The following is a 121,896-nucleotide window of genomic DNA, read 5'->3' on the forward strand; positions in this document are numbered from 1 at the left end:
ATGTATTTTGTTTAATAACTAAGGAAGTTCTAAACCCCTTAAGAGTGTTTCATTATCTTTAGAATAATTTACTTCATGGACAGAGCCAGTCATTTGTAGATTTAATTAATGACAATACATATAAGGTTCTTATATCAGTGGCTATACATGATTAATAAATAGAAGCAAGCAAATATTATTTAGTAATGCAGTTATAGCAGTGATATTTGGGTACAAAAAGTCACTCCTGAGAATGTCAAATTCATTTTTTACTTTAAACTTATACTACGTATCTATCATGTGAAAGTTATTCATCATTGGTCCATATAAACAATAATTCTAAGAATGAGGCTCTCTGCCTGGTATATTTCATATTGCCTAAACTCAGAACCACAGACACTTCATGATCTTTCATTAAGTTTGCTTTCAGTCATAAAATGCTTTTCAATTAAAGAGTAAGCTGTGAAATCACCCCAGGGAGGCACATTTAGGATATGAATACATGATTGAGAAAAGTACAAATGAATGCAATTTCAAAAACTACTGAAAGGGCTTCCCTGGTGGCGCAGTGGTTGGGGGTCCGCCTGCCGATGCAGGGGAGACGGGTTCGTGCCCCGGTCTGGGAGGATCCCACGTGCCGCGGGGCGGCTGGGCCCGTGAGCCATGGCCGCTGGGCCTGTGAGTCCGGAGCCTGTGCTCCGCAACGGGAGAGGCCACAACAGTGAGAGGCCCACATACCGCAAAAAAAAAAAAAAAAAAAAAAAAAAAAACCTACTGAAAAAGTACATCGTTAACCTTACTGAATATACTTGATGGATTCAATTTAAAAATAAATATTCCTTTTCCATGGATTGAGTAGTGGTTAAGCCTGAGAACTCTGAAATTAGACTCACCTGGGTCCAAATCCTAACTCTTCCACTCATTGGTCATGTGACCTTTGGCTAGTTACTTGATTACAAAGGGCCTCAGTTTTCCCCTCTCTCAATAGCAGAAAATAACACTGCCTACTAGTGGATGGTGACAGCGACTCAATGAGACAATACATATAAAGCTAGTACTTAGCACATACCATGTACCTAGTAAGTGCTTATTCGTTATTATTATTTCCAAAGAATATCCCACAAGTTAGTGGTACCAACCACTTCCAACTCGTGTGCATGTGTGTGGAGGGAGGTGTACAAATTATACAGGGCTGATTTTAGAAGAATTTGACCCAAAGTTTTCTAGAATCCTATTTTTAAGTCCTCAACGACACCACCCTCTCCTCTGGCACAAATTCTTCTGCCTTTTTAGGGTCAAGACCACATTTGACCACATTACCTCTTGGGCAACTTCCTGCTCACACGACTTTTTCTAGGGAAGGTTTCCCTAGCATTTTTATTGGTATAGAGTCAAGGATTTCAAAACTGTTGCTAAAGGTGGGTCTTATCTTGCAGCTATTAATTCAGAAAGTGGTAATAGTTGCAACAATGTTAACAGCTGAAACTTAAAACAACCATGTTTCCTGTTAGCTCCGGATCTTTCCCACAAAGCTCAGAAAAGGTCTGGGGAGCAGATGTGCACAGAGTGGGTAGAGAATGCTGAGTAAAATCCTGCTGGTGGTTTTGGTTTAGAATTTAGATTTTACTTTCACTATTACTGGGCAGGATCAACTGACATCACAAAACAAAACAAGCAGAGCAGGTTGGTCTTAAAGAATAAGCCCAGCATTGAAAAATCAAGGTTTAAGCAGATACATGTTCATAATACATAATTTTAGTATAAACTATGAGCAAAAGGGTTCAGGTTTTAGAGCCTGCAGTTTAATACAAATTATAGTGAAAGTCAGAACCAGTACAAGAAATTGAAACATTTTTAAACTTGTTCTTTCAAAATTTAATGCCAAGCTCTCTGCTAGGTGTTGATGTAGAGATGAATATACAGTAGAGAAGCAAAACGTAAAGAAATAAATGGCAGAACACCAGTTAAATGCTGAAATAGAGGTTCAAAAATAAGTGCTGTGGGAGCACAAGGAAGAGAGAATTACACTTGGCTGGAGCCTGCAGAGCTCCACAGAGAAGGCGGCTTTTGAAATATGCCCTTAAGGAATGATATAGTCCAGCCTGCTTTTTCTTGTAGCTAACAAGACAATGTAATATAATCACCACTTCCATACAATCCACCAGAGCGACTGCAGATATTCTAAGCCTCACTAGAACCTTAAAAAGAAGGTATTGCTATTCTAAGAGACAGATGGGGAAACTGGGGCTCAAAGATTATGAAGCTCAGGGTCACATAGCTGGTTAGAGGTGGACACAGGATTTGAGCCCAGATCTACATCATTCCAAATTTCCTATCATGGTCGTGCATTGCTCAGAAAGGTCTACTTCTGCTCCTTATTTGTCAACCAGTACATAGTTAACTTCTGTGTGGAGTCTAAGTATGGAAACTCACTCTGGAAGCCCATTTGGAATGTCAAATTTTGGCCTAAAGAATTGGGTATTAAGTGAAAGATCAAGATGGTGGCTCTGGCCCACAGTTCCCTCTCCTTTCTCTGAACTTCAACCACATTTACTTAAAAATGGTTTATTTTGATTTATATGCATGCCAGATTCCCTCTCTCATGCTCTGTGAACACCTTGAAGTCAGGGAATAAGATGTACACTTCTTTGAGACCCTCAGGGTTCAGCCTTCACAAAAGTTGGCTGATTGACTGCTGATTCATCTAGTGTTTTACAGAGGGCTTGATAAGTGTGTGTGTTGATTTCCGGTAGGTTGACTGAAGTGAGGTGACTAGACTTACAGCTTACATTCTGTAAAATAAGAAAAGGAGACCTAAGCAGTACAACATAGTGGCTTTTAGCGCCTCTCAGACTTTAGTGTGCACAGGAATCACCTGACTACATGTAGAACTGTCCAGTTCACCCTACTAGAGAGCAGGCACAGAGTAGACAAAAGTATCACAATTAAGCAGCTGTCGGGGATGAGGTGGGGGAACTCAACTTGCAGGGATTCAAATCCATCTCTAAACCTCCTTGCTGTTTCTGGTCCTTTTGTTCTCAGGGCAATGAACTGTAGTAAATACAACAGCTACCATTTACTGAGTACTTATAAAGTGCTTGGCCCTGTTCTTGGTGATTTAAGCATGTTATTTAATTCTCACAGCACCCTATAGTACTAATATTGTTGATGGAAAAAAAATGTAGCAGTAACTTCCTTACATTTACACAGGAAGAGTAGGGATTTCCTCCTGGTTCACCTGTGTCCAAAGTCTAGAATTGTGGTTCCTTGATACTGGGTAGTGTGGGAGCATTTCAGGGATGACTAAGCTTGAGTTTAGGGTGCCAGTGGCACAAGGAGCATAGAGGTGCACTCAGAAAAGCCCTTGGAGAATAAAGCTCTCCACAGGACATTTGTGCCCTTAGTACTCACCTCATTGAGCATTTAAATCCCAGCAAGGCATTGAAGAGCTGGAACTACCTCAGCTAGTACCTGGTGGCCTGCAAGGTACTCAGTACTTTTTAGCAAATTGCTAGTCAGCCTCTGTCTTTTCCCCAGGAAACTTCCAGGAATTTTTCTGCCTGCTATCTAGGAGGATGGCCCCACTCTAGAATTTTGTGTTGATCTAGGTTAATTAAGGCTAGTATTTGGGTCATCTCCTAAGGCCTAAGAGGGTTTCAGGTTGTCTTCTGGGAAAGACACCCAACAACAGTACTGGAATTGGAAAAAAAAATGTAGGAGTTTGCCAGAGGAACATGGAAAAATCAGTAAAAAGCCTAAAAGAACAACTTTTGGACACATTTTAATTTTGGCTTGGGGTAAAAGGAGGTGCCTGCTTTCTTAAGAACCAACCAACCAACTGTGTAAGAACCAACCAACTAGTGAAAGAGGACTAGTTGTCTATGAATTCCTCTGTTGGCATACACCTGTCTTTTCCTGAATGCCAGGACAAAGCAATAGTTTAATTTTTGGTGTTCTTAGAAAAGCTCGTATTGGTAAGGCATCCCAGAAGACCCTATATTACTTAGTAATCTTTTCTGGACATTTTTCCACTGGGCAGATTTTCCATACAGATAACTGTCAGTTTTCAAGAAGGCAGAGTTCGCTTTTCATCCTGAAATTGGGTAGGGAAAGGTGGAGAAAAAAATTGTTCAGATCAATTTAAAAGAAAAAAAGGGGGGGGGGGAACCCCTCCCCCATACTCTTTAAACAACAGGTGGTTTTGACGTGCCTGGTCAACTCCTTCGTGCACAGCACGAAACTGTAGGCGGAGCGTTCAATTTCAGCGTCCCTGGAACCTGCGGCCGAGAGATCCTGGCGCCCTGTTGTTAAGGTCCGGGAACTTGGGGGTTCCTTCTGGACAGCAAGCTCAGGTGTCAAGCGACCGGCTCATGGTCTTTATGGTCCAGAAAAACTGGTTTTTGCCTTTGTCCTCTGTCTCCTTCGATGCGTCCCACCACCCCTTCCCACCGTTATGTTCTTCTGTGCGCGGAGGATGATAATGAGGAGGGATTATCTCTATCCTGACCCCGGTCCTTCCGAGGAGTTCCCAGAAGGGCTATTTTTAGGGGTAGCTGCTCCCCTCTAACTTACCCAGGGGAGGAGCTGCGGTTGTGTTGCGAGCGCCGAGCTCAGGGAAGCCTCGGGTTTTCCGCGCATTGTTAGGCATGGGGGAAGGTATTAGCTCAACCGATTTCCCCGGCACTGGCCGCCAGGTGGGCGTCTCAGAGGCCGCAGTGGCCCCGCCGGGAAGCGGCGGGAGATTTTCTTCCGTGTTCTGAAGGAAGTCCCCTTGGCGGCCGGCCCGGGCTTGGGGTGGTCTCCGCGGGGGAGGAAGTTCCTGGGCCCGGTGGCCTGCGTCACAGAGGGCTGGGACTGTGGAGCCGACCGGTGGGCGGCGCGGCGACCCCGGGGCCGGGCGCTGGGCGGCGCTAGCTGCCGCTGGCCCGGCTGCTTGCAGGGCGGCGCTGGAGGCGTCTCCATCCGCGGCCGGGGAGGCGGAGGGGCGGAGGGCTGGGAGGCTGGGGCGTTAGTTGCGTCCCGGCTTGGAGCCCGCGAAGAGGACTAGGAGGAAGGCGCCTCCGTGGCCGCAGCCGCAGTGCTCTGAGCGCGACGAGCCATGAGCAGCGGCCCCGCGAGCGACCCCGCTGTCGCTGGCCGCCGCTGAGCCCAGCCGGGGGACGGCTCGCCGCTCCCCAGCACCCTTTGCAGACGGCACCCTCTCGCCCAGAGGTAAGGGCGGGGACCGCCGAGGGATGGGATGGAGAGGGACGGCCCGCCGGGGACCGGCGGCTCAGTCCGCTAGGTGCGCTGGGGCCACGACTCGCCCCGCCTCGCTCGCGCCCCTGCCTTTCCCCGGCTCTCGGGAGGGCAGACTGTAGTCTCCTGCCCAGCGTGTGGTCCCTGGAGCCATATGCTGCTGGGGCTCGGGGACCCGGCAACCCCTTCCCCACCCTTCCCCACGCCAGCCCCAGCGACGGGCGAGAGACCCCAGCCTGGCGCCAAGCGCAGCGCGGCAGGTTCTGCGGACTTGGGGGGATGGGGCTGGGGGACCAGGAGGAAACGGGGCCACGCTGGGAGCGATCGTCGTTCTACCTTAAAAACCCCTGAGACCCCAGGGCCTGTCCCTTCTGGTCTGCTCTTCCCTTGCCGCCCCGAACCCTTGAAGTTAGCACTTTTGGAGAGAGGGAGGAATTAGAAGGTCTCCGAAGGGAATGAGAGCGCGATGTCTGCTCCCCAGCAGGACCCTAGGGGAGAGAGGGTTTCGCCGGATCGCGCGGGCCCCAGAAGCAAGGTGTCTAGGCCGGCGGTCGAGGCCAGGACCGCTGCCTTCGACCCAAACCCAGGCTCGCCGGTCTTTCCCTTTCCAGCTGGTTCTCAGCGACGAGATGGTGAGGGATGGAGTTAGCAACTCAGCAACCTTAGGATGTGCTCTGTAGACCCTAATTCCTTCTTCTCTCCCTCCGCCAGTTCTTCCCTCCCCCACCCACGCCTGCCGGGGTACATCAGATTCCAGTCCCTTCAAAACCTCGCTCTGTACCTAGCTTTGAATGCCACGGACACCTAGCCCACATCCCAGGACGGATATTTCAGAGGATTAGGGCCAAACTTCACTTTCGAATTCTTTTTAAGCATTTTAAACTCCCAGCAAACCAGTTAGGAAACACTTTCAAGTCCCCATCCACCTTAAAGTAAAAAGTAAGAACCGATTAACCTCTGTGGGAGTGCCGGTGTTGGGCGAGGGAGGCTTGAGAGACTATTTCATGCAGACTTATGGGGGAGGAATAGGTAAAGGAAATGGCAGCCCTATTTTAGTCACACGCTTCTTACAAGCCATCGATAGTGTAAGAAATGTAGCCTTAACCAACGGTCACATTTCCGGACAGGTATGTAGTGGTTTCCTAAGGCATACCTGAGGTTTCTTCATGGACAAGTATTTAAAATGCCATCCAGATGAGAGATGAGGACAAGTGGTCTTAACCCTCTCGGCACAATACTGCAGAATCGTCAGAGCCAATCAGCTTTATGTGTTTTTACATTCTCTCTATTTTTTAATGATTTATGTAAGCCCCAAAGATAAGCCGAACTTCACAAAATTTGCTCAGATTCATAAACCATGTGTTGGGTGTGTGGACATAGATAACAGATTAGATGTATACAACTCTTATCGGTGATATTTGCATTTCTTGTGACTTGCTTAAATAGGGAAGACCCTGGATGTGACCCTGATTTGCTTTACTTTCGAGTGATTATATACTCTTTAGGTCAGTGTGTTTGTTTGCTTTGCGGGGAGAGGTGGGGAGCAGCTTTGCAAGGATGGATGTTTTTCATGGTTCACATAATAGACTGACCACAGATAAGGCCCACTAACCCAACAACCATATCAGAGATAGCAACCATGTTTAACAACTTTCTTATTAATAAAATGATCAAAGCCTTTGTTAATGGTACTAATCTCTTATTTCTCAGATTGACTAGGCACTTACCTAATGAAATGTGTTTTTAGAAGGGAATGCTTTTAGTGAAAGTAAAAAGTATGAGGAACTGTAAGAGAAAAGAATGAATAGTTTTCCACTTATAGGAAGTTTATCTTTTAAAAAACTACAAAGTTAGCAATATTTTTAACTTCTAAGGTATCTAATTTTTACCAAATTTTTAATGATTTTTAATAGTCTGTAGTATTTTTAAGTTGTAGTCACCAATGACTTTATAATAAAGCCCAAGTTTAAAAAGAAATAGAGTGGAAACACACTTATTTTGCCAAGTGTTGTGTTAATAATTTAATAAGGAGCATCACTATAATACTGTCTAGTTGCTGTAGGTGTCTGACACATTATCTCAGAATCTGACAACAAACCCTTAAGGTAGATGGCCATTCACATCTCACAGAAGAAAGAGGCTCAGAGTTTGTGACTTACCCAAAACCCTACAGCCAAGTTAATGCCTGAACGAAGCCAAGCCTCTAGTATATTTTTAAAAATTTTTATTGGGTATAATTGATTTACAATGTTGTGTTAGTTTCAGGTGTACACAAAGTAATTCTGTTATACGAATACATATATCCAAAGCCTCTAGTCTTAATGATTTACTTTTTTATCCAAAGCTGCCTCTTTTTCTTTTTCCTACATAATTTTTTGTTAACTTACCGTAATGACTGTATGAGGAAATGGAGATCAAGGAAGTTTAAGTCACCTGTCCAGGGTTTTCCATGTAACTTGTATACAGCAGAATTCAAATTTGGAATCAGGGCCATCTGTTTCCCAAATCCCTGTTCTTGCCACTGATCTCTATTAAATGACTGATTTAGAGCTTAACCTAATGAGCATTTCACTCCTGCTCATCAGCTGTTCTCATCCACATGATAATGATGGCCTCATGGGCTGCAAACACTCCCAAAGACTTTATACTCAGTCCCTGGAGTGCTGGCTATATCTCTAGCCCCAGAACACTCATGAAAGCATATTGCAACCAATATGTGAGGTGACATTACTATGCACCTTGAATTCACTTAATTTCTCTTAAAATATAAATCATTCTAGACTGGCATGGGGTAAAGGGCATGATCTCAAAATCGGAAAAGCTGATACAAATTCTGGCGCTATTGCACAATACAAGTGCCAACTAACTCACATCATTGAGCTTCTCTGAGCCCCAGATTCTTTGTGTGTAATGGGGTTATTAATAAAGCCTACCTAGCTGGATCACTGTGTAGATTAAATGTAACAACGTATATGAAGGACAGCTCCTGTCCACATAGTAGATGCTTAATAAATAGTAGGGGTTACTGTATTCTAGCATGGATCAAAATTTCTGCTTTATTTTACATTTGTGTATTTTACGTGCATATAGCGATTAGTCGATGTTGTCAGTGGTTCACTCTTTTGTATAAAGACCTTATCTGGTTTTTAGCATCTTTAACTTTTGTATCATATCCTTTTTTTGTAGTCTTGACTTATAAACATTTACTCACCTTATGTAGTTTTTCCTTTGCTCACTCTGCACATTTTTTAGAACATTACTAGCCATATTTCAATGGGATGGAATTTGTATTTTTTGGCAAATGCACTATCCTGTTTTCTGCCTCTCCTGTGTGGCCTCGAACATCTAGAACATTAATATACTCCCGTTTGCTCCCAGCTCTGGCACAGAAGGGCAAGAGGGTAATCTCAGAGCTTTTCTTAAAGTAGATAGTTTGGCAGGTATATTGAAAATTTCCTAAACGTATTAAAAGATAGAGAATAACTGAACTCATTTCCAATATCAGGCATGAAACAAAAAAATAACTTGGGCTCTTTACTTAGAACTGTAACACACTGTCACAGGTTCTGGGAATGAATTTAGGATCTTTTTCTAGTGTTGGATGGGTGTCCTTTTAAAATATTCTATAGTCTATGAGTGGCAGTTGGTAGAGACATGGTAATATTTAGAAAATGAATAGAGTTAAGAAAAGAAAAGAGGAAATTGGTGAAATTCAAAAAACAATTTTAAGAAAAATGTTGTAAAGCTTAGAGAAACAACTGAAAGTGTTCCAGATGACTGAAGTATTTGGGGTCAAAGGCATCCAGGAGAACTATATGTTCTTTAAAGAACCCTTCTAAGAACTCAGAAGAACCCAAGCTCTGCCCATACTGGAGAGGGGTAGGTCGGAAGAGCAAAGACAAAAATTAGTTTGGCTAAACCAAAACACTGCCCGAGGGCTGGAAGCACAAGAGAGAATAAGGAAACTCTTAGGGAAGCATTTCTCAATCTTTAGTTCATTACTACCCTCCCTCCAGAGTTTTTTTTTTAGATACATTGTAATGCCACAGATACACTGGTATACCCATTTATGTACTGTGGCCTGTTGGCAGGCTACAAACCTGAAGATTCTTTTACCCTGCCCCACAGACCCAATTTTTGACAGGGACAGGATTGCCCCCCTGTTGAGAACACATGGTAGAGCATGATTCTAGATTATGTTTGAAAACCATAAAAGAGCCATATGGAACTAAAAGACATGAAGAACAGTATATACATATACATTTTTTTCCTTTATAAAGAAGTATACTTTATTGGCTCTCAAGCTGAAATATGTTTGTAAAAATATGTCTTCCAATTGTCCCAGTTTCATGTTGGCAAAATTTTAAATTCATTAAGTTATCTTCCAAAGCCACCTCTACCTGTGTTGTTTTGTTTCTGGGTGGGAAGCCCTCCCCAAACTTTAAATACTCAGCATCTTTTATTTACTTACTTCTATTATGCTGGGAAGGCTCTGATACTAAACATTCATTCTTGTGACTGGTCAATTACACATGAGTATAAATTAGTTTGTATTTATTAGAGCATTTGCATTTTACAGTAGTTATTTATTATTATGAAACACTATGTTCTCTATCTAAGAGATTTTAACTCATAACAAGTAGATATTTGGGGGTAGGGGTGGGGCTTCTGAAGTCACTCAGCTTTTTCACGTTTGGTTCCTTGCTTTGGTTCCTTGGGGAGCATGAGCCTGGGCTTCTGATGTGGAACCTCAGAACAGTTAGGGTTAGAGGAGCTTGGCTTCTTTCAACATTTGGAGGCACTCAGCCTTTGCATGCTCCTTCCCCGACAACAGCTAATCCTCTTCTTTAGCTTTTATTTTAACCATATTGTTCTTGTCCCTCTCCTTTCCCCTCAAACCTCCAGAAACATCCTTGTTTTTCAACATCTTTTCTCTTTGTTTGATTTTTGGAGCTGCACTGAAAGTCCCATGGGGGCAGAGGCCATATAGGCCATTTCTGTCTTGCTCACTTCTGTATCCACAGCACCTGTACGGTGCCTGGGACAGAGCTGCTCAAGAAACAGTTGTGGAATAAATATTTAACGGTACATTTTACAGTAAAGTTTCTAACATCTTAGAGTGTATCCATTTCCCTTTCTATTATTTTAAATTCTAGAAATGAAATTTGAGGGTGTAATTAGAAGTTATTCTTCTCAATAGGGTCATGAAATATGTATACAGAAATATTTCTATATGTAATTGGAAATTTGGAGTACTATATAAAATATGAAGTCAGAACATCAAAACCAATCCTAGATAAAAGTCACTAAATAAGCTAAATAGATGAAAGCTTGTGGGTCCTGTGTTCTCCCTGTATATATGAAGAACTTGTCAAATCAATAAAAATTACTATCTACTCTTCCTCAGATACCTTAGAGATTTATGAAAATTAGAAACAGGTTCAAATATCTTTTTTTAATGGGAAAGATATAACCTATAAATCCAACTCCTGGAAAAATACAATAGGGGATTTTTTAGCTAATAACACCTTGATTTTTAAAAATATCTATGAGGATAGCTTCGCTAGCAAAAAACAGCAAGCTAATCTGTATTATCGCCCTTGAAATTAGCAAGGTCCAGGATAATGTTCTTAAAGTCAGCAAAGTTAGGAAATACTGTACAGCATACAAAAAAACCTTTCTAGTTAATGCACAGCTATGTGGATCCCTGTAACCAGAAAATGGTTAAAGTTGAGGAGGTAGTAGCTGGAGGTGTGTCTAGGGTTTGGATCTGTGTTGAGTGTTTAAACATTTTATCTAAGGATCTGGATAACATAACGTGTTATATTTCTGTGAGTGGCTCCACAGTGGATAGAGAAGTACAGTGTTGAAGGAAAGACTGGAAATGAGCTTGGCAAAATAAAATAAAATAAAAATGAAAGGAAACAGTAAAAACTGAGCAGTGAAATTCATTTAAGGAAAGTATAGAATTGTAACTTGAAGAAAACTAAATAAACTAACCATACAAATGTACTAGATTTTTGTTTGTTTTGTTATGTTCATTTTTGTATCACCAGTATTTAGAACAGTGTATGTTAGCAAAGGATCAGTAAATATTTGTTGAATGACTACATGAATGAAATGCAAGATGGAGAAAGACTAGCTACATGCCATTAGGGCAAAAGTAAAATTAATCCTAAGGAGATGGTGATAGATAACTATAAAACTGAATAGACTGTTAGAAAACACTTTTTGGACAAACCATTTATGAGTATGTGTTAAAGTTTTACTTTAGTCTTACATATAAGAGAAAAGATTTCTGGTAGGTCAGTTTTAAAATTCATCCTGACTAGGGACATTTTATAAGCATATGGCTGGTTAGGTTAGATTAAAAAAATGTGGGTTCAAGGTCATTAGACTCTTTGCCTAACAGTTGACAGTTAACTGATTACCTCTTTAGCTGGTTTCCAAGGACAAGTCTTATCCCCATTCAGGATCATGCAGGAGGCTATCCAGTGCAATAAGGATGAAAAAAACTTAAAGATGTAAAGATTGGAAAGGAAGAAGTAAAAGTATCTCTCCTTACAGACTTTGTGTTTGAAATCAGGATTCCATATCCCAAGGAATCTACAAAGCAACAAATAAAGATAAATGCCACACTAATCTCTAACTGACATGTGGGTATTTAAAATTTACAAACAAAATCTTTGAAGTAAATCTGTTGACGGTGACTGTTTCAGTCAGCTCTTGTACCTGAACTTGAAGATGATTTTACTTATCCTGAAAGGGTATCTAATAACATAATCACATCACTAACATTTTAGCTAACTTTTTTTTTACTTGACAGCTTTCCCCTAATGTACTTCAATAAGCAGAACAGCCTACTGTTGACCTAATTAAGGAATTTAAGGAGCAAATCAATTAAAACGAATTATTTCCAGCATCTCTTTTACTTATGAGTGCCACATCCTGGATTATAGGAGAGGGAGCACACCTTTGGTGCTACCTAGAGGCTGTCTAGTGTGTCTCAAACATGTTTTGAACATTAAAAAACTGCTCCTTTTTCTATTGCTCCAAATTTGAAACAATCTCAAAGCAACATTTTAAAATGTTGCCAGATAAGAATGTAGATGCCCAATGATAAAAGAAGGCCATATTGATGGCTGGCTTATTTAACTACAACTAAGAAAGTGTTTAAGAAATCTCAGAATTTTAATTTCTCTAGAGGCCAGGAATCTCTTTATTATTCTGCTTGTTTGTTTTCAGTTATTTATAATATTGAATTATCAAAAATCAGCACAAAAGCAGGAAAGCTAATCGCCCCTTCTGAAAGAACACATTTGGTTTGGGTGAGTGAAAAAATATCTTTTAGCAACTAGGTAGACTATATGGTAAGTAAATAAATTTACAGCTTCATATTGAGAAAAAATTTTTTCCTTAGTTACCAGTTACCTATTCTATTAAGCTAACTAAAAATAATTTTATCTCAATATGTGTTATTTATCCTATAAATCACATAAACTAAAAACATGGTGGATGACAGTATTTAATGTGTTATGCTTTGGTTTTTAAGATAAAATTAATTTTATAAAGCATGTTATATAAGACAATTATTATCGTATTATTATTTAAACGTTATGAAGAACAAATTATATTTATGTATAGATATGATACATAGGTTAAAACCATCATATGATAGTATTTGCCAAAGGTTATTCATTAATTATCTAATTATAATATTAGTCCCAGGTCTTAATATTAATAATGTTTAATTACAATTTACATTGCCACTTAAAAATGATATAATCACAGTTCATACTAAAAATGTATCAGGGAAATATGACATTCCATGGTTTCATATTACTGCAGGAGTACAACAAACATTAAATAAATTGGCACTAGTTATAATTCAGTGTTGTTGAACATATCTACAAAGACTTAAATCTTTAGTGTAAATAATGATCTAGGGAGCAGTCTCTTAGAACTATCTGAGGTGCTGTGTCCTCAGTTTTATCTGCCAAATAAAACATAATTCAACGACGACAACAACAAAATTATCTGACCTATGAGACAAATATCAAGAAGTTAGTAACTTCCAATTAAATAGGCATCCTATCAGAGGACAGATCAGTCATGCATGAACTAAAATACATTTTAACAGCTTTATTGAGGTATAACCTAGCTTCTATAAAATTTATTTGTTTAAAGTATACAATTCAGTGGTTTTTAGAATAATTACAGAATTGTACAACCATTACCGTAATCTATCTTAGAACATTCTCATCACCCCCCAAAAAAGCCTGTACGCATTAGCTATTACTCCCCACCGTACCCCCACTTCTTCCCCCAAGCTCTAGGCAGCCCCTAATCTATCCTCTGTCTCTATAGATTTGCCTATTCTGGACATTTCATGTAGATGGTATCACATAATATGTAGTCTTTTGTGACTGGCTTCCTTTACTTAGCATATATTTAAGATTCATCTGAGTTGTAGCATGTATCATTACACCATTCCTTTGAGTTGACAAATAATATTCCATTATATGGGTATACCGTATTTTCTTTTTCCATTCATCAATTGATAGACATTCAGGTTGTTTCTACTTTGGAGTTATGAGTAATGCTCCTGTGAACATTCATATACAAGTTTTTGTGTGGACATTTGTTTTCATTTCTCTTGGATAGATATGTGCAGAAGTGGAATTGCTGGGTCATATGGTGTCTCTGTGTTTAACATTTTGATATAAATGAAGTATAATTTTTTCATCATCTCCCAAACTAGAATAAAATCAGGGCTAAGACATTTAACTGTCTTTTTAATGAAATTTAACAAAATAGTTTAACTTGTCCAAGTACTCATTATCAGGAATATCAATTGAACTTTGAATTTTATATAATTCAGTCATAGTTTGCAAAGTACTGTTAAAGTACTACTGAATCTCTTTGAATTAAAAGTTCTGATTGAGAAATATAGAAAGAGCTACTGAAGGCTGACCAGAAAACTATTTGCATATTTTTTTAGTTCCTTATCATTAGTGACCTGGATACCACCACTACCTCCACACTTCCCTTTTGTGCATTTTTCTTTTTTTTTGTTGTGGGACAGTGGTGAATATTTTTCATATTCTCTTATTCTAGATATATATGTTTGTTATCTCCTGCTTGGAATATGTGAATTCATTCCTTTGAGTCTTTACAGTCTTGTTAATTTCCCTCTGGAAAGAGGTAAAGGCACTTTTAAAAGTAAAACACCTTTCATTGGCTAACATTCTTTCAGGCACTACTCTTTTGCCCAGGATGGTGATAGAGGGACTGTCTTTTTAAACTGTAGATTCTATCTGTTCTGGTCTATTAGAACTACTCTTTTAATTCACTATCAGACCAAGACCTAGGAGAAACTTCCCTTAACTCTTTCCTACACACTCTTATGAAATCACCCAGGCAGATTTCCCCTTCTCCCTTCATTTCAAAGTGAATCTATTTGTTAAGGAGGTGTTTTCCTAGCACACACAGGACAAACTTCTGTGACCACTTAACTTTCATTCTTAGAGGTATTCAAAGCAAGGGAGAAGCTATACGTCTAGTAGGTGCCCAAAGAAATCACTGACCACAAAAAAACAGAGCACTATAAATAACCACTTACAGAAACAGGCAAATATACAGAAAACCTCTGAACCAATTCCTACATACAGTTTTTTTAACAGTTAGACAAATGCAAATACAAGTGCAAGTATATACACAAACCCACTATAAGCAAAACACAATAAGACTTCTGTGAATGTTGTCAAGGGATAATTTTCAAACAGTTAAACATGACTCAAATGAATATAGAATGAACATGTCAAAGATTTATTCAACTCCTTAATGAAGGAGCTGGCAAGATGGCAAAGCGTTTGGTTTAAAGAGCATTCCAGGAACTATTTTAAAAAGGAATGTTAGAATAACATTGCTAGGTTAGATACAAAACTAGGTAACATCCTTCAGGGCAATAAAAAACATATGTTTGGGGTTTTCTTTTCTACTGAACAAAAATCTGCAAGTCTGGAATGTAATGAGTAGTAATTAGCAAGTCAAAAAAAAAAAGAGCATTTCCCTAAATTATCCTTGCGTAGGCCAGTTAAACAGTTCTTCAAGATAATAATAAAAGGATATTCTGCCCTCCCTTTGCCTCACTTCCAAGTTTTAGATACCTTTTTCCCTAAAAATGCATAGTTGCTCATCCTAAACTTACTTTATAAGGGCTTTGGTTTTTCTTAGTATAACAACAGACATTTGGCCATTGAATGTGTCAAATTCAAAACACTGGCTATGGAAGTTCTCAAATTTAAAATATGGGTTGGAAACTTTGGGTTCTACACTTGACTCCCCTTCTTGGGAGTTCTTTATTTCATTCAGATATCAAAATACCTCTCTGATCTCATCCTGGGGAGGAGTTCTGCTTTAACTCCAAACCCAAGTTTAACCAATTCTTATGGCCCAGCCTACTCTCCAAGCTCTCAACTTAGATAGTAAATCACCATAAGGCCAGTAGAACAGGAGTCCTTTCAGATAGCCACTAGAATTTGACATTCAAGGGCTCAAATTGCTGTAGATCAGCAAAACATCCCAGGCTCAGGAAGAGAAGCAAGGGATCTCAAAAGCGTACATGCCATGAAGTTCCTTGATCCAGAGGCTGCTTTTTTGAGAAAAACAAATCTCCATGGGACCTCCAAGAACCATTACAACAGAAATTGGTAAACTGTGGCCTGCGTAGTTTGGGTCTGCAACCTGTTTTTGTATGGCCCACTTGCTGAGTTTGGTTTTTACATTTTTGAAGGGTTGTTTAAAAAAATGCAACATAGACCAGATGTGACCTATAAGGCCTAAATATTTACTGTCTCTCCTTCCATAGAATAAGTTTATTGATCCATGCATTTGAAAAACAAAAAACAAAAAACTTTGTACTTAGCATGTATCAAAGAATTACAATAGATTTCCTGTTTAAAAAAAAAAAAAAAAGCTCTCTAGTAGGCTAATTCAAAGATTTGCGCTTGGTAGGGACACTTTATAGGAAAAGAAAATGGTTAGAAAAGTGTTAGATTCAACATCAAAAGAAAATAATATTTGGTTAAAGGCTACTAAACTCTTGGTTGACAGTTTTTCAACTGCTTGGGTGGTAACTAATTTCCCAGAATTTCTTAATGTCATTAAAGTTCATGAGAATCAATTAATCAAGCATTGTATCAGGAACATTAATTTCTTTCTGGGAGGAGGGTGCAAGTTATATTACACAAACAGATTTGGAACATTTTTTTTTATAAGACAACAACTTTACCAAATTCGTTGATTAGCTCTAGTAGTTTTCTGGTAGCATCTTTAGGATTCTCTATGTATAGTATCCTGTCATCTGCAAACAGTGACAGCTTTACTTCTTCTTTTCCAATTTGGATTCCTTTTATTTCTTTTTCTTCTCTGATTGCCATGGCTAAAACTTCCAAAACTATGCTGAATAATAGTGGTGAGAGTGGACAACCTTGTCTTATTCCTGATCTTAGAGCAAATGGTTTCAGTTTTTCACCATTGAGGACGATGTTGGCTGTGGGTTTGTCATATATGGCCTTTATTATGTTGAGGTAAGTTCCCTCTGTGCCTACTTTCTGGAGGGTTTTTATCATAAATGGGTGTTGAACGTTGTCAAAAGCTTTTTCTGCATCTATTCAGATAATCATATGGCTTTTCTCCTTCAGTTTGTTAAGATGGTTTCTCACGTTGATTGATTTGGTATATTGAAGAATCCTTGCATCCCTGGGATAAACCCCACTTGATCATAGTGTATGATCCTTTTAATGTGCTTTTGGTTTCTGTTTGCTAGTAATTTGTTGGGGATTTTTGCATCTATGTTCATCAGAGATATTGGCCTGTAGTTTTCTTTCTTTGTGACATCTTTGTCTGGTTTTGATATCAGGGTGATCGTGGCCTTGTAGAATGAGTTTGGGAGTGTTCCTCCCTCTGCTATATTTTGGAAGAGTTTGAGAAGGATAGGTGATAGCTCTTCTCTAAATGTTTGATAGAATTCGCCTGTGAATCCATCTGGTCCTGGGCTTTTGTTTGTTGGAAGATTTTTAATCACAGTTTCAACTTCAGTGCTTGTGATTGGTCTGTTTATATTTTCTGTTTCTTCCTGGTTCAGTCTCAGAAGGTTGTGCTTTCCTAAGAATTTGTCGATTTCTTCCAGGTTTTTCATTTTATAGGCGTATAGTTGCTTGTAGTAATATCTCATGATCCTTTGTATTTCTGCAGTGTTAGTTTTTACTTCTCCTTTTTCATTTCTACTTCAATTGATTTGAGTCTTCTCCCTTTTTTTCTTGATGAGTCTGGCTAATGGTTTATCAATTTTGTTTATCTTCTCAAAGAGCCAGCTTTTAGTTTTATTGATCTTTGCTATTGTTTCCTTCATTTCTTTTTCATTTATTTCTGATCTCATTTGATGATTTCTTTCCTTCTGCTAACTTTGGGGGTTTTTTGTTCTTCTTTGTCTAATTGCTTTAGGTGTAAGGTTAGGTTGTTTATTTGAACTGTTTCTTATTTCTTGAGGTCGGAGTGTACTGCTATAAACTTCCCTCTTAGAACTACTTTTGCTGCATCCCATAGGTTTCGGGTCATCATGTTTTCATTGTCATTTGTTTCTCGGTATTTTTTGATTTCCTCTTTAATTTCTTCAGTGATCTCTTGGTTATTTAGTAGTGTATTGCTTAGCCTCCAGGTGTTTGTATTTCTTACAGATTTTTTCCTGTAATTGATATCTAGTCTCACAGCATTGTGGTCAGAAAAGATACTTGATACAATTTCAATTTTCTTAAATTTACTAAGGCTTGATTTGTGACTCAGGATATGATCTATCCGGGAGAATGTTCCATGAGCACTTGAGAAGAAAGTGTATTCTGTTGTTTCTGGATGGAATGTCCTGTAAATATCAATTAAGTCCATCTTGTTTAATGTATCATTTAAAGCTTGTGTTTCCTTATTTATTTTCATTCTGGATGATCTATCCATTGGTGAAGGTGAGGTGTTAAAGTCCCCTACTATGATTGTGTTACTGTCGATTTCCCCTTTTATGTCTTTTAGCATTTGCCTTATGTATTGAGGTGCTCCTATGTTGGGGGCATAAATATTTACAATTGTTATATCTACTTCTTGGATTGATCCCTTGATCATTATGTAGTGTCCTTCTTTGTCTCTTGTAATAGTCTTTATTTTAAAGTCTATTTTGTCTGATATGAGAATTGCTACTCCAGCTTTCTTCTGATTTCCATTTGCATGGAATATTTTTTTCCATACCATCACTTTCAGTCTGTATGTGTCCCTAGGTCTGAAGTGGGTCTCTTGTAGACAACATGTATATGGGTCTTGCTTTGTATCCATTCAGCCAGTCTATGTCTTTTGGTTGGAGCATTTAATCCATTTACATTTAAGGTAATTATCCATATGTATGTTCCTATTCCCATTTTCTTAATTGTTTTGGGTTTGTTATTGTAGGTCTTTTCCTTCTCTTGTGTTTCCTGCCTAGAGAAGTTCCTTTAGCATTTGTTTTAAAGCTGGTTTGGTGGTGCTGAATTCTCTCAGCTTTTGCTTGTCTGTAAAGGTTTTAATTTCTCTGTCAGATCTGAATGAGATCCTTGCTGGGTAATCTTGGTTTTAGGTTTTTCCCTTTCATCATTTTAAATATGTCCTGCCACTCCCTTCTGGCTTGCAGAGTTTCTGCTGAAATATCGGCTGTTAACCTTATGGCGATTCCCTTGTATGTTATTTGTTGTTTTTCCCTTGCTGCTTTTAATATTTTTTCTTTGTATTTAATTTTTTATAGTTTTATTAATATGTATCTTGGCATGTTTCTCATTGGATTTATCCTGTATGGGACTCTCTGCGCTTCCTGGACTTGATTGACTATTTCCTTTCCCATATTAGGGAAGTTTTCAAGTATAATCTCTTCAAATATTTTCTCAGTCCCTTTCTTTTTCTCTTCTTCTGGAACCCCTATAATTCGAATGTTGGTGCGTTTAATGTTGTCCCAGAAGTCTCTAAGACTGTCCTCAATTCTTTTCATTCTTTTTTCTTTATTCTGCTCTGCAGTAGTTATTTCCACTATTTTATCTTCCAGGTCAGTTATGCGTTCTTCTGCCTCAGTTATTCTGCTATTGATTCCTTCTAGAGAATTTTTAATTTCATTTATTGTGCTGTTCATGATTCTTTGTTTGCTCTTTAGTTCTTCTAGGTCCTTGTTAAACGTTTCTTATATTTTCTCCATTCTATTTCCAAGGTTTTGGATCATCTTTACTATCATTACTCTGAATCCTTTTTCAGGTAGACTGCCTATTTCCTCTTCATTTGTTTGGCCTGGTGGGTTTTTACCTTTCTCCTTCATCTGCTGCGTGTTTCTCTGTCCTCTCCTTTTGCTTAACTTACTGTGTTTGGAGTCTCCTTTTTGCAGCCTGCAGGTTCGTAGTTCCCATTGTTTTTGGTGTCTACCCCTAGTGGCTAAGGTTGGTTTAGTGGGTTGTGTAGGCTTCCTGGTGGAGGGAACTAGTGCCTGTGGTCTAGTGGATGAGGCTGGATCTTGTCTTTCTTGTGTGCAGGACCACGTCTGGTGGTGTGTTTTGGGGTGTCTGTGACGTTATTATAATTTTAGGCAGCCTCTCTGCTAATGGGTGGGGTTGTGTTCCTGTCTTGCTAGTTGTTTGGCATAGGGTGTCCAACACTGTAGCTTGCCGGTCGTTGAGTGGAGCTGTGTCTTAAGGTTGAGATGGAAATCTCTAGGAGAGCTTTTGCTGTTTTATATTACATGCAGCCGTGAGGTCTCTGGTGGACCAATGTCCTGAACTCAGCTTTCCCACCTCAGAGACACAGGCCTGACACTTGGCCAGAGCACCAAGACCCTGTCAGCCACATGGCTCAGAGAGAAAAAGAAAAAAGAGAGAAAAAGAAAGAATGAGAAAAATAAAATAAAGTTATTAAAAAATAATTATTAAAAATAAAAATATTAAAAAGTAATTTAAAAAGAAAGAGAGAAAGAAGATAGTAACCAAACCAAAAAACAAATCCACCAATGTTAACAAGTGCTAAAAACTATTGTAAAAAGAAAAAAATAAAGCAAAAAACGGACAGACAGAACCCTAGGACAAATGGTAAAAGGAAAGCTATACAGACAAAATCATAGAAAGAAGCATACACATGTACACTCATAAAAAGAGAAAAAGGAAAAATATATATATATGTATAAAAGAAAAAGGAGGATGAGAGCAACCAAATCAATAAACAAATCTACCAATGATAATAAACTCTAAATACTAAACTAAGGTAAACATAAAGCCAGGAACAACTTAGATGCAGAAAGCAAACCCCAAGTCTACAGTTGCTCCCAAAGTCCACCGCCTCAGTTTTGGGATGATTTTTTGTCTATTCAGGTATTCCACAGATGCAGGGTACATGAAGTTGATTGTGGAGATTTAATCCGCTGCTCCTGAGGCTGCTGGGAGAGATTTCCCTTTCTCTTCTTTGTTCGCAGAGCTCCTAGGGTTCAGCTTTGGATTTGGCTCCGCCTCTGCATGTAGGTCACCTTAGGGCGTCTGTTCTTCGCTCAGACAGGACGGGGTTAAAGGAGCAGCTGATTCAGGGGCTCTGGCTCACTGAGGCCGGGGGGAGGGAGGGGTACGGTTGTGGGGCGGGCCTGTGGCGGCAGAGGCCCACGTGACGTTGCACCAGCCTGAGGCGCGTCGTGCGTTCTCCCGGGGAAGTTGTCCCTGGATCACAGGACCCTGGCAGTGGCGGGCTGCACAGGCTCCCGGGAGGGGAGGTGTGGAGAGTGGTGACCTGTGCTTGCACACAGGCTTCTTGGTGACTGCAGCAGCAGCCTTAGCATCTCATGCCCGTCTCTGGGGTCCGCGCTGATAGCCATGGCTGGCGCCCATCTCTGGAGCTTGTTTAGGCAGTGCTCTGAATCCCCTCTCCTCGCGCACCCCAAAACAGTGGTCTCTTGCCTCTTCGGCAGCTCCAGACTTTTTCCCAGACTCCCTCCCAGCTAGCCGTGGTGCACTAGCCTCCTTCAGGCTGTGTTCATGCAGCCAACCCCAGTCCTCTCCCTGCCATCCGATGAGACCCGAGCCTCAGCTCCCAGGCCCCCCGCCTGCCCCGGTGGGGGAACAGACAAGCCTCTCGGGCTGGTGAGTGCCGGTCGGCACCAATCCTCTGTGTGGGAATCTCTCTGCTTTGCCCTCCGCCCCCTGTTGCTGTGCTCTCCTCCCCGGCTCCGAAGCTTCCCCGCTCCCACACCCACAGTCTCTGCCCGCAAAGGGGCTTACTAGTGTGTGGAAACCTTTCCTCCTTCACAGCTCCCTCCCACTGGTTCAGGTCCCATCCCTATTCTTTTGTCTCTGTTTTTTCTTTTTTCTTTTGCCCTGCCCAGGTACGTGGGGAGTTTCTTGCCTTTTAGGAGGTCTGAGGTCTTCTGCCAGCGTTCAGTAGGTGTTCTGTAGGAGTTGTTACACGTGTAGATGTATTTCTGATGTATTTGTGGGGAGGAAGGTGATCTCCACATCTAACTCCGCTGCCATCTTGAAGGTCTCTCCTCCAGCATATGAACTTAAAAAGAATTTTCTGACACCAAGTCATCAGGCTTTCCACAAATTTTCATAGAGACTGGGCCTTTGTTTTCAAAATTTGAATAGAGGTGGGGCTCTGTGCCCTGCGTTGAGTATATTCTTTCCTGAAGGTTTAGCCGGATCATCCCTTGAGTTCAGCCATGTGTTTTCAGTTCAAGACCATAACTGGGTGCAAACCACCACCAGATCTGCTCTCCTTTGAGGAGATTAAAAACCAACCACTGTCCTGGGGACATACTCTGTGACAGGTGGGGTAGGGTAAACAAATATATGTGTGGCAAAGATAAGAGTAGCACTACCACAGAAGAATAGGGAAATATTTGCAAGTATTTAAATATCTGGAAAGAGAAACAACAAAAAATATGACTCATAAGGCAAAGACCTGGAGGAAGGGAGGGAGCCATCCATATCTGAGGAGAGAACAGCAAATACAAAGGCATATCCCTGGCATGATGGGGCAACAGCAAGAAGGCCAATGAGGGTGGAAGGCACTGAGCGAGGGGAGAATAGTAGTTATTAGGAGAGGGTACTGTAGGCTCATGAAGTGTCTTGTCCTCCTCTACTCTGAGTGAAGTGAGGAGCCATTAGAAGGTTTTAAGCAAATGAGGGTCATAGTATGACTTGAGTTTTACAAGGATCACTCTGGCTGCAGTATAGAGAAGCCATTAGCCAAACTTTATGGCCTCAGGGCCTTTGTAATCTTAAAAAATTATTGAAGACTCCCAAAGAGCTTTATGTGGTTATATTTGTAGATATTTACCATATTAGAAATTTTAAACTGTTAAGTATTAACTTATTTTAAAATAATAAGAAAACATGTTAACACAAATAATATATTTTTATGAAAATAACTATATTTTCCTCCAAAGAAAATGACAATGTTTTAAATTTTTACATATTTCTTTAATGCCTGGCATTCAGTCTGTTCACTAACATCATGTAGCCTCCAGAAAATTCCTCTGTACATTCACCAGAGAATGTGAGTTAAAAAGGCAAATCGTGTAGTATTCTTATGAAAATAGTTTTGACCTCACTGATTTTCTAAAAAAGGCACACTCTGAGGAAAAAAATGGTAGAGACTAGACTGTAGGAGAAAAGGATGGAAGCATGGAGACTAGTTATGAACCTGTTGCAGTAAACCACATGCAACATGCTGGTGGTTGGGATGTAGCAGTATAATTAATGAGAAATGGTCAGATTCTGGATATATTTTAAAAGTTGAGCCACTAGGCTTTGCTGACAGAATAGACCTGAGTGCAAGATAAAGAGGTCAAAATTAACTCCAAAGTTTTAAACCAGAGGAACTGTAATGTAGAAGATTGTGGGAATAGCAGATTTGGGGTTGAAATAAAGAATTGTGTTTTGGACTTACTAATTTTGAAATGCCTATTCAACATCTAATTGTAAATGTCAAGTCAGCAGCTGGATGTATGTCTGGAATTCAAGGGAGGAACTTTTTATTGCCTTTACATCCCTCAGTACTTTTAAAAGAAATTATGCATAAACGTGAGTTTTCTGAGTCTTTCAATGTCTGAAAGATGTTATTCATTCTGCTCTCAGATTTGAAAGTTATTTTGGCTGGGTATTGAACTCTAAATTGACAACTACTTACACTAAGAATTTTAAAGGCTTTTTTTTAAAGCATTTTTTTTTAGCATCCAGTATTGTTATTGAGAAGTCTAACAATATCAGTGGTTCTGAATTTTGTTTCTTCATATATGCCTTCTAACCCCCTTTATCTCCCAGAAGTTTTCAGGATCTTCTCTTTATCCTTGATGCTCTGACACCTCATGATGGTATGGGGCTTTAGTTATTCCTCATGCTGGACACTTTGGTCATCCTTTTTAAAAATATTGAGTCTCATATTCTGCAATTTGAGGAAAATTTCTTGCAGTATTTTCTGTGTAGTTTCTCTACTCACTTTCTCTTTATAATCTTTATGAAATTTTCGTTTTTCAGATATTGGATCTGGAATCTATATATCTGTTTTTTCTTCCCCATTTGCCTTTTTGTTCTACTTCAAGATGAATTTTCTCAACATTATAATCTAACCCTGATGTTGACATTTTAATTATCTTATTTTTAATTTCCAAGCTTTTTCTGATATGTTTATGGACACAATATCTTCTGCTAGCTCCCTGAAAAGATTAATTATAGTTTAGAGTTTTTTAAAAGTGATTTTCTCTTTGCTTTGCATGTTTCTCCTGCTTTAGGCTTTTGTCTGTGTTCATTTGCTCCTTTGTGTATTTGTCTTCTTTATATCTCTCTTATAAAGGCATTTATATGTGGAAGCATTCCCTAAGTAGCAGGTAATTTATAATTGTCTTCTCATTTAATAGTGAACCATAGAAAGTTGTTTGGGAGTTCTGTGCAAATTGTAGAATTTTTCCACTAAAGAACTTCAGGTAGTGAGTGGCCTTTCTTGGGAAGGCTTCCACTTGGATGTCATTATTCCTGGATTACAACTCCTAGCATCTCATTGCCTTCCAAGATCATGTCTAAGTCATCTTTATCCCCCACGCAACCCAAGAGAGTGTGTGTGTGTGTGTGTCTGTGTGTGTGTGTCTGTGTGTGTGTGTGTGTATATATATATATATATATATATATATATATATATATATATATGGCAGTGTGTTGACTGGACACATAGACATGTGGCTCTGTTTCATAAACCTAAAAGCACAGAGCATCAGGACTTGTCTCATATAGTATAGTCAGAAGTGGAGTTGGGTCTAGAACCTTGGACTTGCAGTTAAATATCCTTTCTACAACTAATACACGTCCTACTTTCCATCAGAGCCTCCCTCAGGATAGAAGAGATTTTCTGCTTATTTCAGGAACCTGGAATAGAGCTAGAAATATTCTGTCTGCAGCACTAAATTTCATTTATTATCTTGTATTTTAACTTTCAAAAACATATGAAACCATGTCCCCGTTGGTTTCAGTATAACACTTTTAATCCAGAATCTTTGAGTAAAGTCTATGTACCTAGAAAATACACATGTATATCTTATGGCTTCTCATACTCCCCACCTGGATGCATTCACCTACCCCAGTGTGAGCACTGCCACATGTGGCTAAGAGTTATGAGTTCAAATGATGTCAGAGATACCCTCCCCCTCCTCCTAATAGTGGCTTAAACAAGAAAAGACATTCTTTCTTTCCCATACTAGTAGGAGCATGATCATGGGGGTCTATAATGGCAAGGGTTCAGCCTCCTTATGTCTTGATGTTCCACCATGGCTATCATGTATCCCTTGTTGGTCTGATTGAAGTGACATACCCTCCTCAGAAGTGAGGAGGAGGGTATGTTGAGGGCAAGCTCCTTTCCTTTAAGGACACAACTCAGAGTTGAAGATATCTTTTCTATTTCACTGGCTAGGACTAAGTCACATGGTCACACCTGCCTGCAAGGGGGCTGGAACAGGCACTTATCAATTATCTTGTAAAAAGGAGACACTGGATTCCAGGAGACAATAAGTGATCTCTCCTACCATGGTGTTGCCATCTTATAGCTCAGGCCACAAAGAGCACAGGGCTATGGTAGCACCTTGCAAGGAAGATTCAACATGAAGGCTCTTTCAGTGACTACTCCTGGAAATAGTGACTCAGCTTCCAGGAAGTCTCCCATAAGGGGACAGATCAGTCCTGCAGCTGCAGCTGCTGGCCATCCTGTAGACCCCAGAAAGGCAGCGGTGTTCTTGGATGGCAGCAGTCAGAGGAACAGCCTTTCCACGGTGGTGTAATTTTCATGCTGGCAGGTCTAACCACCTGAAGGTGGGGGGTAGAGATGGGTACTTGTTCTTAGGAACTGCTCCATTGGCCTTATCTTTACTAGTCTTAGCTATTGAGGTTTCCTTAAAGCTTTGGGTCATGCTCCAGGGATGCTAGGTGCCAAGGAAGCTTCAGGAGCCACATAGTCAGGAGTGGGGCAGGGAGGATCTAACAGATTTGCATATCTGGGACCTCTAAATTTCCAGATATCTAGTTCAAGAATTGGGTTAGGTTGGCATTTTCATGGGTTTTTGTTTCAGTATATCCATGCAGCAAAGACAGGTAAAACAGGTAAATTAGAGCTGGTTGGTTTGAAGAAACTGGCCTATCTTGAGGTAAGTGGAAAAAATTACCAGATGTTTTAGAGGACACCACAGTTTGGGGGTACTTTTAGGCATATTCCATGAACAGTAGATATAGAGAAACATACAGTAAGTGGGATTTTCAGAATTCAGAAGCTTCTCAGGAGAGAAGCCTAGCTAATATTTCCTTAATTAAATAATGAGGTTGATAATTGTCATATTTACTGCCAAGCACTTTTCTAAGTGTGCATAATTTAAAGAGATTGCCACAGACCTAGATTTCAAACCTAGGTCTTTCTGGCTGTAAAATTTGCATTTTAACCACTGTATTATGTTGAACAGAATGGTAAGTAGAGATAACTTACTTCCATTTTTACTTTTTAGATTAGTGTGGCTGCTTATGACTAAACTTAGAGTTCTCAGAATACAGATGTTCAGTGACGTAATATATACCCATAAGGCAATAACAGGAATACTTTTATTAGTTTTACTGTTGGCGTATATTGCTTTGGACTAAGGATTTCATATCAGCCTAAATGTACAAATCTAGAATCACTTCATAGAGAAAAGAATTTGCACAAATTACCCTGAGGTTTTGTATTAAAATGCTATTAATATCTCACTGATGCCATAAGAAGGAACATACCCCACCTTTATGAATGATTTTGCCTAGTAAGCTCAGTCAGCAGTGGCCATTGTGGTTTGGAAAAAAGATGCTTAGTATGATGACTGTCTGTTTCTACAAAATTTTCAGGAGACCTATTCTTCAATAGAAGGGAAGAGAATATTAGACCCAAACTGGAGCCATGCACAAAGGACCGCATCACATTAGAATATTTGATATGCAAAAACAAGAATGTTTTAGGTGAGGCAACAAGGTGTGTTATTGATGTCAAGCAGCAGACATATTTATAGAGACTGAGGAATGTGAGTGTCTGACTGCAAGCACTTTTACGTTCACTCAGCTGTATTGAGATTTTTTTTTATTAAATTGAAATATACCATGCTTTCAAAAAGCCCCCTTGTGCCACATCCAAATAAGAGCAGAATAGGTCCCTTATATGAGGAAACCACAAGTCTTGAAAACAGTGGTGTTCCTTGATGTTCTTTGGCTGCACTACTGTTTGGTTTAACTAGCATTTCTGGTAATGGAATTGCTTGAGTCTCATAATTAGTTTGCTTAGAATTTTGTTTCTGCCAGACCTCTTCCTGTTGACATATTCAAACTGAATCAAAATTATTTGTATGACATCATAAGCAGTGTAGGTATAGCATTTGAAAACAGTCTAAGGCTCTGATATATTAATTAATCTATTTGGGTGTGTTTGCTTGGAAACCTGGAATGAAGCCTATTTTAAAATATATTTGTTTTTAGACTATAATCTGAGAAAGAGAAAAATTTTAATCTCTATGACATTTTAAGAGAGTCATTCCCAATCTCTCAACATCTCATACTCCAACTAATTTATTTAGTGAAAGCGGGGAAAGTAGCAGAAACACTACCTAAGCATCATCAATATTTTTATATTAGAATCACCTATGAAGAAGGTTAAAGGAATCTTCATTATCTTTCCTAAACTAAGTGTTTGACATAAAAATTGAAACTGTGTATTGTCTTTCATTATCAAGTAATAAACTATAAATTTGTTATTAAAAATATGGATGTACAACAGGAAAATAGACTAGCTGTACTCTTGTTTAGCTATGGGATGCAGTAGGTTCTACTGTTAAAATTCTTTAAAATTATTAAGTGCTTGACCAAGAGACTGAAGAGCTAAGAGATTTAAAGCCAAAAAGTTAGGAGTCAACACCAATGGAAAAGCAAACAGAAAGTTTAAAGATAACATCTCTTAATATGTTATACTCTGAATGTAAGATGAATTTAAAAGACAGCATCTCTGATATTATAATGTAAGTTAATAGGACATGTTAAGTAGTAGCACTCCCAGTTTTTAAGAAACCCTTCTGTAGAGTAAGGGGAAACACCCTTTCCTGCTAACTAATTCCTAAATTAAATCAGGAAGAAATTCAATTTTCAATTCTGTTATCCATGAAATGTTAGGTTTAGTGATTTACTTAGAATTATAACCAGATCACCTTGGTTGCATCCAGGCTCTTCTACTTACTGCTGTGTAACCCTAGGCAGGACGTTTAACCTTCCAAGGTCTCAGTTTCTTCTGTAAGGGCACCTAGAGCCTAGGGATGTTTGGGGATTAAATAATATGATACATGTGATGTGCCTGACACTGTCTAGGCACATAGTAAACCTTAGCTCATGTTGTGGTGGAGATGGGATTTTTCTTTATTCATAAAGAGATCTTTGCTGGTAAGATCCACACTCACTGTTATTCTAAAATAAAACACCTATAAAGTAAAAATGGACCCCATCAAAACTACAGTTCTAGTGTTCGATGCATCGTCCACATTAGAAAATGTTCTGGAGGGGTAAATCATTGCTATGCCTGTGGAGCTACTTGTCATTATTCCTCAGACAATGAAGTCAGAGGCTGGGAGTGCCAAAATGAGCAAGGCAGCGTCTGCCCTTACAGAATTTATAGTGTGGGCGGGGAGATGGATTCGTATATAAATAACCCAGGGGAGTGAAGGAGTGAACAGAGCAGGTAGGGAGAGTGTTGATCTTGGACTGCCTATGAAAACGCTCAGCCACAGCCTTCCAAAATAGGACACTGCAGTTATGGTCATGACCCCGTCAAATGTTATCCTCTTCCCACAGGAGGGTGGGCCGCCTGGGGAAGCCTGTCAGTCTGATGTGGTGATCCAGGGAGAGGTGAGGTACCTATTAACTAAAGACATGATATGAAAATATGAGTTTGTAGAGTACTGAAATCATTTTAAGTAAGTGAACTCTGCTTTGGTAGGCACAGATAAAGCTTCAGTTTTTCCTTAAGACATCACCTGGTTCATAGGTTTACTTTTTAATCACAAAAAGAGGAAGTACGAGGGCTTCCCTGGTGGCGCAGTGGTTGAGAGTCCGCCTGCCGATGCAGGGGACACGGGTTCGTGCCCCGGTCCGGGAGGATCCCACATGCCGCGGAGCGGCTGGGCCCGTGAGCCATGGCCGCGCGTCCGGAGCCTGTGCTCCGCAATGGGAGAGGCCACAACAGTGAGAGGCCCGCGTACCGCAAAAAAAAAAAGAGGAAGTACGAGGTTTCTAGGGAAATAGATCTCAACCTCAGCTGCATGTTGGAATCACCTGGGCACCTTTAAAAAGAAACTTCATGCCTGGGGTATGTTCTGATTTAACTGGACCCGGGTATTAGTATTTTTTAAACTTTCCAGCTGATTCCATCCATACATTGAGAGCCACCACTCTATGTACCCTGCGTTTTGTTTCCCCCAAGATTTTCTAATAAATTTCAGGAGCCCGGCTCAGCCCAGATTCTGTCAACAGGTTTTCCAGTGGGTAATTCCTAATTTAATACCAGTACATGTGTTTTCCCTTTGGAAGCACATGGCACTCTCTGCTGTTTTAGTAGGTGATGTTGGCTCCTGGAGAAATACTCATCTTAGGCTCTGAGCAGAGTAGCGGTGGGCTTTCTCAGCTAGCACTCCACCCCCGGAGAGCAAGTCGCACCCATTTTTCCCATCTCAGTGGCATGACCAACCCACAGGTTTTGTTCCAGAACCATCTATTGAATAATTTAACAGTAGGTTCTTCCTGTCTACCCTAAATCTCTCATGCCACAGTTTGAGGCCTGTTTTTACATCTGAAATTGAAGCACTCTGTAGTCGGAACCTTAGTCTATCCATATACTTCTAGGTTCTTGAATCATCTGTTAGACTTATATACTCCTTTGCTTGTCTCGATTTAGGTAACATGTCTCTATAAATTCTGTTTCTATTGCTTTATTCTTTCAATCAAAAAATATCTATTGAATGACAAATATGGGTCAGACACTCTCCTGGACATTAGGGACAAAATAGTGTCCAAATCTGACAAAAATTCCCGCCTTCATGGGACTTATGGTCAAGGGGGAGGAGACAAGAGAAACACGTAAGTAAGTAAAGTGTGTAGCATGTTCAAAGGTGCCAAGTGCTATGGAGAAAAATAAGGCAGGGCAGGAAGAAAGGGAGTGCCGGGGCTGGGGTTGTAATACATGAAATCAGCTTTGCTGTATTATCCACTCGAGAGCTGGTGAAGGCTTGGCCCAGAGTGGTAGTGACAGAAATGGTGAAAAGTGGCTGGAATCTGGATAAGTTTCATCAAGTCCTGAAGAAGGCAAGGGATTGAGCCCTGCTGGTATCAGGAAGAGGAGAATTCCAGGCAGAGGGTACCGCAAATGCAAAGGCCCTGGGGCAGGAGTGAACCTGGGATTTGAAGAAACTGCAGGAAAGACCAGTGTGGCGGAGCTAGCCAGAGTGAAGCAGGCTATGACAGTGGTGCTGAGCATGGGAAGAGTGCAGACTATGTAGGGCCTAGTAAGATTTTTGTAAACATTTTGGCTTTTTCTGAGTGAGATGGAGTTGTCAGAAGGTTTTGAGCACAGGAGAAACCCAATATTTTAATAAGATCATTCTGCCACTCAGTTGAGGCAAATCTATATGGGTCAGTGGTAGAAGCAGGGAGACCAGTTGTGAGGCTATTGCAGTAATCTAGCTGAGAGATGATGATGGCTTGGACCGGGGTAATAACAATAGAGCTGAGTTGGAAATATTGAAATCTGGATATATTTTTGAAGGTGGAACTTGCTCTTAAATAAGTGTCTATCTAATATTTTTCCACATTCCTCTTGAAAGATGGAACTCAGACTCCAGTAAGGGACTGAATAATGCTAGTTATAGCAAAAGATTGACTTACAGACTCTTGTTACCACCAATTCAGTATCGTGTTTTTTGCAGGATGATGGTAGATTCACCATGGCTTCCCACAGTCCTGACTCTCCCATTTTCCTGCACTTGTGCTTTGCCAGTCATTTACAATTGAGAATTCTGACCCAAACTATCAATGATCACTCTTGCCTGCTGTTGCTTAGTAAGTACCTGTCCTTCCTTCTTGCAGTCTTTACCTTATTCTATGGTAGGTCCCTGGAAGGTGATTTAGACAGGCAATGGAAGTAGAGGAAAGAATATGATACTGCTACAATTATTATCTAGGAGCCCAAGTTCAAAATAAATCAGGCCGAGAACCTCTCTTTTCCCACTCCTCTCCTATCTTCCCTCTCCCAACTCCCTGAACAAGGCAGAGAAAGATTTTCCTTTTCAACCTCTGCATAAATCTCCCAGGTAGCCTTTTATACCTTCTTTGCTTCTCCTCTGCGCTGAAGCAGAGTGTGGATGTCATGAGAAAATGCAGTGTTGCAAAAAAAAATCTGGTGGTTCTCTTCTTCAAAACTAAGTGCACCTAACTCTAAATTCTGGGGTATTTACAGAAATATTTCTGTTATACAGGCATACCTCACAGATGTTGTGTGTTTGATTCCCGACCACCACAATAAAGCAAATATTGCAATAAATAAAGTCACACCAACTTTTGGTTTCCCAGTGCATATAGAAGTTATGTTTATAGTACACTGTAGTCTATTGTGTGCAATAATAGCATTATATGTAAAAAACAATGTACATACCTTAATTTTCTTTTTTTTTTTTTTCATTTATTTCTGATCTGATTTTTATGATTTCTTTCCTTCTGCTAACTTTGGGATGTTTTTGTTCTTCTTTCTCTAATTGCTTTAGGTGCAAGGTTAGGTTGTTTATTCGAGATGTTTCCTGTTTCTTAAGGTGGGATTGTATTGCCATAAACTTCCCTCTTAGAACTGCTTTTGCTGCATCCCATAGGTTTTGGGTCGTCGTGTCTCCATTGTCATTTGTTTCTAGGTATTTTTTAATTTCCTCTTTGATTTCTTCAGTGATCACTTCGTTATTAAGTAGTGTATTGTTTAGCCTCCATGTGTTTGTATTTCTTACAGCTCTTTTCCTGTAATTGATATCTAGTCTCATAGCATTGTGGTCGGAAAAGATACTTGATACAATTTCAATTTTCTTAAATTTACCAAGGCTTGATTTGTGACCCAAGATATGATCTATCCTGGAGAATGTTCCATGAGCACTTGAGAAAAATGTGTATTCTGTTGTTTTTGGATGGAATGTCCTATAAATATCAATTAAGTCCATCTTGTTTAATGTATCATTTAAAGCTTGTGTTTCCTTATTTATTTTCATTTTGGATGACCTGTCCATTGGTGAAAGTGGGGTGTTAAAGTCCCCTACTATGATTGTGTTACTGTCGATTTCTCCTTTTATGGCTGTTAATATTTCCCTTATGTATTGGGGTGCTCCTATGTTTGGTGCATAAATATTTACAGCTGTTATATCTTCTTCTTGGATCGATCCCTTGATCATTATGTAGTGTCCTTCTTTGTCTCTTCTAGTAGTCTTTATTTTAAAGTCTATTTTGTCTGATATGAGAATTGCTACTCCAGCTTTCTTTTGGTTTCCATTTGCATGGAATATCTTTTCCCATCCCCTTACTTTCAGTCTGTATGTGTCTCTAGGTCTGAAGTGGGTCTCTTGTAGACAGCATATATATGGGTCTTGTTTTTGTATCCATTCAGCCAGTCTGTGTCTTTTGGCGGGAGCATTTAGTCCATTTACATTTAAGGTAATTATTGATATGTATGTTCCTATTCCCATTTTCTTAATTGTTTTGGGTTCGTTATTGTAGTTCTTTTCCTTCTGTTGTGTTTCTTGCCTAGAGAAGTTCCTTTAGCATTTGTTGTAAAGCTGGTTTGGTGGTGCTGAACTCTCTCAGCTTTTGCTTGTCTGTAAACGTTTTAATTTCTCCATCAAATCTGAATGAGATCCTTGCTGGGTAGAGTAATCTTGGTTGCAGGTTTTTCTCCTTCATCACTTTAAGTATGTCCTGCCACTCCCTTCTGGCTTGTAGAGTTTCTGCTGAGAGATCAGCTGTTATCCTGATGGGGATTCCCTTGTGTGTTATTTGTTGTTTTTGCCTTGCTGCTTTTAATATGATTTCTTTGTGTTTAATTTTTGACAGTTTGATTAATATGTGTCTTGGTGTATTTCTCCTTGGATTTATTCTGTATGGGACTCTCTGTGCCTCCTGGACTTGATTAACTATTTCGTTTCCCATATTAGGGAAGTTTTCAACTATAATCTCTTCAAATATTTTCTCAGTCCCTTTCTTTTTCTCTTCTTCTTCTGGAACCCCTATAATCCAAATGTTGGTGTGTTTAATGTTGTCCCAGAGGTCTCTGAGACTGTCCTCTGTTCTTTTCATTCTTTTTTCTTTATTTTGCTGTGCAGCAGTTATTTCCACTATTTTATCTTCCACCTCACTTATCCGTTCTTCTGCCTCAGTTATTCTGCTATTGATCCCATCTAGAGTATTTTTTATTTCATTTATTGTGTTTTTAATCGATGCTTGATTCATCTTTAGTTCTTCTAGGTCCTTGTTAACTGTTTCTTTCATTTTGTCTATTCTATTTCCAAGATTTTGGATCATCTTTACCATCATTATTTTGAATTCTTTTTCAGGTAGACTGCCTATTACCTCTTCATTTGTTAGGTCTGGTGGGTTTTTATCTTGCTCCTTCTCCTGCTGTGTGTTTTTCTGTCTTCTCATTTTGCTTATGTTACTGTGTTTGGGGTCTCCTTTTTGCAGGCTGCAGGTTTGTAGTTCCCGTTGTTTTTGGTGTCTGTCCCCAGTGGCTAAGGTTGGTTTAGTGGGTTGTGTAGGCTTCTTGGTGGAGGGGACTACTGCCTGTGTTCTGGTGGATGAGGCTGGATCTTGTCTTTCTGGTGGGCAGGTCCACGTCTGGTGGTGTGTTTTGGGGTGTCTGTGGACTTTTTATGATTTTAGGCCACCTCTCTGCTAATGGGTGGCGTTGTGTTCCTGTCTTGCCAGTTGTTTGGCATAGGGTGTCCAGCACTGTAGCTTGCTGGTCGTTGAGTGAAGCTGGGTGCTGGTGTTGAGATGGAGATCTCTGGAAGATTTTCGCCGTTTGATATTATGTGGAGCTGGGAGGTCTCTTGTGGACCAGTGTCCTGAAGTTGGCTCTCCCACCTCAGAGGCACAGCACTGACTCCGGGCTCCTCAATTTGGGATGATGTGTTGTCTATTCATGTATTCCACAGATGCAGGGTACATGAAGTTGATTGTGGAGCTTTAATCCACTGCTTCTGAGGCTGCTGGGAGAGGTTTCCCTTTCTCTTCTTTGTTCTCACAGCTCCTGGGTCTCAGCTTTGGATTTGGCCCCGCCTCTGCGTGTAGGTCGCCGGAGGGCGTCTGTTCTTCGCTCAGACAGGACAGGGTTAAAGGAGCAGCCTCTTCGGGGGCTCTGGCTCACTCAGGCCCGGCGGGAGGGAGGGGCACGGAGTGCGGGGCGAGCCTGCAGCGGCAGAGGTTGGCGTGACGTTGCACCAGCCCGAGGCGCGCCGTGCGTTCTCTCAGGGAAGCCGCCCCTGGATCTCGGGACCCCGGCAGTGGCAGGCTGCACAGGCTCCCGGAAGGGCGGTGTGGGCAGTGACCTGCGCTCGCACACAGGCTTCTTGGCGGCGGCAGCAGCAGCCCCAGTGTCCCACACCCGTCTCTGGGCTCCGCGCTTTCAGCCGCGACTCGCGCCCGTCTCTGGAGCTCCTTTACGCGGCGCTCTTAATCCCCTCTCCTCGCGCACCAGGAAAGCAAGAGGGAAGAAAAAGTCTCCTGCCTCTTCGGCAGCTCCAGAGCTTTCCCGGACTCCCTCCCGGCTAGCTGTGGCACGCCAGCCCCCTTCAGGCTGAGTTCTCGCCGCCAGCCCCAGTCCTCTCGCTGCGCTCTGACCGAAGCCCGAGCCTCAGCTCCAGCGCCGCCCGCCCCGGCGGGGGAGCAGACAAGCCTCTCGGGCTGGTGAGTGCCGCTCGGCACCGCTCCTCTGTGCGGGAATCTCTCCGCTTTGCCCTACCCAGGTATGTGGGGAGTTTCTTGCCTTTTGGGAGGTCTGGGGTCTTCTGCCAGCGTTCAGTAGGTGTTCTGTAGGAGTTGTTCCACGTGTAGCTGTATTTCTGGTGTATCTGTGGGGAGGAAGGTGATCTCCGCGTCTTACTCTTCCGCCATCTTACCCGGAAGCTCCATACCTTAATTTTAATGTACTTTATTGCTAAAAAATGTTAACCATTATCTGACAATGTAGGGTGGCCACAAACCTTCGATTTGTGAAGAACAATAAAACGGGTATAATAGTTATTCATTTTTAACAACTGAGAGAATTTCAGAATACATGTATACTCATTCTTCATCATTCATTCATTCAGCAACTACTTACCGAGTCCTTTTTATGTGCCAGGCACTGTTCTGCACACTGGGAGGTACGAGTGAACAAAACAAAGTATCTGTTTCTTATGGAACGTACCTTATAATGCAGGAGACAGACAAAAACACTAGTAAACACGTATGTAGTACATCTGATAAAGATAATGCTGTTGATAAAAGTCACTTAGGAGAATGAAAAAATGGAATGCTTGGATAGTGTGCCACTGGTGGTGGCAAGTTACTATGAATATTTTAAAGAGGGTCACCAGAGACAGTGTTCCATTATCATGTTAATGATAATATGACATTTTCACAGTAACCTAAACAAGTGAGAGAGTAATTCAATCCCACATCTGGTGGGAAAATGCTCCTTGCTGTAGAAGTCCTTAGGTAGTTTTCTTCTCTCTGTATACTTCCAAAGTGACTTCATACTGTTCCATGGCTTTAGTCACTTCCTATACCCTGATGACCCCCAAATTTATATCTCCAGCCCATATCTTTCCTAACTCTAGCCTAGTATATCCAGCTGTTTATGGAGTCCCTCCTCTTGGTCATCTTAATAGATGTCTCATATTTAACATGTCTCTAACCAAATTCCTCATTCCCCCCCCCCCAGATTTACTCTTTCTGTCGTTTCCTTCTCCCTTCAGAAAATGTCACCTCCATCCTTTCTGTTCCTCAAGTCAAAAATCTTGGTGTCATCTTCTTCTCTCTCAAACCATACATCTGATCCATCAGATACATCATGAGTCACTTATACTGGGGAAAACAAGAAAAGGAGGAAACTTGGGGAGTTGGGATGAAAACATTAAGGTTAAATATAAATAGAAAGCAGAGCACTAATAGAAGTATCTGCGGGTTGTATTTGATGATATGAAGAAAAATTGAAGCTAAGGGAACATGTACCCTAGAACTCAGGTTGACATGAAATCATAAGTCAGATTCCCCTAAAAGAGCTACAATTTCAGAATGGTCCACATGTTTGGGTATGTCTTAACATCAAGAATTAGTTGTTTGTCTTCTTGGTATTGAGCTGCATGAGCTGAAGACCTAAATAGACATTTCTCCAAAGAAGATATACAGATTGCCAACAAACACATGAAAGGATGCTCAACATCACTAATCATTAGAGAAATGCAAATCAAAACTACAGTGAGGTATCACCTCACACCAGTCAGAATGGCCATCATCAAAAAATCTACAAACAATAAATGCTGGAGAGGGTGTGGAGAAAAGGGAGCCCTCTTGCACTGTTGGTGGGAATGTAAATTGATAGAGCCACTATGGAGAACAGTATGGAGGTTCCTTAAAAAACTAAAAATAGAACCACCATATTGACCCAGCAATCCCACTGCTGGGCATTATACCCTGAGAAAACCATAATTCAAAAAGAGTCATGTACCACAATGTTCATTGCAGCTCTATTTACAATAGCCAGGACATGGAAGCAACCTAAGTGTCCATCGACAGATGAATGGATAAAGAAGATGTGGCACATATATACAATGGAATATTACTCAGCCATAAAAAGAAATTAAATTGAGTTATTTGTAGTGAGGTGGGTGGACCTGGAGTCTGTCATACAGAGTGAAGTAAGTCAGAAAGAGGAAAAGCAAATACCATATGTTAACACATATATATGGAATCTTAAAAAAAAAAAAGTCGTTGTGAAGAATGTAGGGGCAGGACAGGAATAAAGACGCAGATGTAAAGAATGTACTTGAGGCCACGGGGAGGGGGAAGGGTAAACTGGGACGAAGTGAGAGAGTGGCACGGACATATATACACTACCAAATGTAAAATAGATAGCTAGTGGGAAGCAGCCGCATAGCACAGGGAGATCAGCCCGGTGCTTTGTGACCACCTAGAGGGGTGGGATAGGGAGGGTGGGAGGGAGACACGAGAGGGAAGAGATATGGGGATATATGTATGTGTATACCTGATTCACTTCGATATAAAGCAGAAACTAACATACCATTGTAAAGCAATTGTACTCCAATAAAGATGTTAAAAAAAAAAAAAGAATTAGTTGGCAGAACTAAGGCTGCCAACCTTAGTTCTTCCCAATTAACCCATGGATTGGGAAGAGACTTCAGGTACCTATGGGAATTTTTTACATAAAGTGGACCTAAAGCATTTTCTGTCCCCTGCTTCTGGAAACATTGTGTGATCTGAAACTGGAAGCAAGAAATTCAGAATCATAATTATAAAAAGACAATGGGGCTTCCCTGGTGGCACAGTGGTTGAGAGTCTGCCTGCCAATGCAGGCCCTGGTCTGGGAGGATACCACATGCTGCGGAGCAACTAGGCCTGTGAGCCACAACTACTGAGCCTGCAGGTCTGGAACCTGTGCTCCACAACAAGAGAGGCCCGTGCACCGCGATGAAGAGTGGCCCCCGCTTGCCGCAACTAGAGAAAGCCCTCGCACAGAAACGAAGACCCAACACAGCACCCTCCCAAAAAATTAATTAATTAATTTAAAAAAAAAGAATGAACATTTGAACCATTTTTTAGAAAAACAAATCCTCTTTGTAGACATATCTGCAACAAAGCAAAACACTGCTGAAGCATCAAGAAAGGGAGGATCTGATAATTTTCTAGGGGCAAGAGATGGTTAATCGTTAAATGTCTTGACCAAATTAACTTGAATAAGAACAATGAAAAGGAAGTAAGTAGTCACTGTCCTTCTATTTTATTTTGGTATATGTTTCCCAGTATTCAAATTCTTAGTACAGTACAGGAGGTTCTTGCTGTTTTGCTGCACTGAGTTCCTGAAAGTCACATGCAGATCCCCCTAAAGGAGATTGGAACAGTGTGAAATTGGGGTATTGCATTCTCCACCCAAGGGTTTACCATCAAACAAAAAATAGGTGTAACCAAGAGTATAATATAAAAGATCTTCTGTGGTTCTGGTAAAATTGTGTTTTTCTCTCTACTTACAACAGAAGTGTAAGTGCAATACTAGTTACCCCCTCGTGGAGAGAAGCTGAGTCCTTTGTAAACTTTTAAAAGATCTTTCCTCAGACTGGATTTCTCTCTCAGTGCCAGATTTTAGGCTAGAGATTTGATTGCCCTGAATTCAGTCCTCAGACAGCTAACTCCCCAAATAGGCTTTTTGGCCAATGGATGACAAGGCTGAATTTCCCATAAAGGAGGTTGTTAGAGACTAAAATAATTTCTCTCATGAAGTAGAATGAGTTTGAGCATTGGAATCTGACAGAGCGGAGTGGGAAGTTTTGGTGTGCCAGTCACAGGCTTTGTAACCTTGGAGAAATCATTCATCTCTCTTGTACATTTCTTCTTCTGAAGAGCTAAGATAATACCTGCCTCATGGGTTTCATGTGGAAGCTCAACAGATAACTTGTTTAATGCCTGGTATTTAGTAGGCATAATAATATTAAATATTCATTGTTATATCTTTCCTCTCTCTTTTAACAAAAGTGATCTTTCAAAGCTTGTTTCTTTTGTTTTATAAAGAATTGTTTTTAGTTTGATACCTCAAGTTAGAGCTGAAGGCTCTAAACACCAAGAAATTCTTATTCTTAATAGTAAATTCCCTATCACACTTATCAAATTGGATTGTTAGCTCTATTGATAATGTTAGTAGTTGTCATATATGAGTGCTAATTTCCTGCCTAGTACAGCAATTAGTGTTTGCCAGAATTACCTCTTATACACTTCCCAGAAACCCAGTGAAGGAAGATACCATCCTTTTCCCCATTTTAAAGATGAGGAAACAGAAGGATTGAGTAACCTGTTCATGGTCACCCAGCTCACAAGTGGCAGAGCCAGGATTCAGACCTGGACACTTTGACTTCAGTCCTGCGCCCTGAATACTATAATACTAGAGTAATCATTTAATACTGCAGTAGTACATTAATATGAATGTCTCTTCTTGCCTTAGTCACCAGGGACATAACTCCTCCAAAAATGTAGAGACTGGGCATGGAAAATGTAACCTATTCCTTCTGTTTTTATTTCTTTTGCCTTTTCCTATAATAAAACCAGAGATCGAGACTGAGTAGAGATTCTATACCATTTGGGGAAAAATAAGTGTGTGAAAATAATACATTAAGCTGAACTTTTAAAATCATTTAAGATCACATGTCACTGAGGAAAGTCTCATTTGATCCCTGCAGACCCTTTGCTTTCCCCCTATTTAATTCTGTGAATTAAAAGAAAGGTACAGATTATTTTTTAGATCAACTTAGTCTTTATTACCGTGCTTCCACTCCCTTGGATATTTTTTCTTTAATCCGTTTACATGTTTTTTGCCTGTTGCCATGGTAAAGCTCATTCCATGATATGAGAGATCTTGGTGCCAAAGAAGGTTTTCCTAGTGTTAAATCCTGCATTTTCACTTCCACATTTTTATCTTGGTGTTACTAGGGCAACCCAAATAATTTCATTTTCTCTTTGAAGTTTTAAAGCTGTTATACCCTCATGCTGACTCATTCATGTTCTTACCACTTTTTTCTAGTTTAATCCCTGCAGCTACTTTCTTTCCACACACGTTTTTCTGCTTTTCTGTAGTCATAACAGCTGATGTACTGCAGTGTAGTGGTTAAGTATTTGGGGGATTACAAATCCCATTGAGGATTAGAAAAGAGCTATGGACTTTCTCACCAGAAAGAAGCACCAGTTTAAGAAAAAAGGATGAATATACAATGGGGAAAGGATTGTCTCTTTAATAAATGGTGCTGGGAAAACTGGACAACCACATGCAAAAGAATGAAACTGGAACACTATCATATACCATACACAAAAATCAATTCAAAATGAGTTAAAGACCTGAAACCATAAAACTCCTAGAAGAAAACATAGCGGGTAAGATCATTGACATCATTCTTAGCAGTGAGCTCTTGACACCCAAAACAAAGGCAACAAAATCAAAAATAAACAAGTGGGATTACATCAAACTGAAAAGCTTCTATACAGGAAGGGAAACCATCAAGAAAATGAAAAGGCAACATACGGTATGGGAGAAATTATTTGCAAGTCATATATCTGATAAATGGTTAATATCCAAAAAATATGAAGAACTCATACAACTCAATAGGAAAAAAAAAACCCAAACAATCCAATTTTTAAAAATAGGCAGAGGATTTGAATAGATATTTTTCCAAAGAAGACATACAAATTACCGACAAGCACATGAAAATGTGCTCAACGTCACTAATCATCAGGGAAATGCAAATCAATGGCTATCATCAAAAAGACAAGATATAACAAGTGTTGGTGAGGATATGGAAAAAGGGTAACCCTTGTGCACTGTTGGTAGGAATGTAAATTGGTGTAGCCACTATAGAAAACAGTATGGTGTTTCCTCAAAAAATTAAAAATAACACTACCATATGATATAGCAATTCCACTCTGTGCATTTATCCAAAGGAAACAAAAACACTAACTGGAAAAGATGTCTGCACCCCCATGTTCATTGCAGCATTATTTACAGCAGCCAAAATAGAGAAACAACTGAAGAGTCCTCTGATGGATGAATGAATAAAGTAAATGTGGTATCTATATACAATGGAATATTACTCAGTCATGAAAAAGGAGGAAATCCTGCCATTTCCAACAACATGGATGGACTTTGAGGGCATTATGCTAGGTAAAATAAGTGAGACAGAGAAATACTATGTGAATTCACTTGTATGTGGAATCTTAAAACAAACAAACAAACAAAAAAACTCACAGATACACAGAAGAGACTGGTGGTTACCAGAGGCTGGGCAGGGGGTGGGCACGGGGGTCATGGCTGAAATGGGTGAAGGCGGTTGAAAGGTACAAACTTCCAGTTATAAGATAAATGAATTCTGGGGATGTAATGGACAACATGATGACTATAGTTAACAATGCTGTATTGTATATTAGAAAGTTGCTAAGAGAGTAGATCTTAAAAGTTCTCATCATGAGAAAAAAAATTTGTAACTGTGTGGTGATGGATATTAACTAAACTTGTTGTGGTAATCATTTCACAATATATAATATGTCAAATCATTATGTTGTACAGTTAAAAATAATACAATGTTATATGTCAGTTATATCTCAATTACAAAAAGAAATAATGGATGGAAATATTGAATAAATAGTCTCTCTTATCCAAATTTATTTGGTTCTTGGGTTTTGAATACCAAGTTGCAAGAGTTTGTGTAACAAAATATCTATCCCAGTCTATTCCAGTGCAGATTGTGAAAGTTAAGGTACCTATTTATTTCCATTTTTTATTTTATTTTATTTATTTTTGGCTGCATTTGGGTCTTTGTTGCTGCGCACAGGCTTTCTCTAGTTGCGGTGAGCAGGGGCTACTCTTCGTTGCGGTGCACAGGCTTCTTATTGCAGTAGCTTCTCTTGTTGGGGAGCACAGGCTCAGTAGTTGTGGTGCACGGGCTTAGTTGCTCTGCAGCATGTGGGATCTTCCCAGACGAAGGCTCGAACCTGTGTCTGCTGAATTGGCAGGCAGATTCTTAACCACTGTGCCACCAGGGAAGCCCCTATTTCCATTTTTATTTTTACTTCATCCCAGGACAATTTCATGCTTGTTTTATATCTCTGTCCTTCTCTGACAGGGCTCTTGGCAAACTGCCTGCAGAGGTTAAATGGCTAGTTGGTGTGCTTCTTTCCTAGTGCTGGTCTGGCTCACATAAACCCTTTGGGTTTGAATCCATATAAATAGATGAGGAGCAAAAAGAAGGGATAACACATTTTGAGTCTCCTTGTTTATAGATCTGTTGCCCACATACTCAGCTATCGCTTTTTATTTATCTTTTATCCCCAGTACTTGACACAGAGTGGTTGGATAACAAATGTTGAAAGAGGAAGAATGGGAGGGATGGAGGAAAAAGGAAGGGAAAGAGGAAGAAAGAAATGGAAGGAAGAAGGTTCTACCCAAGGGAGGAAAAGAAAAAAAATAAATAAAACAGACTAAAGGAGACTCTCCTCTGACCAAAGACTGAATTTCCTGTGTGTAACTCAGAAGTCAGTTCCGAAGGAGGAATTCTAGACAGATTCTGAGTGAGATGACTACTCTGCAGGCTGGTACACATTTGGATGGATGCAGGTGAGAAGAGCAGCCTTTGGCCCTCATAGCTGCCACCTTAGAAAAAACTGCTGGTGAGTCCTGGTGACTTTTTGTCTTTTCAGTCTAAGAACATGTAACTTGGGGCACCCTGTCTCATGGAATCTGAACGAGCTCAGGCTACCCCTTTCCTCATGTCTCCAGAGACAGAAGATATCAAGTCTAACCTTGTTCGAATAAACAGAACCAAAACCTTTCTAATGAGTGATGGAGGGCAAAATGATATGTCTCAAAGTGGGAACCAAAAGCCGTCACATTTCAGACCTTTCATTCTGCCCAGAATGTTCTCCTGGTCCTGGGCTCCAACTTTATCAAAGTAACTATTCCTACCTATACTTCCTATTTTCATGCAGGCATCACTTCCTAAACCCCCTGTAGCTCAGTTACCTCAGTATAGTAAGTCCCCTACATACGAACGAGTTCTGTTCTGAGAGCACGTTCATAAGTCCAGTTTGTTGGTAAGTCCAACAAAGTTAGCCAAGGTCCCCAACTAACCCAGTCGGCTCTATGGTACTGTGCTGTAATAGGTTTATAATACTTATCACACAAATAATACATAAAAAACAAACAAAAAATAAAACATTTTTAATCTTACAGTACAGTTCCTTGAAAAGTACAGTAGGGCTTCCCTGGTGGCGCAGTGGTTGAGAATCTGCCTGCTAATGCAAGGGACACGGGTTCGAGCCCTGGTCTGGGAAGATCCCACATGCCACGGAACAACTAGGCCCATGAGCTACAACTACTGAGCCTGCACATCTGGAGCTTGTGCTCCACAACAAAAGAGGCCACGACAATGAGAGGCCCGCGCACCGTGATGAAGAGTGGCCCCCGCTTGCCGCAACTAGAGAAAGCCCTTGCACAGAAACAAAGACCCAACACAGCCAAAAGTAAAAATAAATAAATTTAAAAAAAGAAGGCTCAACATTTAAAAAAAAAAAAAAAAAGCTCCCCAAGTGATTCTAATTTATAAAAAAAAAAGAGAAAAGTACAGTAGTACAGTACAGCATCTGGCATCGAGTGAACAGGCAAGAAGAGTTACTGACTGGAGGAGGGATAGGAGGTGGGAGATGGTAGAGCTGAAGGATCGTAAGCAATAGGGGACCAAGGGCAAGCTGCAATTGCAGTCACGCCTGACGTTGATGGCACAAGTTCTGGTTCCTTGCTGGATTCAATTCTATCTACCCTCTTAAAAAAATGATCCAGTGATATCTGGGTAGTAGCTATTTTTATCTCATCATAGATGACAGGGTAGCACTGGATTGCATTCTGAACGCTGCTGCAGCCTTCGTGTACCGTTCTACGTTCGGGTTCTGTGCCTCAAAAACTAACAGTACCTTCTCAAATAAAGAAAATCCCCTTGCCATTTCCTGCATCGTGAATCTCTTCAGTTCTTCAGTTACTACTTCTTCCTCTTGTCTCTCTTCGTCCTTTTTCTGGGCCTCCAATTCCATCAGGTCTTCATCAGTAAGCTACACAATGTAAGTACACAAAAACACAACCACTTGTAGAGGATGCACGCACGTGACAGTGTACGCCAGACACGTGAACTAACTTACGTGATTGGACATGTGAACACATTTGTATCTTTGAAAGTTCACAACCTGAAGGTTCGTATGTAGGGGACTTACAGTATACTACCAGAGTACCCAAAACTTCCACTTCATCATACCTGTCACAATTGTGATTAAATGGTTGTGTGTCATTATTTACTATGTCTTTTCACCATGATATAAGGTTCATAAGGACAGGAGTTATATCTGTCTTAATCATTGGTATATCCACATTAGTGAGCTCAATACCTTGCAGATAGAAGCTACTCTAGTACTTGTAGAAAGAATGAATAAAGCTGCCAGGCACTGTGGTAGGTGCTAGGAATATAGAGCTTTTCAAAGGCACCGAATCTATCCTTGAAAAAGTTTGTGCCTCTAGAGTAGCTATCTCTAATGATAATATATCCCTCTCTCAGCCTCCAGAAAGGAAAGACCAAGGATGAATCAAAATCCTGGACTTCTACACCTCATTTCCCTAGGTCCCACTTCTTTCCCACAAGAATACCAACACTTTTCATATCTAAGAACATTGAGTAGAAATGAACCAACTTATCTCTCACCAATTTCTATTCCTTTGTTGAGTAGGCATTTACTTTCTTTTTCCAGAAACAAGTTTAACTTATGTCTGTATAACCATATTTTAGGGCCCTAAAACATTGGTCTGTTAAGTTTTTAACATGGGTCATCTGAAATAGGATTAAACATTACAGGATAAGTAAAAACAAATAAATCCCCGGGCTTCGCTGGTGGTGCAGTGGTTGAGAGTCCGCCTGCCGATGCAGGGGACACGGGTTCGTGCCCCGGTCCGGGAAGATCCCACATGCTGCGGAGCGGCTAGGCCCGTGAGCCATGGCCGCTGAGCCTGTGCGTCCAGAGCCTGTGCTCCGCAACGGGAGAGGCCACAACAGTGAGAGGCCCACGTACCGCAAAATAAATAAATAAATAAATAAATCCCCACAGTTGTTCCGTAAACCTTGTCTTTTCCCTTGGCCCTAAGCCACCCAAAAGATTATTCACTCATTCCTAAATCTCATTTTACTTCAGAATTTCCAAGGATCTCTCAGCTTTGAAATGTCTGACTTTTTTTTTTTTCAATACACGGGCCTCTCACTGTTGTGGCCTCTCCCGTTGCGGAGCACAGGCTCCGGACGTGCAGGCTCAGCGGCCATGGCTCATGGGTCCAGCCGCTCCGTGGCATGTGGGATCCTCTCGGACCGGGGCACGAACCTGTGTCCCCTGCATCGGCAGACGGACTCTCAACCACTGCGCCACCAGGGAAGCCCAAATGTTTGACTTTTAAAAAGAAATTTTACTTGTTTCTTCCTCACTTTTTCCTTCTAAATCTGTTTTTAAATGTCTATGATCTTTCTGCATAGTTTTTCACTATTTGTGATTAATAATTAAAACCTCCCAATTTAACGACTCTTCAATCAGTTTTATTCCTTTCAAGCATCCTCAATCTGCCTTTTCATCCTACTGATGAAGTTGTTGAATAAAACTGCTTTAGATAACTAGATGTCACCATGCAAGCTGATATATTACTGGGCTTTAGTATCTTGTTTTCTAGGTCTTTGAACCATTTAAAAATACATTTGGCAGAGCTCAATATCTTTGAAATAGTTTTCTCAGGAAGACCGCATCTGGCCCCAAGCCATCTTTCTTACTAATAATAGCAACTGCAAGTAAACAATTTCAAAATATTGCTATACAGTTTGTCTATAAAGATGGCACTGTTTGGGGTCTTATTCCAAGTTAGCTGATGGGCTCTAAATTTTTCCCTCTGTTTTCTTTTTGCTGACAAAGTATTCAAATTAATAAGTCTGAGATCTCACACTTGGAACTGTTTTTGGAACTGTTCTTGGAACTTTGTTTTTAATGAATTATTAATTTGTTTGATTAATATATATTGAGCACCTGCTACGTGCCAAGACTGTTAGGTGTTGGGAAGACAATGAAGACCAACATTCATCCAGAACTACACAAATGAATGGAAAATGGTGTCTATGACAGGGACTACCAAGAGAGATCCACAGTGCTGTGAGAGCCTGTAGTGTTGGATTTGCCTTAGTTAGGGAGATCAAGGACAGCTTCTCTGAGTAAGTGGTACTAGAGCCAAGCTCTGCAGGATACACAGGAGTCTGAAAAGTGAGGAGAGATTGAAAGAACATTCCTATCGTAGGGTTAGCACCACAAGGACCTGCTACTATTGCTTGTATCTCCTTTGTAGTGACTTTTTGAGAGCCCCAGAGATCACTCAACCTTTGCAGTCATGTACATCACCTAGTTTCTTTCCTTTTTCTGGAGGGCGGGAAATAGGGTTTTATTATGTGATGTTTTTGGAAAAGAATATATCATCTTCAGAAACATATATTTTAATGAATTGATTTATATTTTCCAAGGATTTTTTCATTTAGATTTTTGGCACAGTCTAGGTGTGAGAGGCAAGTAGCCTTTGACCATATTCTCTGAGAGCCTTCATATACAGAAGCTTCTTATGCCCTTTGTCAGCCTTTAGGATGTGAGACTCTAGGAGAACTGAATATCATCATGTTAGATTTTATTTAGCTTTGCTGTGAGAAAATAAGAGTTGGAAGAGGGAACTCATATAATGTCTAACTTGGAAAAGATGGGCCATTAAATCAATATGTTAACTTTATTTATTTATTTATTTATTTTCTTTTTGCGGTATGTGGGCCTCTCACTGTTGTGGCCTCTCCCGTTGCGGAGCACAGGCTCCGGATGCGCAGGCCCAGCGGCCATGGCTCACGGGCCCAGCCGCTCCGCGGCATATGGGATCCTCCCAGACCGGGGCACGAACCCGTATCCCCTGCATCGGCAGGCGGACTCTCAACCACTGCGCCACCAGGGAGGCCCAATATGTTAACTTTAGAGCCAAACCCAGCAAATATTTTTCTTTTAGGCACGAAGCCTTGGGTTAAATATTTATTGGTTGGATGGACAAAAACCTAATATTCCAATTTTCAGGTACATTCATGTCAGTTTTAATATTCTGACAGCAAAATTCTGGTCATTGTTGATTTTCTCCTGTAGTGTTTTTTTGTTTTTGTTTTTGTTTTTTCTTGGAGACTGGAGGATCTGAACTTCTTCCTTCCATCATGGATTTTACTGAGCACAGCCAACAGAAAAGACAGACCAAGAGCTAACTTCTTGAGAACAACCTTCTTGAAAAGCCCGAAAGAGATTTATTCAGCATTTAATATTTTTCTGCTATTAACAACCCTACCATGGTCCCTGATCTTAAAAGGGAAACTGTGAATGGCAGATTCTTATAAAGATGAGTTTAATAAAAAGGACGATAAAAATGGTCATACTATAAATCCATTAGTCTTTCAATCTCTCATTTTAACCGCCAATCTCTTGTTTCCTGAGGAGGGTTACTTATGTTTCCTACTGTATTTAACATGGCTGGAAATTTGAAATTTTACCCCATTAAAAATGATAGCTTAGTAGCAAAGTTTTGGTAACAAGTTGCTTTAACTTCCCTGTCACTCTTTTGATTGGTGCTCTGTTTTCATACATACCAGTCTACTTATGTGTGTGAAAAGGTGTTTGTAAAACACACCAAACTTTCTGTTGGAACAGAAAAGGCAACATTCCCCCCACAGAATCATTAGGAATTCGATTCAACAAACTATTGAGCATTTTAGGCCCCATAGCAAGCAATATGAAAGAAAAGGTGATCCCTGCCTTTTCAGACTGCTCTAGTTTGTGAAAAATAAACAAAAAAATTTTTAGGGCTTCCCTGGTGGCGCAGTGGTTGGGAGTCCGCCTGCTGATGCAGGGGACATGGGTTCGTGCCCCGGTCTGGGAAGATCCCGCATGCCGCAGAGCGGCTGGGCCCGTGAGCCATGGCCGCTGAGCCTGCACGTCCAGAGCCTGTGCTCTGCAACGGGAGAGGCCACAACAGTGAGAGGCCCGCGTACCGCAAAAACAAACAAACAACTTTTTAGTTTTAATGTTCTAGAGAGCAGGAATATTCCCGTCTTCTCCACCTACCTCTCCTCCCTGTCCCTTCCTCAGAAAGAAAGTTGCCTTCCAGGTAGATGGCTTCCTGCACTTGTTTAAATCTTCTGGCCTGCACAGTATATTCATGGTGTGTCAGCTGCTTAGAACTATTGTGCTTTCTTTGTTCAAGGGGAAAAACTGGACTGAAGATAAGCCTCAGTCTTTTTTTGTCCATTAAAGGAAGAAATAAATCATCTTTAAAACAATCATTACAGATTTACTAAATTGAAATCTAGACTTAGTTTTTGGATGTGAAGACTGGTAAGAACCGAAACCTCGTCTAAATCACATAAGGAGAAACACACAGTCTTTTCAAGGGTTTAGAATCCTATGGGGTTGGGGGGGGGGGGGGCTGCGGTTTGAGTATACACTAATTCCTGGAAGATTGTTCCTGGTTTAAAGGAAGTAGAAACAGTGTGGAATGAAGAGGTGAACAAGAAGACCAGTGGGGTGCAGAGAGCTGAGGGAATGAGTAACATTTTATGATAATCTTTTATGGTCAGGGTTTAAAAAACTATTAGATCACAATTTAGCCTCATTTTCAAAAAGATTTCTGGGTTGAAATTTACTTAAAATGTATAGAATAAGCATTACATAATTATTAATGTCATATACATGTAGCTGAAGCTCTTTGACAAAAATTCCAAAGAAATCAAGATCGCACTAAGATTTATAAATGCAGTATTCCAAACCATTATATTATAAATAAGACTTCTTTGTTTGGATCTGTTTTCTGCTACTTGTTTCTTAATAGGGTAATGTTTTGATAAGGGAGTCACAAAACGTGGCCATTGGGTACAGGTTGGTGCCTAAGAAGTCATCATCGAATGACACACCCTCTTTATAACTGGTGACAGACGTTGTACATTAAAATTTCAGTGACCCTTAACTTTGAAATTATAAATTATTCCTGACTCTTGTCCTCTTCTCAAAGTCTCTTCAGTAGTAGATGTTCTTTGAATAATCACTATTTACCGTGTGAAGCTGTGTGGTAATAGTTACTCTCTTATTTATTGTAGTATCAAACTATAACAGAGGATAATAACATAATAGAAGAATTTGGTCTTTACTACAAAATGCTCAATTGGGTGTGTGTATCTGTGTGTGACCGTGTGTATATGTTTAGGCCTTTTGAATTTAACAAATATGTATTGAGGGTCTATTCTAAGGCATTGTGCTATTTTCTAGAAGATACAAAGTTAAACAAGATATAAACCTTGTCCTCAATGAAATGAAAACAACAACCTCTTTAAATGCACCATTGGCACCAGAAACAATAATCAATCACATGTACAAAGAAGAGCAGTTACAATTCATGATTTTATAGGAATTTCTTTCAGGCACATTCTCCTAGGAGAGTACACAGGGGTGAGGCAGGCACTTTGTCTATTTTGTTCACTTCCATTCCACCAGCACCTAGCACGGTGCGTGACATATCTTAAAATTTATATTTTTAATGTATAGTTTAATATACATTTTAATACATATTTATTATAATGCTATAATTATTTATAGCAAGTGCATGTGTAAATGAATTATGCTTGTGAGAGAGAAAAATCAGCTACTGATAATAGCACATAACAAATTTTTGGTGGTGGTGGGATGAATTGGGAGATTGGGATTGACATATATACACTAATATGTGTAAAATAGATAACTAATAACCTGCCATATAAAAAAATTAAATTAAAAAAAAGCTTATGACTATGCTAAAGGTAACTGTGGAAACTAGTATGTAAAGCAACAGCCTTGAGATATGTGGCCTGAAGCACGGTGACTAAAGGGGTTTTCTTTAAATATGGGAAGGGTATAATGAGAAAGAGGTATTATATCTTAATTGATTAAAAGAGAACTAAAGGGCTTCCCTGGTGGTGCAGTGGTTGAGAGTCTGCCTGCCGAGGCAGGGGACACGGGTTTGTGACCCGGTCCGGGAAGATCCCACATGCCGCAGAGCAGCTGGGCCCACGAGCCATGGCCGCTGAGCCTGCATGTCCGGAGCCTGTGCTCCGCAATGGGAGAGGCCACAGCAGTGATAGGCCCGTGTACCACAAAAAAAAAAGAGAGAACTAAAATTGCCAGGTAGGCATAATTTTTGTTCCCCACCTCTCTTAGAAAAACAGGTTAAGCTCATTTTGAATACTTTTCAAATAATGTGATTGGGCCATTAATTTAACACATGGCATAGTGGAAATATCCAAGGAGATGATAGTACAGAAGTATCCATTGGGTTGCTAGTTCAACTTGCCTCATGGTTCCTCTGAGTCTAAAGTTCTCATTTATGGGACTATAAGAGCACTATAGCTTAAGAATCATTTAAATGTATTAATAATAGTTTATTTTTCATTTTATTTTCAAAGAGGGACATGAAAAGAGAAATTCTATTTAAACCATTTGTTTCCTAGTATATTTTAGATTCTGTACATTCAGATCAGCATGATGTAGTATTAACTAAGAGCTGTAGAGTAAGAGGTAAGATTTGATTAGAAGTCAAAGCTCACCACTAGCTGTGTTCCTTGGGCACGTCACCTAATCTCTCTTGGCTCAGGTTGTTCACTCATAAAATGAGAGTTATGGAGTGGATGATTTCTGAAAGTGCCTTTCGGGTTCTGAACTGTTATAACCCATTTATGAGTTTCTTTAAATTAAGTATATGTCTATAGAACCATATAATTATGGTCTTCTTTAGTGGATTTTTCTAAAAAAATTTTTTTGTCACATATACCACAGCTACAGAGTAAAACACAATCCAAAGTCACACTCTCCTAAGAAAGAAAGATATTTTTATAAAATTAGAAACTTTGGCTTTTGTCCTGTTTTTTATTTCCATCTTTGCACTGCTAGAGGAAAAGTAATTTGTTTTATAATTGACGTTTTGAGCATGTTCTGATGACTTTATTTTGATTGGTACCACTGAGAAGAACCCATAAATAAATCATGGTATTTCTGTGCCCTTCCTCTTTTGCACTGGTTTTCTGCACTGGCCTTGGCTGTGCCAATGTCCCAGCCCTGCACTGTGGGATCTTCCTCCCATGAGATTACTCAGACACACGCTTTGCTTTTATAATCTTTATTTCCAAAACGAAAAGCAATTGCACCCCCTATCTTTATTAAAATTACTAGTTATTCACTGATTTATTCAGCAAATATTGAGTGCCTACTATATGCCAAGCATTATTTTCTAGGTACAGGGACACGTCAAAATACAAAATAGAATTGAAAAGAAAGTTCCTGTCCTCAAGAAACTTTCATTCTTTTAGGGGAGACAGACAATAAGGAATATAAGTATTTTTTGACAGATGGGATGTGGGATGTAAGAGACAAAGAAGACTCACAGATAACTCCAGAAACATTGGTCTGAGCAACTGGAAAGATGGAGTTGCCATCAAGGGGGAAAAGTTGCAAGAGCAACAGGGCTTTGCCAGGGATGGGAGAGGTGGAGATAAGGGAATGGAACTGGAGTTAGTGTGGCACATAGTGAGTTTCATGTGTCTACTGGATGTCCAGATGGAGATACCGAGTAGGCAGTTGGGTCTGCCATTTAAAGCACTGTGCTCACAGGGGAGTGAGTTAGGGGAGAGAACTGCATCGAAGACTAAGCATTGGGCACACCAAAGTCAGAAGTCAGGGGGAAGATGAGGTAACAGACAAGTAGTTAAAGAAGGAACAGCATGGAAAACAGGAGGAAAACCTAAAGGCTGTGACATCCTGAAAGCCAAGTAGAGAATGGTCATTTTATGCCAAATGCTGAAGATAGAGCAGGTAAGGTGAGGGCTGAGAATTGACCATTAGATTTAGCCACATAGATGAATAATATATGTGGGTTTCTTTCCTGTAGAATTCACACCTGATGCTCAGGAATTACTGAATTTTTAAAATTCATTTTTGTAAGGAGACACTCACTATGTTACTGATACGATTACTATTATCACTTGGAATTGGCCCTTGTTTCCTTGAGCGGTATATGATTGTACTGTCTAAAGGTGATGCCATTCTCCAACTGCCAGAAAAATGTGGAACAAAGCACTGTTAACCATATATACCCACCTGATAGCCATTGGAAAACAGCGTTAGCAATCAGATTTGAATCAAAGTAGAATATGTTTCGTATTCTTAAAGTCATGGGTTAACAAATAGAGTAGAATTTGTTCTGTAATTAATTCTAGAGAAGATATTAAACTTCTCCTGAGAGGGAGGAAGACAGATTGTTTCAGGAAGAACCAGATAAATGAAAGAAATAAGAAACTCTGAGTTTGCAACTAACTTTACCAATATTCTTTACCAAAGGATTATATTATGTGATATTTTTGAGAGGTTAAATTTTATAGACAATGAAGCCATTAAAATGACTTTCGGTAATAAGTATTTTTAATAAAAGAAATGCAAATAGATTTCTGCAAAAGGATACAGAGGCAAATATATAACATAATATAAAAGTTTATATATTTTTAATTAGGATACCAGAATCTCTTTAAAAAAATTTTTTTTAAAATTTTTATTGGAGTATAGTTGCTTTACAATGTTGTGTTAGTTTCTACTGTACAGCAAAGTAAATCAGCTATACATATACATATATCCCCTCTTTTTTGGATTTCCTTCCCATTTAGGTCACCACAGAGCATTGAGTAGAGTTCCCTGTGCTATACAGTAGGTTCTCATTAGTTTTCAATTTTATACAGAGTATCAATACTGTATATATGTCAATCCCAATCTACCAATTCATCCTACCCCCCCCCTTGGTATAGGATACCAGAATCTCTTGATTGAATGTGAAATGCCATGTTTCCAAAGACATTATTAGGTAAGCTAAAATCTTACATAATGGTTGGAAATTAGAGCTGGAAGAAATATAAAGATAACCATTTATATTTCTAAAATAGAAAAATATTTTAAATATAAGTATAATTATCCTAATTGATCTTTAGGGGAAAAAACTATAAACTCAGAAGTTTATTCAGAAGTGGCTTCTTCAGCTTGAAATGGTCACAAGTCGTGTGGAAACTACAATGATAGTGAAAGAGAAATTGTGTCCTCACTGTAATACACAACTTTAAGAGGTGCTGAAATTTGTGAAAGAATACAAAATTTTTTTTCAATTAAGCAAGCACAAGGTTCATCTACCCTCTGTTTAGTTTTGGAGTTTTTAAGTCAACTTCTCATTTACTTCCTCCCTTTTTTTTTTTTTTTTTTACTTTTTTTTTTTTATTTTACAAATTTAATCAGTTATACATATACATATGTTCCCATATCCCCTCCCTTTTGCGTCTCCCTCCCACCCTCCCTATCCCACCCCTCCAGGCGGTCACAAAGAACCGAGCTGATCTCCCTGTGCTATGCGGTTGCTTCCCACTAGCTATCTACCTTACGTTTGGTAGTGTATATATGTCCATGCCGCTCTTTCACTTTGTCACAGCTTACCCTTCCCCCTCCCCATATCCTCAAGTCCATGCTCTAGTAGGTCTGTGTCTTTATTCCTGTCTTACCCCTATGTTCTTCATGACATTTTTTTTTCTTAAATTCCATATATATGTGTCAGCATACAGTATTTGTCTTTCTCTTTCTGACTTACTTCACTCTGTATGACAGACTCTAGGTCCATCCACCTCATTACAAATAGCTCAATTTCATTTCTTTTTATGGCTGAGTAATATTCCATTGTATATATGTGCCACATCTTCTTTACCCATTCATCCGATGATGGACACTTAGGTTGTTTCCATCTCCGGGCTATTGTAAATAGGGCTGCTATGAACATTTTGCTACATGTCTCTTTTTGAATTATGGTTTTCTCAGGGTATATGCCCAGTAGTGGGATTGCTGGGTCATATGGTAGTTCTATTTGTAGTTTTTTATGGAACCTCCATACCGTTCTCCATAGTGGCTGTACCAATTCACATTCCCACCAGCAGTGCAAGAGTGTTCCCTTTTTTCCACACCCTCTCCAGCATTTATTGTTTCTAGATTTTTTGATGATGGCCATTCTGACTGGTGTGAGATGATATCTCATTGTAGTTTTGATTTGCATTTCTCTAATGAGTAAAGATGTTGAGCATCCTTTCATGTGTTTGTTGGCAGTCTGTATATCTTCTGTGGAAAAATGTCTATTTAGGTCTTCTGCCCATTTTTGGATTGGGTTGTTTGTTTTTTTGCTATTGAGCTGCATGAGCTGCTTATAAATTTTGGAGATTAATCCTTTGTCAGTTGCTTCATTTGCAAATATTTTCTCCCATTCTGAGGGTTGTCTTTTGGTCTTGTTTATGGTTTCCTTTGCTGTGCAAAAGCTTTTAAGTTTCATTAGGTCCCATGTGTTTATTTTTGTCTTTATTTCCATTTCTCTAGGAGGTGGGTCAAAAAAGATCTTGCTGTGATTTATGTCATAGAGTGTTCTGCCTATGTTTTCCTCTAGGAGCTTGATAGTGTCTGGCCTTACATTTAGGTCTTTAATCCATTTTGAGCTTATTTTTGTGTATGGTGTTAGGGAGTGATCTAATCTCATACTTTTACATGTCCCTGTCCAGTTTTCCCAGCACCACTTATTGAAGAGACTGTCCTTTCTCCACTGTACATTCCTGCCTCCTTTATCAAAGATAAGGTGACCATATGTCCGTGGGTTTATCTCTGGGCTTTCTATCCTGTTCCATTGATCTATCTTTCTGTTTTTGTGCCAGTACCATACTGTCTTGATTACTGTAGCTTTGTAGTATAGTCTGAAGTCAGGGAGCCTGATTCCTCCAGCTCCATTTTTCGTTCTCAAGATTGCTTTGGCTATTCGGGGTCTTTTGTGTTTCCATACAAATTGTGAAATTTTTTGTTCTAGTTCTGTGAAAAATGCCAGTGGTAGTTTGATAGGGATTGCATTGAATCTGTAGATTGCTTTGGGTAGTAGAGTCATTTTCACAATGTTGATTCTTCCAATCCAAGAACATGGTACATCTCTCCATCTATTTGTATCATCTTTAATTTCTTTCATCAGTGTCTTATAATTTTCTGCATACAGGTCTTTTGTCTCCTTAGGTAGGTTTATTCCTAGATATTTTTATTTTTTGTTGCAATGGTAAATGGGAGTGTTTCCTTGATTTCACTTTCAGATTTTTCATCATTAGTATATAGGAATGCCAGAGATTTCTGTGCATTAATTTTGTATCCTGCAACTTTACCAAATTCATTGATTAGCTCTAGTAGTTTTCTGGTAGCATCTTTAGGATTCTCTATGTATAGTATCATGTCATCTGCAAACAGTGACAGCTTTACTTCTTCTTTTCCCATTTGGATTCCTTTTATTTCCTTTTCTTCTCTGATTGCTGTGGCTAAAACTTCCAAAACTATGTTGAATAAGAGTGGTGAGAGTGGGCAACCTTGTCTTGTTCCTGATCTTAGTGGAAATGGTTTCAGTTTTTCACCATTGAGGACGATGCTGTCTGTGGGTTTGTCATATATGGTCTTTATTATGTTGAGGAAAGTTCCCTCTATGCCTACTTTCTGCAGGGTTTTTATCATAAATGGGTGTTGAATTTTGTCAAAAGCTTTCTCTGCATCTATTGAGATGATCATATGGTTTTTCTCCTTCAGTTTGTTAATATGGTGTATCACGTTGATTGATTTGCGTATATTGAAGAATCCTTGCATTCCTGTAATAAACCCCACTTGATCATGGTGTATGATCCTTTTAATGTGCTGTTGGATTCTGTTTGCTAGTATTTTGTTGAGGATTTTTGCATCTATGTTCATCAGTGATATTGGCCTGTAGTTTTCTTTCTTTGTGACATCCTTGTCTGGTTTTGGTATCAAGGTGATGGTGGCCTCATAGAATGAGTTTGGGAGTGTTCCTCCCTCTGCTATATTTTGGAAGAGTTTCAGAAGGATAGGTGTTAGCTCTTCTCTAAATGCTTGATAGAATTCCCCTGTGAAGCCATCTGGTCCTGGGCTTTTGTTTGTTGGAAGATTTTTTATCACAGTTTCAATTTCAGTGCTTGTGATTGGTCTGTTCATATTTTCTATTTCTTCCTGATTCAGTCTTGGCAGGTTGTGCATTTCTAAGAATTTGTCCATTTCTTCCAGCTTGTCCATTTTATTGGCATAGAGTTGCTTATAGTAATCTCTCATGATCTTTTGTATTTCTGCAGTGTCAGTTGTTACTTCTCCTTTTTCATTTCTAATTCTATTGATTTGAGTCTTCTCCCTTTTTTTCTTGATGAGTCTGGCTAATGGTTTATCAATTTTGTTTATCTTCTCAAAGAACCAGCTTTTAGTTTTATTGATCTTTGCTATCGTTTCCTTCATTTCTTTTTCATTGATTTCTGATCTGATTTTTATGATTTCTTTCCTTCTGCTAACTTTGGGATGTTTTTGTTCTTCTTTCTCTAATTGCTTTAGGTGCAAGGTTAGGTTGTTTATTCGAGATGTTTCCTGTTTCTTAAGGTGGGATTGTATTGCCATAAACTTCCCTCTTAGAACTGCTTTTGCTGCATCCCATAGGTTTTGGGTCGTCGTGTCTCCATTGTCATTTGTTTCTAGGTATTTTTTAATTTCCTCTTTGATTTCTTCAGTGATCACTTCGTTATTAAGTAGTGTATTGTTTAGCCTCCATGTGTTTGTATGTTTTACAGCTCTTTTCCTGTAATTGATATCTAGTCTCATAGCATTGTGATCGGAAAAGATACTTGATACAATTTCAATTTTCTTAAATTTACCAAGGCTTGATTTGTGACCCAAGATATGATCTATCCTGGAGAATGTTCCATGAGTACTTGAGAAAAATGTGTATTCTGTTGTTTTTGGATGGAATGTCCTATAAATATCAATTAAGTCCATCTTGTTTAATGTATCATTTAAAGCTTGTGTTTCCTTATTTATTTTCATTTTGGATGACCTGTCCATTGGTGAAAGTGGGGTGTTAAAGTCCCCTACTATGATTGTGTTACTGTCGATTTCTCCTTTTATGGCTGTTAATATTTTCCTTATGTATTGAGGTGCTCCTATGTTTGGTGCATAAATATTTACAATTGTTATATCTTCTTCTTGGATCGATCCCTTGATCATTATGTAGTGTCCTTCTTTGTCTCTTCTAGTAGTCTTTATTTTAAAGTCTATTTTGTCTGATATGAGAATTGCTACTCCAGCTTTCTTTTGGTTTCCATTTGCATGGAATATCTTTTTCCATCCCCTTACTTTCAGTCTGTATGTATCTCTAGGTCTGAAGTGGGTCTCTTGTAGACAGCATATATATGGGTCTTGTTTTTGTATCCATTCAGCCAGTCTGTGTCTTTTGGTGGGAGCATTTAGTCCATTTACATTTAAGGTAATTATTGATATGTATGTTCCTATTCCCATTTTCTTAATTGTTTTGGGTTCGTTATTGTAGTTCTTTTCCTTCTGTTGTGTTTCTTGCCTAGAGAAGTTCCTTTAGCATTTGTTGTAAAGCTGGTTTGGTGGTGCTGAATTCTCTCAGCTTTTGCTTGTCTGTAAACGTTTTAATTTCTCCATCAAATCTGAATGAGATCCTTGCTGGGTAGAGTAATCTTGGTTGCAGGTTTTTCTCCTTCATCACTTTAAGTATGTCCTGCCACTCCCTTCTGGCTTGTAGAGTTTCTGCTGAGAGATCAGCTGTTATCCTGATGGGGATTCCCTTGTGTGTTATTTGTTGTTTTTGCCTTGCTGCTTTTAATATGATTTCTTTGTGTTTAATTTTTGACAGTTTGATTAATATGTGTCTTGGTGTATTTCTCCTTGGATTTATTCTGTATGGGACTCTCTGTGCCTCCTGGACTTGATTAACTATTTCGTTTCCCATATTAGGGAAGTTTTCAACTATAATCTCTTCAAATATTTTCTCAGTCCCTTTCTTTTTTTCTTCTTCTGGAACCCCTATAATTCGAATGTTGGTGCGTTTAATGTTGTCCCAGAGGTCTCTGAGACTGTCCTCTGTTCTTTTCATTCTTTTTTCTTTATTTTGCTGTGCAGCAGTTATTTCCACTATTTTATCTTCCACCTCACTTATCCGTTCTTCTGCCTCAGTTATTCTGCTATTGATCCCATCTAGAGTATTTTTTATTTCATTTATTGTGTTTTTAATCGATGCTTGATTCATCTTTAGTTCTTCTAGGTCCTTGTTAACTGTTTCTTGCATTTTGTCTATTCTATTTCCAAGATTTTGGATCATCTTTACCATCATTATTCTTAATTCTTTTTCAGGTAGACTGCCTATTACCTCTTCATTTGTTAGGTCTGGTGGGTTTTTATCTTGCTCCTTCTCCTGCTGTGTGTTTTTCTGTCTTCTCATTTTGCTTATGTTACTGTGTTTGGGGTCTCCTTTTTGCAGGCTGCAGGTTCGTAGTTCTCGTTGTTTTTGGTGTCTGTCCCCAGTGGCTAAGGTTGGTTTAGTGGGTTGTGTAGGCTTCTTGGTGGAGGAGACTACTGCCTGTGTTCTGGTGGATGAGGCTGGATCTTGTCTTTCTGGTGGGCAGGTCCACGTCTGGTGGTGTGTTTTGGGGTGTCTGCGGACTTTTTATGATTTTAGGCCACCTCTCTGCTAATGGGTGGCGTTGTGTTCCTGTCTTGCTAGTTGTTTGGCATAGGGTGTCCAGCACTGTAGCTTGCTGGTCGTTGAGTGAAGCTGGGTGCTGGTGTTGAGATGGAGAACTCTGGAAGATTTTCGCCGTTTGATATTATGTGGAGCTGGGAGGTCTCTTGTGGACCAGTGTCCTGAAGTTGGCTCTCCCACCTCAGAGGCACAGCACTGACTCCTGGCTCCTCAATTTGGGATGATTTGTTGTCTATTCATGTATTCCACAGATGCAGGGTACATCAAGTTGATTGTGGAGCTTTAATCCGCTGCTTCTGAGGCTGCTGGGAGAGGTTTCCCTTTCTCTTCTTTGTTCTCACAGCTCCTGGGTCTCAGCTTTGGATTTGGCCCCGCCTCTGCGTGTAGGTCGCCGGAGGGCGTCTGTTCTTCGCTCAGACAGGACAGGGTTAAAGGAGCAGCCTCTTCGGGGGCTCTGGCTCACTCAGGCCCGGCGGGAGGGAGGGGCACGGAGTGCGGGGCGAGCCTGCAGCGGCAGAGGTCGGCGTGACGTTGCACCAGCCCGAGGCGCGCCGTGCGTTCTCTCAGGGAAGCCGCCCCTGGATCCCGGGACCCCGGCAGTGGCAGGCTGCACAGGCTCCCGGAAGGGCGGTGTGGACAGTGACCTGTGCTCGCACACAGGCTTCTTGGCGGCGGCAGCAGCAGCCCCAGCGTCCCACGCCCGTCTCTGGGCTCCGTGCTTTCAGCCGCGACTCGCGCCCGTCTCTGGAGCTCTTTTACGCGGCGCTCTTAATCCCCTCTCCTCGCGCACCAGGAAACCAAGAGGGAAGAAAAAGTCTCCTGCCTCTTCGGCAGCTCCAGAGTTTTCCCGGACTCCCTCCCAGCTAGCTGTGGCACATTAGCCCCCTTCAGGCTGAGTTCTCGCCGCCAGCCCCAGTCCTCTCGCTGCGCTCTGACCGAAGCCCGAGCCTCAGCTCCAGCGCCGCCCCCCCCGGCGGGGGAGCAGACAAGCCTCTCGGGCTGGTGAGTGCCGCTCGGCACCGCTCCTCTGTGCGGGAATCTCTCCGCTTTGCCCTACCCAGGTATGTGGGGAGTTTCTTGCCTTTTGGGAGGTCTGGGGTCTTCTGCCAGCGTTCAGTAGGTGTTCTGTAGGAGTTGTTCCACGTGTAGCTGTATTTCTGGTGTATCTGTGGGGAGGAAGGTGATCTCCGCGTCTTACTCTTCCGCCATCTTACCCGGAAGTCTGACTTCCTCCCTTTTTTTTGCATCAAAAATAATTCCAAGGATTGAATCTGTGCTGGATATTGGCTTTGAGCCTTGTGATATGTTAAAACAATGAAGTCTATGTGTATGTGTATTATACATCTGTGTGTATATTATACATATGTCTACATACATTTATATGTATTATATATGTACGTACATATAAGGGCATGTACATACACTTAGCCAAAAGAGGTTAAGTACATTGAGTAGAGTTATAACGCTAAAAGTCTGTTTCATCTTGACTGTTTGTTTCTCTGACAGTCCATCTTAACTAGGCTGTACCAGTATTAGGAAGCAGTGCATAATACTTAAGTTTCTTAGATTCCTCAGTTTGTCTTTATTTTCCATATTAAGAGAATGATGCCTCAAGGACTCGGAGAATCTCACGATTGAGTGCCCTGGCCTTTGCTTTTTCAAGGTGGGCCATAGGTAAAGGAAGGAACAGTGAGCCTGTACCTCAGTGGTTCTCAAAGTGTGACTCATGGAACACCAGTCACCTAAACATTTTTAGGGGGTCCACAAGATCAAAACTAATTTTTAATGCTAAGATATTTTTTTGCCTTTTTCACTGATGGTACAAAAGCAATGGTGGGTAAGTCATCTTAGCGTGAATCAAGTTAGAGGCACCAAATTCTACTGTAGAGTATTCTTCATTGGCACACACTTACAACTTAAAGGAAGAAAAAAGCTAGTTTCATCTAATGTCCTCATTGAATCAGTAAAAAATATTATTTTAATAGCTCTCGACCTTTACATATTTAATAATATACACTGTGATGAAAGGGAAGAATACATAAAGCACTTCTGCTGAATTCAAAGTCCAGTGGGTGTCTCAAGGGAAATACTTATTTGAGTTGAAAGTTGAATTAGCCACTTTATCATAATGTACCATTTTTAACTGAATAAGACAACTGATTATTCAGACTTGAGTATGTGGAAGATACTTTCTCAAAACGATTGAAGCGAACTTGACATCTCAAGGAAAACAACTGATATTTGCTGCCACAAATAAAATTCAAACTTTCAAGTGATGAATAGAATTTTGGAAAATTTGTGTCCACCACCATGAGTTGGATAGCCTCAAATTACTTAAAAAATTTTCTGATGAAAGCAGTAGTGATATTAATAAATGTGATTATTAGGTATGATTTGTAACATTTGGAAGATCTCCATAACTAAGTGATCCAGTATTTTCCAGATGACCGACACATATTGTTACCAAATCATGCACAGATAAAAGATACATTCAAAGTGCAAGATAGATGAATGAGGTTTTTTTTTTTTTTTTTTTTTCTTTTTGCGGTATGCGGGCCTCTCACTGTTGTGGCCTCTCCCGTTGCGGAGCACAGGCTCCGGATGCGCAGGCCCAGCGGCCATGGCTCACGGGCCCAGCCGCTCCGCAGCATATGGGATCCTCCCAGACCGGGGCACGAACCCGTATCCCCTGCATCGGCAGGCGGACTCTTAACCACTGCGCCACCAGGGAGGCCCTGAGGTTTTTTTTTTTAACATCTTTATTGGAGTATAATTGCTTTACAATGTTCTGTTAGCTTCTGCTGTATAACAGTGAGTCAGCCATATGTATACATATATCCCCATCTCCCCTCCCTCTTGCATCTCCCTCCCACCCTCCCTATCCCACCCCTCTAGGTGGTCACAAAGCACTGAACTGATCTCCCTGTGCTATGCAGCTTCTTCCCACTAGCTATCTATTTTACATTTGGTAGTGTATATATGTCAATGCTACTCTCTCACTTCGTCCCAGCTTACCCTTCCCTCTCCCCGTGTCCTCAAGTCCATTCTCTACGTCTCTGTCTTTATTCCTGTCCTGCCCCTAGGTTCATGAGAACCATTTTTTTTTTTAGATTCCATATATAGGTATTAGCATACGATATTTGTTTTTCTGACTTACTTCACTCTGTATGACAGACTCTAGGTCCATCCACGTCACTGCAAATAGTTCAATTTCATTTTTTATGGCTAAGTAATATTCCATTGTATATATGTGACACATCTTCTTTATCCATTCATCTGTCAATGGACACTTAGGTTGCTTCCATATCCTGGCTACTGTAAATAGAGCTGCAATGAACATTGTGGTACATGATTCCTTTTGAATTATGGTTTTCTCAGGGTATATGCCCAGTAGTGGGATTGCTGGGTCGTATGGTAGTTCTATTTTTAGTTTTTTAAGGAACCTCCATTACTGTTCTCCATAGTGGCTCTATCAATTTACATTCCCACCAACAGTGCAAGAGGGTTCCCTTTTCTCCACACCCTCTCCAGCATTTATTGTTTCTAGATTTTTTGATGATGGCCATACTGATTGGTGTGAGGTGATATCTCATTGTAGTTTTGATTTGCATTTCTCTAATGATTAGTGCTGTTGAGCATCCTTTCATATTTTTGTTGGCAATCTGTATATCTTCTTTGGAGAAATGTCTACTTAGGTCTTCTGCCCATTTTTGAATTGGGTTATTTTTTTTTTTGATATTGAGCTGCATGAGCTGCTTGTATATTTTGGAGATTAATCCTTTGGCAGTTGCTTCATTTGCAAATATTTTCTCCCATTCTGAGGGTTGTCTTTCCATCTTGTTTATGGTTTCCTTTGCTGTGCAAAAGCTTTGAAGTTTCATTAGGTACCATTTGTTTATTTTTGTTGTTATTTCCATTACTCTAGGAGGTGGGTTAAAGGGATCTTGCTGTGATTTATGTAATATAGTGTTCTGCCTAAGTTTTCCTCTAAGAGTTTTATAGTGTCTGGCCTTACATGTAGGTCTTTATCCATTTTGAGTTTATTTTTATATACTGTGTTAGGGAGTGTTCTAATTTCATTCTTTTACAGGTAGCTGTCCAGTTTTCTCAGTACCACTTATTGAAGAGGCTGTCTTTTCTCCATTGTATATTCTTTTATTTCTTTTTCTTCTCTGACTGCCATGGCTAAAACTTCCAAAACTATGCTGAATAATAGTGGTGAGAGTGGACAACCTTGTCTTATCCCTGATCTTAGAGGAAATGGTTTCAGTTTTTCACCATTGAGGACGATGTTGGCTGTGGTTTTGTCATATATGGCCTTTATTATGTTGAGGTAAGTTCCCTCTGTGCCTACTTTCTGGAGGGTTTTTATCATAAATGGGTGTTGAACTTTGTCTAAAGCTTTTTCTTCATCTATTCAGATTATCATGTGGTTTCTATCCTTCAGTTTGTTAATATGGTGTATCACATTGATTGATTTGCATATATTGAAGAATCCTTGCATTCCTGGGATAAACCCCACTTGATCATGGTGTAGGATCCTTTTAATGTGCTTTTGGATTCTGTTTGCTAGTATTTTGTTGAGGATTTTTGTATCTATGTTCATCAGTGATATTGGCCTGTAGTCTTCTTTTTTTCTGACATCTTAGTCTGGTTTTGGGATCAGGGTGATGGTGACCTCATAGAATGAGTTTGGGAATGTTCCTCCCTCTGCTGTATTTAGGAAGAGTTTGAGAAGGATAGGTGATAGCTCCTCTCTAAATGTGTGATAGAATTCGCCTATGAATCCATCTGGTCCTGGGCTTTTGTTTGTTGGAAGATTTTTAATCACAGTTTCAACTTCAGTGCTTGTGATTGGTCTGTTTATATTTTCTATATCTTCCTGGTTCAGTCTTGGAAGGTTGTGCTTTTCTAAGAATTTGTCCATTTCCTCCAGGTTATCCATTTTATTGGCATATAGTTGCTTATAGAAATATCTCATGATCCTTTGTATTTCTGCAGTGTCAGTTTTTACTTCTCCTTTTTCATTTCTAATTGTGTTGATTTGAGTCTTCTCCCTTTTTTTTCTTGGTAAGTCTGGCTAATGGTTTATCAATTTGTTTATCTTCTCAAAGAACCAGCTTTTAGTTTTATTGATCTTTGCTATTGTTTCCTTCATTTCTGTTTCATTTATTTCTGATCTGATCTTTATGATTTCTTTCCTTCTGCTAACTTCGGGTTTTTTCTGTTGTTCTTTCTCTGATTGCTTTAGGTGTAAGGTTAGGTTGTTGATTTGAGATGTTTCTTGTTTCTTGAGGTAGGATTGTATTGCTCTAAACTTCCCTCTTAGAACTGCTTTTGCTGCATCGCATAGGTTTTGAGTCGTCGTGTTTTCATTGTCATTTGTTTCGAGGTATTTTTTGATTTCCTCTTTAATTTCTTCAGTGATCTCTTGGTTATTTAGTAGCATATTGTTTAGCCTCCATGTGTTTGTATTTTTTACAGATTTTTTCCTGTAATTGATATGTAGTCTCACAGCGTTGTGGTCAGAAAAGATACTTGATACGATTTCAATTTTCTTAAATTTACCAAGGCTTGATTTGTGACTCAAGATATGATCTGTCTGGGAGAATGTTCCATGAGCACTTGAGAAGAAAGTGTATTCTGTTGTTTTTGGATGAAATGTCCTATAAATATCAATTAAGTCCATCTTGTTTAATGTATCATTTAAAGCTTGTGTTTCCTCATTTATTTCCATTTTGGATGATCTGTCCATTGGTGAAAGTGGGGTGTTAAAGTCCCCTATTATGATTGTGTTACTGTCGATTTCCCCTTTTATGGCTGTTAGCATTTGCCTTATGTATTGTGGTGCTCCTATGTTGGGTGCATAAATATTTACCATTGTTATATCTTCTTCTTGGATTGATCCCTTGATCATTATGTAGTGTCCTTCTTTGTCTCTTGTAATAGTCTTTATTTTAAAGTCTATTTTGTCTGATATGAGAATTGCTGCTCCAGCTTTCTTTTGATTTCCATTTGCATGGAATATCTTTTTCCATCCCATCATTTTCAGTCTGTATGTGTCCCTAAGTCTGAAGTGGGTCTCTTGTAGACAGCATATATATGGGTCTTGTTTTTGTATCCATTCCTTCAGTCTGTGTCGTTTAGTTGCAGCATTTAAATTTTAAGTAATTTTCCATTTTTATGTTCCTATTACCATTTTCTTAATTGTTTTGGGTTTGTTTTTGTATGTCTCTTCCTTCTCTTGTGTTTCCTGCTTAGAGAAGTTCCTTTAGCATTTGTTGTAAAGCTGGTTTGGTGGTGCTGAATTCTCTTAGCTTTTGCTTGTCTGTAAAGGTTTTAATTTCTTCATCAAATCTGAATGAGATCCTTGCTGGGTAGAGTAATCTTGGTTGTAGGTTTTTCCCTTTCATCACTTTAAATATGTCCTGCCACTCCCTTCTAGCTTGCAGAGTTTCTGCTTAGATCAGCTCTTAACCTTATGGGGTTTCCCCTGTATGTTATTTGTTGCTTTTCTCTTGCTTCTTTTAATATTTTTTTAATTAAATTTTTGATAGTTTAATTAATATGTGTCTTGGTATGTTTCTGTTAGTGTTCATCCTGTATGGGACTCTCTGCCCTTCCTGGACTTGATTGACTATTTCCTTTCACATATTAGGGAAATTTTCAACCATAATCTCTTCAAATATTTTCTCAGACCCTTTCTTTTTCTCTTCTTCTTGTGGGAACCCTATAATTTGAATGTTGGTGCATTTAATGTTGTCCCAGAGATCTCTGAGACTGTCCTCAATTCTTTTCATTCTTTTTTCTTTATTCTGCTCTGGGGTAGGTATTTCCACTGTTTTATTTTCCAGGTCACGTATCCGTTTGTCTGCCTCAGTTATTCTGCTATTGATTCCTTCTAGAGAATTTTTAATTTCATTTATTGTGTTGTTCATCATTGTTTGTTTGCTCTTTAGTTCTTCTAGGTCCTTGTTAAACATTTCTTGTATTTTCTCCATTCTATTTCCAAGATTTTGGATCATCTTTACTATCATTACTCTGAATTCTTTTTCAGGTAGACTGCCTATTTCCTCTTCATTTGTTTGGTCTGGTACGTTTTTATCTTGCTCCTTCATCTGCTGTGTATTTCTCTGTCTTCTCATTTTGTTTAATTTACTGTGTTTGGGGTCTCTTTTTTGTAGGCTGCAGGTTCCTAGTTCTGTTGTTTTTGGTGTCTGCCCCCAGTGGCTCAGCTTGGTTCAGTGGCTTGTGTAGGCTTCCTGGTAGAGGGGACTGGTGCCTGTGTTCTGGTGGGTGGGGCTGGATCTTGTCTTTCTGGTGGGCAGGGCCACATACGGTGGTGTGTTTTGTGGTGTCTGTGAACTTAGTATGATTTTAGGCAGCCTCTCTGCTAATGGGCGGGGTTGTGTTCCTGTCTTGCTAATTGATTGGCATGGGGCATCCAACACTGGAGCTTGCTGGCAGTTGGGTGGAGCTGGGTCTTAGCGTTTAGACAGAGATCTCTGGGAGAGCTCTCACTGATTTATATTACGTGGGGCCGGGAGGTCACTGGTGGTCCAATGTCCTTAACTCAGCTCTCCCACCTCAGAGGCTCAGGCCTGACACCAGGCCAGAGCACCAAGACCCTGTCAGCCACATGGTTCAGAAGAATAGGGAGAAAAAAAGAATGAAAAAGAGAATAATAATAGATGAAAAAATTATTAAAATAAATAATTAAAAGAAGAAGAGAGCAACGAAACCAATAAACAAATTCACCAATGATAACAAGCGCTAAAATCTATACTAATACAAACATAAAAATTAGAAACAAATCAGTTGCAGACAGCAAACCCCAAGTGTACAGTTGCTCCCAAAGTCCACCTCCTCAATTTGGGATGATTCCTTGTCTATTCAAGTATTCCTCAGATGCAGGGTACATCAAGTTGATTGTGGAGATTTAATCTGCTGCTCCTGAGGCTGCTGGGAGAGATTACCCTTTCTCTTCTTTGTTAGCACAGCTCCTGGGGTTCAGCTTTGGATTTGGCCCCACCTCTGCATGTAGGTCGCCGGAGGGCATCTGTTCTTCACTCAGACAGGACGGGGTTAAAGGAGCAGCTGATTCAGGGGCTCTGGCTCACTCAGGCCGGGCGGAGGGAGGGGTACGGAGTGCGGGACGAGCCTGCGATGGCAGAGGCCAGTGTGACGTTCCACCAGCCTGAGGCGTGCCGTGCGTTCTCCCGGGGAAGTTGTCCCTGGATCACGGGACCCTGCAGTGGCAGGCTGCACAGGCTCCCGGGAAGGGAGGTGTGGAGAGTGGTGACCTGTGCTTGCACACAGGCTTCTTGGTGGCTGCAGAAGCAGCCTTAGCATCTCATGCCCGTCTGTGGGTTCCCTGCTGATAGCCGCGGCTCGCACCCGTCTCTGGAGCTCCTTTAAGTGGCACTCTTAATCCCCTCTCCTCGCGCATCCCGAAACAATGGTCTCTTGCCTCTTCTCCAAGTCCAGACTTTCTCCCGGACTCCCTCCCGGCTAGCTGTGGCACACTAGCCTCCTTCAGGCTGTGTTCACGCCGCCAGTCCTCTCCCTGCTATCTGACCGAAGCCCGAACCTCAGCTCCCAGACCCCGCCCCGCCGCGGCAGGTGAGCAGACAAGCTTCTCGGGCTGGTGAGTGCCGGTCAGTACCGATCCTCTGTGCGGGAATCTCTCCACTTTGCTCTCCGCACCCCTGTTGCTGTGCTCTCTTCCGTGGCTCCGAAGCTTCCCCCCTCCACCACCCACCCCCCCGTCTCCACCCGCGAAGGGGCTTCTAGTGTGTGGAAACCTTTCCTCCTTCACAGCTCCCTCCCACTGGTGCAGGTCCTGTCCCTATTCTTTTGTCTCTGTTTTTCCTTTTTTCTTTTTCCGTACCCAGGTACTTGTGGAGTTTCTTGACTTTTGGGAGGTCTGAGGTCTTCTGCCAGCCTTCAGTAGGTGTTCTGTAGGAGTGGTTCCACATGTAGATGTATTTTTGATGTAGTTGTGGGGAGGAAGGTGATCTCCATGTGTTACTTCTCCACCATCTTGAAGGTCCTCCCTGACGAATGAGTTTTAACATCAAGGAGTTTGAAAAGTTCATTGATATAGTTTTCAGATTCCATATTGCAACCAACCAAGTTAGTTTGATATATTATCAAAAGTTAATATCCCCAATTATATAAAAAGTCTGTTAAGATACTCCTCCCTTTTCTAACTGCATATGTATTTGATTCATAAATTTCAATCAAAACAACATATCTCGGGCTTCCCTGGTGGCGCAGTGGTTGAGAGTCCGCCTGCCGATGCAGGGGACACGGGTTCATGACCCGGTCCGGGAAGATCCCACATGCCGCGGAGCGGCTGGGCCCGTGAGCCATGGCCGCTGAGCCTGCGTGTCCGGAGCCTGTGCTCCGCAACGGGAGAGGCCACAACAGTGAGAGGCCCGCCTACAGCAAGAAAAAAAAAAACAAAAAAAACACATATATCAGCAGATTGAAGAAGCAGATATGAGAATCCAGCTATATTCTATTAAGCCAGCTGTTAAAGAGATTTACAAAAATGTAAAAATGCCATTATTCTCATTGTTTTTGTGTTGGAGAATATAGTTATTTTTTATAATAACAATTTATGTTAACTTGTAGTGGGTTTGTTATTTTTAAGTGAGTTAATATATATTTTTGAAATTTCTTGGTTTTAATTTCTCATGTGGCCAGTATTGATAGGTATCACCCACCTAAAAAGTGCTCTTTGAGGTCCTCCTCACTACATTTTAGAACATGAAAGGATCCTGAGGTCAAAAAGTTTGAGACCACAGCCCTCAATAAAATACACATTGATATATTTTATTTCTGAAATTGTTCCTTGCTTCAAAGAACAAGCCCAATTCCCTCCAAGATGCACAGGAACTTATCATGAAGGAGACAATAACTAAATCTATCAAAGGGTGTAGACTACAGCACAGGTACCATACTTGTTAGTGCTGTCACTGTAGCTGGCTAGGGTCCCCCCCAATCTGATTGAGTGAGCATTGCTCCATGAACAAGCATCTGAATTCACCCATCCATTTAACAGACAGTTGTTCAGGGCCTCTTGTTTTCCAGGCACTGTGGTAAGTGGTCGGGGTGCAAAATAGAACAAGACAGTAGCTTCTAGGCAGAATGTGGAAGTTAAGATGAGTTCATGCCTGTCTGTGACTGCCACTGGATAGCTGTGACGAGAAAACATTTGGGGCCATGAGATTATAATGATCCATTGAGAAAAAAAGGTCGTGAAAGGTCAGGAAAATCAAACTTTGGACTAGTCTGAAATGCTAATAACACTAGGAATAAGTGAAGTGTTTTATTTAGCTTGGGTGGCTTGCCTGCAACATATGTTTTGAGAACCCACATATGCATAACATATAGGTTTTCCCCCTTCAGGAAACTTGCAGCCCAGTGGTGGTAACAAAGTAGAGTTAAGAAAGTTGTGTTTTGGGACTTTTCGTGGTGGTCCAGTGGGTAGGACTCCACACTCCCAATGCAGGGCACCCTGGTTCCACCCCTGGTTGGGGAACTAGATCCCGCGTGCATTATGTAACTAAGAGTTTGCGTGCCACAACTAAGAAGTCCTCATGCCACAACAACGAAAAGCCTGAGTGCCACAACTAAGACCTGGCGCAGCCAAAAATAAATAAATATTTAAAAAAAGAAAAGGAAAGTTGTGTTTCAATAAAATGAGGCAATCATATCAAATGCACAGATGTCAAGTAGGTAGGTCATAGGTGAAAGCAGCACCAAGCGGTTGAATTTTAAACGTTGTGTTAAGGAAGACAAATTACTGCTTAAGAAAAAGTCAGATAAAGCAGTGAGATGGAATGGAACACATTATAATAGTTTCCAAAGATAAACAGCAGTGAACTCAAAGAAGAGGCTCTGGTTTTCTTTAGGCTGTTTATTGTACAACCTTTAATTCACTATTAGGGAAGAGAAGATCCAGGAAACAAAAAGGCTTGGGAGAATGAGCACCAAATGTAGCCTTTCCCTGCCTTTAATCAGACTAAATAACATGGGCAGGTGTAAAGAGCAAGATTATTGGATCCAAAGATGGCAAAAGGGAGAGAACCTGTCTTTTTGGCCCTCACTGGCCACCCTTATTCCTTGCCATGAGATAAGGAAAGAATATTCCTTCTCCCAGTAGCTGGATGGTTACCTTCAAGTCTTAGATCATAATACAGGCAGTGGGACTGAGCGCTAAGAAAGGACAATGCAGGCTAAGAAAAGGATGTGTCTCTTTTCCCCTTTTCCCAGAGCCTCAGTGCATCCTATTCATTTATCCTCTGTCATTTAGATAGAGTTAGGTGTTTCCAGAGAAAACTGATTTCTCAGAGGATAAGTTTGAGGTTCACAGTGAAATTTAGGAAATAGAGAAAAAAAATCAAGTCAAAAGCACAGGAACCAAAAAAAAGAGGGAGGGCAAAAAAAAAAAATTGAAGTTCTCCCCAACACCTCCTCCCCACAATGAGATCGTCCCTTTTACAAGAAAAGGACCAGTGGCAAAGTCGTTGGCCTTCCCCAGGGAACAAGCAAAAGTCTTTACAAATAGGGCTTAGTAAATAATTAATACACACCAATGCTGAGGATACACTTAAAAAATAGTTTGAAGCAGAAACCCAAGATGATAAGACAAATAGCAAAAAAACATTTTAAAGGATGGGCTCTGCTCTTTCTGGCATCCTTGCGCTCTGTTTAGGGGAAGGGAGACACCAGGAAATAACGGGTGGCTCTGGTCATGCTCTCTCTGGTCCATGTGGAGCTAAAGGGCACCCACTGATTAGACAAGAGTTAGTAAAGGTACTTGCTTTTTCGACATGGGGCTCCTTATTTCCTCAACTGTTGGATTTCTCAATGGCTTGTTAAAACTCTGAGGTGCTGTGACAGCTCCTGGACTGATTCAGACCACTGAATCCGACGAGTTGAAGCAGAATTTCAAATGCTGTTAACAATGCAGTATGTTGTGCATAAAGATAAATTAATTCACCAGTAATCTCCCTTTTCTCAGAAACATGATTCCGGTGACAGAGTTCCGGCAGTTCTCTGAGCAGCAACCTGCCTTCCGGGTTCTGAAGCCATGGTGGGATGTTTTTACCGATTACTTGTCCGTGGCCATGCTGATGATTGGTGTGTTCGGATGCACTTTGCAGGTAGGTGCCTAGACTCATGTCAGAACAGAGCCAGAGCAAGACACTAAGCCATTGAAACCTCTTTAAAAAGAGTGTGTGATTTTTAATCATGTATATATTAGTTGCTCTTCTCTACTTATGCATGGTGTTTGTAATCATGGCAGGGAGCCTGAAGCCTGATTTCCCAAACTTTCCTAATTAGGTAAATATGGTACTTGTAAGATTTAACTGAGCTCAAAGAGCAGTTGACTATAGTCAAGTAATATTTGATGTCACAAACATCAAAGAGAGCCCTTTATCTTTCAAAGTTGGTTTTATATCCACAGCAAAATATAGAATATAGCAAAGTATATTATGTATAGCCAGAGTGCCATTTATATTATTAAAATGGAATGTTTTTCTTTACCTCTTATATTTACCCCTGATAAGATTTTCTGGAAGGACTGACATTTTGATGAGATATTATCTTACCCAATGCTTAGTTCTGAATTAAGTTGTAACTGAATCATAATTTGTTCTATATAGATACTGTATATTCATATATTGAATCCAGATTTTTTTGCAAACCTGTGTATCAAGCACCGTACTTTGAGGACATATATACCTATAAGCAGTTCATTTCTAGGAGGAAACTAACTAAACAAACAACAGAAAAGGTTATACTGTGCTGGAGGCTTCTGAAAAGCTCTATGCGAGTCCAAAGGAGAGGAACAAGAGAAATGGTTGTATTAAAACTTGAGAACCAGTCAGGAAAAGGGAGCTGGGCATGAAGAAAGTGCCAGGAAGAGGAAGGAAAGCTCCAAGTCATGGATGTGAGAAAGGACATGACGTCTCTAGGAAACAGTCATTAGGACTGACACCCTTTGGGTGTCATCAGCATGAGAGTTGAAGCCATGCCTGGGAATGGAGTCACCCCAGGAGAATGTGGCTGGTGAGATGATGTCAGGAATAACAGTAAAGAGTGAATGAATGAAAAGGAGACTCCTCTGAAGAAGGCTGAGGAGGGGCAGCCATAAGGATGGGGGGAAACCAAGAGAGAGGAGGGGCTCAGGTGTGGTCAGTGATGGCAGGTGGTTCAACTAACTCACGGGCTAAGGGGAGAAAAGCAGCAACTAGGGCATTAGAAGTCTTAGTGTCACTGGTTGGAAAAGTGAATGGGAGTTAAAGGCTTATGGAACTTTCAAGTAGATCATCTGAGAGGAAGGGGAGTCAGGAGAGAGGGAAATAGCTAGAAATGGTACAGAGGAGAAAGAAAGACCTTTTTAACACTGATTTTAATAATAGTTAACATCTAGTGCTTCCTACGTGTCAGGCACTCTGCTGAACACTTTACACATGTTTTAAATCATTTCATCCTCATGCCAACCCTAGGATATACTATTATTATCCCCATTTATAGATGCAAAGCTAAGGCACAGAGAGATTAGAGAAACTTCCAAGGTGAGTAGCAAAATCCTTATTGAAGTCCAAGCAGTTTGGCCCCAAAGTCCCTATCCTTAATCCCTAACACCATGCTGCTTTTTATTTGTGGGCTGAAAATATCTCGCCCTCCTCCCCCCACCAAAAAAAAGGATGCCAATGAAAAACTAGAGTTTGAAAGAGAGAAAGGGCATTAATTCATGCATAAATAAAACAAATAGTTGTTGAAGAATCTACTGTGTACCAGGCACTGTTCTAGGGGCCAAGCATTATCAGTGCAGGGGGAAAGAAATAAAAGACAAATATCCCAGCATTATAGAACTTAAATTCTGTGGGGGGGGGGAAACAAGCAAAATAAGCAAAATCAGTTGGTAAATTATATATGTTAGAAGGTAATAAGGACAATGAAAAAGAAACTAAAGCATACGAGGTTGGTAGGAGATCACAGCAGGTAAGATTAGGAGTTGTGGTTCTCAAATAGAGTGACCTCACTGGGAGGTGACTTTTGAGGAGGGAACTGAAGTCAGTGCGGGAGCGGGCCTTGCAGATGTCCCGGGAGGAGCCATCCAGACAGAGGGAACAGAAAGAGCAAGAGACACGATGAACAAAGCAGTCACAGGACCCCTCCCCTTCTGCAGGAGAATTTGACATTTGGCTTTCTCAACTTTCTAGCTCAGCTTCCCTGGGAGCCTGATAAAGGTAGAATGTTAACTGTGTTACTAGGCAACATTGCTTATGGCATAAATGGCTGCTGATTGGTCAACTGCATCTGGGCTGGGAGAATGATAAGCACCTGGTAAGAAGCCATAGATGGGATTTCTGTGACTGTGGTGACACTTGAAACTGGGCATGTCCCTTGATACATGGAAGGTGTATCTATTGAGTTACAAGAGCTATTGGCTCCTTTGGAGCATAAGGCATCGAAGCCAGAGTAAATCCGGAATCTGCCTACAGTGAATCTCTTTTTCTTGCACCTGAGATGATCGTGGAGAAGCTTGGGCAGAGACTGGATCCTGGGCAGCGGTGTGGACCACCACACGGGCAGTTGTGAAGATTCCCCCAAAGGGAGAGAGTCTGACGCTGCCTGGCTGACAAGCTGTGACTCCAATCCTGTTTCTTTCCAATGATTCTGGTACCAAGTGAGGTTTATGATAATACTGTAAGTTTGAATGTTGAGATGATCCTAGGAAGACCCCTGGTGATGTCACAGGCCTGAAGCATGGGTATTCCTCGCATGTTGAGGGAAAAGCCAGGTGGGCAGTGGGCTACTGCAGAGTGAGGAGAAGAGTGGTAGAAGAATGAGGCCTGAGAGATAACAGCTGCTGGATCATGTAGGACCTGGAGGCCACTGTAAAGGTTTTGTCCTTGCTCTGACAAAGGTGGGACATGTTTGGAGGGTTGGCATTATCTGACTTAGGTTTTGACAAGACCACTCTAGGTGTTGAGAATACAGTACGGGGGGCAAGAGCGGAAGCAGGGAAATTACTGAGAAGGCTAGTGCAATAATCCAGAGAAGACATGAATCAGATGGCTTGGACCAGGACTGAAGCCGTGGTTCTGGATATATTTTTGAAGGAAAAACATTAAGACTTGCTAGAAGATTGAACTGAGCGTGAGTGATATGTATGAGAGAAAAAGAGACATCAAGAATGACTCTACGTTTGGTAGTGTATATATGTCCATGCCTCTCTTTCGCTTTGTCACAGCTTACCCTTCCCCCTCCCCATATCCTCAAGTCCATTCTCAAGTAGGTCTGTGTCTTTATTCCCGTTTTACCCCTAGGTTCTTCATGACATTTTTTTTTTAATTCCATATATATGTGTTAGCATACGGTATTTGTCTTTCTCTTTCTGACTTACTTCACTCTGTATGGCAGACTCTAGGTCTATCCACCTCATTACAAATAGCTCAGTTTCGTTTCTTTTTATGGCTGAGTAATATTCCATTGTATATATGTGCCACATCTTCTTTATCCATTCATCCGATGATGGACACTTAGGTTGTTTCCAGCTCCGGGCTATTGTGAAAAGAGCTGCAATGAACATTTTGGTACATGTCTCTTTTTGAATTATGGTTTTCTCAGGGTATATGCCTAGTAGTGGGATTGCTGGGTCATATGGTAGTTCTATTTTTAGTTTTTTAAGGAACCTCCATACTGTTCTCCATAGTGGCTGTACCAATTCACATTCCCACCAGCAGTGCAAGAGTGTTCCCTTTTCTCCACACCCTCTCCAGCATTTATTGTTTCTAGATTTCTTGATGATGGCCATTCTGACTGGTGTGAGATGATATCTCATTGTAGTTTTGATTTGCATTTCTCTAATGATTAATGATGTTGAGCATTCTTTCATGTGTTTGTTGGCAGTCTGTATATCTTCTTTGGAGAAATGCCTGTTTAAGTCTTCTGCCCATTTTTGGATTGGGTTGTTTGTTTTTTTGCTATTGAGCTGCATGAGCTATACTACCAAATGTAAGGTAGATAGCTAGTGGGAAGCAGCCGCAGAGCACAGGGAGATCAGCTCGGTGCTTTGTGACCGCCTGGAGGGGTGGGATGGGGAGGGTGGGAGGGAGGGAGATGCATGAGGGAAGGGATGTGGGAACAGATGTATATGTATGACTGATTCACTTTGTTATAAAGCAGAAACTAATAAAAAAATAAAAAAATTTAAAAATAAATAAATAAATAAATAAAAATATATTGAACTTCAAAAAAAAAGACATATGAATGTCTATAAACACATGAAAAGATGATCAACATTATTTGTCATTAGGGAAATTAAGATGATGGTGAAATTCTAGTACATGCCAACTAGATATAATTAAAAAGACTAATAATTCCAAATGTTGATGAGAATGTGGAGAAACTGGAACTCTCATACAATAATAGTAAACTAGTACAGGCACTTCTGAAACTTTGTAAAACACACACTTATCTTAGGAACCAGCCATTCCATTCAGAGGAATTTAACAAACAAATGAAAACATGTCCTATTTGCACCTGAATATATGTAGCAACATTATTCATCAAAGTCTCAAACTAGGATTTGACAAACAAAATTCATTATACACATCCAATGGATCATTCAGGAATAGAACTGAAGAGAAGAGAATATTTCCTAATTCATTCTACAAGGCCATTTAGTTTTAAAAAATACAATACTATCTATAATACAATTTTAAAAATGTGAAATACTTATGGGGAAAATTACTAAAAAAATGTAAAAGACATTCTGAAAACTATATCACTGAGAAATCTGTAAAGACTTTAATAAATGGAGAGATGTAGCTTGTTAGAAAAAGAATCATTTCCTGAAATAAACCAAACAGACCAGTCTCCACAATTAGTCTATAGAGTCATAAAATCCCACTCATAATCCCAGGAAAGTTTTTCTGTAGCGACTTGACAGCCTGATCCTTAAATTCAGATAGCAATGCAAAAGGTCTAGAATAGCCAAAACAACCGTGGAAAAGAACAAAGTTGGTGGGTTGACACTACCTGATTCTAAGAATTTATATCAAGCTACAGTAATCAAGACAGGGTGGTATTCATGTCAACATAAACAAATGAATGGAACAGAATACAGTCCAGAATAAGATTAAGACCCACACATATATACATATAGCCAACTGACATTTTACAAAGGCACAAAGGCAATACAGTGGAGAAAAGAAAGCCTTTTCAACAAATGTTGCTGGAACAAGTAGATATGAATATCAAAAGAAAAAAGAATTAAAACAAGAACTTGGATCCACACATTGCACTATATACATAACTCAAGATGGATAATAAACCTAAATGAAAAACCTAAAAAAAAAATCTGAAACTTCTAGAAGAAAAAATTGGCAAAACTCCTCTGATCTTGTAGTTAGGCAAAGATTCTTAGGTACAACACCAAAAGGATTATTTGTTTAAAAAAAGTTCATACACTGGACTTCATAAAAACTAAATCCTTCTGCTCTTCAAAACATATTGTTAAGAGAATGTTGAAAGGCAAGTCAAAGACTGGGAGAAAGTCTTTGTAAAGCATGTAACTGGTAAAGGAAGGATTTGTAGCTAGAACATAAAAAGAATTCTCAAAAATCAACAAGAAAAGACAACAGAAAACTGCAAAAGACTTGAACAGATACTTCACCAAGGAAGATATATGGATGGCAACTAAGCACGTGAAAAAATGCTCAATATCATTAATCATCATTAGGTAAATAGAAATTAAAACCACAAGATACTACTCCACACCTATTAGAATGCCTACAATTAAAAAGAAAGACGAGGGCTTCCCTGGTGGCACAGTGGTTAAGAATCCGCCTGCCAATGCTGGGGACATGGGTTCGAGCCCTGGTCCAGGAAGATCCCACATGCCACTGAGCAACTAAGCCCATGTGCCACAACTACTGAAGCCCGCAGGCCTAGAGCCCATGCTCTGCAACAAGAGAAGTCACTGCAATGAGAAGCCCACGCACTGCAGTGAAGAGTGGCCCCCACTCACCACAACTAGAGAAAGCCCGTGAGTAGCAATGAAAACACAACACAGCCATAAATAAATAAATTTAAAAAAAAAAGAAAGACGATGCAAAATGTGGAGCCACCCAACAGCCATCCATCTGCTTCTCCTAGATATAAAGTACAACCACTTTGGGGAACAGTTTAACAGTTTCTTTAAAAGTTAAACATACACCTACCACATGATTTAGCCATTCAAATACTAGTGATTTACACAGGAGAAAGAAAAACACATGTAACTATAGACTTGAACATGAGTGTTCACAGAAGCTTTATTCGTAAGAGCTAAAAACTGGAAACACAATTACCCACCAACAGGTGAATTAGAGACTTCCCTGGTGGTCCAGTGGTTGAGAGGCTGCACTTCCATTGCAGGAGGCCTGGGTCTGATCCCTGGTTGGGGAACTAGATCCCACATGCCGCAACTAAATACCCCATATGCTGCAACGAAGATCCTGCATACGGCAACAAAGATCTCGCGTGCCACAACTAAGACCTGGCGCAGCCAAATAAATAAATAAATAATTTTTTTTTAAAGGTGAATTAATAAACTCTATAGAATGAACTAATGTTCCTACAATGGAATACAAAGCAATGAAAAGAAACTATGGATACACACAAGGATGAATCTCAAAATAGTAATGTTGAGTGAAACAAGTCAGAATAAAAATGAGTGTACACTCTATGATTCCATTCATATAAAACTTTTAAAAACTATAAAAACTAAAAAAAAAAGAATGACTCTAAGATTTTTAGGCCTGAGCCACTGGGAAAAAGTTTGTTTTTGAGCATGTTGAGTTTGAAATATGTTAGATATCCAAGTGGAGAAGTAAGCAGTTGGATATAAGACCCGGTAGTTCAGGGTAAGAGAAGAATGGTCATCTTCAGGAGGAAGGATGTGATGGATCCAGGATCCAGGTGGGATTATCCTTGATTTGGGTGGAGGGTGTACCTTCCACAAAAATAGTAATGATGGCTACAGATGCATTTTATTGCAGGAGAGGAGAGGCACAGTAAGATGGGAGTGTGTGCCTTGTAGCTTCTGTGAAATAGTAAGTGACACATCTGCTGAGAGATTGTGAGGCAAGGGAGGTAGCAGGATGTGGCAACGAGGTAGGTAGTAGAGAAGGGCGAATTTTGGAATGGCAAGTTTGGGAGATAGCAGAGGGAGGTGACATAGATCTGCAGGAGGACTCTACGTCTGTCTTTGTTACTGTGCCACACACAGCACCAGCACTGCCACAGGACCTGCTTATGAACAAGCACAGGAGTCGTTTCTCCTTTTTTTTTTAATTTTTAATTTTATATTGGAACATGTAGTCGTTTCTCTTGTTTACTTATTCCATAGCAGGATGAAATGCAGAAAAGAGAAACCACACAGAGTATCTATAAGAACTAGTAGCTAACTTGGGACAAAATAAATGAAAATGGTAGTGTGGACCTATGAAAATGTCTATGATGAACATCATTTAGGGATGTGGCCACAGTGAGTTCAGAAGGGGATTCAAGAACAACTTAAGCATCTCTTCCTGAGCCCTGGTCAGAACCATCTCCCTGGAGCACGGCCCCCATCACGTCTCTCTGCTGCACAGAAGCATCCCACTTAGCACCCTGCCCAGCACGCTTAGTACCTGCTCCTCAGATGGGTGACCTAATCTGGACCCTTCACACACAGGCCTGTTTTATCCTTACAGCCTATAAGAAGAATATGGACGCCAGTTGACTGGGTACAGGAAGTATAGTCTGAGATGTCAAGATTCTAAAAACTGTGAAACACCCCAAAGGAAGATTCCATCAGAATATGAAGGTTACCAGGCTCAGAATTCATATGGGGTGGACCATTTGTTCAACAAACATCCCTAAGCACCTGAGATATGTCAGGCATTATGTGGGGTGCTCGAAACACTGAAAGAGAAATACAGTACAGCCCCTGCCGTCAGACTGCTAATAGTCTACAGACTGTACAAATACAGAAGCAGTGCCATTTGGTGTGTAAGCACCTTTATGGTGATAGATTTCAAGAGCATTAAATATGATGTCATCTCAGCTACTGGAAGTTAGGGACTTGAGGAGGTGAATTTGAGCTAATTCTCAAAGAATGAATATACAAAGCCAAAATACACATTTTTAAGAAGAGGCATGGAAGAAAACATCAGCATAAGCAATAGATTTAGTGTGATCATTTCACAAAGCCCTCATTATGGGTCCTCATGGCATTTTCGGGGGCATCCTGCACTGGGTGGGGCATTCCCACAGAATCCAGGATGCTAATAGCGCTCACATTGAGTGACACTGGTAAGGAACCTGTGCTACCTGTGTGTAGAATACTTATGTACTTTATTTAGCTCCCAGAAGGACCCTTGGGGAGTAGATTAGTCCCATCTTTCAGGTGAGAATTCTCATCTGTAAGGTTAGGTAATGCCCCCAAAGCCAAGAGGGTTGCAGCAAGGGTTCAGATCTCAGGTCAGTTCTCCAGCATGTGGCTTTCACCCCTGTGCACCCTGCTATGGGATATTATGGAATCATTACAATTGCACAGATCCTGTGGCCAAATTTTGGCTCGTAAAACAGGATTTTAAGTATAAACACAAGTGCAGGGCTTCCCTGGTGGCGCAGTGGTTGAGAGTCCGCCTGCCGATTGAGGGGACACGGGTTCGTGCCCCGGTCTGGGAGGATCCCATATGCCACGGAGCGGCTGGGCCCGTGGGCCATGGCCGCTGAGCCTGCGCATCCAGAGCCTGTGCTCCGCGATAGGAGAGGCCACAACAGTGAGAGGCCCGCATACAGAAAAAAAAAAAAAAAAAGTGCAAAATGACTAAAAGAGAAAATAGAAAGTTATAAAAAGAATCGATTTTCTGAATTACAGCTTAGATTCTCTAAAAGATTATTCACTATACCCCTGCTATTTAAAAGAAAAACTTCCAACCTATAGTGAACATTGAAGAGAAAGAAATAAGATATAAATTACTAAAGAAAGTAAAACCATTCAGTATTCATATTACAAATGAAAGTAATGTTTCCAAGAGGGAGAATTTAATCTCTTATTTTAGTTCTCTTATGATAATCCTCTGAAATTGGTTTAATGACTGATAACTTCATAAACAAAAGGTTCTCTGTGAAGCTCAAAATCCTTTCCCATTTCCAAGGTGATCTTACAATAATCAAAATATGTTTTTATGCCTTGATTTTCCTTTTGTGAAATGAAAGTGCAGTCATTCTGTTATTACTTACAAAACAAGTTAACGCTTGGGGTTTGAAAATACGACAAAGCAAAATCTAAGTAGGGTTAGAAGAGCACCCTGGTGGTAAAATAGGAATCCAATAGTTTTTGACTATTTTCTAAATGGCTTCTTCCAATGGCAAACAATATTTCATTATCTCTTTATTCCTAAAAGATTGTGTGCATATAGGTTTAACACTATGTAGCTTTAAAGATACTGGGGGAAGGAGGAAGTTATCGACTATCAATGGGGTGTTGATTCTTTCTTGCCCTGATGTAAAAGAATTAAAATCAACACTTGTCTTACTCATCTGACAAATATTTATTCATTTCTGAGCAAGTAGCTATTTTCAAGGCTGCCATGGAATAAGAGCATGCATAAAGAGCATTCCTTAGATTATATCAGAAAGAAACAAAGAAACAAATATAAACTCATTGTAAACCAGGAGAGTGTATGTATCCTATTTCTGTACAGTCACAGGCCCTCAAGGACCCATAGCATAAACACCCAATCTTGTGCTATAAATAAACAACATTATTCAAATACTCAAAACACTCAATAAAATAGACGAAATCCTGAAAGGTCAACACGTTGCTTCCTGGAAAAATAAGATTGCTTTAGATCTCTGCTCCGTGACTCCAGGTTATCTTATTATGACCAAATCCAAAACAGCCCATCATCAGGCCATTACCAAATATAGAGTTTACAGTTAGAAACCAGCAACAGGAACTGGAAGACAAGCCCCCTGGAAACCCTAGGGGACTGCTCTGTGACTGCTACACAGGAAAAACATTTCCTGCTTTCTGAATTAGGGGCGGGGGGGAAGCCAAGAGAATGATTTCAATGACTTGAAACCACCTACCAAAAAAAAAAAATCCTTGTGGACTAAGCCAATCACCAGGAACAAACTGGCCGGTGCCAGCAGGATCACACTGGACAAGAGTTTGGAGCATCTGAGCTGGTTGGTTGGAGTTAATCCCCACTTTCATTTTTGGTACATACTCAACTGCTTCTCTGATTTAGAACCATCAACATCAACGCCATAGCACATGGCCTTCAGCTGATAATGCTCACAGGCAGTTCACTGGAAAGCACAGGTGATAAAAATTATAGACTGCAGAGGGATTTCAGAGTAGTTCATTTTGACAATGGGCCCTGAATCCTTGCTTCTATAATACCTCTCTCCCCCAGTCCTCTGTCCCATACTAACCGGGATCTCTAGCAGATCTTTTTCTTTTGCCAAATCTGAATTTACAGATGGAGACTCAGAAATTCGTACTTAGATTAGCCTATTGTTTAAGGTGAAATTCAGAATCCTAATGAAACAGCAGATAGCACCAATGGGTAGGCTTAAAATGAAGACCTCATCTACGATATGTTTTATAAAGTTTCTATGTACCCACGACATGTCAATATTCTACTTCAGTCTTTGGGGAATATGAAACAAAAATCATTTGATGGTGAAAATAATTTTAAAGGGAAACCTTTCGCATCTCTGTAGGGATGGTGGTAGATGCTGTGAGAGAAACACTACTTCAAAATCCCTGTTATATCTAATAACAAAAATATGCCTTAGTTAGGACTTCCTTGTTATGGTGGTTTATTCAAACTGATACTTTTTTCTTCCCTGGAACTTTATTTCTTGTCATCTATCACCTTGACAACTTAATGTGCAGTGAATTCCTGGCCACAAGAATAATATATGAGTGCCTTTCACCTCACTTGCTTGGGTTTAACACAGGGCATGAATCTAAATGCTTTTCTTAGATCATCTGATGCTGTCCAATGCCAGTCAGTGAATGGGGAACATTTCCTTTTATTTCACTATTATGGATTGTTATGACCATGTTGCCATTGATTGTTTAATAATACATCTTTTCCCTCAAATAATAAAGCACTGACAGAGTACTGGATTTTTTCCTATGTGAAGCAAATGAGATTTACTGTATATTTAGTCTCTGTTGTGGATCCTGTACTGTAAATCACCAAAATCCGTGTTTAAAAATCTCTATTAGGGCCTCCCTGGTGGCGCAGTGGTTGAGAGTCCGCCTGCCGATGCAGGGGATACGGGTTCGTGCCCCGGTCCGGGAGGATCCCATATGCCGCGGAGCGGCTGGGCCCGTGAGCCATGGCCGCTGAGCCTGCACATCCGGAGCCTGTGCTCCGCAGCGGGAGAGGCCACAACAGTGAGAGGCCCGTGTACCGCAAAAAAAAAAAAAAAAAAAAAAAAAAAAAAAAAAATCTCTATTAAGTGGGTTTTTCATGATATGGAGGGAGATAATCTTGTATTTCTAATCAGGACCCCTGATTTGGAGACCCTCCCCGATCCTCTCATCCTATCAGGCAAACAGATCCACTTGAATTCTTCTGTCCTCGCTTGGTTCCTCTCCAAGGCCCTTCCTTCCCATTTCACTGAGAACATTGACCACATCTGGATCCTCCCAGCCATACAGTGACCCTGTGGTAAGGATTAGGCCAACACTGGCACTACATTTTAATTGCAAGGCTAGTAAGTTTCTAGGTTATATCTGGAGTCTTCTATTTAATATAAATAATGAGTGCTGCTCCTTTGTCCCCTATACTACTGTTTTCTTGTAAAATCCTGCATTTTTGTTATTTTATAATTCCTATTGTTTTGGGACATCTGGCCTTCATATAGTTTTTCTTTAAATCTAGTATTATTGTTTTGTGTCTAATTTTTTTTTTTTTTTTTTTTTTTTTGTGGTACGCGGGCCTCTCACTGTTGTGGCCTCTCCCGTTGTGGAGCACAGGCTCCGGACGCGCAGGCTCGGCGGCCATGGCTCACGGGCCTAGCTGCTCCGTGGCATGTTGGATCTTCCCAGAATGGGGCACGAACCTGTGTCCCCTGCATCGGCAGGCAGACTCTCAACCACTGCACCACCAGGGAAGCCCTGTGTCTAATTTTTAAACTATGAAATAAAACACTCCCAGCTAGAAAGATACATACCAACTAAAAGATTTAACAAAAAATAAGATACCACTCAGAATGGCAACAAAAACTATCAAATATCTAGGAATTAAGCTAATCAAGAATACACAAAGACTTCCCTGGTGGCACAGTGGTTAAGAATCCACCTGCCAATGCAGGGGACACGGGTTCGAGCCCTGGTCTGAGAAGATCCCACATGCTGTGGAGCAGCTAAGCCTGTGTGCCACAACTACTGCGCCTGCGCTCTAGAGCCCACGAGCCACAACTACTGAGCCTTTGCGCCCCAACTACTGAAGCCCGTGCTCCACAACAAGAGAAGCCACTGCAATGAGAAGCCCATGCACACAACGAAGAGTAGCCCCCGCTCACCGCAAGTAGAGAAAGCCCGCGCGCAGCAACAAAGACCCAACGCAGCCATAAATAAATAAATAAATAAGTTTATAAAGTAAAAAAAAAAAAGAATACACAAAACTTAAAAACTTTTGAATGCCTAGTCAATGACATATAAGACAATTTGAATAAATGGAAAGACATTGTATGTCTTTGAATGGCACAAACTTGATATTACAAAGATGTTCAGTCCTCACAAATTAGTTTATAAATTCAAAGCAATATTAAGAAAATTCTAGTTAGATTTTTTTTTTAAGAAAAAGCAACTTGGTGAACATATACCAAAATTTATTTGAAGAGTGCTCACTTATGGTGGTGAAGGGGAATAGAATGGTGTAAGGTGATAAAAGGAAAGAAAAGAAACAGAGGAGGAAGAGGAGATGAAGGAGATGGGGAGGGAGGGGCTTTGCAGGACCTGATAACATACTGTACCTTGAGGAATGTGGAGAGTTCAGCCCTCTGCCCCGAGGGTCCCCAATCCCACCGCACACACAACAAAACACTTTGACTGTATGAACTAATTCCTTCAGAAGCTCCATCTGATTCTCATCCCTTTTCCAGTTGTAAATTTCTAGATCTATGTGCAAATATTCTATTTCACAAGCAGGAAATTTCCTAACTCTAAATTTCACAAGTGGGTAAGTTGTTAGCTCTAAGATTTAGCATCCCTCTGTTTCAAAAACAAAACTCTAGTTGGAAGAATTACCTCTAATTGTTAGGAATAGAAACTTTATAAGGCCAGGCCTTGTCTGTAGGGTTCATTCCTGCATCCCCAGAGTGGAAGACAATAGCAATCCTGTGGGTCATGTGTAAGTGCTCACCAGAGTTCATTCTGTGGAATGAAGGGATGAGTGAGTGAGGAAAAGTGGATGAGGCATTTTTGGCATGTGCTAATGTACAGTGAGCATTTAACGGCTGTGGAAAGGGACTGAGACCTTTGAATTACAGAGATACTGTGCTAATTTCTGGGTATTTTACACCATAACTTAAGAGATTGTGACCAGCATAAAAGAGAGACCAAAAACCCTTATATGAGACCTGGTTGAAGGTATACATAGCCTAAAGTTGAGAAGATTGATGGGACTATGAGAACAGACAGGAGATGCTCAAAGAGCTGCCATGTGGAAAGTGTAGATGGTTTAAACTGATTCCACGTGTCCTAGAACACCAAATAGAACCAACAACAGAAGTTTTAGGAAAGGAGATTTTTGCTCAATACAAACTCAACTTTCAAAAAGTTAAGAACTTTCTGAAAATGTCATGTTAGGTAGTGAGATTCCTATTATTGCAGATGTCCATGTAGAGAGTGAATAGCCTGGTGGAGGGGAGGCTACAAGGAGAATCCATGTGTCCTCAGACAGAACCACGTGCATTTGTCTTTAACATATAATAAATAGTTCCAGGCAATGGGGTTAGGCAGTGATAAAAATGACAAGGCCCTGCCAAAAAAATAAAGATACATTTAAAATGTAATGTCAGATATAAGTGCTTTGTAAGGAAAAAGCAGTGTAAGGAGAGAGAGGGACAGGGGTCCTACTTTAAGTAGGGTTGTCAAGGAAGTCCTCTCTGAAAAAGTCACATTGGTGCAGAACTAAAGGAACTGAGAGAGGGAGGTATGTGGGTATATGGAAGAAGAACATTCCAGGCAAAGGAATCACAAGAGGCCAGTGTGGCACATATAGAGACAGCACGGGGGAGTGTAGCCCCTTGCAGTGTGCTAGGATCCACTGTGTAATGCTTGAAGTGAATATTGACCTAAATTGAGCATTACTGCAAATGTCAGCCTTCTGAGATTTAAGCTTCATACTTGCCAGAGTTAAGACAAAGAATTTAATCCTGCGATATCTGGAACCTGGGACCTTATGAACTACCAAAACAGTTAGTATTACCTCTTTGTTGACGCTTAACTAACCACAGTGTGTGGAAGAACATGTTAAGAACATATCTCATGGCCCATTCAAGACTTCAAGTTGCTAAAAGGCAGGATCTGTTTGTGGTACATCTTTGTACCCACCTTTGTGTCTTAGACCTAACACTCAAGAAATGTGTGTTGAGTGAATGCATCAGTGTGCTTCAGCAGCTCTAAGAATTCATTGACTCTTTTAATAATAAAAACAGTTGTACAAACTGTAATTTAAAACTGGATCATAAACTGATGGAGGAAAGCTTTGTGTGGGATAATTAACGACAAGGTGATAAAAATCAGATCTCCCCTGCAAAAAGTAGAAAAAGCAGCCAGTAGCAAATGATCTCTCTTTAGTAGTATCAAAGATTAACCACAGCTCTCTGCAGAGCTGGGTAGGAATACTAGGAGCATCCTCTCTAGAATAATTTGCATAAACCTAGTGCCAGAGAAGGGAGACAGGCCCTTATGCTTGAGCAATAAACTTGAAAGAAAAAGTCCTTTGAGGATGTACTGCAAAAATATGCTAATATTAGATCAGCAATTCCTGACCTGTATATGTTATACGCCCTCACATTTTAGAAAACTACAGCCAAAATTTGTGTATAAAAAAAATCATGCTGGGACTTCCCTGGTGGCGCAGTGGTTGAGAATCCGCCTGCCAATGCAGGGGACATGGGTTTGATCCCTGGTCCGGGAGGATCCCACATGCCGCGGAGCAGCTAAGCCCATGCGCCACGACTGCTGAACCTGCACTCTCTGGCCCACGTGCCGCAACTACTGAAGCCCCCGCGCCTAGAGCCTGTACCGTGCTCTGCAACAGGAGGAGCCAATGCAGTGAGAAGCCTGTGTATCGCAGGAAGGGTAGCCCCTGCTCACTGAACATAGAGAAAGCCCACGCGCAGCAACGAAGACCCAAGGCAGCCAAATAAATAAATAAAAATTTTTTAAAAATCATGCTGTTATGACACAGAAACTTAAGAAACTATAGACATTGAGGCACCTCAGTAGAGCAAGTTACAGAAGCATTTCAGTGAGACCAATAAAGTATATTTTTACAGAACTGAGAATTTATGTTTTGGCCATATGTGGTTGTTTTATAATAAAGTTGAATGCCATGGTGAAAACCAGGTTTTTCTTACCCAGATGGTTGCCCATGCATACGGATGTCGTATGGAGAAGTATATCTCGGGCATCCCCAAATAAACCACATTATGAGTGTTGATTGAGTTCTGTAACAGTATTAGTACTTGATCTTGTACCCATGGAATAGATTTTATGAACTGCCCTGAGAGTCTAAAAACCTCCATGTTGTTTTGTGGGAAAATGGTTTCTTCTTTCTAAACAACCAGTTTTCAAATGAACTTTTGAGGGCTTGCTTATGTTCATTAACTATTTAGTATACTTTAGTCTTTTGGAGATTTTTAAAAATTCGTTTAAAATTTAGTGGTTTCTGAGTAATGGTGATATTTTCATGATATTGGTTTATTCTAATCTAAGAAGGTTATAGTCCTGCACTAGTTAAATTTCTTTTAAAAATAAAAATAATAGAATTTCAGAATTGGAAAAGAATTTAGAGGTGATTTAGTATAAGTTCTCATCCAGTATAGAAATCTCTTTTATAGCTTCCTTGACGGATTAATATCTAGCTTCTACTTGAGTGTATTTGGTGATAGCAAGAAGTGTTCTGTTTAATGAAATTTTTGCTATGAAACTGCAAATAAATCAGTGCACATTTATTGAATGTTGACTAGGTTCCCAGCACTGTCAGGTATTATTGGGAATACAAAATAATTTAAGGCTCCATCTCTGCCCCAAAGGAGCTTAAGGAATAGTTGGAGAAGCAAAATAACACATTCATTCATTGTACCAGTTTATTCAGTATGCTATGTTATAGGCACTGTGCTAAGTTCTGACAACACAAAACTTGGTCTTGGCCCTGAAGATGTTTAAACTGTTGCAAAGATGGACATTCATATACATCCTTCTAAAACAGAAGATAATTGCTGCGGGATGTGTATGTGTGTGTGTGTGTGTGTGTGTGTGTGTTCATATTGCAATGACCATATATTGCAATAGCTGCAAAACAGGAAGGATAGTTAAGCCTACCTGGGGAAATCAAGTTTCTTGATATTCTAGGTAGGATGGTTTAAATTATATTCCTGAAAAAAAAAAAAACTGTTGTGGTGCGTTACAAAGAATAAGACTTGTGAGGCAAATGTCCACATGGAAGTGTCTAGCAAATAAAGACTTTCAGCTTTTTAGATGTAACAGCACTTTATTTCTAAGAATAAAGGAATAAAGGCTTTTAAATGTACACATGACTGTTCATCATGTAATAGCAAGTTTAAATCTTTAGCCCTCCTAAGAAATAAACTATGCTAACTGGCAATATTAGAGTTAGCTACTTTAAATTTGAGTTGGCATCTCCCTACTCAAGGTATATTAGTCTTAAGAGCTAGTGAGATTCTTTGCACCGATACCTAAAGCTAAGGCTGTGTAATCTTAAATTCAAGTACATTAGCTTATGTTTTGGGATGTTGATGTTAAGTTTTAAAATGTTGGTGCTGGATACTGGACTCAGAAAATACCTAATGCATGATGAGACAATGTTGTAGAGATCCCTTTCTGAATCACTTTTGTGTATCATTGTACTGGTCAGTTTCTTAACTTACTATTTTTAGAAATTCTGCAGTATCCGCCACAAATCTTTTGTCTAATAAACAGGCCATCAGCTACATCATCATTTTACCTTGTAAGAAACCTCATATGCTCACTGGAAATATAAAATCTTGGTTAATTTTTATAATTTCAGCTAGGTCAAGTAAATTAAAGAGAAGAGTTAAATCTTTCCCCAAAGCTTCAAGCAGAAAACATAGACTCTGCCATATGATTTTGGGTGAAATACATGGCCTTTCTGAGCCAGTTTTATTACATGAGCAGGATTGGCATCATTTCCACTTCACAGATATGAAAAAAAATGATGGTAAAATAGAAATTTATTATTTTTAGTCTTTTAAACTATAGACTTCAAATGCCTTCTCTTCATCTGGGGCATTTCCATATGTCACAGGTGTGATGAGTTGGGTCTCTGGCAAACAGATTGAGAGAAGTCTGAGATCAAGGTCCACATGCCCAATTCTTCCCTCCCACAGCTATCTGCCTTCCTCTCCCAGAGGATCTGCAGGAGCTATATAGACAGAGGACAAGACAGACAAAAGAACATTTAATGAAAACTAAGCTCTGGCCCCAAACCTCACTATCACTCTCCTGGTGAGCTAGGCCAGAACTCAGATAAGTCACAAGGACTTCCTTTGCCTAAGTGCTGAAGACCTGGACCAGAAGCGGGAGGAAGCACAGGAAGCCTCCTTACCCTCTTTCCCTGTACTTTAATCTCTGTTTGCCCAGATGAAGAAAAGGGGAAACTGGGCAAGGAAGAGACAGGGTGAGGAAGGGATGGGGAGGAGGAAATTGACTATTGATTCTCCCTAAAGCCAGGAGGAGAGCTTATGTGAACTATCCTCCCCTGGCCCTCCGAGGGTATAATCCACTTCCAAGAGAGAGGCAGCTCCAGACCCACCCTATCACATCAACTTCAAGGAAGAGAGACTTCAAAGTGATGGCTCCTAAGAGAAGCTCTAAAAAGAGACTCCAGGGGCTTCCCTGGTGGCCCAGTGGTTGAGAATCTGCCTGCTAATGTAGGGGACATGGGTTCGAGCCCTGGTCTGGGAGGATCCCATATGCTGCGGAGCAACTAGGCCCGTGAGCCACAACTACTGAGCCTGCGCGTCTGGAGCCTGTGTTCTGCAACAAGAGAGGCCGCGACAGTGAGAGGCCTGCTCAACATGATGAAGACTGTCACAACTAGAGAAAGCCCTCGCACAGAAACGAACACCCAACACAGCAAAAATAAATAAATAAATAAATAAACTCCTACCCCCAACATCTAAAAAAAAAAAAAAAAAAGACTCCAAACAAACTAATTCCAAGAGATCCCCTGCTTGAACTCAGAGCCTTAACCCCTTATGAGCACCAAGGTTTAATACTACTCCTTTAATGTTGCCATCTCTACTAGCCCTCCTTCTAGAAAGAAGTAAGGAGGAACAAAGAAGAGTCTTGAGTCCTGCCCAGAGGTCAGCCATCTAGATGAGTCAGAAAAAAGAAAAAATCCATAACTGAAATTCACCTTATATGGTAAAAGATCTATTCGCTTGGAATGTGTGGAACCAAATTAATGGTATTTCTGCAGTCCAGATAGCTTAACTTCCAAAAAGCACAATGACTGGGAAAAAAAATTCTCCTACTATCCACCACACCTAAATGACAAATTGTCATGACTCTTACCTTACCTGCAAGTCTTCTGTGATGTCATAACAAGGTACAGCTACCACAGCCTGGCAGTTGACATCATTCACTTGCCGAGTACTAGACAAATTATTCTTTGATTACTATAGAAAATTTCTAAAATAAATGATCCTTTTTTTTAAAGATTCTTTTAATACTTTTTTGTTTATTTGTATGATTCCAGTGTTAGAATTCTGTATCTTTGTGCTGTTTGTACATTGGTGTGGATAGTCCAGAGGATTTATGTTTCTCTGGGACTCTCCCAATTTCTTTTATCTTACTCCTGCTCACAGATTTATCAGTGAACTGCAGAGTGTCCAGAGATAAGTCAGTTGAGTACAGAACTATGGTTTCAGTCCCTGGGGGTTGCTTCAGAGCTTTTTCTTCATTATTTCAAGAGCATAAATATAAATATTTCAAATTTTTAAGCACCAGAAACAAATTATCTTGGTTATGAATCACTAACTATGTTCCTAATGTTTATCCATAGTTTTTGTATATGCACTGAATTTTCTCACATGGTTTGACTTTGAAATGGATACTTTCCACTTAGATCTTAAATTGCTATGGATCAAGTAATTCATTAGTCTACTTGGCTTATGGAAAAATGCCATGAAGCAAAATGAAAACAGTTTTGAATCTCATCCACTCCCTCATTTTTTTCTTTTTTTGTGTCCTGGAGAAGCTTTCCTCAAAAGAAAGGGGAAGAAAACATAACATAGATACAACTAAAATACAAACTACAGGAAATGAAAGCATCCTTGATGGCTGGAAAGTCTCAGTCTAACCAAGGGTTTAAAAAAAAATTAACATTCATAGTATGTATAGTCATCCTTACCCTGGAAAAGTCAGTGTATGTATGTTCATAGTGGTAGGAGAATTGCCTTTATTAAGAGAGGTATCAAAATGCATACAGGATCCTAAAGTAGATGTGATGGTTTCTTCTTTTACTTGGAAATGAAATGAATAGGTAGTGCCTCCCAAATCTGGCACTCTCTTTGTGTACCTTAAATGAGTCAGCACTTAGCTCCGGCTTTAGAAATCACTAGGCTGACATCACTTGGCAATTTGGAGGTTGTGTGAAGTGAGCTGTTTCATCTCAGAGGAAGGTAGCTAAGGCAAATTTTTCCAGATGTTTACTGGCATCTGATTTTATACATGTGTGTACTTCCCGTTGTTGTGGTTTGTTTTCCTTTGGAGAGGGGATACAGTGTTTGTTTATTCACCTCATATTTAGTACATACTTACTTTGTGCCAGGAAATGTCAACAAGGTTGGAGCTTGCCTTTAGAGAGCTTATTGGTCTAGGAGGTAAAATGATAATAGACAATTACACTATGTTTCCACAGGTACTACGATAGAGGGAAAATCAGTACTTAAAAATGGCTCCAGTTAACTGTATACTTTTGTTCTATTAATGTATAGTAATGACTCAGGTAATTATGCTTTAACGTTTTCAATGTTTAATTCTTCTACCAGACTGGTGGCATTTTATGTTCCTCAAGCAGAGAAATTTCTGATGATGCTTCACTAGAGAAGATTTGCTTGATGTCTGGTTTTTAATCATGTACAGATGAATCCTATAGCAAGTGTACTGTTGTTATACCTTATCAACAAGAGAATTCATTAATTCAAAAATCTAAGTTTTAATCAGCTCACCCCTCCAACTTTTCCCCAGGACATTGCCTTCATGCCCCAAAGGTGCCAGGGTATGATCTTGTCCTTCTCCTTTTCCTGTTGCTATTGAGGAAATGAGCAACCAATAAAAACAGACTTTTTACTCAGCCCTTATGTTTATTAATAAACATCTGAAAGTTTGTCAGTTATCTTTAGACTGCTCGCTGTCTTTCTCTCTTTACTCTCTGGGTCTAAACTTCCTCCATACACAGGGTGTTATTTCCTGACCAACACATGAGTTTTAAACATCGTCATTAAAGAAGGAAGATACCATGAGCACAGAAGGCAGGAAATGATGCCACACCCTTGCAGTTATGCTTTTCCATTTCCCCTGGAGACAAGGACTTGTTTGTGTTAGTGAGAGTGATGCAGTGTGTGTGGTGCTCATGGATGTCTGTTTTTGTGCTCCAGTGGTGATTGCCCCCAAATACACATGTATTTTGACTTGGAGAATAGCAAGCCTTTTGAATAAGACATTTGCTGAAAATGAAATCACTTAAGTCTTGGCCCTTTTAAAGCCATCTTCCCTGCCTTTTCAGTTCCTTCTTTCTCAACAAGATTTTTTGGTACTTAAAATATTTTCAGTAGTTAGCCTTAAAACAGATTCTGGGGGCTTCCCTGGTGGTGCAGTGGTTGAGAGTCCGCCTGCCGATGCAGGGGACGCGGGTTCATGCCCCGGTCCGGGAAGATCCCACATGCAGCGGAGCGGCTGGGCCCGTGAGCCATGGCCGCTGAGCCTGCGCCTCCGGAGCCTGTGCTCTGCAACGGGAGAGGCCACAACAGTGAGAGGCCCGCGTACCGCAAAAAAAAAAAAAAAAAAAAAACAGATTCTGCATTCTCAGAGTTAATCCTATCACTGATGAAGGTAAATCTCACATCTCTTGAGGACAGATGCTTTGTCTTCTAGCATCTTATTTCTGAGAGAACATAATTAGTTAGTTCGTACATTAACTGATAACTTAGTGACATGAAAGTTAATTCCCTTCCCTTGTATCTCCATCTCTTTTCCCAGGAGAAATGGGTCTACTTCAGAAAGGAAGAGCAACAGTCCATCTTTTTATTTTTTATTTATTTTTTAAAAAAAAATTTTTTTTTGGCCACACTGTGCGGTATGCAGGATCCTAGTTCCCCTTCCAAGGGTCGAACCTGCACCCCCTGCAGTGGAAGCTCAGAATCCTAACCACTGGACCGCCAGGGAGGTCCCATCTTTTTAATCTTATTCCTTGTTTTTCTTTGCCTCCTGTCTCTGGAACCCACAAGGTTCTGACCTTACCCTCCCCACAAAACCTATCCAAGTCCAGCAGCTTCGAGGCCCAAATGAAGTTGGTCCTACTGCATGAATCCTTCTGTGCTCACTGCAAGCCTTAGCTTTTATTTCATTTACCACATCATTCATATGGTACATATACAGCCTTGTGTGCACCATTGTTTGACTTTTCATGTGGCTATTTATGTCTCTCCAACGGGACTGTAAGTCTAGAACAGTGAACGTTAGTTATGCCTCCTTGATTTTCCTGTAATGGTTAGCATAAAGTAAATATTCAATAAGTTTTAGTAGATATTCAATAAAGTAGATATTCAATAAGTTTTAGAACATTAGTTACGCCTCCTTGATTTTCCTATAATGGTTAGCATAAAGTAGATATTCAATAAGTTATAAACTATCCTTATAGTTTTAGACTATATGGATAGTCTGTCCTTAGTACCTCTCTGAACAAGCCCTGGGGAATAGGTCTTTGGGATCTGTTTCTTGCTAGGTCACTCTTAGATCAGCAGAGATAGCTTGTTTTGTTCTATCAGACTGGGGACAAATCTGGACGATCAGCTTCAGGGTGCAACCCTTTGGAACCAGTTGTATTTGAATCTATGGAGAGGAGGGAGAGTAAAAGATAATCAGCTTCCTGTTGGCCCACCTGCCACTTTGTGGCTCCAGTCTACATGTCTGTATCCAACTTGCCATAACCAAGTTAAAGCACCATCTTTTAAACGAACAGTTCACAATCTAAAGAATACCCCTGGGTCACACATTAACATATTGGAATGATGCCTGCTGTTTTACCATATGCAGCAAGTTTTCTCACTTCTTTCAGTGATAATATAGTCATAACTAAGATTTAAAGTCTAAACCAGAGAAATAATTTTGGGGTTATAGTTCATAGAAAAAATATTGTACTTAATTGTTGAGGTTGTAGGAAGATAAGTACTCTCATATGATGTTAGGGGAGATGTATAAAGAAATCCAGCCTTTTCTTGTGGGGAGAGGAATTTGACATTGCAGGTTTACCTTGTTTGGCACTAGCCAAGCAATGTTGATTCTTCATAATGGTAGTCTTGAGACTAATTTTATATTACAGCACACTGTCTCTCTCTTATGAAAAGGTAGTAAAGCAAGAGTTATGCTTGAAAACACTCCCTGTGTTCAACGTGTATAGCCATGATAAAATATAAAAGGAGGTACCAAAAATGCATACATGGACTCAAAAACAAGATAAACACTTCTGTAGAGCACAAATGGAATACTGAGTGGGGCTGAAGCAACAGCTGGGCTGTCATCCAAATGCAGGCAGTAGCGGCCAGGAGCTCAGCTCCTGCCAGTAAAGGAACTAAAAATGCACCAAGCAAGATAAGAGACTGGAGCCTGGTCACTGTTTGTAGCCAAAGGTCCTCACTCCCAAAAGGAAGCTAAAAAGAATGGCAATTAACTGGCTGCTGGAGCTGGTACTTCAGAGGAAACCGTGCATCTGGGGTGCCTCCCAACCAGGAACTGAGTCAGCCTGCCCATGTCTCCCTGACTGGAACTGTGAGATCCTGACATCACAGTAGAACATCAAAACACCATGACAAGTCCTAATGGTGGACTGGGGAGCTGGGTGCAGGAAACTACAAAAGAGTGCACAAGAGAAAACAATCTCAGAACAAGCCTACCACCCAGAACACATGAAGAAAATTATGCTAAGAAAGTCTCTCAGCAAAACTGACAGTTGGAATATTGATTCACTCCATTTGAGATGAAACTAAGTTTTAAAACAAGCAGTGAAGTTAAAATAAATACATTTACTTTAAAAAGTTCAAAAAAAAATAAAAAGCAGAAAAAATAGATTTAGAGTGGTCAAAGAAATAACATTAAAAAATAGGTAGATATGACATAAGATCAAATGGATATAAAAAATTTAGAAAGCATTGAAATTAGAAAGCCACTGAACTTTAAAATATCAATAGGTAGAATAATGACACTGTACTCAGTTGTAGAAAGAAGTAATGAATTAGGTAAGAGTTCTGAGTCACCCAGAGGCCAGCACAGAGAAAGACAGGGATTAAAAAGCACAAACACACACCTGTGGAAGATCAGTTGAGAGACTCTAACATACATCTAATAGGAATTGCAGAAAAAAATGGAAGAAATGACGAAGCAAGTTTTGAAGCAATTATTTAAGGAGATTTTGCTAAAGTTTTCCAAAATTGAAGAAAGTCAGGTCCTTAGCTACAGATATCAAGCAGTGTTCATCTACATACACTAAAAATTAAAGTGAAACTATAGAAGATCTGGGGTTAAAGGTAAAATCTTCAAAGCTACCCTAGAGAATTATTAAGGGAGATACTTTAACCAAAAGGAAAAGGAACCCAGGGACAAGATAAAGGATCTGAGAAAATTGGTGAGCACATGATAAATATGTAAATAATCACAGTCAACTATAGATTATTTTTTTAAATTGTGTGTTTCAAAGGACAGCTAAAACAAACTCTGGAAACAACAAAATGGGATAGTTCAGCGGGTAGTTAAAACATGCTTGGAAGGGGAGGTAGGGATCCTGAAAAGCTTTAAGTGTATACATTTTGAGAAATTATAGATAACCTCTATTACAGAAATTTAGTCTTCACCTTCCCAACCAGCTGAAGCAGGATAGAAAATAGGAGATGTGAAAGATGTTATTAATGCAACAGAAAGCAGGAAGGAGGAAGAAATGGTATATATATAAATAAAAATATGGGGCTTCCCTGGTGGCGCAGTGGTTGAGAGTCCACCTGCCGATGCAGGGGACGAGGGTTCGTGCCCCAGTCCGGGACGATCCCACATGCCACGGAGCGGCTGGGCCCGTGAGCCATGGCCACTGAGCCTGTGCTCCGCAACGGGAGAGGCCACAACAGTGAGAGGCCTGCGTACCGCAGAAAAATAAAAATAAATAAATAAATAATAAAAATATGGAGAGGGAGGCACAAGAGGGAGGGGCTATGGGGATATATGTATATGTATAGCTGATTCACTTTGTTATACAGAACACCATGGTAAAGCAATTATACTCCAATAAACATTAAAAAAATAAAATAAAAATAAAATAAAATTATGGAAATAAATCCAAATATCAGTAAATATCCAAATATGAGTGAGGTTAGCAAAATAATGTAATAGATTAAATTCACTTGTAAGAGGAAGAGGTGATTAGTTTAGAATTTTTAAAAAAATACATAAAATAGACACCTAAAAATATAAAACAAAATCACAGACAAAAGTGCAAAATAGAGATTAAAGAAGGATATTTAAAAAACAGGAAAAAGCCGGTGGAGCTCTGTTAATATTAGACAGCATTTCTAAAATGCACTCTTTATCAAAACAAGGTATCTATTTAAATTTTAAAACATGCATAAATTCTTGTAACACCACCCAGGATACAAAAGAATCTCAACACCCCAAGGAATTCCCTGGTTCTGAACCTTTGCAGTGAACCTCTGGCAACCACTGATCTGTTTCTCTGGCCTGATTTGCAGAATGCCATGTAAAATCAGGCAGCATGTACTTTTTTGAGACTGGCACTGTTTTTAAGTTAAAAATTGCCTAAATGCACATCATCGTTGGAATGTTTTTAATAAATTATAGCACATCCACACCATGTAATAATGTGGCCCTTAGAATGAAGTAGATCCCTATGTGCCGATGTGTTAAGGTCTCCAAGACATACTATGAAAGTGAAAAACTCAGGGTGCAAGAACAACTCATGTAGGAAGATCCCATGTGTTTATATGTCATGTTTCTGTAAATGCACAGATATAGATCCAGAAGAGTATGCACCAAGCTTATCAGGGCTTCCTAAGGAATGGCAAGGGAGTAGGAAAGGTGAAGGGAGGCTGCTCCCTTCTGTGCTAAATATGTGTTTTTTAAGAAAGATTTCTAATAGCAAAAAATAAAATGTTTAAGCGTAACTTAACAATAAATGTCCAAAATCTATTTGGGGAAAGCTATGAAACACTCTTGGGAGACACAAAATTAGATTGAACAAGTGGAAACACACCCCATGGAGAGGAAGAATCAACACCATAAAGATGTCAGTGCTTCTTAAATTAATTTATAAATGTAATGTAATCCCAATAAAAATACCACCAAGGTTTTTTTTTTTTTTCCTGGATCTAGGCTATAAAGTTGATTATAAAGTTCATTGTGAAAGACGAGCATGAATTTGAGCACTTGCAACACTCCTGACTGATTCAGTTGTCTTTCTCCTGTGCTTGACCTGGAAGGGCGCATTGCTCTTGGTATCTCTATCATATCTGACGTACAGCAGAGCCTCCACAATGGTTGACTTTTCCTGAGGCACACGCAGAACTACTCAGCACTTGTGTTCTACACATCCTACACCACCGCCATCGATGTCATTTATGTCTCCCTCCTGTAATAGATAAGCTGGCCCTTATTTATTCTGCTCTATTTTTGTTATATCAAGCAGTTTCTCTGAAGCTAAGTGGTTTGGTTTGGTTTGGTTTGGTTTGGTTTGAACCTCAGCCCTTTGGTGTCTCATTCATGCAAATATGAAACTGTTTCAACATGTTACCACTGTTCCCTGCTGCTTCTCACTGCAGTCCTTTTCTGGAAACTGCCTAAATTAAGTAGATCTTAGTTTTACATTATAATAATGGGTGTTATGATTCTAACAAAGGGACTGAGAATCAAATAACCGTCATCAAAGATAAACAATCAAAGATGTAGATGAACATTAATGATTTAAAACTGTGAAAGTTACTATTAAAAGGCCCTAAGTTTACATTGCCCGTACGAGGTATTTCAATATGAGATCAAGAGTGTACACCCTACTTAAAAATGCATCTCTTTGCTAGTATAAATGTGATAATTACAATTTTAAATATTTGATTTCTTTTCCTAGATCTGAGCAGCATTTCAGGGCATAGTTTGGATGGGTTGCTTCCTTTTTTAAAGAAGTTTGAATTTTACTTTGTTTCTCTTGAAAGACATCCCCCTGTAGAAAGTAAAAGCAAGAAATTCAGTTTATTTCATTGACCTTAGAATTTTTTTTCAAAAACAGCTGTGGTGTTATCTCAAAATAATTTGCAAATGGGAATTCATGAATCCAACTTTAGTGAGCCCATTTCTCCAATCACTGCAACCCTTGTGTTTCTTTTCCAGAAATATTACCTAGATATTATGACAGACATGGAACAATTTTACATATATATTTTTTATTCCTCTAGGAACTTTCATTGTAAAGTCTTGAGGAGCATTTTATATACTTATGTTACTGGATGTCAGCTGCTCCGTAGGACCTAGAGGATATTGGATCAAATTCCAGTCCATGGCCTAAGTTCTGACGGACTCCTAGAAGAATTAGTTTCTCATGGTCCCAGTTCCTGCTTCCATGGAAACAGTTTATAGATTTTTAGCATCCCAGGCAAACTCTGCTTGTCTGTTCAGTTTTGATCCAAGCATGAAATTTAGTCCTTTTTTTGCTGTGATTTCCACAAAATTCATTCATAATAGGGGTGTGTGTGTGTGTTTAGCAGATTTTACCAAAGGTTTAAGGAAGAGTGAAAAGTATTTATATCTCAAAATAGAAATAATGAGTGTACACCCCAGCCTCCTACCATGTTGCTTGAGCTATTTCCTTCGATTCTAGCCCCTCTCTGCTCTGCTGACTCACTCCTCCTACCTCCAAGCCTGTTCATCCCAATACAGCGTGGGGAGTTTAGCATCTTTGTTGCCTGGCTTTGCCTGACCTTTGCCCTCAGTGACTCACCTCCTTCTATATCCCTATCTTCATCATTCCCAAACTAACTGAGATATTTTCTTTAACGTAGATGATTTTGTTCAAGAATTATTCTCATGGAGGACTTCCCTGGTGGTCCAGTGGTTAAGACTTCACCTTCCAATGCAGGGGGTGTGGGTTTGATACCTGGTTGGGGAGCTAAGATCCCACATGCCTCAGTGTCCAAAAAAACAAAACATAAAACAGAAGCAATATTGTAACAAATTCAATAAAGACTTTAAAAATGGTCCACATCAAAAAACAAAATGTTTTTAAAGAATTATTCTCATATCTGCTTTTAGGAGAGTAACGTTCTCACCTTGCTATATTGTGGATCAGATTCTCTTGTTCATCTTGCTTTTTTAATTTTTTTCTCTTCCCCCTACCCTCATTTCTTTCCCCTCTTTCTTGCCCTCCCCTTATATAAACACTCTGTGTAGCTCTAGTCTCAATGCTTTATCCTCCAAAGGCAGTCTGAGGGCTGTCCCTAGAATAAAAGGATGGGATTCCTCGTCATAATGACGTGTGTGTATGAATGAGCTGGTGGTGATGGTCTAAGCCTCGATGGTTTGTAGAATGGGATGTGGGCGGTGGCTTTCTCCCTGGTCTTACCCCAAGCACTCTCCCTTAGCCCTGCACCGGCAGCCTGGAACCCTACCACTGTGCCTTTGCTATTTGTTTTGCAGCCTTTCCTTAAGGCTTGTTTTGTACTTTAATCTTTAAATTTCTGGGTAAAGGTAAAAAGAAGTGAGGTATAGGTTTAATTAGACAAGCTTCTCAAAAGAGCAGAAAAGGTGAAACAAACTTTCAAGTTCTTACAAGCTGCTGTTTACAGATATCCCACAGAAACACCCTTTACCCTTTTCTTTTTTTAAAAAGAAACCTATCTGCCTTATTTTTTTGTCTTCTTTCTCTTTTTTACTATACCTTTGAAAATATTGATGCTTCTCCCAATTCTTCTCAGTGTTGCAGTTTCCATTAACCATGGAAGATAACTTCCTTCCTCTCTCCTGTGGCTATTTCACTGTTTAAGTCTTCACACTCTTTACTGTTGGACTCCGTAACCTACCCTCTTCCTTTTCGTAGTCCTGGATAGAAAACCTGCCATCACATTCTTTGGGACTTCAACTATGAGCTGTGTCTCTGCTGGAGTCTTCTTAGGATGTGTTCTCTTGGCAGCATGAGCAGCTATTGTTCGTAGTGACTAAATTCCAGCATCTTTTTCTACTCTGTGCTCATTTCTAAGTAGTTAACATTTTCTGGAAAATAGATCACTGTCTTTACCTTCCTGGGATTTAAATAGGCACATTTTAAAAATTACATCTTTGTGAAGATTGAAAAAAATATGACATCAGAAGGCGGAGAGGAACTTCTGGAGATTGTCTATGTGTTCCCCTCCTACGTTGGGCTGTTCTCTTAAAGCCATCATAGCAGAAACTCGGAGAAATGCGGAGACTATCTGGAATGGTGGAAATATACTAGTCTGCTCTGCTGTTTCCTAGCTACGTGAACATGGGCAAGTGATTGAACTTCTCTGAACTTTAGTTGGGTTCTTCTGTAGAATGGGGAGAAAATGACCTACCTCTCTAGCATGGCAGATGCTAGCCAATCAGGTACCTTTGTGCAGAATATAAAAAGGCATCCCATGAGGGTGAACAGCTGAGTGAGGGGGGCACAAGCAGGATTTCATCCCACACTTGCCCCTCAGCTGGGCACCCTGGTGCAGGACATAACCTGAAACCCTCTGCAGCAGCCAAGCTCCAGAGGTTTATCGTCTTCCCCCATGAGGAGCAAGCCTGGAGAAGGGCTGGGCAGGGGGCAGAAATGGGGCCGCCTGGTTGCTTGGCAGGGACTTAGCACCTTCAGGTGGTGCCTGCCTATTAACATACTAGCTCAAAGGTGTCACTCTTGGAGAAGGTGCTGGGGAAGCATTTCTTTCCATGCTGCTCTAGCCCCTAACTTATGCCTACTTCACAGATTATTGGGGGCATTAAATGAGACCACGAATGAGAAAACATCTAGAATATGACCCCAAACACTGACTTTCTTACTTTTTCTCTTTGATATTTCTTCAAGATAGTCTGGCATCTGTCAAGGCTTTCTCTTACTATTTTCTGTTCCAGAGGTTTCCAAGGTAGAGTGTTTGACCTCCAAGAAATATAAAGGATGCCCCATTGAGATGAGATTAAAATGAAAGCTTTATGTTTATTTTAAACTTAAAGGAAAAATAATTAAGTTTTCTAATATTTGACATATGGATTGGCAATACTTTATGGGTATAATTATAAGTAGACATATATATGCCCACAAACGTGGGCATGTTTAACATCAGGTAAGTGATTAAAATGTTTGAAGGCATTCTCAAACATTCTCACACCTCTGTAGCCACTGAACCCTCTGAGTGCAATTACATTTGTTTTTCTTCCCTTCCTTCTTTTGATTTACATAGTAAGTAGTAGCCCCCTGCTATATCTTTTAGGCTGGAGCCTTTATAAATCTTTATAAATGAAACTTCCTCTCTTCCCCTAACCTCATTCTTTCATTGTTATCTGCATAGGATATGGGGAGAGATAAGCTTTTCCCCTAAAATATGTATAATTTATATAAGATAATTTGTTACTTAGGTTAAAGTCAAATTGAGATATTTTTGGTTTAATCCTAGAAATTCAATAAAATAAAATAAGAATGTAGGCTCTGGGTCCAGGTGGCCTGGGCTTGATAACATTAAGCAAGTTACTTAACCTTTCTATGGCTTGGTCTCCTCATCTGTGAAATTGGGATAAAAGGAGTACCTGCCTTATCAGGTTAAGGTGACAATTAAACTGATTAATACCCATGACATTATTGGAACAGGATTGCATATTAAATACAACAGAAAGTTTGTTGTTGTCATCACTATAATCACCATCCTTATCTTCATCCCTAGGAGACGTGTGGTCTACACCCAGACCTATGCAACTCTGAATTGGAAGGACTAGTGTCAGTTGTAGATTCATTCACTTTCTCAGCAAATACTGGTGGTCTCCTATGTATCAGACACTCAGCTAAGGGTTGGGTGCTCCACTGCATTGTCAAACCTTGTAAATACTTCTCTCTATGGGGCTATATCTCCCATGTCACCAGGTTATGGTCATATTCTCATGCCATAGCAGTCTACTTTGTAATAGAGTCAGTTTCTACTTCTAGAATCAACATAAAGAGCTTTGCTGTTGCAAAATCATTATACACTATGGATTTTCAGCCATTTGACATAATAAGGTACAAATAGACTTCCCCTGCATTATTAATTCCATGTTATTACCATCAATTTCTTGGTTATTATTCTTTCTCTGAACTGTCTGCTTGTTGTCCAGATGATTCCACTTATGTGTACTTCTTCCTGGGGATGATTCCTCCAGGTTGATTCAAGGAGTATTTTGCCTCATCCTACCTCATCTTCAGAAAGAATGTGTTCTCTCATACCCAAACTGTAATCTTATGAGACTGCTGGACATTCTTAGGGCTTAATATTCTTTTCAACAAACTGAAGCATTGGTAGAGGGATAGAAGTTGATATAATATTTTGTGTGAAAAGCAGCAAGTTTAGACATAACTATTTTACTATCGAACATTTCTGTATTTTTTCATCTCTCTCTGAAGAAATAGTTTTTACAAAAGCTTAGTAAATTCCCATTTTATTAAAGCCATTCACGTTCATCTATGCATGTCTAAGATATGGATAGAAAGAAAAGAGGAAACGATAAAAATGGGAATTTCTCCCACATTTCCTCCTTTTAATGCTTCTCATACAGAAACTAATATAAATCTTGGGAGCCATCCAATTCAAGACTGAGTCTGCTAAGAGGATGTACTTCCCAGACCAATGACTGATTCTCCCAGGCTTCAGTGAGAGAAGAAATGCAAATTTTTTTAAAATACATGAATGCTCTTTAAATATTTATTTTGCTGTGAATCGTTCTGTGTCCTAACAAAACTGCTGCGTTTTGTGTCATGAGTTAGACATGGTGAACAAAGATATATCGATACATTTCATTTTTCCAACATGTGGGCTAAGAATAAAAATCTCGGTGCTGGAATTGAACATTGTATTCTCCAGGCAAAGGAAATGGACATTTATTGGATTGTATTGCTGCTTCCTTCGCACTAATGACATTATGAAAGCTCTTTGAGTAATATAATTTGAAAATATTATTTCTTTGTTTCAGGTCATGCAAGACAAGATAATCTGCCTTCCAAAACGAGTGCAGCCTTCTCAGAACCACTCTTCCGTTTCGAATGTCTCTCAAGCAGTGGCCAGTACCACCCCACTGCCTCCACCGAAACCGTCTCCTACTAACCCAGTCACTGTGGAAATGAAAGGACTGAAGACAGATTTGGACCTTCAGCAGTACAGCTTTATTAACCAGATGTGCTATGAGCGAGCCCTCCACTGGTACGCCAAGTATTTCCCTTACCTTGTCCTCATCCATACCCTGGTCTTCATGCTCTGTAGCAACTTTTGGTTCAAATTCCCTGGTTCCAGCTCCAAAATAGAACATTTCATCTCAATCCTGGGGAAGTGTTTTGACTCTCCCTGGACCACACGGGCTTTATCTGAAGTGTCTGGGGAGGACTCAGAAGAAAAGGACAACAGGAAGAACAACATGAGCAGGCCCAACACCACCCAGTCTGGTCCAGAAGGCAACCTGGTCAACTCTCAGTCTTTAAAGTCAATTCCTGAGAAGTTTGTGGTTGACAAATCCACTGCAGGGGCTCTAGATAAGAAGGAGGGTGAGCAAGCGAAGGCTTTATTTGAGAAGGTGAAGAAGTTCAGGCTACACGTAGAAGAAGGTGATATATTATATGCTATGTATGTTCGTCAGACTGTACTTAAGGTTATAAAATTCCTAATCATCATTGCGTATAATAGCGCCCTGGTTTCCAAAGTCCAATTTACAGTGGACTGTAATGTTGACATTCAGGACATGACTGGATATAAAAACTTTTCTTGCAATCATACCATGGCACACTTGTTCTCGAAACTCTCCTTTTGCTACCTGTGCTTTGTAAGTATCTATGGATTGACGTGCCTTTATACCTTATACTGGCTGTTCTACCGTTCTCTGAGGGAGTACTCTTTTGAGTATGTCCGGCAGGAAACTGGAATTGATGATATTCCAGACGTGAAAAATGACTTTGCTTTTATGCTTCATATGATAGATCAGTACGACCCTCTGTATTCCAAGAGATTTGCAGTGTTCCTATCTGAAGTGAGTGAAAACAAATTAAAGCAGCTGAATTTAAACAATGAGTGGACTCCGGATAAACTGAGGCAGAAGCTTCAGACGAATGCCCATAACCGCCTGGAACTGCCTCTCATCATGCTCTCTGGCCTTCCAGACACTGTTTTTGAAATCACAGAGTTGCAGTCTCTAAAACTTGAAATCATTAAGAATGTCATGATACCAGCCACCATTGCACAGCTAGACAATCTCCAGGAGCTCTCTCTGCACCAGTGCTCGGTCAAAATCCACAGCGCAGCGCTCTCTTTCCTGAAGGAGAACCTCAAGGTCTTGAGTGTCAAGTTTGATGACATGAGGGAGCTGCCCCCCTGGATGTATGGCCTGCGGAACCTGGAGGAGCTCTACCTGGTTGGCTCTCTAAGTCATGATATTTCCAAAAATATCACCCTTGAGTCTCTGCGGGATCTCAAAAGCCTTAAAATTCTCTCCATCAAAAGCAATGTTTCCAAAATCCCACAGGCAGTGGTTGATGTTTCCAGCCATCTCCAGAAGATGTGCATACACAACGATGGCACCAAGCTGGTGATGCTTAACAATCTGAAGAAGATGACCAATCTGACAGAGCTAGAGCTGGTCCACTGTGACCTGGAGCGCATTCCTCACGCCGTGTTCAGCCTGCTTAGCCTCCAGGAATTGGACCTCAAGGAAAATAATCTGAAATCTATAGAAGAGATCGTTAGCTTCCAGCACTTGAGAAAGTTGACAGTGCTAAAACTGTGGCATAACAGCATCACCTACATCCCAGAGCATATAAAGAAACTCACCAGCCTGGAGCGCCTCTTCTTTAGTCATAATAAAATAGAGGTGCTGCCTTCCCACCTCTTCCTATGCAACAAGATCCGATACCTGGACTTGTCCTACAATGACATTAGATTTATCCCGCCTGAGATCGGAGTTCTACAAAGTTTACAGTATTTTTCCATCACTTGTAACAAAGTGGAGAGCCTTCCAGATGAACTCTATTTCTGTAAGAAACTCAAAACTCTGAAGATTGGGAAAAACAGCCTATCAGTACTTTCACCAAAAATTGGAAATTTACTATTTCTCTCCTATTTAGATGTTAAAGGCAATCACTTTGAAATTCTCCCTCCCGAGCTGGGCGACTGTCGGGCTCTGAAGCGAGCTGGTTTAGTTGTAGAAGATGCTCTGTTTGAAACCCTGCCTTCTGATGTCCGGGAGCAAATGAAAACAGAATAACTTATTTTTGTTTAAAGTTTGACTGAAACATGCTTCTACCAAATACAGTATAAATAATTAGGTAGTCTTAATGCCTTTCCTATTTTATTATTTTTTTCTTTTTCACACAAAACAAAATGTACACAAAGACTGAGTAAGGAGTATGTATTTTTAATAAAAATTTAATTGTATTTTTTCAATATTAATATTTTAAAGTTTTATTTGTCCTGGAACCTAATGTATCTATTACTGTTTTCTACTGACAGAAACAGATGGTTCCGTCTGTTTTTTTGTTTTGGTTGTTTTGTGTTTTATGGTTCTCAGTTCATTCTTGTGAAGGGAAGGGAATTTTAAGTTGCATGCTTTTGGTGTTTTTTAAATCAATGAAGATATTTTGCCAAGGTCATTTTTAGCTTGTTTACACCTGTACAGGGTCCTTATTTTTGTTTTCATTGTATGTGTACCAAGGAATCTGTGCTAGTTATTTTAATTCCAGCTGCCTTCTCCATTGGCCAAGTATTTCATTCTATAGAAAACACTTCTCTGGAGTGTAAACTCACATAAGGGCATTGTCATAGACTATTATTTTCAAAATTTCTCCTTGCCTCCAACAGAACCCTAAGTTCTATTCTTTCACATACCTGACAGTTATTTATCCTTAAGCAAGGATTTTGTGAGTAAAGACAATCATCTCCCATGGTCAGCTTGCTTGAATTGGTCATTTATAATTTAACTGACTTACATTTTTAACAACATTTTAAAAATATCATTGAAAAAGGAAATACAGAGGTTCCTCCCATTTAATATCAATATTGTATGTAGTACTGGTGAACAACCTTAGAAAAGCTAATTTATTTTAATTAAAATAGGTAATTAAATTTAAAAATCAGAATCAGAAGCCTGTTTTTTAGTAACTTAATCATCTTTGATATCTTGATATGTGAATACATCCGATGGAAGAAAAAAAAAATGTGCTACTAAAGCACTCTGCTAAAGAGCTGGTACACTCCAGGCAGGCACACTGGTTCCTCTGGGTAGTCTGGAAGTGGTGATCTCTATTCAAATTCTGCCTGTTACACGAAATAATCCACGTATATGTACGTATATAAATCTGTCTCCCTCAAGCCTGCCCTCGCTGCAAATGCTAGTGATGCAAGCACAGAAAGTCTGCTCTCTTTGGCTTAAAAAAAGTATCTCATCTAAAATGGTTCTGTTCCTTTTTTTTTTTTTAAGTGTGAATAAATTGCTAAGTAGATAGAAATAATTTTTGCCTGGTGGTTAGCTGGGTTTTATTTATCTCTGTACTTAAACATCCAACATAGTATGGGTCTTGGGCAAAAGTTTTCACTGACTATTAAGCTGTAGAGAACAGGAAAATGAAAGCACTATTTGTGCCCTCAATCCAGGACCAGTGCTACCTTTCATGGGAATTTTGTTTTATGCTCCAAATTCACACTGTTTTCAGAACCCTAGTCTGACCCAAGGAAGTTTTGTGACTTAACGAAGAAAAATAGAAAGATGGTTTGGGGTTTCAAGATGCTGCTTTTAAAATTTACCCCTTGAGCCTGGTGACTTTGTTTAATGCTACTTTGAGTCATACATGGAACACAGTTATGGGAACTACTCAGCAGATATATGTACCTCAACTGTGTTTTAAATGTTATGATACTTCGTGGGGTAAAGGATTTGGGGAAGAGATACTTTTCATTTATTTAATAATTGAATCGTATAGACCAAAATGCTTTGCTGTCTCTGCTCTGTGTTTAAGTGTTAGAATGGTGATTTTGTATAGCTGGTTTATTTCGCCCTGGAATTGAAACAAAATGTTTAAAATAGTAACATGGTTATATTTCTTGTAGGATAAAACATTCAATTCTAGAATGTTGTTAGGATCCTGATTATGAACAATGTGTTATATTTAGAAACATAGCGCTACCTGTTTTAAACAAACAAACAAACCTGGAAGGTTGTCCATGGCTGAGCATGACAAGAATACCCCTGTTGCAAGGTGAGCTTTGATAACTACTGGTAAAACACTAGGTGCACTATTTTTCTGGATAAAATGTATAGTTGTTTTCTATATCACCCTTAAAAGGGACCTATTCAGGTTAAAGATCATATTTATGCTGAAATCTTTATCTGGTGTTAACTCATAATCTCATATGTGTTCATAACTGAAATAACTAATAATTAGTCTCTGTGACAAGTTGCTCAAAATGCCAAAAGAATTTGATTCACTTTCTTAATGATTTCACAGGCTGACCCCTAACCTAAGTTCTAAATAACATCCAGTAAATCCGTATAGTTCTATGACTTTATGGTTTAACTAGGAAGGAAAATTCATAGATGTTTCTGTTAGATTTTATAAAAATTCAAAATGTTCAAACTTCATCTTGAGTCTAAATTTTCTGACCCTGACCCTTTTTAATATTGTATATTTTTGTTCACATTCTTAAGTGAAAAGCATTAAATTACTCTTTAGCCTTTAACTGGGAAACTCAGGTAAATGAACTGCTGACTTTTCTAAAGTTCTTTAATGAATCAACTCAGTGTTAAAAGGGATATTAACCCAATCCTTTTCGTATTTTTACAAGTGCTCTTGCTAAAAAGGAACAACTAGCTCTATTTCTCCAACTTCTATAAGACTCATGAGAAACAGCTTATGTAAATATAAAAGCATCATAGGTACTCTTAAATCCTATGCTATTGGACACCCACAGTGAGTATGCTTTTTGGTCAGTTTTAATGGTTAAGTGTAGAACAGACAGTTGTCTGGGGATGGTCTGGTTGAAACAGAGCATCTAAGTATATCCCAGTGGAACTCACCTAAGAAGACCACGTCTCAGAAAACTAGTTATATGTTGGGTTTTCACTTTGTTTTGTTTTTAATACAACTTTTAATATAAATATTCTTGATACAGTGAAACCTGTTATTTACACTGGTAAATTTTCTGATTGCTCATTCACCCACCTTTCTCTGCCTTAGGTTTCCAATGTAGCTATTGTAATGAGTTCTAACAGTTTCCATGGCATCCTGTGTGCAGACGCTGCTTTTTCAGAAAGGCTTGGGACATAAGCCTGCTGTGAATACTTTGGTCATTTAGAGGTGGCTCCTTATCTGCCTCTGAAGCCATCTTTATAGAGAGGGGCTTAAGCAACGTGGAATCTTCCTTGGGTTACTTGGGATGAGGAAAGTCCACATTTCTGCAATATGCTATCTTATGATTTCTGTGATAAGAAAGAGAAGAAAACATCTTTACATCTCTTGTTATCATTTACCCCAAGGGTTTTGCTGTTGTTTATGTTCCTAATTCTAAGAAAAGTCCATTTTTTAAGGAGTATTTTACTCTCTAATATAATTTCATACCAAATACCTGATCAGTAGTAATGATATATTTACTAAAACAGTGAACACTCATGATCCATCTTTATGAAAACTGTCAGCAATATGTGGTAGTGAATAGATAAGATAAACCTCAAAACAATTTCCATTTGTGTTTAGAGACTAAATTAAGATTCAATTTACATTCTCCTATAAATCCTGAATGTAATAATGCCGTTCAAGCGATTCACATTTTTGGTAGGATCTCAAGAACTCAGGGTAGGTAGGGTTCCATAGCAAAACAGCACAGTTATGAGTGAGAGGAATGCCTCAAGGGTCGGTAAGATTTTCTCACTTTTTTTCTTGTTTATTCAGATACATTGTAAGAAAGCCTGGACAGTCTCGACCAGATGTGCCATTGATTTTTCAGATTTAGGCCTCAGTGACATGCTTCTAATACAATTACATACCATCTTTCCAAACGAGCTGTCCACTCTTACTCCATCTTCCCAGAGCCTTTCACTGATAAAGGTAACATCCTTGAATTCCTTTTGGGGAGAGGGAAGAGGGTCTCCTCCCACCCCAAGGATTTTTTTTTTATTTAGAAGACCTTAAAAAGGGGTATATAACTTTGAACAACTTAATTTCTCAGCCATGTTAAATAACAGTCCCTATGCATGGTTTTGGATGTGGAATAAATTTGCTTTCTGCTGTATACCATTCCCTCTTCCATACGATTCTGCCTATTTAATGAATATTTTTACTAGGGTTGAAACTCCATGCCTTACGTGGTCACTTAGTTTTCCTTCTGCTGCTTGTTTTCTCTCGCTGTATGTGTTCAGATTGTGTCAAATGCTGGCAAAACCTCTAAGACTGTCAAGAAAATGCTTGAAAGTTGATTTGTCATAGTGTAAACTCATGATACAATGTCTTAAGGTTATTTGGCTATGTAGTACATAGGAACAGAAAATAAAGTCATTTTGTAATTTAAAATTGAGATTGGTCCCTTTCTTATTCATTGATAGAAATCATGTTTCTCTTTTGGATTTCTCTTGTATTTTTGCATATTATTAAGGCTTCCTGTACTCTGCAGGAAATAGGCTGCATGAATTCTTTTACTTTGTATTTAGCTAGTTTCTGCAATTGTGACTAATTATTTCCTTCCTTAACTCTCTGTACTACATCTCCCCAAGGTGCCCCTGGAGTTTCATTTGGGTAATTAGTGCCTTACTGTGTAATCTGGAGTGCAGTTTCTGTGCATTTGCCAGATCAGATTGTACAATGGCTGTCCAGCCCAGCTTTCAGTAAATACTGTTATGGTAATGATTGTCATTAAAGAAATCAGAATGGTTCTGTACAACCAGAAGGCCTCCCCTAGTTAAACACATACACCCCAGGCTTAGGGAAGCCCTTTATAAGAAAACTTTATGTACCACTTATGCATAAGAAAATTGTGACTGATAAATTTCGAAGCTAAATTGTCACTTTACATATTTTTCTATAGTTATTTATGACTCAGTTATTTTACTGATAATCCTTTGGAGAAGAACTGTTGAGATGAGGAAAGATTGTGAGTGTGGTGAGAGAGGCCTTGCGAATGTGTGTATCAGAAACTTAGAAGGGAGTATGTGAGAGCTCTGGAGAAACTTTGGAGACAAGAACTGAGATGGGCAGCAAATTAGAGACATCTGGTGATTTCAGTGCAATTTGCACATAAGAAAAAGTCTCTTGTCCACTGCCACCTTCCACTGCCCCATCTTCCAGTCCTTTCATTTGTACAGAATATTGAGATAAACACTGAAATTAACTAGATTGATTCAGTTATTCATTGTTGTTGGCTAGCAAGATATAAGATAAGCACTTTGATTTGGATGGAGAAGTATATGAAGAGAGTAGTCACTAAAGCCAATTTTAGACTCAGTGGGATACATAAATAGCCATAGCATAAGGCCTGCATATTTCTGAGTGTACATTCGAATGTCATCCTAAATATCCAAGTAGGAAAAAGTGAAAAGCTCTTCATAAGCTACATTATTTTTGTGTGTAAATCTTTGAATACAGGTTATACTTTAGATTTCATATTTAAACATTTTTGAACAAAGCAAGGTACAAGTAAACATTTATGTGATCAGGCATACCATAAATGATGAAGTATTTTCAGAGTTTGGAGATTTTGCATAAAAAAAACAACATTAGGCAAAGATTTTATTACCAAACATCTGAACGGAAATGACTATTCTGATTATTTTGATTCAGGGATTCTTCTTTTGTAAAGTTTGGGAACAATTAGAAGATGGACTTTATTTTTTTAAACACTTAAGGAATTAATTTTTTTAATTGAAGAATAGTTAATTTACAATGTTGTGATAGTTTCAGGTACATAGCAAAGTGATTCAGATATACAGATATAAATATATACAGATGTATTCTTTTTCAGATTCTTTTGTGTTATCGGTTATTACAAGATATTGAATATAATTCCCTGTGCTATACAGTAGGTCCTTGTTGTGGAATTAATTTTATTTCAACTCAGGTTACATTTAGACAGCACCATTAAAAAAGTATTTAGTTCCATTCTTATTAGTTTCATGTAATACAGATCTTGGGGAAAGTGACACAAAGAGGCAACATGCAAGTTTTGCATTTTATATCTCCTCCATAGTTCTTCTAAGAAAAAAAAAATCAACTATTCAGCAGAGATTTTGGTATAGGAAAAAATTACATTTCTTCAGTCTGAATTACAAGGTTCTTGGGATTCCATTTTAATTTCACATAGATTATGTGGAATAATTTTGTTAAAATCATACTCTAAGTAACATTTGAACAGCTTTCAACATCTCAGGCTGATTTAGTCCAAGAATAAATAAAATCCATGCAAAATGTGGAGCTACAATCATTGTAAGTTTGAGAAATAAATGTGCACAAGTTTATGAAATAGTTGATGTGTTCCATTTATGCCCATTGAGTTGTATGTATAAATTATATTTCTTAATGATTTAAATTGCTTTATGAAAAATACTTTATGATGTGGCCAATCTCAACAAAAACCTGAGGCCATGTACATTAATGACCTCTAAGTGGTGTTAAAGAAAAAATTAATCTGATACTTGTTAGAATGGTAAGGAAGACTTTATTCAGGACTTATTATTTATTCAGGGTTTTTTCTTAATTAATTCTCCCCAGGTTCTAGCCTCTGGTGATGCAACTTGCATATTTTCTTGGGAGTCACATTCTAAGCCTTAACAATATCAGCATGCTAACAGGTTTAGTTGTTTTATGCATCCAGAAATAAAGACAGGATGTTGACTGCCCTAACTTTAATGAGGAAGTATTTTTCCCCTTTGCTTTTTTTTTAATTGAAGTATAGTTGATTTAAAATGTAGTGTTAGGGCCTCCCTGGTGGCGCAGTGGTTGAGAATCCGCCTGCCGATGCAGGGGACATGGGTTCGTGCCCCGGTCTGGGAAGATCCCACATGCCGCGGAGCAGCTGGGCCCGTGAGCCATGGCCGCTGAGCCTGCGCGTCCGGAGCCTGTGCTCCGCAATGGGAGAGGCCACAACAGTGAGAGGCCCGCGTACCACAAAAAAAAAAAAATAAAATAAAATAAAATAAAATAAAATAAAATGTAGTGTTAGCTTCGTGTGTACAGGAAAGTACTTCATATATATAGATAGATAGATAGATAGATAGATATAGATATGTGTGTGTGTGTGTGTGTGTATAATTTTAAAATTATTTTCCATTCTAGGTTATTACAAGAAGTGAGGAAGTATTTAAAATGAGTTTCTGCTTGTGAAATTGAAAACTAGAGATTCAGCTTCAATCAAAACTACTCAGTCTAAACATTTAGCTACATAAATATTTTAAGTCCAGATAACCTCTTAAAGAAACTGAATTGGTTTCAAATGGGAAATATGAAAAATGTCAGAGGGATTAAATACCTGATTTATATTACATAAGGCTTTTGTTTGTTGTGGGGTAGTATGGGGAGTAGAGGTATGAGTCAATGGGGAACCTCCTGATAAAGGATGCTCAGTGCACTTTCTAAACTTCAGGCTGATTTGTTGCCCTTCAGTTCTACCAACAATGTGAAAACAATCAAATCTCAAGTATGGAAAACTAACTAGACCATTATTTTCAAATAACTTTTCCTAACTCAGAAACTGATATAATAAAACAAATAAAAATAAATATTTTTTAAAAGAAACTACTAGTGACTATTGAGAGCTTTAATTATAAATCTGATCAAGAACTTGCATCAGGGGATAGATGGAGGAAGGGATAAATTGGGAGATTGGGATTGACATATACACACTGTTATATATAAAATAGATAACTAAGAAGAACCTACTGTACAGCACAGGGAACTCAACTCAGTACCCTGTAATGACCTATATGGGAAAAGAATCTTAAAAAAGAGTGGATATATGTATATGTATAACTGAGTCACTTTGCTGTACACTTGAAACTAACACAACATTGTAAATCAACTATACTCCAATAAAAACTAAAAAAAAAAAAAAAAAAAAAAAGAACTTGCATCAAAAATGCCTGAAAGTTGACTCTTAAAACCTCGTAGTAAATGCTTGTAAGACAGAAGTTGCATTCTAGGTTGTTTTAAAATGTTTAGACTCATACACATTTTTTTCTTATGTGTACAGGGAGGAAACAATCATTATACAAAAATGTATCTAGGACTCTATAAATGCTTTAAATAGACCTGACAATAAAGGAGTTATACTTTACCTATGTACTTTAATCGATTAGCCAGGGACCTACTGAGTGTTAGACATTCATAGAAATGCCCCTTCTACCTTCAACTCTGTCCATCCAAATCTAATTTTGGCTCTACTTATACTAAGATCACTGAGACTTTTTAAAAGAAATTTAAGGCTTATCTAGAATTTCTCTTAACACTTTCTACATGCCTCATTATCTAGGGCACTTATCACTTGTACTGTGGTTATTTTAGGACTTATCATATCTCTCCTTCCAGAGTTGGTGTTCCAATGATTGTGGAAACCAAGACTTAATTTATCTTTGTGTTTTTCTAAAGTGCTTCCCATTGTGACTTCCATGAGATGGACCTTGAAAAGATATTGCTGAATGAATCAAGAGGCCTAACTTGCATTAACTGAGGGCCTTGGAGCTATAAAGGGCCATCATTCCTGTTCAAACTGGTTCTCGAATGTATTATTTTCCCAGAGCTCCGTGACAAACGACCACATACTGGGTGGCTTAAACAAACAAAATTATTGTCTCACAGTTCTAGATCAAAGTGAAAGCAGGGTTGGTTCCTTCTGAGGGCGGTGAGGGAGAATCTCTTCCATATGTCTATGGTTTGTTGGCAATCTTTGGTAATCCTTGGCTGATAGATGCATCACCCAATCTCTGCCTTCATCTTCATATGGCGTTATCTCTGTGTGTGTTGTCTCTGTGTCCAAACTTCTCCTTTTTATAAGGACACAGAATATTGGATCAGAGCCCACCCTGATGCTGCCATCTTAAGTCGATAATCTGCAAAGACCTTATTTCCAAATAAGTTCACATTCACAGGTCCTGGGGGTTAGGACTTCATCTTTTGGGGGGACACAATTCAGTTCATGACACTGAGCAAGACAATTCTCTTTCTTGATAAAGCTATTAAATTCCAGGTTTCTTAGAAACACAGAATTTGGAGCCCTTGGAGGTCCAGAGGTTTTCAAATAGTATTCCAAGAAGCTCTAACTCTTCCACAAATTATCTCAGGAGGACTCGGGGACCACATAGGGCTCCTGGTTTCATATCTGTACCAATTACTATTGCCTTGTAACAAACCACCCCAAAATTTAATAGGGTGATACAATTATTTTATTACACTCCCAGATTCTGTGGATAGGGAATTCGGAAAGGGCACAGCAAAGGCAGCTTATCTCTGCTCCATGATGTCTGGGACCTCAGTTGGGAAGACTCAGTGACTGGAAGCTAGAATCTTCTGGAGACATCTTCACTCCCACGTCTGGCATTTGATTCTGGCTGTTGGCTGGAGCCTCAGATGGGCCTCTCCATACAGCCTGGGCTTCCTCACAGGATGTCAGCTTCAGGGTAGTCAGAGATCTTAGATGATAGCTTAGGGTTCTGAGGCGACTATTCCAACAGGCAGAAAGTACACTGCCTCACACTTTATGATATCACTTCTGCCATTGGTTGAAATAGCTGTAAATCTTGTCCAGTTCAAGGGCAGAGGAGAGGGGACATGAACCCCCACCTCTCAATGGGAGGAGTGTCCATGTCACATTGTAAGAAGCATGTGTGGAGCCGGAGATAGTGTTGAGGCGCCTGTGAAAAATATAATCTGTCACACTATATACACCATCCTCTTCAACCATTGGGCAGCACCTCTCCATAACTGATGTTCACAAGCAATTGTAGCTAAGAAACACAAAATCCATAAAGGCCAAGTACACTCACAAACTTCATACAATCGTTCAGCACATCTGGTGATTATTGTAAAAAACCAGAGAATTGAGAAAGCTAGTATTTTCTTCACTCCTTTTGTTTCTAATTTCTTTGGGCAAGCTGGGAGAGCCTGGTAGAATAACTATTATGAAATAACTGGAAGAAAGCCATCATTTCATTTTATTGAATCACATCTTAAAAATCATCAACTTCTTGACAGGGTATAAGCAAGGTGCTTTCAGAAATTTTATTTGATTATCATATGTTTCTCCCAGTGTCAGCCAAAGCTTCCTCAGTTGCTCAGGGATGCATGTGTACACAAACATGCATACACCCTGGGTCTGTTACTTACACAAATTAATAAGAGGAAAAGTCTTATCAGTGTCTGTGGGGAAAAGTGCAGAGCCCTGCCGTGGTCCCTTAGCCAAGTTCCTCAGCTTCCGTTCTTTTCCAGGCACAGAAGCTGTCTCCCTCCCTAGCTCCCTTCTTGATAAACCCTCACAGTGACTGCAGGACAGGCAGCAAGAACAGGTCTCTGAAGCCTCTGACCCCTTGCTTGCAGCAGCCTTATCTATTAGGTCCTATCCTTCGAGCTCAGGAATAACATTTGGGGGCTGGAAAAGTTTTCTAGGAAACAATTACTCATGAGCAAATGGACCAGAAAAGTCCCAGAGATGTTCTCCAGCAGACAATTTAAACCAATGACTCACAGCTGGGCAGCCTGCCCTGCTACAGCTGATGTGAGCTGTCTATGTAATGCTGCCTTAAGATCTGTGTTCTCCCTGCATCCTTCTAAATCTCCAAACCAGTTCACTGAGGGCTCTCCTTGCTCATGTTCACTCTCTAAAATCCACCAGCATATTTAGTTCATTCAGAAGGAATAACTATTGAAGGGTATGTCTTCCACCATAAGGTTGTACCACAGGCATCAGTTGGAGTCTGAATGTCTCAAGATTTAGATGAAATTGGCTATTCCTCCATTCCATGCCCTTTGGAAGTCCAGTGTCCTCCCCAAAGTTCACAAATTTCTGGTATGGTTATGGATTCAGGTCACTGGCTCTGAACCTCTGTTTCTATAGAATGTCTTCCACTCATACTCACTGTTCCCCCTGTTTGATCCCTGTTCTACACCTGAAAGACAATCTGCCCTTTCCTTGATTTCCCCCAGTGCACACACCAGGCTTCGGTGCATTTCAGATTTTAACGAAGGTTTGGAGAGATACAGAGAATTCATGAGAGCCACGAAAGCCATTTTAGAGCCCTAATTTTGTAACAGCCCTTCAGCCGGTCTACGAAGGGATTTGGCCATCCCCTCTACCTTCCTTATCACCCCTCCCCCTCCCCCCTCCCCACATCCATCCTTCCCTCTCCCCAGCCCTCTGGTCTTTTCTCTGCTCCACCACAGCCCTAATCTCAAGTTCCTCACTTCCAGCACCGGGTAGTTTAACTTTCTCCCGCTATCTACTTCCTCACTCTCACCCCTGTCACCCTGGCAGCTTATCACAGTTTTTCTCAACACACTTCCATCCCATAAGAGGAGTTCTCATGTCTGCTGTTAAGTTGTCTTATCAGCCAGTTTGTTACAAGTCGTTGCTCTGAGCTGCACCTCTCTGACTATTCCTCCTGTCTTCAAAATTTCCTGTCTTTCTCCTTCCCTCTGAAAATGCCAAATCTCCAAGCTTAATCCTCACTCCTTTGGCCCCCTTCCTTCTTAGCCCAGCCACTAGTGACCTCATTTACTCTCAGGGCTTTGTCTGCAGCCTTTCTGTAGCCACTCCCAGATCTCTGCCTCTAATTACCACTTCTCTTCTACCTCTCACCTCCAGCTAGCTTCTGGGCATTTCCACTTGTCCTGTCATCTCAAGACACAACTTAATGTGTCTGAGAGCAAAGTTCATCAAAGCATAACTAGTCATGGCAACAGCTTCATAAACGATCTCCCCACAGACCTCTGGTCCCTCCGCCCTCACTTTCTCTTCTCCATTACTAGACTAGTTTTCTAAAGTGTAGTTCTGACCTTATTGCTCCTCTGTTCAAAAACCTTCTCGCTGTCTTCTTAATACAGTCTTAGACTTCCTTTCAAGATCTACCACAATCTAGGCCTGACCTGCATTTCCAATACAGGCCCTGGAATCCAACGTGAATTCAAATCCTCACTCTCCATTTACCAGATGTATGACTTTGGGAAAGTTAATGTAAACTCTCTGGCCTCTGTTTATGTTAAAGATATCCATATTTTGACCCTTCTCAGGAAGTACTAAGATGTTATATATCCTAATGCTGGTACCAAGTCTGTCTTTACTAAGTTGTCCTTTCTTCTCTTTCTTTAATTTATTTTATTGAAGTATAGCTGATTTATAATGTTTTGTTAATTTCTGCTGTACAGCAAAGTGATTCAGTTATACATATATATACATTCTTTTTCATATTCTTTCATCACAGGATGGTTTATCACAAGATATTGAATATAGTTCCCTGTGCTATACAGTAGGACCTTGTTGTTTATCCATTCTGTATATAGTAATTTGCATCTGCTCATCCCAAACTCCCAATTCATCCCAAACTCCCAATTCATCCCTCCCCAACTCCCCCTCCCCCTTGGCAACCACAAGTCTGTTCTCTATGTCTGTGAGTCTGTTTCTGTTTTGTAAATATGTTCATTTGTGTCATATTTTAGATTCCACATATAAGTGATATCATATGGTATTTGTCTTTCTCTGGCTGACTTACTTCACTTAGTATGATAATCTCTAGGTCCATCCATGTTGCTGCAGATGGCATTGTTTCATTCCTTTTTATGGCTGCATAGTATTCCATTCTTGCACCCTCAGCCACAAGTCATAGCTATTTTCAAGGTCTCTATGATACAACCTAAAGTTCGATAGCCAGAAAGTAAAATGGAATGACAATGTAGTAATAATGCAGTCAACCAAGTGGCTGCTTAGCTATATGCAGAGCAGTTAGTGGGGGCTGTGAGGAGAACTGGGTAGAGTTTGGGAAGGAAGCCTTGTTCCCTTTTCTTGGAAGTTCAGATGCTGAAAGGTAACTAGAGATATGGGGAGGAAGGGCTACAGCCCAAATGCTGGCTGCCTCATAGCATCTGAATCCAAACCAGAGTTTACATCTCATTTCTGCCACTGTCCGGATGTGTATATTAGAGCAAATCACTTAGTTCCTTGAGTCATAGTCTCCTCATCATACAGTGGAGGGTGGTGGGGGAGGGGTACCCATCTTAAAGGATGTTGTGATGATTAGTTGTGTAATGTGTAAGACATGCTTAGCTCAATGCTTGCACTCAAGAAATTTGCTTGTGTTATTATGACTATGTACTGAGCTCTGGATAATGTAAAAATTAGCCTACATACTGCACATTTTCCTAAAGTCAACACTTATTTAGCACCTAGAATGTGCTAGGCATTGTCTCAAAGGCATTGTCTTTTGCCCTCAAGGAGCTGGAGCATCCCAGGAGAGCCACAGGTAAGCAGTTACCATTGGGCACATGATGAGTGGGGTAGCAGGCATGTAAATGCAGTTAAGTCGTCCCTAGATATCTGTAGGGGACTGGTTCTGTGGACCAAAAAAGCCCAGAAGGCTACAAATAGGAAAAATGTTTATTTGGGTTCCGAAAAATTGCATTTTGGGAGACAGATTCAGGTAAAGCCAAAAGAGTGTTCCAGGGAAAAGAAAAAGTCAGGGGCTTATAAAGGCAAAAGCCATGAGGCTGTACTCTGACAAAAGAAAAGAAATATTTGTCCTTAAGGGATAGGCTGTCACCAGTTGTTTTAAGGTAAGGGTCAGGTAAGCATCTTGAGTTTCTGGCAGTTGTTCTGGGTGCCTGCATTTAAGACAATAAGTGGTCAAAAGTTCAGCTTCTATGCGGGCGAGATGTGTACAAGTCACACTTCCTCAGTGGCCTCCCAGCTCCATTTAGAGAGCTCTCTTAGCAGCACTGGTGCCATTTTGATTTTCCTTTCACAGCTCCAGGACTCCTGTGCAGATACCAAAATCCATGGATGCTCAAGTCCCTTATATAAAATAGTGTAGAACAGTCAGCCCTCTGTATCCACAGGACCAACTGCACTACGCTGGAAACACAGGCGCTTTCTCCACCAACCAGCATTTTCTGAGCACATTCCAGGTGCCAGACACTGTTCTAGATGCTGAAAGTTCAAAAATGAATACGATTCCTGTGTTTAAATAGTTCATAATGTAGTAGGAAATGACAGCCGTGTCTCCAATAGCTACAGTGTGTTCCAAGAGCTCACCTTGATGTCCAGTCACACTACACATGGGCACAGGGAGGATGCAGTCAGATTCACCTGATGACAGGAAGGGTTTCAGGAGGTGAACCTGAGTCGAGTCCTGATGCAGGTGATGCCCAGGAAGAATTGAGAGCACTGTGGGGAAAGAGATTTTTGAATGGGCACACAGGCCTGAGAGGCCCATGATGTCACTGGAGGTCTTAGGGGCAGGGAAGGATCAAGAGCCATTGAAATGCATGGGAAGTAAGGATGGATAGATCGGCTTGAGGGTGCCTTGGATATGCCACCAACACCAGAGAGCTCTTTGGTTTATCCTTCAGGCAGTGGGAAACAGGAAGGAATTTAAGCCTATCCTCAGTTACATTCCAAGCCTGGATAATCTTATAGAGGCTGTCTGAGACCTTCCTCTCTGTTTTCAAATCCCTGTAAAAAGAAAAAACTACCATCTGGTTGGTCTTGAAGAAAACCAAAGGCTGCAAGGAGAAGCCAAGTGTGGGCAGACTGACAATGCCCAGAGCAAATTTGGCCGTGCATAATGAGACTCATAAACAGTAATGTGTTGCTTTAACTTGTCCTTGGCATGGGAGACCTCAGGGAAACCACCCAGACTCATTCTCCTTTGTCCTTGCCTCTTCCTCTTCTTTCACACCCTAGTTTCTTCCTTTGCTGCCATTTTTTTAATAGACCAGCTGATTGCGGGAAACTTGCCTTGTTTAGAGTCTGGAAAGTCATAAAGGAAACCACTCAATTAAACTGAACTCTTAGTGTCGTTCTCGAGTCAAAACCTCCCCCCTCTGCCTCTGCCCCTTGTGGTTTGGGGGCGCTCATTTGGAGGTGCTGTGGGTCTCAGGGCACAACAAGATGTACAGTTTGTATCTGCCCACCCTCTCTGAAGCCGGCTCCTGGCTGAGCCCGGCTGCTGGCTTGAGTCACGTGGGCTGGATGGTCCAGACCAGAAGATGCAGAGGAGGACGTGGTTGGACTCAGCCAAGCGTCCCTGTCTGACCTCTTGCTCTTTTTCTGTCCCCAGAGGAAAGGTGGAGCTTTCCTGCCTACAGAATTTAATTTCCTTTTCCCATTCTTCACAATGCTGCATTCCTGTCCTACCTCCTGGGGAGAATGGGACTTGGTGTTTCACGTGGCTAGCACTCTGCAGAATCCCTTTTTTTCTCAAAACCAAGGACTTTGATAGGCCTAGTGGGAAAACTACAGGTTGAAAAGCCAGAGGTTATCTGCCTCCTCTGCTGGTAACATTTCTTAGTGTATTTGCACTTCCTGCCTCTCTCAGGGTGAGGCTCAGTTTCTGTCAGGACCCCGTGAGCCTGCCATGGTGGAAGCATCTCTGTAACCCATGCTCACCCTGACTACATCCAGGGAGTCCCTTGCTCTTCCAACCACTTTCAGACCTAGAGGAAACACCGCCCCATAGTGACCGCTGTCCAGAGCGGACCAGGTGACACAACCTGGAAGTGAGGGGGAGTTCATGCCAGCAGGATTTACTTGAACCAAAGAGAGAAAGGAGACGCAAGGATCCTCCCTGCTATGCATCATTCTGAGGCTCAGTTGTTCGTTATGCCCTGCCAGAGCTGTCCCATGTCACCAAGAAAACAGCTGTGCTTTATCGTGAAGCTGTGACCAACTCGTTAACAAGTACTCACTTTCCTCCTTCCCTGCCTTGCTTTTCTTTTCCCCTCATTTTCACGACCTTGCTATTGCACCTCCCAGAGAAGCATTAGCGGGTAAGCTTTACCTCAGACGGTTTTCTAGGGAATCCACTAACAGTGGTCCACTGACCCATTAATTTGGTTGGTTTGTTTCTGGGTTGGCCTGGGCAGGTTTGTAATCACCTCTTCTCTCTACAGCCCCCAAAGAAGGTCATTCCTTGTTTCTGCCTTGGAGGAGAACACATTCAGATCTATAGATCCCTGGAAAGCATTTAGTCAGAAGGAGAGCCGTCACAGCACTATTAACAAGAAGAAAAAAAAAAAAAAAGATTGGAAACAATCTAAGCTTCCAAAAAGCGGACAGTGTTATTTTAAATACTAGATAGACATTTAAAATAATGTTACAGACATATTTCTTGATAAATAAACTTAGTTATGATGTGTTAATTGAAAAAAATTAAAATCTAAGGATAGTATGATCTCACTTTGGCAAGAAACAAAAAAAATATCTCTTCATAGAGAAAAATTGAAGGAAGTTATATGTCAGATGCAAGCAGAGGTTGTCATCTGGTGATGGGATTATGAGTGAGTTATCCTTATTTTTTAAATGTATCAGTCTTTTATTTTTTTCTCTAAGAAATATATATGAATAGTGATTTTTTTAATTAAAAGATAAAAAAGTACCCTGGACCTGGTGCTCACAAATGCACATTCTCCAGCAATATTCTGTCACTTTAGAAGGAACAGGAGATGAAGAACCCAGAGAGATTCGGGAAGACTAAGGATAACAGAAAAGCTTTTATTTTTTATGAGAATTATTAAGAGGAAATGGTTTGTAATTATTCCAATGATGTATATTTGTTGAAGTATAAAGGTAATATGTCTATATCTCTGTCAGGAGAAAGGTTATAGTATTGCTGTTGTAACTATCTTTTATGAGGCTGTTCATAAAGCATACCCATGTATTTCATTACAGTTAATAACTGTATTCCTAAAATAAATAAATTGTTCCTTAAATGCTTCTTTTGGTATACTTTTTAGTTCTTGAGAATTTTTAAGAATAAACCACTGCATTTGTACAGGATGAGGGCAAATGATGGGCAGACCATTTATTCAACATACACTAAGCTTTGTCCATTTTTCAGAAACTAAGCTGGGTCCTGGGGAATCAGAAGTTGAAGACATACTCTTCCTTCAGTGAGCTGGTAGAGGACAAGGACCAGTGAACCGACATCGCGGTTGACTGTAGTGGGCATTCTATGCCCAGGGCTCCAATGGGCCACAGAAGGGCATGCAATCCAGGCTGGAGACGTGAGTGGTTAGAAGACATTTCTCCAGAGTAGATGAAAGCTGATCTGCAGGATATGTGGGAATTAGCCAAAGAAAAGGAGAAGGGCATTCTACGTAGAGGCTAGGAGGTATAGAAGAGAGCAGATACAGGAACTGGAAAAAGCTAAATCTGTTGATCAGTTGTGTCCAGAACCATTTGTAGTGATGGAAAAGTTTTATATCGGCGCTGTTCAAAAAGTTAGCCACTCACTATGTGTGGCTGTTGAGCAGGTGAGGAACAGAAATTTTAATTTTGTTTCATTTTTTAAATTTAAGTAGCCACATGTGGCTAGTGGCTACTGTGTTTTTAAACCACTTTATTAAGGTATGATTGACATACAAAAAGCTGTGCGTAATTGATGTATACAGCTTGATAAGTTTGGAGGTAAGCGTATACCTGTGAACTCATCACCACACTCTATGCCACAGACATATCAATCACCTCTAACAGTTTCCTCTTGCACTCTGTTAT

At 40.0% G+C, this 121,896-nt stretch overlaps 1 protein-coding gene across 1 annotated transcript; it reads left to right on the forward strand.

The window, feature by feature from the left end:
• Positions 1 to 4,976: 4,976 nt before the first annotated feature.
• Positions 4,977 to 108,725, forward strand: LRRC8C (leucine rich repeat containing 8 VRAC subunit C). The gene is made up of 3 exons (XM_060090077.1): positions 4,977 to 5,190; positions 70,400 to 70,541; positions 102,158 to 108,725. Exons 2-3 carry the CDS (start codon positions 70,404 to 70,406, stop codon positions 104,429 to 104,431), a joined length of 2,412 nt encoding a protein of 803 aa, XP_059946060.1. The 5' UTR covers positions 4,977 to 5,190; positions 70,400 to 70,403; the 3' UTR covers positions 104,432 to 108,725.
• The last annotated feature ends 13,171 nt before the right edge of the window (positions 108,726 to 121,896 follow it).

The sequence above is a fragment of the Mesoplodon densirostris genome, chromosome 2 (genome assembly GCF_025265405.1).
Source record: "Mesoplodon densirostris isolate mMesDen1 chromosome 2, mMesDen1 primary haplotype, whole genome shotgun sequence".
Classification (NCBI taxonomy): Eukaryota; Metazoa; Chordata; class Mammalia; order Artiodactyla; family Ziphiidae; genus Mesoplodon; species Mesoplodon densirostris.

Bases quoted from the DNA above. Each gene is read 5' to 3' on its own strand.
- LRRC8C (XM_060090077.1), top strand. From the start codon at position 70,404: ATGATTCCGGTGACAGAGTTCCGGCAGTTCTCTGAGCAGCAACCTGCC. The intron at 70,542-102,157 runs GTAGGTGCCTAG...TCTTTGTTTCAG, and splicing joins TGTTCGGATGCACTTTGCAG to GTCATGCAAGACAAGATAAT.